This window comes from Arachis ipaensis, chromosome B5 (assembly GCF_059453495.1).
Source record: "Arachis ipaensis isolate K30076 ecotype BB chromosome B5, ASM5945349v1, whole genome shotgun sequence".
Taxonomy (NCBI): Eukaryota; Viridiplantae; Streptophyta; class Magnoliopsida; order Fabales; family Fabaceae; genus Arachis; species Arachis ipaensis.
Genome location: NC_142440.1, coordinates 157287498 through 157406014, shown reverse-complemented (window position 1 = coordinate 157406014; position 118517 = coordinate 157287498). Strand labels below are relative to the sequence as shown.

General features: G+C 30.8%; 8 protein-coding genes, 2 long non-coding RNA genes and 4 pseudogenes across 14 annotated transcripts; 7 read left to right on the top strand and 7 right to left on the bottom strand.

Annotated features, from left to right (window-relative positions):
• Positions 1–6289: 6289 nt before the first annotated feature.
• LOC107644792 (deacetoxyvindoline 4-hydroxylase) lies at positions 6290–9132 on the bottom strand. The gene is made up of 3 exons (XM_016348716.3): positions 8500–9132; positions 7637–7958; positions 6290–6687 (listed from the first exon to the last, which is right to left on the bottom strand). The coding sequence occupies exons 1-3, from the start codon at positions 9030–9032 to the stop codon at positions 6427–6429; spliced, it is 1116 nt and encodes a 371-aa protein (XP_016204202.1). The 5' UTR covers positions 9033–9132; the 3' UTR covers positions 6290–6426.
• Positions 9133–11388: 2256 nt separating this feature from the next.
• LOC107641512 (1-aminocyclopropane-1-carboxylate oxidase homolog 1-like) lies at positions 11389–14484 on the top strand (annotated as a pseudogene). The gene is made up of 4 exons (XR_015883474.1): positions 11389–11423; positions 12660–13141; positions 13700–13961; positions 14076–14484. The product of XR_015883474.1 is annotated as a 1-aminocyclopropane-1-carboxylate oxidase homolog 1-like (transcript).
• An 874-nt stretch (positions 14485–15358) lies between these two features.
• Positions 15359–18362, bottom strand: LOC107644797 (1-aminocyclopropane-1-carboxylate oxidase homolog 1-like). The gene is made up of 3 exons (XM_016348721.3): positions 17724–18362; positions 16607–16928; positions 15359–15827 (listed from the first exon to the last, which is right to left on the bottom strand). Exons 1-3 carry the CDS (start codon positions 18245–18247, stop codon positions 15573–15575), a joined length of 1101 nt encoding a protein of 366 aa, XP_016204207.1. The 5' UTR covers positions 18248–18362; the 3' UTR covers positions 15359–15572.
• Positions 18363–22629: 4267 nt separating this feature from the next.
• Positions 22630–24570, bottom strand: LOC107644798 (1-aminocyclopropane-1-carboxylate oxidase homolog 3). The gene is made up of 3 exons (XM_021103204.2): positions 23957–24570; positions 23291–23609; positions 22630–23024 (listed from the first exon to the last, which is right to left on the bottom strand). The coding sequence occupies exons 1-3, from the start codon at positions 24553–24555 to the stop codon at positions 22767–22769; spliced, it is 1176 nt and encodes a 391-aa protein (XP_020958863.1). The 5' UTR covers positions 24556–24570; the 3' UTR covers positions 22630–22766.
• Positions 24571–25635: 1065 nt separating this feature from the next.
• Positions 25636–27339, bottom strand: LOC107644795 (deacetoxyvindoline 4-hydroxylase). The gene is made up of 3 exons (XM_016348719.3): positions 26692–27339; positions 26141–26462; positions 25636–26058 (listed from the first exon to the last, which is right to left on the bottom strand). Exons 1-3 carry the CDS (start codon positions 27225–27227, stop codon positions 25804–25806), a joined length of 1113 nt encoding a protein of 370 aa, XP_016204205.1. The 5' UTR covers positions 27228–27339; the 3' UTR covers positions 25636–25803.
• Positions 27326–29321, top strand: LOC107644794 (1-aminocyclopropane-1-carboxylate oxidase homolog 1). The gene is made up of 3 exons (XM_016348718.3): positions 27326–28216; positions 28450–28771; positions 28870–29321. The coding sequence occupies exons 1-3, from the start codon at positions 27687–27689 to the stop codon at positions 29128–29130; spliced, it is 1113 nt and encodes a 370-aa protein (XP_016204204.1). The 5' UTR covers positions 27326–27686; the 3' UTR covers positions 29131–29321.
• A 10205-nt stretch (positions 29322–39526) lies between these two features.
• Positions 39527–40520, top strand: LOC107642214 (ethylene-responsive transcription factor 9). The gene has a single exon (XM_016345511.3). The coding sequence runs from the start codon at positions 39595–39597 to the stop codon at positions 40246–40248; it is 654 nt and encodes a 217-aa protein (XP_016200997.1). The 5' UTR covers positions 39527–39594; the 3' UTR covers positions 40249–40520.
• An 8829-nt stretch (positions 40521–49349) lies between these two features.
• Positions 49350–50972, top strand: LOC107644787 (1-aminocyclopropane-1-carboxylate oxidase homolog 1-like). The gene is made up of 3 exons (XM_088488617.1): positions 49350–49884; positions 50315–50636; positions 50709–50972. Exons 1-3 carry the CDS (start codon positions 49355–49357, stop codon positions 50970–50972), a joined length of 1116 nt encoding a protein of 371 aa, XP_088344743.1. The 5' UTR covers positions 49350–49354.
• A 696-nt stretch (positions 50973–51668) lies between these two features.
• On the top strand, positions 51669–53926 carry LOC107644789 (1-aminocyclopropane-1-carboxylate oxidase homolog 12-like). Its single transcript, XM_088488004.1, has 3 exons — positions 51669–52259; positions 52757–53078; positions 53393–53926. Exons 1-3 carry the CDS (start codon positions 52132–52134, stop codon positions 53648–53650), a joined length of 708 nt encoding a protein of 235 aa, XP_088344130.1. The 5' UTR covers positions 51669–52131; the 3' UTR covers positions 53651–53926.
• An 18967-nt stretch (positions 53927–72893) lies between these two features.
• LOC148566365 (uncharacterized) lies at positions 72894–74775 on the bottom strand. 2 transcript variants are annotated; one of them, XR_015883521.1, is made up of 3 exons: positions 74641–74775; positions 73655–74475; positions 72894–73102 (listed from the first exon to the last, which is right to left on the bottom strand). It is a non-coding gene; the product is annotated as an uncharacterized LOC148566365 (long non-coding RNA). The 2 variants fall into 2 exon arrangements; XR_015883520.1 differs by lacking the exon at positions 72894–73102 and having other exon boundaries at positions 73454–74475.
• Positions 74776–86994: 12219 nt separating this feature from the next.
• On the top strand, positions 86995–88445 carry LOC107644786 (1-aminocyclopropane-1-carboxylate oxidase homolog 1 pseudogene; annotated as a pseudogene).
• Positions 88446–89234: 789 nt separating this feature from the next.
• On the top strand, positions 89235–91934 carry LOC107644788 (1-aminocyclopropane-1-carboxylate oxidase homolog 1-like; annotated as a pseudogene). Its single transcript, XR_015883473.1, has 3 exons — positions 89235–89832; positions 90893–91215; positions 91532–91934. The product of XR_015883473.1 is annotated as a 1-aminocyclopropane-1-carboxylate oxidase homolog 1-like (transcript).
• Positions 91838–100470, bottom strand: LOC107644790 (uncharacterized). 2 transcript variants are annotated; one of them, XR_002347593.2, is made up of 4 exons: positions 100351–100470; positions 99956–100249; positions 94407–94571; positions 91838–92797 (listed from the first exon to the last, which is right to left on the bottom strand). It is a non-coding gene; the product is annotated as an uncharacterized LOC107644790 (long non-coding RNA). The 2 variants fall into 2 exon arrangements; XR_001621389.3 differs by lacking the exon at positions 100351–100470 and having other exon boundaries at positions 99956–100326.
• A 5114-nt stretch (positions 100471–105584) lies between these two features.
• On the bottom strand, positions 105585–106025 carry LOC107641509 (deacetoxyvindoline 4-hydroxylase pseudogene; annotated as a pseudogene).
• Between the last annotated feature and the right edge of the window lie 12492 nt (positions 106026–118517).

Sequence of the window (118517 nt, the reverse complement as noted above, 5' to 3'; positions counted from 1 at the left end):
CCTGTGCAGTCCAAAACTCTTTTTCCTTACCTTCTATTACAATAATAACAATAACAATAAGGGTAAAAAACCTTAATAAGCCAAGCCAAAAATAGTGTAACGTAAATACGCCAAACTGAAAATCGTTTCAGCAATAAGCCAGAAGCTATTTTTATGTAATTCGAACCAGCTTGGTTCGAACTCCATCTCTACATAATTCGAACCTGCTTAGTTCGAATTATATACAAACACATGCACACACATAATTCGAACCAGCTTGGTTCGAATTACACACAAACACACGCACACACTAATTCGAACTAGCTTGGTTCGAATTACACACAGTAATTCATGGTATAATTCGAATTATGCTGTTAAAAAATTAATAATTTATTAAAAAAAATTATTAAAAAATTTATTAAAAAAATTAATAATTTAAAAATTAAAAAAAATATATTTTTATTTCATACGTTAAAAAAAGCTAACAAAATATTTAATTACGAGATTTCTTTAAAATATTAATGAGCTATCAATTCGAATTCCATACAATACTTTTCTGTCCATTTTTAATAGTTCATGAATATTTTTTAATAAATTTTTTAATAAATTTTTTTAAATTATACTACAAAAAATATTTTATCCTATGCAAAACAATTTAAAAAAATGGCTTAAAAAATGTTAGGAGTACTATAAAAATTTGTAATGTTATAATAACTTAGGTAAATACATGCATGTACTCAAATTTTAAATAAAATATTCTACATAGTCAATAATAATTTAGAAATGAAAGAAAATATTTTATTCTATACAAAATAATTTTAAAAAATGGCTTAAAATATGTTATGAGTACTATAAAAGTTTGTAAATATTCTAGTGATTTAGGTAAATACATGATAAAAATATTTTTTTTTAATTTCTAAATTATTAGTGACTATGTGGAGTATTTCTTTAATGTTTTAAGTCATTAGGACATTACAAATTTTTATAGTATAGTACTTCTAACATCTTTTAAGGCATTTTTTAAATTATTTTGCATAGAATAAAATATTTTTTATGGTATAATTTAAATAAATTTATTAAAAAATATTCATGATAATTTTTTAATAAAATTATTTTGTATTATATGGTGAGATATTACATGATTCGAATTACGCATAGGGAAGTTCGAATTACTCTGATTCAAATTATATGTTGAGCAATTCGAATTCTATACAATACTCTTCTGCCCATTCTTGATAGCTCATGAATATTTTTTAATAAATTTATTTAAATTATACCATAAAAAAATATTTTATTCTATGCAAAATAATTTAAAAAATACCTTAAAAGATGTTAGAAGTACTATACTATAAAAATTTGTAATGTCCTAATGACTTAAGACATTAAAGAAATACTCCACATAGTCACTAATAATTTAGAAATTAAAGAAAAAATATTTTTATCATATATTTACCTAAATCACTAGAATATTACAAACTTTTATAGTACTCATAACATATTTTAAGCCATTTTTTTAAATTATTTTGTATAGAATAAAATATATCTTTTAATTATTTTGTATGGAATAAAATATTTTCTTTCATTTCTAAATTATTATTGACTATGTAGAATATTTTATTTAAAATTTGAGTACATGCATGTATTTACCTAATTTATTATAACATTACAAATTTTTATAGTACTCCTAATATTTTTTAAGCCATTTTTTTTAAATTGTTTTGCATAGGATAAAATATTTTTTGTAGTATAATTTAAAAAAATTTATTAAAAAAATTTATTAAAAAATATTCATGAACTATTAAAAATGGACAGAAAAGTATTGTATGGAATTCGAATTGATAGCTCATTAATATTTTAAAGAAGTCTCGTAATTAAATATTTTGTTAGCTTTTTTTTAACGTATGAAATAAAAATATATATTTTTTTAATTTTTAAATTATTAATTTTTTTAATAAATTTTTTAATAAATTTTTTTTAATAAATTATTAATTTTTTAACAGCATAATTCGAATTATACCATGAATTACTGTGTGTAATTCGAACCAAGCTAGTTCGAATTAGTGTGTGCGTGTGTTTGTGTGTAATTCGAACCAAGCTGGTTCGAATTATGTGTGTGCGTGTGTTTGTGTGTAATTCGAACCAAGCTGGTTCGAATTATGTGTGTGCATGTGTTTGTATATAATTCGAACTAAGCTGGTTCGAATTATGTAGAGATGGAGTTCTAACCAAGCTGGTTCGAATTACATAAAAATAGCTTCTGACTTATTGCTGAAACGATTTTCAGTTTGGCCTATTTACGTTACACTATTTTTAGCTTGGCTTATTAAGATTTTTTACCCCCTAATATATATTAATTAATTATATCAGAGGGAGATAGAAAAGTAATGCATCTCAATCCTCTAGCTTATTGGAAACGAAGCATTTATATACTACATAAACATATAGTTGAAGAAGCTAATTAATAGTTTAATTTGAAAATGAACAATAATAAATAATATATCATATATAGGAATGACAAACAGGTCTAAATTCGTTGGGTCAATCCGTCTAACTCGTTAAGAAAAAGCGGATTGGATTAAAAAATTGAGACCGTCATACATCAAAAGTCCGTCTAATCCGCACCACTTAAACCGTGGATTTTGGTGGGACGGGCCTCCCTGACGGGCCTAACGCTTTTTTTTGTTAGGGACATTTTTTGAAGATGTTCTAATTTAGTATTTTGAATTATGTTTTATGTTTAATTGATTATATTCTAATGTTGTAGATATTTAATTATATATTTTGGACAATATTTATTTTGTTTTAGACAATGTTAGTTTTATTATTTTATTTCAAAAAATTTGGTTTGTGATTATGTTTATTATATATTTATAATTTTAAAGACTTTAATAATATTTATAAATTTAGAAATTATAAATTTTGTATGTCTTTAAAAATTATAAATTTATTAAAGTAATCATAAAATTATATATATTATTTAATATTTAATATTAATAAAAAAAGATATTTGGCGGACTGCGGGTTAAGCGGAACAGGGGTGAAATTTTAGGACCGCCTCATTAAATAAAATATATATTAACTTTAAAAAAAATCGTAAATTAAATCAACATTTTAATCGATGATTTTATATAATAGATTTATTCTATTTATTTAATTTCAAAGAGGAATTTCCATTGTACAAAAGTCGTCGATATTACAAATATTAAAATAGACGATGATTTTAAAAGAAAAAATTCTCATCCACTGTTCATTGGTAATGCGACGATAATATTAAGGCGTTATAAGGTCGTCAAAATAATAGACGATTTAGTTGTCGATTTTAATATTTTATTTCTAATATCTTTTTCATTTTATCGACGATAATTTATCGAAAAATATCGACAAAAAATATGATTATCAATTTTTAGCGTAAATAATTTAATATTGTCACACTTCAATTAATAAAATTTTGCTTAATCATCCTAAATTACTTTTCTTTTTATTTTACACATGAACTAATAATTTATTAAGTAAAAATCAAATATTACTCAAACTTATTATCACTAATACAATTGAATTAAATAAATATTATTTTTTTTAAATATAATAATAATCATCTGCATAACACATAGTAGGGAGTACATGTGCATCAGTGCATGATAATAGAAAGGACGATTAACATATGAATTATAAACTACAACATATATATTCATTAAATATTTTTCATTATGCTTAAGCAATTTAAACTAGTAACAAATAAACTAAAACTATTAAAAAAAAGTTTATGCAAATTTAGTTATTTTACTTAATAATTATATATTTTTTAGGAAAGAATCTTATTCTAGCTCCTAATAAATGAAAGAACAAAATTATGTTGTCACTGAAATTTAATTAAGTTTAAAAATTATTATTTATAGTATAATCCAACTTTGAAACTTAAAAGTTTGTAAAGATAGAATATTTTATTGCAACCTAAAAATAATTTTGGAAAAAGATAAAAAAAAAAATATAAAAAGAAGTTGTGTCATCAATTTGGAAATAATATTATCATCATTTTTCATATAATAGTTGTATTACAAAAAGTTCATAACTAATAGTTTCTTATATCATTATAATATTTTTTTTAACAATTTAATAATACTCAAACAAACTCTTAATATCTCGAGTCATAAGATTTATAATGGTACAATCACACTTATATTAGATGGCACACTATCTTTAATTAGAGTCCAAATTATATTACCATCAATTTTCGAATTCTTATTTGATATTCCATAAATAACTCCTCATATCACACTATAAAAAAAAACTGAGAACCCTTAAATATACCGTCAATAAAGGCTCGAATTCATAAGATTATATAATTACTGGTGAATTTAAGTTTTTAACAATAACTTCGTCGATAATTACTGGTAGATTTAAGTAAAGACTATTTATTTTGTTGAATAATTGCTGAAATTTAGTTGAATAACATTGACTTGAATTTGAATGTTAAACTCTTAGTTGTGTTGATTTTGCATCTCTGATGTATGTGCATGCCAAGAAATCGTTTATATGCTTCTATGTCTATTATTTATTTTAAATTGTATGTTATAGCTACCATGTGATTTAGAATGTTTGATTTTTGTTTGGCATAGTTAATTAAATCTCTTTGTGTTAAAGAATTGTAATATGTTGAAAAATATTTGCTAATTGAGTTTTGAGTATACATGTTGTGCGTAAATGCCAAATTGTTTGATTGAAATTTATTTCACATTTAATATCTGATTTAGATCCAATAATGCATATTCTAAGCCACTTGCTGTTTAGATTGTCAAATATTAAACTTAATGTTATGGGATTAGTTATAAGAATTACATTAGTATTATTATAATTTATTATTGATTTGTTGTTCTAAATTTCTGTTAATTAGTATGCTATTTGCAGACATGACGATAGGTAGAGGTGTTGCAAATTAGGCTACTGGTCGTGGTCGCAGTAGAAGGAAGGTTTCTTCTAGTACCCCTAGGAATTATGGATTCTCTCCCCTACTCCGACTACCCCAGTGACGTTACAAATTGTGGATTTATTGGATCAGCCGTTTATCATGGTCCCTAATCCTAATTACACCCCTTTGTCTATGGCCACGACGCCGCCTCTAACCGTTTAGCAGTCCACTGCCATGGCGACGCCGCCTCTAACAACGAAAGCCGCAGCCCCGGAGTCCTCTTACGGAAGTAAGGCAGCTGATGCCCCTACACCACATCCCATCGTACGGTTGACGATTTGGCCTTATGGCAGCACGGGGTGAGTATCACTTTAAATCTTCTATATTTTCTGATTATTGAATTGCTGAAAGGGTTTGATTATTGATTCTAGTTTAGTGGATTTAGAGTTGTAGGTTTAAATGGCTGGAAGTATTTCATGTTTCCTGATTATTGAATTGTTGAAAATGTCTGATTATTGATTCTAGTTTAGTGGATTTATGGATGTTGATTCTTGAGTATTACCTGTTGTTTATTGATTGTTGACATTTGGTGTTGTTTAAGTTAATTGTTGATAAATAGAGTTTGTGACGCATTCTAGTTATAGATGAAACTCTACTGAAATTTCTATAAAAATCTCTATATATTGTGGTTATTTGGTTCTGAAGTTTTAATTTATATTATCATATTGGTTTATTTGTGGATTGTTGATAGGTTTACGCTGAACAACAACACATGTATTTAGAAGATGACCAACGTCATCAAGCTAATGTACGATCATCTCCACAAAAGATCCCCTATATGAGACCAATGATTTCAAAAATAGGCGGTAATTAATTTTTTTTTTTAGTTTCAAAATTTTTTAACTAGTTTATATCTTTTATTTAAATTAACTAATTTTAAAATTTCTTTGTGCAATTACACTTTATTATTTTATTGTATTTTTTTGATTTACTTATTTTTAATTTATTTTAAATAATAAGTTTCTATTATTTATAAATTGACTATTTATTTCACAATTTTCTTTTAAAAAATTAACATTATCGTCGGATTTATCGAAGGAATAATCTAACGATAATAGTACGAAAAATAACATATTGTAACATCAACATTCCCGTCGAAAAAATTCGCTGCTAATAATCAAATAATTTTTCGAATAGGTAATCTACTGCAGAATCCGATGATAATTATCGTCAAACGAAAAAAATTCAATGGCAAATATTTACCTGCAAAATTTATATTGTTCAATTTCTTGTGATAGTAATTTAAGTACCATAAGATTTTGTTCATTTTTCCGATAAAAAAATCTGATAATATTTAATGTTTTTTTTTGTAGTGTCGTCTAATTTAATATACACTAAATAAAATTTGAAGGGACTTTTATTTAAATACAAGACATGAGAGTTTTTAAAATTATAAATGTTGAATTTCTCACTCTAACATCCCTCAAGAAAGTTTGTAATTAATATAGTTTTATATAGGAGTATCTTTAATTCTTGATGCTTCATAGCCTGAAGTGTTTTAGTGGAGAGGAGATATCGTAATCTAGCTTTGTGGTATACACCAGTTTAACCAAGTCCGGCATTTTCATTTCCTTATAAATTGGAGGATTCTCTTTTGTTACCAACTCTTTTATTGGTCCATACATTCTTAGACATTCATCCTGAACATGTTGTCTCAGAGAGCATGAAACCGAAACTCGTGGACCTACTTTTTGAGCCACAACTCTGTGTTTGGCGCTCATAAACTTGTCATTTGTGATTAGCTGTAATCAGTGCTAAGACATTAAATAGGTCATTTGAACAACTTAACTATTTGATTTGTGGCATATTATATAACATAGTAATACATGATTAGATATTTGCTTAAAATAAAATTAAATTCAATATACAAATATAAAGATTAAAGTAGGTTTCTCTAATGTTTAATTTTTTTTAATTTTTAATATGAGTTTTTTATTTATATCAAAATTATTTTTATATATTTTTAATTTTGTCTCTAACATTTTAAATAGAATTAACGTTCAGAATAATTTTGACATAAATAAAAATATTAAAAATAAAATTAAATAAAACAAATTTAAAAAAAAAAGGTAAAGTATTAAATTGGTCCCTTATGTTTGGGCATAATTCTATTTTGATCCTTAAGGTTTAAAATATCCTATTTGAATCCAAAAAAGTTTCATTTAGTATCAATTTAGTCTCACAATGAGGTCAAAGTTAAATAATTAATGGAATGTCCTACATAACAACAGTACAAGAACAAAATCGATAATCTGGAGAATAAGTACAAGCTTCAGAGGCACAAAATCAACCGTTGATGCATCAATACATTTATTTATCATTCTCTTTAGTTCTATATAAAATATTTTGTTTATATTATAAGAAAAATAATAAATAAATGTATTGATGCATCAACGGTTGATTTTGTGTCTCTGGAGCTTGTACTTATTCTCCAAATTATCGATTTTGTTCTTGTACTGTTGTTATGTAGGACATTACATTAATTATTTAAATTTGACCTCACTGTGAGACTAAATTGATGCTAAATAAAACTTTTTTTTATTCAAATAGGACACTTTACACCCAAACATAAAGAACTAATTTAATATTTTACCCTTAAAAAAATTTAAAATTTATAAATGGTTAAAGATAAAAAATATACTTTATTTTTAATATAAATCACTAAAAAAACAATGATAAAATTATGATCACCTGCATCATGTCACCAAGGTTAATGATGAAAGCACCAGGAAAGGGAGTGATATCAAACCATTGGTTTTCATGAAAGACTTGAAGTCCACCAACTTGATCTTGTAGAAGAATAGTTACAAAGCCCATATCCGTATGAGCACTTAACCCCCAAGTGAGTTCAGGCTCAGGGCAAGGAGGGTAATAATTTCCAACCATGAAAATCCCTTCACCACAATCTATGTCCTTGAGGTAATTGCCTTCTAGGCCTAATGCCTCCGAAAGCAATTCCAACAGCGTCAGTGCCAGTTTCTTGATATGATCTAAGTATTCAATTATTACATCTCTGCAAACAAATTAATCTCGCATGTCATGAAAACAAATAATTTTAACATTTTTTGTTTGTGTTTTTATTTTTCAAAATTTATTTTCTCTTCTTATTTTTTTTTCTTATACAAAAATTTTAAATAATAAAAATATAAAAAATGAAGTAGAAAGGTATTTAACTTCTTCTAAACAAAAATCAAATCCATTACTTTATTTAAAGAAAAAAAATAGCTATTACTTAACTTAGTTAAATTAATAAGTAAAAATTTACTTATAGTTATTTTTATAGAATGTTAATAGTTAAAAGCATATCAAAATTTTTAATAGTTTTTTATTATTAACTATTTTTTGAAAATTTTCACAATATCTTCCTAACACGATAAGTTAAGGATTGGTCTATTTCAAATTGGAGTTTCATTTAAAGATTTGCGACCAATCAATAGTTACTGTATATTCAAACCTCTTTACTTAAACGAGTAAATTAATTATTTAACTAATTCGAATTAGTTATCGACGATATGTGAGTCTTTACCAAACTAAACCAAGCTAGAGTTATATACCTGCAAATTGAAGGGAGTTGGTGAGGGTCAAGGGGCCCTGGTGCCAATAAACAATAGAGGGTGTCCCTCCAATTAACCTCTGAAGTTGTATAAAAATTGAAGTTGGTGTTGTAGAACACTCTCTTTGTAATATCACGTGAATAGAATTCTTTCTTCACCTCAGCATCTTGCTCATGAAATTTACGCACCCCATCAAGCATTTCATCCAAAATACTCTGTGGAATTTTATGGTTGACCACTTGAAAGAACCCCCATTTCTCACCTGCATCTTTGACTTTCTGAACTATCTCATGGCGTGAATTACCTTCTTCGTGTAGTGATCCCAAATCAATAACTGGAATACTAACATTGGTAGCAGAGGAAGAAGAGGAAGAAGAAGAATCGTTGACTTTATGGTTATCATGAACAAATATCTTTGGTAACTTAGTCAAACCAGCATCAACAAGACCCTTCACACCTGCTTTTGTTTCATCAAAAAGCTTTAATTCCTTGTTCCTATCATAACTTCCATCTTCATGATCTGCTTCCATCATGTTTCACTCAAGTTTTCAATAAAAATTATCTATTCAGTTAAGAACTTAATTCATGGTATCTAGAAACCTCGCGCGTAATGTTATTTTTTCTGCCTTGCTTGCTTTAATGGTAATTATTATCAGAGCTAAGTCAGAAGTCAACTTGGATAATTAAGACATATTATCAAAGGGAAGTAAAGTTCGTAAAAAATTGAATATTTTATTGCAACCAAAAATAGTTTTCGTTTATAGTTTATGAATCCGGGTTGGGGCGGGTGGCTACATGATTAGATGCACAATCAATATAAAAATGCACAAGTTTTTTTTTTTTTTTTATTTACCAAAGATATGAAGACTGAAACACGCAATCTCTTAGATGAGTATGGGAAGATTATGTCATTTAAGCTATTACTCATTGGCATAAAAATGCTAAAGTTGAGCCAACCAATTTGAAATAATATATATAATGGTTTATGCGTGAAATCAATTTGTATGAAGCATGCATCATCTAATTGAATGGAAGAAGAGCTTCTTGATTGCTATGCATTTTTTAAGAAGTGACAAACGTAACACACTAATTTGTAACAAAAATATTATTTGTATATTAAAATTAACTATTAAAATTAATCACTAATGTATTTATATATAAATACATATGTAATTTAATTTATTTTTAATATATATTTATATTTTAACATATATTTTATACTGATAGCTGATTTTAATATACACGTAGAGTTTGGGTTAATGTTCAAATTCGTCCCTGAAAGATCACGCGATCTTTATTTTCGTTCCCAAATGATTTTTTTAATCAAATTAGTCCCTGAAAGATAAACTGTTAGTCAAATTAGTCATTCCGTCAATTGGATGATGACGTGTCACGTTAAGTGCCACGTGGCAGGTCAGTAACACGTGGCACGCCACGTGACAGGTCAGTGACACGTGGCATGCTACGTGTCACTTGACATATAAAATTTTTTTCTATTAGTCAAAATAGTACTTGAAAGTCCAAACGTAAGTCATTTTCATCCCTCAAATTTTAAAAATTAGTCAAACTAGTCCTTATCAAGAGAATGAGATCACTTATTCTCCTTATCACCTATATTTTGCTGCATATTTGGAATTATTAATGTTCTTTCCAAAATCAATTTCAGTTTCTTCCAAATTAAATCCCTAATATCTCTCAATCACATTATTATCCATTAAAGTGCAATAATTTTCTGCAAAAATTATGGAAGTTAAATTAAAAATTTTTAACAACTTCTAATATATAATTTATATTTTACATATAGACTATTAAAAAATAAAAAATAAAATATAAACAAAAATTTAAAAATAAATTTTTAAAAATAATTATTAACTCGTCATATTAAAATCAATAAATAAGCATACATACGAATATTAAATAAAAATATTAAAATAATTAAAATTATGACCTATTAGTACATATATGAGATAAATTGAAAAATACAACGTATAGTTTAAAATTTGATAATATTAATTATAAAAATTTATTAATTATAGACATCATATGTATAAAATTATGAATATTATGAGTACAAAATTATGGATGTTATTAATATGAAATTATGGATGTTATGTGTATGAATTTATGAATGTTATGAGTAAATTTATCAATTGAATAAATTAATTTAAGAATTTGACATTTTTTAAAATTCAATTATGATAAAATTTAAAAACATCTGTATTAATTTTATAGTTATTTATGCAATAATTAAAAAATGATATGTGTATGGATGTAATATCTAATAAACATGAATTTAATTTTTAGATATTAGTTATATGTAATTATGGATGTTATGTATATAAACGTATGAATGTTATGTATGAATTTAGTTAGTACAATATAATTATAAATGCACATAAAACACACACAAAATAATAAATCAGTTTATTACTATACCTTATCAAAATTAGTGTAATTTTCTATATTTTCGAAAATTGATTAGTTGACAACAACTTTGTTAAATGAGTCCATTTATTATTCAAATTTTTTAATAATTTCTACCATAGATACCGTATTAAGATCGAATTCATAAATATAAGGATGCGAGTAGAATAGAATTTATAACTTTGCGTCCACGCAATAATGGAAGTAACACATACACGTGTAATGGAGAATACATACTTGAGTTTCATGGTGTCCTTCTTGGCTTTTTTTTCTTTTCTTGCTTCCCAACTTCTTCACTATCTGTTTCATTATAGTGATACTATTTGTAATGATAAAGATGATTTTTTGTAAAATTTTTTGACATATTCTAATTGTGTTAAAATTATGAATTTTGAATGAAAATAATTGAATTAATAGAAACAAAATCATATTAGGTAGCTTTTCGATTTTGTATCTCTCCATTGAATGATAATAAATAACTTAACAAAAATAAAAAATGAATTACAATAAAAAAAAGGATCATGATAATAATAATAAAACAAAAAAGCGTTCATAATAATAATCCGTTACAATTATTGAATTTATGTGATATAATCGTATCTCTATTAGGTGAAGGAACAGAGCAAGCTAAGAATCAATTACAATGATAAATCATAACCGTTATTAATTATTATTATTAATCTTTATTATATTCTTAAATATAAAAATCAAATTATAAAAAGGAATATTAAGTATCAATTACAAGAATGTCTAATAATAAGGGATATGATATTATAATTAATATCATTAATAAGTAGAGTTGATAAAAATATAATAAGTAAAATGATAAGAGAGTGGACTAAAAAATAAAACTGTTATTAAATGATGTAAATAAAGTATATTATAAAAAATTTTGGTTAATTATAGCCGAAACTTTTTGGTTACCAAACTTTTTCTATATATATAGATGGACAATTCAAATTTCACACATTTCATATTTATTGCTCTTTTTCTCCTAAAAAAAATTGTTATATCTAAAATTTAAATTTAATATATATTTCTTGAAATATTAAATACTTAAGAGTTAAGAGTGTTCTAGTAACTCATCATTAGTTTTTGGAAAAATATAGGGTACCAACATATTATCTGCCAACTTCTGCTAACTCTTATTTATAATTGTGTTTCATGGAAGTGTGTTCGTGAATGTGTCTAATAATTAATATATTTTAAATATATATATAATAAAGAGACACATCCAGAAAATATATCTATAAAGACACTTCTATTAAACACAGCTATAAAAAAGACATTTTTATTAGACACATCTACGAACACATTTCCATAAAAAACAATTATAAATAAGAGTTGGCAGAAGTTGGCAGATATGCTGTTGGTAACGTAGCGGAGCCGTTAATTTTTTAATTAAAAATTTGGAAGTTTAAGATGAAAATATCTCGTGTGATAAACTGTCAGCCATAAAAAAATATTTATCACACCTTAAACTGTTTTTAGGGTTGCCATCAAATCTTAACCACTTTCTAATATTGGATTATGTATGTTTTAATAATCAAATAAAGTTGACTTTCATGTACCTATAACTGATTGCACTCATACCTTGTCCAAGAATTGATATCAGATATTATAATTAAGAACTCCGCTAGGCAATCAAGGCAAAATAACATTACATGCGATTCCTACTAAACACTGAAGTCTTGAAATAGCAGCCTTTTTTTTATGGAGTGGAACATGGCTGGCACTGATGAATCTGGTTATGATAGGTAGAAGGAGTTAAGGCTTCTTGATGAGACCAAAGGTGGTGTGAAGGGTCTTGCTGATGCTGGTTTGACTAAGCTTCCAAGGATCTTCATTCACGACAACCTTAACACTTGTTCCTCTCATTATGTCAGTGCTAATATTCCAGTCATTGACTTGGGATCACTGCATGAACAAGGTAACTCATCATCAAGGCATGAGATCGTTGAGAAAGTGAAAGATGCGTGTGAGAAATGGGGGTGCTTTCAGGTGGTCAACCATGACATTCCAAAGAGGGTGTTGGATGAAATGCTTGAGCAGGATTCTGAAGCAAAGAAAGAATTCTATTCACGTGATATATCAAAAAGAGTGTATTTCTGACCAACTTTGATTTGTATACAGCTCCATCAACTAATTGAAGGGTTACCCTTCATTGTGCATTGTCCCCTGCCCCTTTTGATCCTCACCAACTTCCCTCTGTTTGCAGGTACTTTTGTACTACTTTCTAGTGAGTAACAATAAAATTTTATGGTTTAAATTTAGCTAGATTTTACGAATTTGATAACATTGTGCAGAATTTCAGTTTCATGCAGTGTAAAAGAGTTTTATATAATTATCTAACGAGGAATGCTAGGGGGCAGCAACTTTTGTGATTTGTAGCCATCAAATAGCCATCAATAATGGTTTTAATGGTGTGAGATTTAATCCAATGGTTCACTTTTTTTTTCTAGTTACATGCTGACCAGAATTTAACAAAGTTGCTGGCCCCTAGACTTTTCCTTATCTAATTATATATTATTGCATCAGTAAAAATAATTTTAAATTCAATACTTAAAAAAATGGTCTAAACGTACGAATTTGATAGGTAAACTTCACTTGTATTACTTTTCTTATTTTAATAAACTTTCACTTCTAACTTTCTTTAGTTTTCTCTCGCTTATCCTCTTCCCTTTATATGATTTCTAGTATTAGTAACTTTTCAAATATTGATCAAGGGTTACTAACTTTCTCTCTTACTAATGTGAAATCAATTTATTACTTGCAGAGATATAATGATGGAATACTCAAACAGAGTCAAGAAACTAGGCCTAACTCTATTTGAATTGCTTTCTGAAGCATTAGGACTCAAACCCAGTTGCCCTCAGCCAGAACTGACTTTAGGGGCAAGTGGCCATTGGGATACTAGCTTCCTCACAGTTCTTCTTCAAGACCAAGTTGGTGGCCTCCGAGTCTTCCATGAAAACCAATGGCTTGATATCACACCTGTCCCTGGTGCTTTGATCATCAATGTGGGTGATATGATGCAAGTAAGTTCAATTCATCAATTATCTAAATTAAAGGAGATGTATACTTAATTAATATTAATGACATTAATTACGTAAGTAACAACTTTATGTATGTTTGGTCATCATTCTTAACAGCTAATCAGAAATGATAAGTTTGTGAGCTCTAGACAGAGTTCTGGCTCCAAAAGTAGGTCCGCGAGTTTCGGTAGCATGCTTTTTCAGGCAAGATCATCCTCCTGGGACTTTCAAGGTTTATGGACCAATAAAGGAGTTGTTGAGAGAAGAAAACTCTCCAATCTATAAGGATATAACCGTAAATGACTTGATTACATACCAAGGCTCCATAGGGCTAAATGGTGTCAAGGCACTAGAACACTTCAAGTTGCATTGTAAAGCATGCATGAAGAATTTGAAGAGAAACTGGCTGAAAGTCATGCAAGTTTGTTTTATTTGGAGTGTATGTGTTGAAGAAGGGAAATGGATCCTCTCCAGTTTTTTTAACACTTGAGGAAATGCAGTGTGATTTCTTACCATTAACTTTATAAGTGAGGCCAAAATTAAATATGAGAGAGAAAGTAATGAAAGATGAGAGATCAGAGTTGACATCATCCAATTTTTTCTTCACTGGAGAGGATCCACTCCCTTAAAGAAGTGATAAGAGATTCTGAATTAGCATGTGTCTTATATGAATGAATGTCAAATAATTGGTTTTCTATCTAATAATAATAAGTTCATGTATGTCCAAATGCCATAGCTTGGGTATTTATGTAGTATATGAAATAAAAACCCTAAGCCTCGTGTTGGTTAAGTAATTTGTATGTATCAATTAAAAGTCACAAAGTTTAGTTTCTGTTGAATGACAATCGTGTTAATTATTAGGCTGCATTTATTTTTTGGGACTGAGATGGGAAGATTAATACTTAGTATTATGTTTAATAATTAGAGACGGAAACTAAAATTTTAGTTATAAAACACAAAGTTTTAGTCCCTTTAATATCTCTAGAAAGTGGAGATACAGAGGATTGAAATCATATTGAAATTGTCTTTGATATATAATTTTGAAAAAAAACGGTTAATGTAAGATCTACCAATGTATGTGTGTCTTAGACAATTTTTAACACCTAAACAAGTAGTATAAGATTGAACTTTCTGCTTTTTAGTTAGGCATTATATTGTGGCAAATCTCAAAAGAATCAATTTCCACTATAACTGTTATATTCGTCTTCACTTGCTCTTGTTACGCAAAATAATATTTTAGCATGCTATGAAATCTTATCGATAACTTGGCTTGTCATGTGGTTATTAACGTGCCATATATACGACAAGTCGACAATGATGCTACGTATGGTACAAATGATGGACCACTTTCTTTATTTAAGATAAATTTCTTTATATGAACAATTTTTGTCACAAATACCTGAATTATTTAACCAACACTCAACTTAGCTTTTATTTCATACTAGATATGTATTACATCAAAAGCATTTCAACATGAATTTATTAGAGAAAAAAAAAAACAAATTCAAACTCAAATACAGTAATTTAGAATCTCTCATCACTTTAACACACTCCAAACCAGATTTGCATAACTTGCATCAGCCTATTGTATTTTCTACTCAAATTCTTAATAGTTTACAACTTGAAATGTTCTAGTGCTGAAACACCGTTTAGCCCTATGGAATCTTGGTATGTAATCAAGTCATTTACTGTGATATTTTTGTAGATTGGAGGATTTTCTTCGGTCAACAACTCTTTTATTGGTCCATACACCTTAAAAGTCTCGGGTGGATGATCTTGTCTGAAGAAACATGCTACTGAAACTCGTGGACCTATTTTAGGAGCCAAAACTCTATGTTTAGAGCTCACAAATTTATTATTTGTGATCAGCTGCAAAAAATAACAAGATATAAAATTTGACGTTAGATAATATCATTTAGCCCTCTTTTTTAATAGGTACATTAGTTTTGAAGTAATGCAATAAAATTCCACACATGACTTAATATGCAAAGATAGAGTTTTGCTATCTATTCTAATTATCTTTCATAATTATTTTTCTTCCAATATATATGAAGCATTAGTTATAGGATTTGAATCCTCTAAAAGCAAATTCATTTATTAATATATTATGATTTATGAACATAAAAATTACACCAATTTTTTTATTTACTGTTCATTTTAGTCAACTAAAAAAATTACCATCATTTGTAAATATTTATGAAACAATTTGTTTTTCTTTATCAATATAAATTATTTTTAAATGACTATTCAAAAAAGATATTTTCGTATAAAAATAATAGTATGATTTGATATATTTAATTAAATTATTTAATATAATATTTATTTAAATTAAATTTTAATTATTATATTTACATAAAACTTCATGTGAGTAGTTTAACCATAAAAACCACACTTATTTACCGTTGAAAAAAAAAAGAGAAAAGTGGGACTAGCATTTTTATTAAAATTTAGTTAACACTTAATCATTAAAAGAAAAGTGAATAATCTCATAGCATTATATATAATCTCACACTATTAAAAATATTAAGGATGACTAATTGATGGTTACAAGCCACAAAATTTCACTTCTCAAAAAAAAAGTCAATTAAAAAAAAACGGTTAGAAGGATACATGTATTCTCCTAATAAGATAATTGATGAGCTTATTACCTGCATCATATCACCCACATTGATGATCAAAGCACCAGGGACAGGTTTGATATCGATCCACTGGTTTTCATGAAAGATTTGAAGGCCACCAACTTGATCTTGAAGAAGAACTGTAAGGAAGCTGCAATCCCAGTGGCCACTTGACCCTAAGGTGAGTTCTGGCTGAGGGCAAGATGGGAAATAATGGGCAAGCATGAAAAGCCCTTCTGCACAATCTATATCCTTAAAGTAACTAGGCTTAAGGCCTAATGCTTCGGATAGCAACTCAAACAGAGTTAGTCCCAATCTCTTCACATTGTTTGAGTACTCCATCATTATATCTCTACAAGTAATAAATTTACTTCATATTAATCATTGATATGAAAATCTATTTTAAAATATTATAAAAATTTCTATAAAACATTTTTCATTAAAATATATAGATGTATTAAAATAGATTAAATTCATTGGACTAGCTCAGAGCAGACTTTATCTCTAAAATTAATCACATTTAAATTTTGGTTAAACAGCCTGGTTCACGGACTAAATAGGTAGACCATTTAAATTTTTTACACTTAAAAAAAATTTAATATTTCTAGCCATTATATCTTTTGATCTAAACAAAAAACCCTATCTGTCAACTAAAAAAAAAAAATACTATTTGTTTAAGATCTTTGACCTAAAAATAATTTTTTTGTCAAAATATTTTTTAAAAGATAAAACACAAAAATAAAAAAGTTAGTCCGTTTTTAACCTATCGGACTGGCTATAAACAGTCCAGACTAAAAAATTATAATTCGTGAATAAAACGAATTTAAACGAACTAATCTGTTTAACTCGTGAGTTTAGATTGATCGAGTCTAAATGGACTGGGCTAGCCCGTTTATCGGCCCAAAAAATACATAAAAAAAATCGTGACTAAATTAAATTAAAAATAATTAGACAAAACTAAAAGTAAAAAATCTTACTAAAATTATAAAATATATAATATGATATAAAATAAATACTTTAACAAAAATATTTTTGTATGAAAATAAAACTAAAAACCGTTAAATAACTTCATATAAAGATATTTTTTTTTACAGTAAAGAAAAGCCTATTCGGCTATTACCAATTAACCAGAGAGTTATAGAAATACCTGCAAACAGAGGGAAGTTGGTTGGGATCAAAAGGGGCAGGGGATAATGCACAATGAAGAGTGTCCCTCCAATTAGTTGATGGAGCTGTATACAAATCAAAGTTGGTCAGAAAATACACTCTTTTTGATATATCACGTGAATAGAATTCTTTCTTTGCTTCAGAATCCTGCTCATGAAATCTACCCACTCCATCAAGCATTTCATCCAATACACTCTTTGGAATGTCATGGTTGACCACCTGAAAGAACCCCCATTTCTCACATGCATCTTTCACTTTCTCAACGATCTCATGCCTTGATAATGAGTTACCTTGTTCATGCAGTGATCCCAAGTCAATGACTGGAATATTAGCACCGACATGATGAGAGGAACAAGTGGTAAGGTTGTCGTGAATGAAGATCTTTGGAAGTTTAGTCAAACCAGCATCAACAAGACCCTTCACACCTTCTTTTGTTTCATCAAGAAGCTTTAACTCCTTGAACCTATCATATCCTCCATCTTCCTGGTTATTAGTGACCACCATGTTAATTAATTCCTCTCCCTTCCCAATAAGCTATGTCGTCCAATAAGTAGGGATGGTATGAAATGATGCTATATATATTCTCTCTAGATTACTTTTATAAGGGAGTGGATCCTTTCCAGTGGAAAAAAAACTGGATGGTATTCAATGAAAGATCTCATCTTTCATTGCATTCTCTCTCACATTTATTTCTGGTCCACTTGTAGAATTAAAGGTGGGAGATTACACTTTATTCTCTCCAATAACAAAAAAAAATGGAGAGGATCCATTTCCCTTCTATATCACCGCCAATTTTTTGGATAGATAAAGAAATGTTAGAAATGATAGAAGAGAGTAATAGAAAAAGATTTGTGTGTAGTTAAATTATATGTAATATGATTTAATATATATTGATATTTATAGGTGTCAAAAGAATTGAAATTATAAAAATATAATATTTTATAATAAATATTAAAATATGATAAATTATTCTAATGAATGCTAATTAATTTTATATTTTTTTATAAAAAATAAACTTCAGTAATAATAATTATGAGTTAATTGTTAATTCGTGTTGAAAAAGATTCAAATGTTGACAACAACGCTCTTAAAAGATATTATGACAAAATATAAAAATAACTTTTAAATAATTTAAAAATATAATAAAAATAATCAATAAATATTATATTTTTTATAAAAGACAAAATATTTTTTATTTAGTAAAAAATTTATCCAATTGATCTGAATTTTTATAACAATATTTGAATAAATATTTAGAAAATACACAAAAAATATAAAACAAAATCTTATCTCTAAATTTTTTTTAAATATAGTCACTTACAATAAAAAACTTTAAAAATATTTATTTCACCTAAAATTACCAAAATTTAAGAATAAAAATATTTTTTAATAATATTTAAAAAGATTATATTAAAATTTTTTAATATATATTTAATATTTATTTTTATCGTATTTTTAAATATTTTAAAAATTTATTTATCGTTAGCAATTTTTAAAATTATTTTTACCAATTATATAAATTTTGAGTCACTATTTTAATAGTTTACTCTAAATGAATATTTATTATTTAAAGATGAGTAAACGGAGAAAACAAAAGAGAAGCGCAGAGAAAGAGAAAGAGGACGGTGCCTCATGCATGATGCATGGTCACAATGTGCGCCGCGTCTTCTATTTAACATGTTGTCGTTTCAGTACAGTAAGTATAGAAAAAAATATTTTTCTTTTTTAATTTATTTCTTCATTATTTCTAAGTCTATATACTTTTTTTTATAAAAATGTTAATAAGAAATAAAAAATATATAAACATTATTTGAGACTACCCTTCTTCGAGACGTGGGAGCGTATGATTTGATATTGGCCATGTCATGTGGAACGGGGTTTTGAAGAAAATTGAAGTTTCAAGTTATGTGATTTAATTGATTTAAAGTTGACTATTTACTTGGTTAGTCTAAATAATATTTAAAAAAAAATGGCCTCCGTATTTTGGGGGGTTAAAGTCGAATTATATTTTGTGTCATCTAATTATCTGTATAATCAGGGAATAGGGACCACGAAAAAAAGAACTATGAATCTGGACTACTACAATTAATGTCGATACTCGATAGTCGATAGAGAGTCACTTCTAAGTGTCAGCACATTGTTTAATAGGGGTGAGTATGGGTTGGTTTAGTTCGGATTTATGGTAAAATTAAAATTGAACTGATCAAAGTGTAATTGATTCAGTTTGATTCGGATTTGTATTTTTTTGTATGTGTACCCGAACCAAATCAAACCGATTAAAAACGGATTGATTCGATTCGGATAATTGGGTACTTGAGGAATTTAAAATTCATAAAAAAAATCAAATTTTTATTTTAAAAATTCAACAAGTACAATAAACATGTAACATCAATAGAAATAATCCAAATATATTAAACACCAAATACATTAGAAACTAAACTCATTAAAATCTAAATATATTAATAATGAATAATCATTGTGTAATGGAAAAGTCATATATATATATATATATATGATCGGGTTTGCGGGTTGGTTCGGATTCCGTACCCCCAAAATCAATACCCGAGCCGATTACTAAAAAAAATTATCGATTTGGTTCGGGTTAGACCCGATTATCCGTTGATTTCAGAACCAATTTAATTAGTTCGGTTCGGATTCGGACGGGTAATCGAGTATTTGTTATCCGTGCTCATCCAATGTTTAAAAAGAATAATAATATTAAAATAATAAAAAAATCTTATATATCCAAAGGAACCAAGGGTCTTTTTGGGCATTCATTGACCATATATATAAAAGAAGTTAAGATCAATGTCAAAATAGGCTAGCTGAAGCTAAAGTTTTGCATACAAATCATGTGACTCGATATATCAAATAAAATAATAGTGTAACATTAGTACTTTATGGTGACCTGACAGAATGAAGAAATTCTACTCACATATTTGACATGAAGAGTATTTCTAACAGAGTATTAATTTTGATAATTTTTAAAAATAAATTAATTTAGAATTAAAATCTTTATTAGAATTAATTTATAAAATAAAATTAATATTATTTTAGAAATACGATATCTTCTTAATAAAAAATAAAAAAAATTTGTTATTTGTATAATTATTTTGATAAAATAATTAAAAATAATATAAAATTTAAAATAAATTAAGATTAAATATTAAATAAAAAATTTTATTTTTAATTTCAAATCACTATTTACGACATAATTTTACAAATATTTTTATAAAAATTAAAATAAAATTAAAATTAAAACTAGTATTGGAGATACTCTAAAATATGTGATGTAAATCAACTGCAATCATACGGCTCCTATTTCTCATTATTGAGCATATATGAATATTTTTTTTATTGGGATATATCAATATAAATGTACAGCTACAATGCATTACTGTTACAAAACAATCTTATCATGTCTTAATCAATGTGATTAATGCACACAACCCATTCACTCGTACCCCTTTTTTTTTTTTTTTGCCAGGATTCGTACCCTTAAATATGGTGAAACAATGTGGGCTTTAATTGGCGAGTCTTAGACGATCCAAACTCGAAATAGAATCTGTTTTAAATATAGTATCATGTAGGAAAAAGTAACTCCACATCAGTTTTTGCGTTATAAACGGTAAATAGGAACTCAAAGTATCTCTCTTCTCCATTAAAAAGAACTAATTTTAGTTCCTGTTGTAGTCCCACTTAATTAATTAATTAAAATACTTAAAATTAATGTAATTGATTTTTTTAATAATATTATTTAAATTTATAAATTTAAAAATAATTCACTATTAAAAGATATTAATATTAAATAAATTCATATATAATAATAATACACAATATATAATTCGGGATTACACTAATTTATAATTTTGTGTTTACAATTGCTAATTTTAATAATATCGTTAGCATTTTAAATTTTAAAAATAAAAATAACTAACTCAACTAAGAATTATTTTGTAAGGTGTAAAAATTAAATTTATTTTTTAATGTAAGTAAATTTAATTAATTATAATTTAATATAATAATATAAATAATATTTAATATTAATTATGATATAAATAATTAATATAAATCATTAATAATTATTTAATCTAATTAATTATTATTTAAATAATTAATATATAATTATTTAATATAATTTTTATTATAATTATTACTAATTTAATTATTATTTTATTATTTAATATAATTATTTAATTATTTTAGATTTTATATTATTATTTTTTTAAAATAACTTGCTAAATGGCAAATTATTATTGGTTAATTTGAGTCCCTGTTTAGAGGGACTTCCTCATCTTGAGACCCGTGTGGAAACTCATTCCTTCTCTCCTCCAATGGTTAGAGTTCCTATGTGTCAGAAAAAAGTAAAAGAGGAACTCACCATTGTAGGTGCTCTAAGGTGAATGTAGTAAGTTAGCAATTCAGATGATTAATTAGTGCATGAAAAGATAGATAAGATTTTTTTACACAAAAAAAAAATTATAAGATTTTACATTAATTAAACATTGGAAATTCATGTAAAATAAGACTTATAATATTAACACTACTTATAATTTTAGCATTTTAATTAATGATAAATCTGAATTTAGTTGCGCAAGTACTATAAAGAAGAAATAAAAATAGAACAGAGACAATTGCCTAAATGAGTATACTACTACTAGGATTCTCATCACTTTATAGAGTAAAATAATGCTTTCATTTTTTTTTTTTTTGGTGACTAAATAATGCTTTCATTTAACTCTCAAGGTTAATTTTATAGTACATCTCTCTCAAATTCCAAATCAAATAAAATAATACAAAAAAAAAAAAAATGAACACAAACGCATCTAAAATTAGGCATAAATTAAGTAACAAGTCACAATTGTAACCAAAGAAGAAAAAAAACGAAAAAGTAGCCTGTTACATAACTTAATAGTTTTCTATATCATGAAGACATGATCACAACTTCACAGATTTCAGAGTTCTTATTTCGTACTCAATTTGAGGAAATGCTGAAACTCTCAATTGTGTGTATGTATTATTATTATAGCTTGAAGTGTTCTAATGCAGAGACACCATTAAGTCCTTTTGCATAATAGTGCGTAACAAACTCCTTCACTGTGATATCTTTGTACATTGCAGGATTTTCTTCTGTCACCAACTCCCTTATTGGTCCATATACTTTTGAAGTCTCAGGTTCAAGATGCTGTCTAAAAAGGCATGCAACCGAAACTCGCGGACCTATTTTTTGAGCCAAAACTCTGTGCTTCGAGCTCACAAACTTATTGTTTGTGATCAGCTGTTAAAAATGTTGAGACATTAATTCACATTGCCATAAAGCAGTGTGTAAAACAATTATATTATGTCCACACAAAAAATCAGTTACTAAAATTAGTCATTCTAACAGAATATATGTTAAAATATAAAATATATATTAAAAATAAATTAAATAATATACACATTTATATACAAATATATAATGACTAATTTAGGTATTGATTTTTTTATATGCATATATGTAAAAATATCTATAAAAAGTTGATAAAATAATCACCACCTGCATGGCTGCATCATATCACCAAGGTTAATAATGAGAGCATTAGAAACAGGAGTGATATCAACCCATTGGTTTTCATAGAAGATTTGAAGTCCACCAACTTGATCTTGTAGGAGAAGGGTGAGGAAGCCAGAATCCCAATGGCCACTTGTTCCCAGAGTGAGTTCAGGTTCAGGACAAGGAGGGTAATAATGATTAAGCATGAAAAGCCCTTCTGCACAATCTTTGTCTTTAAGGTAATTGGGATTAAGGCCTAATGCTTCAGAAAGCAATTCAAATAAAACTAGTCCCAATTTCTTAACATACTCTGTGTACTTACTTATGACATCTCTGCAAGGGAATTAGATTTTACAATCATGAAAAACAAACATTAGTTAGTAATGTAAATCATGAATAGCCAGAAGAGACAAAACTCTAGTAAGATTATGGAGCAATTATGTCAATTAAGTTGTGGTGACCAAATGAACTGATAAGTCACTACTCAGGAGTCAGGATTCACTAAAGAAATTGTTTGCACAGCTCTTCTGGCCTTAATTTATACACTAAACTTACTAATAAATAATACAATTCATATCATGGGCTAAAATTTGAGTGGAACCAACTAACTACTATAGCATAGTGGAGTTCTGTTCTATTGTTTCTACAAATAGAAAATAGAAAGTAGAAACCATATGTACCTGCAGATTGAAGGGAGTTGGTGAGGATCAAGAGGCCTTGGAGCCATTACACAAGAGAATGTATCCCTCCAATTAACCGCAGGAGTTGTGTACAAATCAAAGTTGGTGTTGTACAACACCCTCTTTGAATCATCACGTGAATAGAATTCTCTCTTCACCTCAGAATCCTGCTCATGAAATCTGCGCACCCCATCAAGCATTTCATCCAGAACACACTGTGGAATGTCATGGTTGACCACTTGAAAGAACCCCCATTTCTCACAAGCATCTTTCACCTTCTCAATGATCTCATGCCGTGAGCTACCTTGTTCATGCAGTGATCCCAAGTCAATGACTGGAATACTAACATCATTATTGGTAGCAGAGGATGAAGATGTGTTAAGGTTGTGATGAATGAAGATCCTTGGAATCTTAGACAAACCAGCATCAACAAGGCCCTTCACACCTGCTTTTGATTCATCAAGAAGCTTAAGCTCCCTTTGCCTGTCATAACAAGAGCCGTGTTCTACTTGATTTTCTTCTGCATCAGTAGCCATCATGTTCTTCAATTCCCCTCCCTTTCTGACTAATGATAAAACAGTGTAATTTGGACAGCACATTGGTGTCCAAATACTCTATACTAAGCGTTATCCACAGGGCTGCCAAACGGGCTAACTCGGTCCATTTAGGTCCGACCCATTAAATTTGTGGGTTAAATGGGTTGGACCGTTTAAATCCGCTTTATTCGCGGGCTATAATTTTTTAACTCAGACCGTTTATAGTCAGCCGTGAGTCAAACGAGCCAACCCGTTTATTTTTTTATTTTATTTTTTAAAAAATATTTTGACAAAAAATATTATTTTTAGGTAAAAAACCTTTAAAAAATAATATTTTTTTAATTGATGGGTTAGATTTTTGGGTCAAATTGAGAAAAATATCGACTAAAAATATTACTTTTTTTTAAAATGTAAAAAAAAAAATTAAAAGGCCACCCGTTTAGCCCGTTTAACCTGTCATTTTTTACGGGTTAACCAGGCTCAGCCCGTTTAGCCCAAAATTTAAAATGGCTTAATTTTAGAGACAAAATCAACCCATTTAAATAGATAAACAAACTGGCCCAATGAATTTAGCCCATTTTAACAGCCCTAATTATCCATAAAAACATGTGGTTAGTTTCTTTTTTCCTCAACCTTATCTCTCTAAATGTCATTCTCTGCTTCTTTGGAAGTCTTTTTTGACGCCGGAATTTAGTACTATTTTAAATTAAACTTGTCGAGTTATGAACATAAGTTGCCATAAGGAAAAAAAAAAAGTTGAAAATATGTAAAAAACTATAATCAAATTAATTAATAGTTGTAAATTAAAATATACAAAAATTAGATATCTATTTGAATATAGGAGCCACTTAAATAAAGACGCTGAAAATGTCTTTTTATAAAGATATTTTTTAATAATTAAAATTTAATACATATAATCGATTAAATCATGTTATTTTTGTCAAAATTAGGCTAGACAAATTGATTTGACCGAAAAATGGTGAATCAAATCTTGAACTGATCTAAATTAATATTATTTTTTATAAAAAATGACTAAAATACTTCTATATATTATTATTTTTTGGACATCTTTATCTAAGTAGTCCCTTTTAAGTATAAAATTATTACTTTTCAGACATATATACCTAATGCAAAATGACAATATGAACAATTGAAGTTTCTATACACAACTTTTTTCCAATGTAAAAAAAAAAAATTTTCAACAACGACTATCATTTAATTGTTTCAAAAATATTCTTGAATTAAAATATGCTTTGTTAACGTTAATTACAACATAAAGTTGCATGCCACAGCCACGTGTCGCACTTCTTATTATAGCTTGAAGTGTTCTAGTGCACGGACACCATTTAGCCCTACGGTATATCTGTGTGTAATCAACTCCTTCACTGTGATATCTTTGAACATTGCAGGATTCTCCTCTGTAACCAACTCCCTTATTGGTCCATACACTTTTGAAGTCTCAGGTTGAAAATGCTGTCTAAAAAAGCATGCAACCGAAACTCGCGGGCCTGTTTTTTGAGCCAAAACTCTGTGCTTCGAGCTCACAAACTTACTATTTGTGATCAGCTGTTAAAAATGATGTTGACACATTAATTCACATAGCCACAAATTAAAGCAGTGTGTAACAATATCTATAAAAAATTGATACCTGCATCAAATCACCAAGGTTAATAATGAGAGCACCAGGAATGGGAGTGATATCAATCCATTGGTTTTCATACAAGACTTGAAGTCCACCAACTTGGTCTTGTAGTAGAACAGTGAGGAAGCTGGAATCATAATGACCGCTTGTTCCCAGAGTGAGTTCAGGCTCAGGACAAGGAGGGTAATAATGATTAAGCATGTAAAGCCCTTCTGCACAATCTATGTCTTTGAGGTAATTGGGATTAAGGCTTAATGCTTCAGAAAGCAATTCAAATAGAACTAATCCCAATTTCTTAACATACTCTGTGTACTTAATTATTATATCTCTGCAAGGAAATAAGATTTTACAATCATGAATAGCTAGAAAACACACAATTTTTGTCATTATGGAGCAATTATGTCAATTAAGTTGTAATGACCAAATATCATTACTGTTCACTTATAAGTAGCACCAGCTCTTTTGGGATCACTAATAACTAATACAATTCATATCATGAACTAATTAAAATTTCAATGTAACTGACTAAGTACTAGCATGTTGTTGGAACCATATACCTGCAGATTGAAGGGAGTTGGAGAGGATGAAGAGGCCTTGGAGCCAATACACAAGAGAGTGTATCCCTCCAATTAACCGCAGGACTTGTGTATAAATCCATGTTGGTGTTGTAATACACCGTCCTCGAAATATCACGTGAATAGAATTCTCTCTTCACCTCAGGATCCTGCTCATGAAATCTGCGCACCCCATCAAGCATTTCATCCAAAACACACTCTGGAATGTCATGGTTGACCACTTGAAAGAAGCCCCACTTCTCACAAGCATCTTTCACCTTCTCAATTATCTCAAGCCGTGAGCTAACTTGCTCATGCATTGATCCCAAGTTAATGACTGGAATAGTAACATTGTTATTGGTAGCAGAGGAAGATGTGCTAAGATTTTCATGAATGAAGATCCTTGGAAGCTTAGACAAACCGGCATCAACAAGGCCCTTCACACCTGCTTTGGACTCATCAAGAAGCTTAAGCTCTCTTTGCCTGTCATAATCAGATTCGTGTTCTACTTTACTTCCTTCTTCATTAGTAGTCACCATGTTATGATACAATTGCTGGTAGATATTGCGTAATTTGGACGGCACATTGCGGTGTCCAAATACTCTTCAAGTGTTATGACTGTTATCCATAAAAACACGTGGTCAATTTCTTTTTCCTCTACCTACCTTATCTCTCTAATGTGGTTCTCTGCTTCTCAACAAGTTTTCTTTTCATTTACCACTAATGAGAATTTACCAACCTTTTCTTTTTACCCTGGAAATTAGTACTATTTTAAATTTATTATTTTTCAGACATTTTGTGATGGAGGTGCATAGCAAATTCCAAATTGGCAACAGCTTAGATCACGTGAGAGGTGAGACTAATAAGTAATAACAACCTTGGACAGCATTAGCACGTGCGATATGCCAATATAAAAAAAAATTGTTACTTGATGCAGAGGCCAGAGAGAGATAAAGGTCAATCTTGTAACACTCCACTGTCACAGTGTCACAACCACAATGATTGTCGCCGGGGCCGGAAATCCCGCAATCAACGAGCGCTTGAGACAATTGAAGGCTTTTGATGAATCCAAAGCCGGAGTCAAAGGCCTCGTTGACTCCAGCATCACCAAACTCCCACCAATCTTCATTCGCCCCCCGGAAGAGCTTACCGCCGGCGATCCATCTCCGGGAGAACCGACACCTACCCAGTTCAGTATTCCAGTCATCGACCTCAAGGATATCTCCGGAGACCGCGCCGGAGTAGTGGCGGAGGTAAGACATGCGGCGGAGACGGTGGGGTTTTTCCAGGTGGTGAATCACGGGATCCCCGTGAAGCTTCTGGAAGAGACGCTGACGGCGGCGCGTGAGTTTCACGAGCTGCCACAGGAGGTGAAAGGAGAGTACTACACAAGGGAGATGATGAAGAAAGTGAAGTATCTTAGCAACTTTGATTTGTATCAATCAAAGTATGTTAATTGGAGAGACACACTGTTCTGTCTTATGGGGCCTGAACCCCTTGATCCTCAAGAACTGCCTCCCCCATGCAGGTAGGTAATTACTGGTTAATCCTATATCCTATGGATTTAATTAGTAATTAATTCACCAAAAAGTATGTTAACTAACTGTTAGTTAGTTAACCTTAAGAAATTTAGTATTTAGGTTTATAATTTAAAATTTGTAAATAAAATCATTTAAAAAGATTGGCTATTGGTTGAAAAAAAAAAGTAGTTATAACATGATTCTTAGTTCAGAGTACATAACTACCTAGTTTAATTTGCAGGGAAGTGACAATGGAATATTCAAGGCAAGTGAAGATTTTGGGGAAGGTGCTATTTGAATTGCTATCAGAAGCACTTGGACTTAAAGCTGAACATCTTGAAAGCTTGGATTGTGCAAAAGGGCACTCAATTTTGTACCATTATTACCCACCATGTCCTGAGCCAGAACTCACCATGGGAACTACCAGACACTCTGATCCCGATTTCCTAACTCTTCTGCTTCAAGATCACATTGGTGGCCTCCAAGTTTTGACCCAAAATGGCTGGATTGATGTGCCTCCTCTTCATGGAGCTGTAGTAGTCAACATTGGAGATTTGTTACAAGTAAGTCCAATTCTTTTGAATTGAGTTGAAAATGCATGATTAGACTAGTACTACTAGATTTGTATTTATATGTTGCTATAATATGATACATACTACAGCTAATGTCCAACGACAAATTCAAGAGTGTGGAGCACCGTGTGCTTGCAAATCATGTAGGGCCAAGAGTATCAGTGGCATGCTTTTTCACTGTTCATCGTCACCAAACAAGAATGTATGGACCCATCAAGGAACTCTTGTCTGAGGATAACCCTCCAGTGTATAGGGATACATCACTCAAAGATTTCATGGCTTACTATCATAGCAAGGGCCTGCATGACCATGGCAATTCTGCTCTTTCCCATTTTAAGTTAATGGGTTAGTTAATATTATGGCATGGAATTCGACTTAGATCGATACTTCATACTCATAAATAAAATGATGTTAGTTCAACTTTGATATACAAAGGAGAATTTGGGTTAAATATTGTAGTTGAAAAATGAGTTGTCGTGACTAAAATTATGAAAATTGTGTACTACTACTAGAATATAAGAATAATGACTATTGTGGGTAATTTCTTCTTCTTCCTTTTTTTTGTTGTTTGAGAAAATGATGAATTTAAAAAACAAATCTTGTTGACAAGGATATCAATAATTCAAATGAATTTGAAGCCTCTTCAATGAATATTTCTAAATACTCGAAAAAATTGTATACTGAATACCATTTATAAGTTTAGTATAAGAATTATTTATATATGTTTAATTTAGGGTAAAACACTTATATAAACCGAAGCCTCTTCTCATTTTAATATCTTTATTTTGATTATGTTATATTTTTTTTTTAGTTGGTTCTTTTAAAAAAAACTAGTACTAATGTTGTTGTTATAATTGATAAAGAGAAGAGAACATATATTATCTTGATTCTTAATACAATTTATTTTGAGTTTCTATTTGATTTATTCTGAGTTTCTATTTGATGATGAGCATTGTTGGAACCTTAGAACAAAAAGGAGTTTATATAGTTCTTCACTTCTTCTCCAACTAAATGACAAGCTAACACCATGAACGAGAATCATGTATCATTTTGAATTGAACTAATAATGTTACATGCTTCATATGAAGCTGTTGTTATATTTCGCAAATGAATCAATCTATATACTAGAGTTTTGATTAAAACTAATGAAAAGTGACGGAGAAAGTTCAAATGTATTTGACAACGATCATACTTTGATTACATGTATAAATTTAATATTTGCTACAAGAGGATAAGCTTCCTCAAGATAATACATTACAGATAACTTCTACTACAACAATGAATCAATGCCTATAGTACAGTTCTTTTAATTTGATTCAAAGGCACAAACTACAATGATGAAGCAAAGTCATGCTGTAAAAGTTTAAAGAGCTAGGTGATTATTTGAGCAAAGACAGCAACAAATTCAAGGTTCAGTCATGATAATCAATAACAAATTTAACTTTGATGATTTTTAACAAAAAGAAAATTAACTCTAATTATTCAGCAAGACAACCACAAATTTAAGGTTCAATCACTAACAAATTCAATTCAATAATGACTTTCAGCAACAAAAAGATTTAGTTAAGTAATTATTTGAATAAAACAGCAACAAATTCAAGGTTTAGTGACTATAATCAATAACAAATTCAACCAATTCAGGCATCGAAACAGGCCCCTTATATTGTATTTGTTGACTGCACTCCTATGTTTTGTTGCCTTTGTACTGCCCCTTAGTGTATTCAGGATAACAAAAGCAGAACATATTATTTAAGATAAAGGCAATTGATTTCTTAAAAATGTTGACATAATGTTAAAATTAATTGTGTACCAAAATAATAAACCATTAAAAATGAGAATCCATTAGAGCTTAATGGACAGAGCTCTAATGTCATATTGTCAACAACCAAAGATCATGCATGGATAAAATTCCAAAAACCAATTATCCTGCCTCGTCTATCTTTAGATAGACTCCAAATAGTATGTTAGCTAATCACCAACACAATACATAGTATGCTCACACAATGCTGATTCTATCATTGTAATCCTTTATATAAGAATATAAAGGAGTAACAAATTAAATATTAAATTTTATACTTGCAGCAACAACTTTTATAAGTACTGTTTAGCATTTCCAAGATATATCCATCTAAATAAACCATTAATCCAACTTCTAGACTGAAGTATACATATGGTCACAACTAATTAGGTTCAATCCAAACACAATGTAAATAGAAAATTCCAGCTCAATAACAAATTATTCAAGGTTGAGGGATGATAATCAATAACAAATTCATGTCAATGATAATTTTGAGCAACAAAAAATCTAGTTCAGTGATATTCTCGGCAACAAAATCAAAGTGCAGTGATGAATTACAGCAACAAAACTGAAAAAAAAAAAAGAACGGGAATTTGTTGAAACTCACCAAACCAGAGACCAGCATCTAGTTGCATGAAGGAAGCTGACGGCCGAGAAGAAGCTGACCGCGAAGAGAAAGTTGATGGCGAGAGTTAAAGCAAGAAGACGACAACGACGATCAGCTCCGAGACCTGCTGTTTCTGCCGCCGCCGGCGACCAGCGCAACAAAGGCAACAAAGGCGCGGGATTAAGTATCCGCCAATTGCTGAATTAGATTTACACCATAGTAAATCGAAACAACCTCTATAGATTTAGAGCTATTCGTGCTTCAATATAAATCTACACAACCTAATTCGATTTACATAAGTAGCACCAGCTCTTTTGGGATTACTAATAACATACAATTCATATCATAAACTAATTAAAATCTCAATGTAACTAACTACTAGCATGTTGTTGGAACCATATATCTGCAGATTGAAGGGAGTTGGAGAGGATGAAGAGGCCTTGGAGCCAATACACAAGAGAGTGTATCCCTCCAATTAACCACAGGACTTGTGTACAAATCCATGTTGGTGTTGTAGTACACTATCCTCGAAATATCACGTGAATAGAATTCTCTCTTCACCTCAGGATCCTGCTCATAAAATCTGCGCACCCCATCAAGCGTTTCATCCAAAAGACCAAAACACGTGGTCAGTTTCTTTTTCCTCTACCTACCTTATCTCTCTAATGCGGTTCTCTGTTTCTCTAAGTTTTCTTTTCATTTACCACTAATGAGAATTTACCAACTGTTTTTTTTTTTTTACCCCGGAAATTAGTACTACTAGTGTTAAACTCGTGCGATGCACAAACTTATATTTAAATTTGACATGTTAAATTAAAAATAATATTTTATAATTATAAATTTTTTGAGTTTAGTATAATATGATCATTGTCATTATATAATAAACGTACTGATTATACTGTTTTATCTTTATTCAAAGTAAGAAGCAAATAGAAGAGTTTAAAGTCTATAATATTCTTGAATCATAAGGAAAGAGATATGAAAAGAATAAGAACATATATAACTGTAATAATAACATGTCAATTTTACACTAAATTTTATATCAAAAGGTTAATAAAAATTTATTGACAATCTAGTATCTTACTAACTTCATTAGAAAAGCAATTGGCATATGATGTTGTGCTCCTTGTTCCACATTTTATCTCAAATCTGAAAATAGAGTTATAGATAAATTAGTTATATTTACAGTAAATATTTATACAAAAGTGTAAATCATAACATGCTATTAAAATGAAAATAATATTATTCTTACCTAAATATTATTAAAAACTTCTTTGAACACGACATTTGTTGTTGATGACTTTGAATTGTCGTCTTCGTCTAGAATTAAAACCTTGAGGCCACTACGACTCTTAACTCTTGACAAAGCAACATAAAATTGTTCATGGGTGAACACTAAATCCTACATGTAATAATGATTGACCCTGACTCTTGTTAATGGTCATTGCAAAGCATATTGTTAATGGAAATTGTCTCCGTTGGAACTTAAATGGCAACCCTAAATCTGAAGGGATCAAGTTCATTTTTGGAATTTACATTTTATCTCCAATATTTCTATCGGTTACTACCGTCACTCCAATTACATTGCTGCCAAGTTCGTTAACTATTAATCTTGTCCCGTTGCATAAACCTGAAGTCTGGTCTATTTTCGCAGTAGCATTACAGCGATTCCTGACTTCAAAGTCAACTTGTGATTGGATAGTCCCGAATATTTGATGTCATTTAGAAACTCTAGTGTGAACCACTTTTGTTGTTCATCTTCATTCTTATCAGCTTGACATGTTGTGTCAGAACTCAAATACTCCTTTTCCATCCCTGGAAAGATTGTCAAGACAAAATCGTTTACCTTCTCGACACTTTCAAGCATGGGTGTAAGAATTACCCTACTCTAAAAATACCTATAATCTGACATGTTTTGCAACAAATTTGGATATGCAAAGTCTACCAAATGAGAGAGAGGATCATCAGTAGTTATAATCAATAGATCATCTGGAATTTCAATTTCTGATTCAACACCAACAATATTAGTTACGTAAACTTCAATGGCTGCTTTAATTTCCTTTTCATTCTCATTTATTTAGTTACGTAAATATATTTTACGAAAAATAATATATATTTTTTTACAAAAGTTTCTTTTTTCAAATAAATATAAGTTTAATCTCACGATCAATAAATTCAACTTATAGTTAATTTTTTTTTATTTCCTTAAATATAGAGATTGAAAATGAATAGCTGATAAGTAAAAAGAGAGAAAAAGATGAAAATATCTCTATTGTGCAGAGATAATCTAAAAAATAACAATGTAAACAAAGTAAACAGAAAAAATTTATAAATGTGACAAATAAAAAAATTTAAATTTAAAAATCAAAACGGTTAAGAAGTCACTTAATTAGGAATTAGTATTATAATTTTAAATTTTAAAATTTTAAATAGAGTTTCCTAATTAGCTAGTACAAATTTTAAATTTTTAAATAAAATTTTTTAAATAAACGTTCGTTGTTCATTAGGAATATAGAAATTTGTTAATTTAAAAATAATTTTTATTAGTTTCGTCGTAAATAGTATCAATCCTATTATTTATCAATAAAAATAAATAAAATTAAATACAATCTAAAAATTAATAACCTTATAAATTATGTAAATTTAGACAAAATATTTAAATTTTTTTAAAATACTAAATTAATTCAATTTGGTCGGAACAACATTAAAAACAGAATTAAGTATAAAAGAATGTTAAATTAATTTTTTTTAAATAGTATAAATAACCTTACATCTTAATAAGACTGGTAATTCTATTTACTTTATTATAATCCTTTGTAATTAGCATAGTAGCTTATAAATTATATAAATTTTTAAAAAGTATTCTCAAATCTAATTGCTTACTTAAAAATTCAAAAAAAAATATTTGAATTTAAATTTAAAATTATAAACTTAATACTTTAATTAAAATTATAATTAAATTTTTTTAAAATAAGAACACATTAAAAATTATTAACTAACTTAATTGTATCAACAATAATTCAAAGAAAAAAATTATAGTTTTATGACATTAAATATTAAATTAGAAATTATCAGAATATCAACGGTGTGAATCAAATTAAAAATAAACCACAAGTAATAACCAAATAACTTCAATTTATATTTAAAAAAATTCTAAATTCCAAACATAAAAATCAAAAAGAACCAAAAGAAAAAGAGTAAAGTATCGTTTTTGTCCCCAATGTTTGGGGTAAATCCTATTTGTGTCCCTAACGTTTAAATCGTTCTATTTGTATCCCTAACGTTTGTAAAAGTGATTCAATGTTATCCTGCCGTCAATTACACACCATGAACGCTTTAGTTTGAGTTTTAAAAATCTCTTCTTGAAGTTAGAATACAAATGTCTGGCATAGAATCGATGATCCACTCCGAAAAATAACTCATCAAAAGTTGAAACTAATTCCTACAACATTTACATAATTCACTTTTCTATGGACATAATTGAATCTAAACACAAATAGTGGGTATAATATTAAAATTGAACACATCCAAGTGAGGCCTAATTGAGAATGAATACATCCAAGTGAGAATAATTGAAAAATATAATCTGATTTGTTAGTATAATTGATAGTAGGATAATATTGAATCACTTTTATAAATGTTAGGGATACAAATAGGACGATTTAAACGTTAGGGACACAAATAGGACTTACCCCAAACGTTGGAGACAAAAACGATACTTTAACAACTCAAGAAAAGACAATGTTTTTACCAAAACAAACATATGCTTAGCATTATTCTATTAGATAGACTTTAAAAGGAATTCCAAAACATGTGCATCCAACTTAGGAACATTTTGAACAAGTCAGGGCCTGATATGTCGTATGTATATATATGTATATAGTTATTATCTAGCTATTTCTAGGGGTATTCTAACTGGATCTATACTCTAATAAAGGCTGGATGATTGTATGTCGTTAACTGCTTGAAATATATATAAAGATGGTTGTTTATAATTATTTTATCTATTAGTATTCGTACCTTTATGTGTGTATGTGCTGCTTGTTATACCAAACGTTTTCAAAAAAAATTACCCGTAAAAATGATAACGCTCTAACAAGACACATGCTCATATAATAAATAATAGATAATAATTAAGAAGATAAGTTGATAGCACTCAATTTTCGATATAATCTACACATACTGAAAATTGGGTCGTTACATGCCCCGACACTCAAGTCATTAATAATTCAAAGAAGAGAGTGAGAGTGACTTAAGTGAGTATTAGGCTTTTAGCCTCCTTTTACTTGACCTAATGTTGCCTAATATAGATTGAAAAGAGACTAAGCACTTTGAATATACTCGGTTAGCGAATCATAAGCTATGATTATGGTGAGAATTGCAATATGGTTACCGTGATATTCTCAATATCTATTTTAACTATTTTATTGAGTTGTTGGTGATGATGTATCATCATGTTTTTGAGTTATGGATCGAGTTATAATTTTTTTGGGTCGAGGTATAGGTTTTATTAGCCAAATTATAGGTAATGGATTAAAATTTGTCTTTTAAGTAATAGGTGACAGTTACCGAATAATACGGAATTAACCAGATTGTAATAGCCGAATTATAGATATAACGATCGAGTTATATGTTAGTAATTTATGGGTCATAAAAATTCTAACGTTCTTTTGATCTAATCTTCAAATTAAAGCTTGTAATTGTCGAGTTATAATGTCCTAATCAAAACCCATTGCAAGAAATTAATGAGGTAGTAAGTAATTGTGTACCAAAAATATAAATTTTTTGTACATAAATAATTTTAAAAAGACCCGAAAATATGGTAAAAAAAGAGTTAAGTTCCTCTTAAAGGTGTTGGGTAAAATTATAGAACCCAAAAGAATATTTTGAGGAGTTGAATTTTTTTTAGTGATAACTAAATTGGTAGGAGTGGATTAGTTGGATTTGGAGTGTAGAGAGTGTCATCTAGTTAAAAGAAAACCAAACTAGATATCCCTTCACTAATGTCACGTGTCCTAAACACCCCTTTTATCCATATACCTCCTTGTCATTGACACCGAGCAAAACTTTAGTTTAAGTTGTAGGAATCAACTTCCTCTATTTCTAGTTAAAAAGATTTAAAGTAATGAAAACACCTAAAAATATTTTTTGTTAACTACCTTATTTAGTAACAAGTCTTGGGATAAAAGGAGTAAATAAAATATCAAGTTGTAACCGTTAGATAATAGACTCCTTCTCAAAATGGTCTTACACTATAAAAGAACCTCAAGCCACCTCTTTAGAAGATCCCTTTTTACTGAAACTTAAAAACTCATGTCCATCTTTTTTTTTCCTCAATTTTTTCTCATTATTCTTCATTTTATTCATCAATTTCACAAGTAAAATTGGCATTCGAGTGTTCTACGATAACAAGATTAATTAATGCCTATTCGCTCTAACAAAGTTTATTCATTTTTATCATTAGTTTTTGTATTACTTATTTGTTATTAATAAAAATATTTTTTTTACAAATATACTTATTCTAAATCTCTCATCTTAATCAATTTTTATTTAATCTATTTTTCATAAAACTCACCCGAATCAATCAATTTATTTGAAAGCCGTGGATCAACAAACCAATAATGTGCCTTCCAGAGATAGAAAACACCTGCTTCAACAATGTAGGATATGGCCTGGATCCCTGACAAAAACAAAAAAAAAACAAAAAACAAAAAACATGTAGGATATAAGATCGTAATTTTAGATATTATTAGTTTATTACTCAAGGAATAATCCCCATTTTTAAACCCGTAATCTATGTTGCCTTGTTGAGCATCAAGTCACCAACACCAATAAAATAATGACGCTTTCCGATCCGCTCCTCCAACCACCCCTCGGTCTCTCTTTCTATTTAAGAATTCATCAGATAGTAATAAGTTGTCAAGTGCATTACATAATATATATCTTCACATATTTATTGTCCCTTGAACAAAACTATATAATATGTATTATTATTACGAAACACCATGCTAACTAAATTAGCACTATTATATACCACCGGATAAATGAAGCCTAACCCATTGAAAACTTACCGCAAATGAGTAAGACAAATAGTTCCATAAAACTTGTTAAGGGAGAAGAAGTCAGAAACTTGGGTAATAAGTTACCTGGAGTTAGTTAGAATTCTGTTATGAGAAGAATTCTATTAGAGGCTGTTACAGCTAGTTAGAGGTTGTTAGCGTGGGAGCTTCTGTTATGCTATGAATAAAAGTTGGGTGCTTTTGTGTTAACACACTAATAACACTTTTCTCATTCAATTCAATTCTCAATCATTCTCGATCATTACTTTCTCTCTTCTCTTTGCATTGTTGTTCTTTTTCAATTGGTGCAAGATCACTCATAAAAATAGTTTCAAATAAAACAGTCTCTCATGTATGCTAGGGTCAAAATGATCCAAGATGAGGCGTGAAGTTCACGCACTATATTAGAAGGTGAAATAAGGAGGACTTGTGAAGCGCACAAACAATGTCCAACCGGTTACGAGGAAAGGAGAAGGGAGACGGTGATGCGCTTTTGTAGGGCTATCACTGTGAGTGTCACAGTGAGTGAGAGGACCCCAAAATTTAAGTAGAGGCGTCGAGTACAACAGAAGATGTATGACATTGCATGTGCACTTCTTATTTGTGGAGCTCAGCTCACTAACCAGAGAAATTATTGAGTATTTTTAACTATTCATATTAAAATAGTAATTTTTTATTTAATAATAAAATATATCTTAAAAATAATATTTATATAAAATATAATACATTTACATAATATTACATGAATATACAATGATGTTTAGATAAAATACTTGAGTACGATTTTTTTAGTCAAAAATTTAAAGTGATACTTATATGATTTAGAGTTTTAAGATTTTAGAATTTAGATGTTTAAAAATATTCAAAAATTAAATTTAAAATAATATTTTTTTAAAATTACAATTTTTTTTATCATATTTTAAAATAATAAAATAAAAAAAATATATTTAATAAAAATTTAAATCATGAGAGAATGACAAGTGTTTGGATCCGTCGTGACAGTATTACTCATCCAACCAACATTCAGCTTACTACACTATTCCGCATGCATATGTGTCACGTGCCGTTTCCCTCAAGTCTAAATATGAATTTGGTCAGATGCATCCCAAACAATATAATGTATAATGTACCATTATCTAAATTATGGTAGACAACTTACATTATTCAAAATTATATTATATAAAATTAAAATATAAATAAATTGATAATGAGATGTAAATAAGAATACTAATTATTTATAATACTATACTCCTTTTAAATAAAAAAATATTATGTTAGATAACTAATGATTTTCTTGAATAACATAAATAATAAATTTTAAAATGATCCGATTCAAATAAAATACACTACATTCCAAAATATTCATCTAAATCTAAATATTAGAATAATCATTCGCACACCTAATAAATTGACCATCCAATATATTCATTATTCATATTGTTTATATTTTTATTATCTACCTATACTTTTTTATAAAAAAATATGGCCAACAGTTTTAATAAAAAAATAAAAAAATTAAATATTATACTTAACGCGATGAGATAAGAGGGGCTAAAAAATTTAGATATGAAAATAAAATGAGTGTTATACCTTAACATTGTAATGTTTGGTATTTTTTAAAACTGTGGGAGGTACACAAATCAGACCCTCCCATTTGTGTTTAAAAAATTTTTAAAATTTGGGATACCCTCTGATTTGTGTTTAAAAATTTTAAAAATGGAGGTACACAAATTAAATATTTCAATTTGTGTTAAAAGAATTTTAAAAATTTGGAGTACACAAATCGGACTCCTCCTAATTTTTTTAATTTTTTAAACATAAATAAGACGGTCCGAGTACAAAAATTGAACATTTCGATTTTTGTATCTCTTAAAAATCAAACGATCCAATTTGTATTCTATAAAATAAATTATTCCAATTTTTAAAAAATATCATAATAAATTACAATTCAAAAAAACACTATTATTAACTCAAAATTAAAAATAAAAATGTGAATAGGAGGTGTGAATTGAAATAACGACCCCTCGTAGGGTTAGAAGCCGGCACAGCATGGAAAAGAAAGTGTGACCGCTTGTCTCGGATTTGCCGCATGACACATAACCTCCCTTTTAAAACACCGTTATCCTTTTTAGGCGGCGCCTCTTCGCAGTTCCCTACAGTCAAACACTCCCTTCCCTTTCCTTCCCTTATCTCTAATTTTAATAAATAATTATTTATTTGCATTTTCCTCCTTCGCCAACTGTGTATATAAACCCAACGCAGCTCCAAAACGAACTAGGCACGTAACTGAATATAATACACATATACAATACACATATCATTGAGCGTTGTGGAGTGTTTGGATTTAGAAATGCGAAACCCATTATCTTCGATGACTATCAAGGAAAAGCATCCTGCTAGCAAGAAGGAGCCAAAAAATAATATTGCCAAGGAGGTTCATTACAGGGGTATAAGGAAGAGGCCATGGGGCCGTTACACCGCCGAGATTCGTGATCCCAGAAAGAAGAGCCGCGTCTGGCTCGGAACATTCGACAGCGCTGAGGAAGCCGCCATGGCATACGACGCCGCCGCCAAGAAGTTCTACGGTGCCAAGGCGAAGACCAATTTCCCTTGCGTTTCCCACCGTGAAAACGAAGACATCTTCGCCGTCGCCGGCAGAAAATGCGGCATCGTTGAGTCTTATCCGATTGATTCTGCGCCTGAGCGTGACGTGACACGGCAGACAGAAGTAGATCAGTTTTTTCCGTTTGTTCCATACTGTGGTGGTGAGGGCGTGGTTGCACCGGTGCGTCCGGTTTTTTTGCCTGAACCAGTTGGTAGGGTTGAGTTCATTGGCGAGCGGAGTTGTTGTCCTTTCCGGTTTGAGCCAGTAAGGATGGGTGGGTTTAATGCACGGTCTGAGAGTGGGGCACAGAGTAACTCGGATTCAACATCAGCTGTCGATTGCAAACCAAATGGAGTTCTTAATCTTGATCTGAACCTCGCTCTACCCATTGGCCATTGATGCTTGACCTTCACCTTCATTTTACATCGTTTTTTACCCTACTAATAATACAAGCTTCTTTTTCTTTTTTATTTTCCAATTTCACTTTCCCTTTTAACATCATGTTGAGGATATAAGGTGCTGATGTAGATATTTTCTTTCTTCTTTTATAGTCTTATTATTGTTGTTATAGTTATATATTAATTAATAGAAAAAATATAGGTAACAAACTTAAGAAATGTTTCATTAGTTATCTGGGTCGAATATCTCTTATATATTATTTTTTCTAATTATTTTTTTAATATCGAATTAATTTGTTAAACCTATAAAGTTAAGAGAGTTACATCTTGTCAAAAATAAGGGTAAGAATGAACTGAGCGAAAGCAACATGTTTAATTATACACGTTAAATTAAGTAGTAATAATAATAAGAAAAAGAAAGAAAAAAAAAAAAAAACGAGGTAGGATGAGTCAACACTCAACCGCAAAGTTGTATATGTAAATGTCCAATTATATAGATCCTAACTATTAAGTTATGTTTGGATTTGCGATGAAAAAGAGAGAACTTCGTTTGAATTTTTTGAACGTTTTATTTTTGTATTTGGCAACGGTTTTATCCTGTAAATGCAGAAGTAATTTTTGTCTTTAATTCACATTTATTAAAAGTTAAAAATATTAGTTTTTTCGTTCACTTTTTTATGTTAGATTGAACTTTATGTTCTATGTACCAATTATATCCTTCATTATTTATATGTTTATTGTTTATTTTTATAATACTTTTTTTTAATACTCTCTTATGCATATTATTATTTTTTATAAAACTTTTGTTTTTTTATATGAGTTCTTTTATTGTTATTGTTATATTTTTTTACTTTGTATTTGATTTTATTAATCCTATTAGAGTATCAAAAAATATTGGGAGTACTAAAAAAATATTAAAATTTATTTAAATATTTAAAATAAAATTATAAGATAATATAAAATAATTATTTAAATTCATATTCTTTTTTGTAATTTTTCATCTAAAAATAATTTTGAATAATGTAATCCAAATAATATTTAGTTTATTATAATCCATTTTGAATAAAAATTACCAAATATAAACTACGTTAATACTAACTCACTTTTGATCAAAATTAATTTTACAAAATCAATTTTATACAACATCCGTTTACAAAAGATAATCCAAATAAACACACACTTAGCCAATACTTATTTGTTAATTAAAAAGGAGCAACAGTCCCAATAATAATGTATAGGAAGGCTTTAGTATTACATTACATGCAATCAATCAATTAATTATTAGCCTTTGGTTTTAATAAAGAATAAATCGAACCAACACACACAAAATAAAATATATAAACACACACATACACACAGAAATAATCCTCGTATAAGTATTCTATGCCACTTTTAAATTTTACAGTGTATACTTTCTACATGCCAGAAATAATATATATTTGTTAATGATTTTATCTAACTTATATTCTAAAGATTATGTTAAGATAATAAATTAATTATTTTTAAATATAAAAATTTAAATTTTTAATATATTTTTTTATTTATTAAATAAAAATATTTAAAATATTTTATTAATAATAATTTTATTATGTATTCTTATGATATATGTTAGTTAAACTTTTGTTAAACTATATATATATATTTGTTAATGGTAATGTTAGAAAAAAATAGTTAAAATTTAATTTATTTAATAATCATTAATTATTGTAATAATTAATAAATATTAAATAAAATACATTTAAATTTTTTAATATTTTTGATACGTTAAATATTCAAATTTTATGAAATTTAGTACACTTAAATGATAATATAACTTAATTCAACAATTGATCTATGCCATGACGATAATTCAACCGTTGTATCGGATGCAATCGTACATAAAAGAAATTATTTAATGATATAAGTTAAATAGAAATGGACTCCTCTATGTATGTAATCATTGCAAATTTGCAACAGTCTAGAACCTCACATAAGAAAAAAAATATTAAATTCTAGATGTTGCTATCTCACCCAAACTCTAAAATAAGGGATTCTATACTTTACAGATAAAATCATTAAAAATTTTGTTAGAGAATCAACAGAGTATTTATATAATGTGTATAATAGATTATTTATTTTATTTAATATGAGTTAAAAAATAATATCTAGAATAAAATACTACTAATTTTTTAAATATAATATATTCATACTATCCAAAATAACCATCAAGATACCAGAAATAATAAACATTTGATATTGTACTGAATCAAATATTCCTAAATCCTCATTGTATACTTCCTTAATCAGTAACGTTAATTAATATAAATATTAAATATATATAAAACATGGTCGGAAATGCAAGGGTCTCGGTATAAATGTCCTCATTAATCAATCCTAAATTCCTAATCCACTAGTTAAGCCACAAAAAAAAGGTACTAGATTGAATAGTTGATATAGACTTGTATAAATAAATTGGGCTGTTATAATAATAATAATAATAATAATAATAATAAATTTATTTTATTTAATATTTATTAATTATATTATTATTTTTTTATTAAACATTTTCAATAATAATAATGGTTAGTTTAGATTTTGGGGGAGTTTAATTTACAACGACGACAAAATTAAAGGAGGAAGAAGAGCGAATGTGACCCACAGAAAGAGAAGTGGGTCAAGGGTGCGGGATGAGGAGGGAATTGTATTTGGGTATGGTAGGGTACAGTGTGGAGCGGTGGAAACCCAAAGTGGAGGGCAGTATATCAATTTTGTCGTCCAAATAAATAAGTGTTGTAATAATACGTGAGTGTGTGTTAGTTTTGGAAATTGGAAGAGGGAAAGAAACAAAGAGTGAAACCTGAGATTGAGTGAAGAAGAGGAGAACCTTGTACATGTGGAGTGGTGCCGTCACTTGCCGCTTTTTCTGGTGCGCCCTTTACCGCTGTGTGCGCGTGAGCGCAGAATCTATGGACACTCCATTCCGCACCACACACAGTTGTTTGTCGCTTTCGCCTTCTGCATCTCCAACAATTTCTTTTGCCAAATTAGCTAAATTATATTCATCACGTTAAAACCAACATAAATTTCAGCTATATTTGGGGGACCATTCTTAATTACTTAACGAGTACAAAATAAAATCTATCATGACTTATCTAAATAGATTCGTCAAATAATATCTCAGTTATTTGAGAAATTTATCTTATTAAAATTATTAAATTCTAAAATCATATGATTAGAATTTAATTAAACATTTTTTTAATTTATGTAAATCAAACTAACCAAATTTAATTTACACATCTTTACATAAATCGAATTAGAAAACTCAATTTATGCACACAAAAAAAAATCCAATCGAATTAACGCAATTTAATTTAGTAGTATAAGAGAAAGTGTCTTAATTTTGTACCACTCGAAATAAATTGAATTAGATAAATTTAATTTACTTAAAATAAATCATTCACAACATACTCACATAATTTTAAAATATACAATACAAAAGAGATATATTGTCAATAGAAGAGAAATATATTGTACTATTTTTATAATTTTAAAAAATACCATAAAATCTAACGATTGACAGATTGAATATTACACCAAAATTATATCCATATATAAAAAAATAAATACTTTTTTGAGCCTAAAAAATATATTAAAAAGACATAAAGTTGTTGAAAAAGGCCTGAAATGGGAAGTAGGATTTGACAATAATGTCAAAATCTTCTCGAGACTTTGACCCTTGGCTCCTTCACCCCTCATCCATTCTTACTGTCATGTAACACTGCAACTGTTGATTTGGCAATTCTCCTGCCATGGGTCAATGGCCGAAACAAAACATGGAATAATCAGCTTATCAACAGCCTGTTTTTTTATTATTTTATATGTGCCACTAGTAAATTTTTTTATTATATTTACTCATTATTTTATGTATTATATAAAAATATGAATTAGATCATAATTTACATATAATTTAATTAAATTAAATTTAAATAATATAAAATATTATTATTATAAGATCCAAAAATTTCATAAAAATTTATTAAGAATTAATTTTTATTTAATTATTCATTAAGTATTTTAATTTTAAAAATTATTTTATTAAAGATAATTAAAATAAATTTTAATCAATTGAGTTTAAAGCAATTTAAGATTTTATTTAATTTTATAATTATTAAATTATTTTCTATATTTAAATTATAAAACTTAACAAATGTAAATAAGAGAGATTTCAAAATTTAATACTAATATTTTTATAAAAAAATTAATTATATTATCTTATAATTTTAATTAAAGTATTTAATTTTAGAGTAAAACCCCTCCCCGGTCCTTAACCATTTACGAAATTGACCTGGCGTCCCCTCACCATTGGAAATTAACAACGCGGTCCTCAACCATTCTCTCCGTGTGACCAAAAGGACTCTCTTACCGGTACTTCCGGTTAAGAAGGTCCTTTCGGCCACACGGAAAGAATGGATAAGGACCGTGTTGTTATTTTCTAATGGTGAGGGGACCGGGAAGGGTTTTTACTTAAAATTAGAAAATAAATAAAAAAAAGAGCATTGTTTTAAGTTTTGCATCTAATGCATTCTCCCATATTTTACATGTGGACGTAGAGCAAACAACGTTAAATTTAATAGATAGTACGAAATCATTAACAACGAAACTTAACACAAAAGTGATAATTATTTGGGTTGATTAAGCATTATTATGTCTTGGATTTAGGGTTTTAAGAACGACATGTATGTTCTATATTGTTGAACCTAAAAAAAAAGTTAGTTCAAGAGTATTATTTCATACACCTTTTTCTAAAAAAATTAAACTGCTTTTTTTATTAGTGGAATTAAATTCATCAACTATAATTTTAATAGTAGGGTTACACGTAGAGAATAAATATTCTTTTTAGATTTTTAGAAGTGATATTTGTTTTATCCAAATGTTCGTGATATCACGAATTAATTTTAATTTAATTTTACGTATTTTAATTTTGTTTATTTAGTTACTAATTTAAATTTTATGTCAGAGGATTTAGAGTTTTCTTTATTTAACCTAAAGTTGAGTGAGTTTTTTCGATTTAATTTTCAAACCAGTGAACAAATTATATTGAGGTATTTCTTTCTTGTTGCATCAAGAAATTGAATACAAAGAGAATCAATTAATTTTTTATTCAATTTCTTGATGCAACAAGAAAGAAATACCTCAATCTAATTTGTTCACTGGTTTAGAAATTAAATCGAAGAAACTCACTCAACTTTAGGTTAAATAAAGAAAACTCTAAATCCTCTGACATAAAATTCTAATTAATAACTAAATAAACAAAATTAAAATAAGTAAAATTAAATTAAAATTAATTCGTCATATCACGAACATTTGAATGAAACAAATATCACTTCTATAAATCTAAAAAGAATATTTAGTCTCTACGTGTAATCCAACTATTAAAATATTTAGTCCCTAACCATCTAGAAAAGGACCTGGTGTCCTCTGACTATTAGAAAATAATAACACGGTCCTTATCCATTCTCTCGTGTGACCGGAAGGACCCTCTTGCCGGTTTTCAGGTAAAAAATAACCGGAAGTACCGGTAAGAGGGTCCTTTTGGTCACACGGAGAGAATGGTTAAGGACCGCGTTGTTAATTTCCAATGGTAAGGGGGCGCCAGGTCAATTTCGTAAATAGTTAGGGACCGGGGAGGGGTTTTACTCTTAATTTTAAATCAATTAATATTTTGACACAATAAATAAAATTTTAAAATAATTTTAAAAATTTAATTAAATTTCACATTAACCCAAAATCCCAAATTTCATACCTAAAACTCTAATTTTCAAATTAAAACCCTAAATCCTGCCAAAACAACCCTAACCCTAATATTCACTAGCCATCGCCACACCCGCTCCCCAGATACACACCACAACACTCACTCACCTCTCACTATCATCCGCACACACCCTCATCTCCCTTACCCTCTCCAACGGCACCCACACACCACCGCTCACACACAGATTTGAAGAAAAGGGAAATGGAGATCGGGGAGTGAGAGAAACAGGGAGAAGAAAGAGCAGAGAAAGGAGAGGGGAAGAGCACGCCGGAAGAGTCACTATCGTTCACCGCCGTGTTGCCGCCGCAGAGCCCATCGTCGTCATCGTTTTCCGTGCCATCGTCGCACACCAAAAGAGGAGAGAGAGATCGGGCAGATGAGAGGGAAGGTCGCGTCGAGCTGGAGGAGCTGCCCAGTTTCCGTCGTCGCCATCAATGGAGGTTCGCCGGGAAGAGGAGCTCGACGCGAGGGAGGAAAGAGGCGACTGTGACGCCGCTGTTCTGTCAAGACTCGAGAGAAGGACGCGTGCGAGAGGGAGGTCGAATCTGTCGCATGCGGAGGAGAGGAAAGGCATCGCGGTTGGAGTTGGAACCTTCTGCCGCCGTTGGGTCACCCACTGCCATCGCTGTTCTGAAGCCGTCAATACCTTAATACCTTCCATAAAAGCTACGAGAGAAAGTAATGAAAAGTGCAATGAAAAGTGTGATCATGATTATTCTTTTTTTTATCTTTTTTATGATTATGTTTATTATTGCATTCAAAGATCCTTCTTTTTTCCAAAGTTTCTTTTGTATGATGTATGATATTGGTTAAGATCTTTATTTTATTCAGATTTATTCTGTTTGACTTATCTATGGTAATGTTACTATTCTTCTCTTATTTATTATTTATTTCGTCTTGCTTTATGACCTATGAGAACATCATACCAATGTTTATGAATTACCTTTATATGTTTTAACGCTATAGGCATTTTGTATGCATTACACATGTCATAACATAAGTAAATGAGAAGCATTTAAAAGACACACCACTCCGACTAATCAAGACTTTTGAAAATAATAATTGAACAACATTGCATCATCACTATTTTTATTTTAAAACTCAGAGTGGCTGAGGATGGATACGATGACACCATATAGATAAACTATTGAGAAACTTTTGTTTCTCACCCCTCTCTCCGTACCATCTTCAGGAACGATGCAGTACGAAGTAATACAGTTGAGGTGAAAAGACAAGTGCACTAGTAGGAGCAAGCTATCGATGACGTAAATACAAAACATTAAACGTTTACCTTAAGAAGGAAGAATATGCGATTGTTTTGGCCATAGTTAAACAAATTAAGAGAATTAGGATTTCCTATGTGTCTTGTTTTATCCTTATTGACTGATTGCAATTGTAACTATTATGTTTCCTTTTTTATTTGGTATGAGTAAAGCTTGTCATTGTTGTGCCTTCATGGTTTAGCACACCGATTTTTCATGTTAGTATTTTCAAATCCACTTATATTTTTCAACTAGTAACTATTCTAATAAAAACTAATTATTCAAATATTTTTATCTATAAATTATTTTATATAAATATTTCACATTTATTTTAAAAGAAAAATTTCGCAAGGTCTTTGAATATCAGCTACTAAATATAATCCAAATAAAGCTTAACTCAGTTTAAAAGTATTAGGGTGTTACATTCTGCAAGAATCCTATGCTTACCCGTGAATTATAGAACCATTTCCGACAACATTTTAAGTTGTAACTCATTTGAAGATGTCTGAGACCCTAAACTGCAAAACAAAAACAAAACCAAAAAAATGAATACTTGAAAAAGACAGTAAAAGAAAAGAACTCAAATATTGAAACCTGAAGCCCAATAGTGTTAATCCCACTTTGGAATAAATAACTAAAAGTAGAAACAGTATGTATTTGGAGGAAGAAGAAGAAGTATGCAAGAATCTTTTCATGCTTTCAAGCGCGTGACGTGCAGCAGATTCCAACGCCATTCAACTCTTCCGATAACCACTTCTCCAATCTCTATTTATTGCTGCGGTGGCACATTTTTGAATATCCTTGTTTTTCCCCATCGTGCTTCCTCCATCTCTGGGTCGCCACGACTTCTCCGGACTTCCGAAATCTCCCTTCCTATTTAGTCTGACATTTAAGATAAACTTCAAATCTTCAACTACAATCTCAATCCTACTGGTTATTGGAATATCATCTGCTGTTCTCTTCACCTTGTGCTCATAGTCTTTGTTGCTAAACCTTCTTCTTCATCTGGGTTTACTAAGTTCTTTTTCCTTTGACACATGGCTTTTTTTTGCTGCCATAGACAAAGATATTTGTAACTTCTAGCTCTATTTTGATAAATGGAACTGTCCAGACAATCTTGGTGACTTAAAACACAATTTTCAGTTGGTGACATGAAGAGAAAAATAAGAAAAAAGAGAAGAATCAGAGAATGTGAAGGTTGGTAGGGGTGGTGAGAGAAGGGTATGAATTAAGTTTTTTTTTGTTGTTACTTTTTAATTTTCAGTCATTAAAACTTTTAAAAGTGAAACGGAAGAGAGTAATTTGATTTTCAAAATGAATTTGTGCAGGAAAATTCCGCTTCGATACCGTGGAGGGAATCCTGTTTTTTGCCTGCAACGTGTCGGTCTAGAGAAAATTTAGTTTTGGAGGAAATACTGTAGATTGGACTGCTTAACCTTTAAATAGATATAAATAGATTATTTTTCAGACATTTAGGTAGCGTTTGGTAGAGAGACAGAGACAGAAAGACTGAGACTGAGAGACAGAGACTAAGAGACAGGGATTGAAATAAATCTCAGTATTCTGTTTTGTGTAAAATGAGAGACAGGAATTGAAACAAGAATGAAACTCTAATTTAATTTGCACAAAGGGTAAAATTGAAATTAATTAATTGAAATGAAAGTATTTTAGGTATAAAATGTTATTAAAGTTTCAGTTTCCATCTCTAAAAATTTCAGTCCCTGTGTCCCTATTTTTTGAAAGTACTAAAATACTGAAATTTTAGAGACAGAGACAAAAATTTTAGTACCAGTCTCTGAACTAACAAACACGATACTGACTACTGAGTCTCAGTCAATCTCTCAATCTCTATCTCAATACCTCAAAACAAACGCTACCTTAGTGATGGAGGTTGCACATGGCAACAGCTTACATCACGTGAGACTAATAACAACGTTGCAGAGCATTAGCACGTGCGATATGGCAATATGAAAAAAATTTATTAGTTGATGCGAGACTAAGAGAGGTAAAGGTCAATCTTGTAACACTCATCGCTGTCACAACTCACAACCACAATGATTGTCGCCGGGGCCGGAAATCCCGCAATCAACGACCGCTTGAGACAATTGAAGGCTTTTGATGAATCCAGAGCCGGAGTCAAAGGCCTCGTTGACTCCGGCATCACCAAACTCCCACAAATCTTCATTCGCCCCCCGGAAGAGCTTACCGCCGGCGACCCATCTCCGGGAGAACCGACACCTACCCAGTTCAGTATTCCAGTCATCGACCTCAAGGATATCTCCGGAGACCGAGCCGGATTAGTGGTGGGCGTAAGACATGCGGCGGAGACGGTGGGGTTTTTCCAGGTGGTGAATCACGGGATCCCCGTGAAGCTTCTGGAAGAGACGCTGACGGCGGCGCGTGAGTTTCACGAGCTGGCACAGGAGGTGAAAGGAGAGTACTACACAAGGGAGATGATGAAGAAAGTGAAGTATGTTAGCAACTTTGATTTGTATCAATCAAAATATGCTAATTGGAGAGACACACTGTTCTGTGTTATGGGCCCTGAACCCCTTGATCCTCAAGAACTGCCTACCGCATGCAGGTAGGTAATCACTGATTAATCTTGTATCCTATGGATTTAATTAGTAACTAATTCACCAAAAGTTGGTAAACTAACTAGTTTTTTGTTTCCCATGCTATCTCCTCGCCTAAGAGGATAAGTACTAATTCTTTGCGAATTTGAACTCTATTTATAAATTTTTGTTGGACAATAAATTATTGCATATTCAAGACAAGATTTCAAATTCTCAACACTTAGTTTAAGTAAATGAGTAATTTGACTATCTGAACAATCCAAATTAGTTATAAACTAACTTTTAATTAGTTAACCTTAAGAAATTTAGTATTTAAATTTATAATTTAAAATTTATAAATAAAATAATTTAAAAACGTTAGCTGATGTTGGTTAAAAAAATTAGTTAGGTAACATCAATCTTAATTCAGAGTACATAACTACCTAGTTTAATTTGCAGGGAAGTGACAATGGAATATTCAAGGCAAGTGAAGGATTTGGGGAAGGTGTTATTTGAATTGCTATCAGAGGCACTTGGACTTAATCCTGAGCATCTTGCAAGCTTGGATTGTGCAAAAGGGCACTCAATTTTGTACCATTATTATCCACCATGTCCTGAGCCAGAACTCACCATGGTAACTACCAGACACTCTGATCCCGATTTTCTAACTCTTCTGCTTCAAGATCACATTGGTGGCCTCCAAGTTTTTACCCAAAATGGTTGGATTGATGTGCCTCCTCTTCATGGAGCTATAGTAGTCAACATTGGAGATTTGCTACAAGTAAGTCCAATTCTTTTAAATTGAGTTGAAAATGCATGATTAGACTAGTGCTATAATATGATCATACTACAGCTAATGTCCAACGACAAATTCAAGAGTGTGGAGCACCGTGTACTTGCAAATCATGTAGGCCCAAGAGTATCAGTGGCATGCTTTTTCACTCTTCATCTTCACCAAACAAGAAGAATGTATGGCCCCATCAAGGAACTCTTGTCTGAGGATAACCCTCCAGTGTATAGGGATACATCACTCAAAGACTTCATCGCTTACTATGATAGCAAGGGCCTGCGTGACCATGGCATTTCAGCTCTTTCCCATTTTAAGTTAATGGGTTAATTATGGCATGGAATTCGACTTAGATTAATACTTCATACTCATAAATAGCTCCTAACTTGGGACATAAATAAAATTATGTATGTTAAACTTTGACATACAACGGAGAATTTGGGTCATATTTTGTAGTTGAAAGATGAGTTGTCGGGACTAAAATTATGAAATTTTACTACCACTAGAATAATGACTATTCACTATTTTGTGTAATTTCTTCTTTTCTTTTTTTTTTTATGTTTGAGAAAATGATGAATTTAACAAGGATATCAATAATAAACGCTCATTTTAAGAAGGATATGAAGTAACTGAAGAAAAGTACGTATTATATCACTAAGAAATAGAGGGGGCATAATTAGAGTGAAATTAAATAATATCTTCATTACCATTGCGATAAGAAGTCAAAGGGTTTTGACTTTGGAGGAATAAACTATCATTTAAGTCAATTTAATTTTGACAAAATAAATTTTAAAATAAAAAATATTTTGGTCTTCAAAATATTATATTAATTTTACAAAATATATATAGGAAGATGTGTTTGGGAAAAAAAAATCCTAAAGATCAAATTTTAATGCATATTTTTGTAGGATGCTTGATAAAATGAGACATTTATAATATCTTTTAAATTTAATGATTTTCTTTTTTACATGAACAAAAAAATGGTTAATTTTATGAGATTGAAATTATTTTAGAAGTCCAAAATATCATCTCTTCTCAAAAGCTATTTTGTCAAAAAATAAAATCTTTTTAAGATTAGAAGCATTTTGCACTCTCCAACAATGTCTGTCGCCGACACCGGCGGAGTTTCAACATCTTACAATCGTCTCCAGCAACTGAAGTCCTTCGATGAATCCAAAGCTGGCGTCAAGGGCCTCGTTGACTCCGGCATCACCAAACTCCCACAAATCTTCATCCGCCCTCCGGAAGAACTCGCCGCCGACAACCAGACTCCGTCCCAGTTCACGATTCCAGTCATCGACCTCAAGGGTGTCTCCGGAGACCATTCCAAAATGGTTGCTGCAGTCCGAGAGGCGGCGGACACGGTGGGCTGTTCCAAGTGGTGAATCATGGGGTGCCATTGAAGGTGCTGGAAGAAACGCTGACGGCGGTGCGTGAGTTCCACGAGTTGCCACAGGAAGTGAAGGGAGAGTATTACACGAGGGATAAGATGAAGAAGGTGAAATATGGTAGCAACTTTGATTTGTATCGAACGAGGTATGCTAATTGGAGAGACACACTGTTGTGTGTTATGGGTCCTGATCCTCTTCATCCTCAGGAATTGCCTTTGGTTTGTAGGTTCGTAATATAACTTTGATATTCAGAATAACATTTTGCAATTAATTTATCAAGATTATGTATTTACTTATGGAAACTATTTTTATTCTCGATACTCGAATTGCGTATACTTGACTAGAAGATTATAATGTCTTGCTACCTTGGCTATAGCGACACTTTGGTCGGATGGGCTCTTATATGCAGCCATAGTTAATTATCAAAATGACATCTCACTAAGTTGAGTTGGTTGACTGGAAAGCTCACCAGTCGGGTTCGAATTACGCATTGTGTATGCAGCTACTCATCAGCCAATAATAGATCAGAATTCCGATTTACAACGGATTAGTTTTTTGTCTGCCAAGCAGAGAGATACTGTGAGGAACCAAGGGAGGATATAAGTAGAAAGTTGTGGGATGTGAACTAATATGATTTAGGAAAATGTGATTTGATTTAGAGGGAACCAAAATTTTGGGTACTTATGCTGTATAGTTTAGCTATGAAATAAAACTGATTTGCAGGGATGCAATAATGGAGTACTCAAGGCAGATAAAGGTATTGGGGAGCCTTTTATTTGGATTGTTATCAGAAGCACTTGGACTGAACCCTGAATATCTTGAAAGCATAGATTGTGCAAAAGGGCATTCAATTCTGTGTCACTATTATCCACCATGTCCTCAGCCTGAACTCACTCTTGGCACTACCAAACACTCAGATCCTGGCTTTCTCACAATTCTGCTCCAAGATCACATTGGTGGCCTACAAGTTTTGTGGCAAAATCAGTGGATCAATGTTCCCCCTGTTCATGCTGCTTTGGTAGTTAACATTGGAGATATGCTACAAGTGAGTCCAATATTTTTCTAATCTATTAAAATCTTTGTTTTTATAGAGACATGATATTTCATTTCAACCCTATATTTGATCATTTTAAATCTCAATTGTTTGTTCTCTATATGACGCGTGAATCTTTCGTGGAATCAGCCATCGATACTGTTATTAAGTTAAGCCGCCTACATTACACCTTTTTGACAGGATGTTTATGCACTGGACTACCGTTTATGGCATGTGAATCCTTTCCAATAGATGCATAATTTATAGTGTAACTAGAGCAGAATCATATATCCTGTAATAATCTTAATTTATGGTACCATTTGCAGTTGATATCTAATGAAAATTTCAAAAGCGTGGAGCATCGTGTTGTGGCAAACCATAGAGGACCTAGAGTATCAGTTGCATGCTTCTTCACTCTTGATAACTACCCATCACAAAGAATATATGGTCCCATCAAGGAGTTACTTTCACAAGATAACCCCCCTCTCTATAGGGATACATCATTACAAGATTTTAATGCTTATTACTATAACAAGGGACTTGGTGGCAATTCTGCTCTTTATCATTTTTTGTTGCAAAGATAAAATATGATATCACAAAATATGGTTTTAGAGAACATAATATAGGGCTTAAACACTTGCTCTATCAACACATCATATCCACATTTCTAAGGCTACTTGGAGATTAATGTATGTGATCCAGAGTAGTATACTTGTTAGAAATAGCAATGTTCATCACTCATGATCACTCTCCAGTCTCCATCAACAATAATCTATGCCCCCATAATCCTTCTCTCTTTATGGGGAAACATTATTGCAGGATTACAGAGCATACTTTTATGACAAAGCACTTGATGGAAATTCAGCTCTTTACCATTTTAAGTTACACTATGCACCTGCATCTGAATGATATTAATAGATCATAAGTTTGAGCGTGGCTTTCTAAAGCTGCAAACATGTTGAAATGGAAAATCAAATACTTCTAGATAATAATAATAATAATAATAAACGAAAAATTTTCAGACAAAACCATATTTGGGCCACTATAAAGTTTTGTTTTTGGAGATTGGGCCTTTCAATCTTAAATAAAACTAAGTTAGACTTCATCATGTCAGATGACAGCCTGTTTTTTGTGTTAAGAAACAAAAATCGATTTTATAAATCTAATTGTGTTAGCTGGGTTTATTTTAATGTGTTGGGTAAAGACCAAGACGTAAATGGAAGTAGTATATTTTTAAGTTTCTAACACTGATAAAGTCCCAAAAAAAAAATCCAAAAAAAAAGTCCAAAAGAAAAGGCCAAGTGTTAATGATGTTGCCTCTTATCAAGCTACACCAAGTCACCAAGGTCAACTTCCAGCTGAGACTGGGACTGATAACATTTGAGTTTATAAACTTTTATATTTGTCTTGCAGGAATTGGTATTGATATTTTACTGGGAATAAGTAAAAAAGGCTTACATTTTAGTTGTATTTGATGATACATCAGTAACAGTTACAGATATTTTTTTTACAAAATGGATGGCATTTTTAATACTTATAAATCCAACCTAATGAGTTATGGACCACTGATCGAATAACACGTACGTCATTTCTTGACCAAAAAAAACAAGAATAACAGGTGATTTAACTAAGCCATAAAAACTTTATTGAAATAGAGCACATATAAGAGAATATGAGTAATAATTATTAATGATTATATTTCTTAAGTTTCTCGAGTTAGATATCGAGTGAATAGATCCAATTATAGGTATGCTTGGTTTAATGTTTGTTTTATATTAGAATTATTTCTTTTGAGAATTAATAAGGATCAAATTTTAAAGTTCTTTAATTTGTCCTCTCCATGTTAGAACTAACGTGGTCAATAAGAAGTGTATATCAGTACATGTAATGGTCAATTATATGGTAAAAAGATTAATCCTATAACATACATCGAAAATAAAGTTATTCTTGTAGTAGAATTTTAACGTGTCATTCCTTATATTCATTCTAAGTTTCTATCAAAATATTAATGTTTTTACTTTTTACTCATCGTGACTCTTATTATCTTACTACTCCTACATGAAACTATTTTCATTACACTTCACATAATGACCCTTATTACCATACACTTCACATTTCATGACCGTGTCAAGTTTTTCTTTCCTATTTTTACGCTTGCTTTACATGTACATACTTTCATTCTCTGTTTTCAGTTTTTTCTCTTTCTCCTCAAAATTAAAAAAGATTCTCTCCATTATTTTTTTCTCTTCCGTTCACTTATTCTCTTCTTCTTTAGTTCTTATTGGCCTCTTCCGTTCATTTTCTTAAGACGCACCCCCACTATCAGGCACAAAGTTTTGTAGGGGATCTGCTTCAATCACAGATTCGTAATGCTTTCCAATGACGAGTTATGTATATTTCTTATTATTTGATCTAATGTATATCTTCTAATTTTAGTAATATTTGAAATATTATTGTTGTTATGCATATGCGTCTTTGTTTGGTATGTAGTTGTTCATGCAAAAAAGACAGAATCGCATTGTTGTTGCCGAGAATCTATTTTCAATTCGCCAAAAGGTCTTGACCTCTTTTCCTCTTATATTCAATTTGCTTACAATATACAAAATCAAATGAGATTTCTTATGTTAATGTACGTCAAAAGGTTAGACCTTCTTTCACAATGGAACTTCGTTGGAGAGGTTCTACATCATCAGAAGTAACACAAATTTTGTCTTCAACATGGTATAGTCAAAGGGAGCAAGGTCAAATTTGACGTCCCTGTTGACGATAAAAAATCAATGAATTTAGAAGTTTTAAGTATTTAGTATTTATTAGGATTTTCTCTTCCATCAAACACTATAGACCTTTTTGGTTATTCATTATGCAGTTTGTTTGTTTCTATTTCTCATTATTTTTTTCTATTTATATATGTAATGAATATATTTATTTGAATACAGTAGTCTAATTATCATACTTATTATTTTCTTTTCTATTAATTTTTTTTCTCAAATGCTTTATACATAGTTTTTATTGTATTCTTATATTCTTACATGTTCCTACTACGAAATTGATATATTCTAATTATCAGATGACTCTGTGCAGCGATATAATAATATTTTAACTGATAAAATTTTGAATTAAATCATACTCATATAATCAAGTCAGCTTAATCACCACCAGTTTTAAATTTTCTCTTATATCATATGTAACAGTAATTTATATACTACTGAAAAATCATATAATCCTCATAGTATGTTTCTACCAGATTTCTTCAATAAATATATAACTATTTGTATCCATGTATCGTATGCCTAAACATAAAGCGAATTATTATAACCTAATGCACCCAAACCGTATATCCACTAATATTAAATTTGTTATGATAACTCAAATTTTTATTCTTAAACATAATTTAACACTTTCATGTCCTATATAATTTTTATAGTATTAATCACAATTATATATTTAGTTGTTACTTCAAAGTATTTGATTAGTTTCAGTGACTTTTCATCCATTTTATACATAAAATAGCTCAATTAATATTTTGACACTTATTTTATGCTAATTTATTTTAATGAATTTGTACTCTTCGATAGTTTAACCTTTCTCTGAATCATACATTTTTGTTCTTTTTTCACTATTCCATAATAGTATATAGTACTCAATTCTTTATCTACTTTACTATTCACATCATTATTTCTTTGTTTTCATATTTGGTTACATGTGTAACTTAATTCGTACATTCTACTTGATTTCTTTTGTGTACAATATTATTATTTATAATTCCAATCATCTATCTTGATTTTTTTTTCAACCAATCATCTTAATTGTACACCATAATTATCTTTATATTCTTCCTTATTATTATTGATTTTTTTGTAAAAGTCATGATAGTCGTTCACATTATAAATATTGCCTTGTTTCAATTTGTTTTACCACACTAAAACAACTTTTTCAACATCATCGTCAAATTAGCTTGATTATATTTTTTTATTGTCTTTTTTTTTTTATTTTAAACAATAGCTTCATCTTTTAACTTGCTAAAGGATATTAAAACTATCAACAAAAGTTAAAATTACAGGATAAAAGTCAAAATCTTAAAATTGTAGTCAATCTTACTAAACAATCTAATTTATTATAGAACACTCATACATATGTTATTAACATAAAAATATTTTTTTAATGAATAATTTTTATTAAATTTACCTACCCGTGCATGCACGGGACAATTCACTAGTTTATAGAAAAATAAAGATATTTTATAAGATGTAGATTCAGTTTGACACGTGGTTTCTGTGATGATTGAGATTTATGATTGTTGTCAGTGAGGAACAAAAATATCGCAGTTAGCCAGATATAGGCGTGGAATGGCTCAACTGGTGAGCCGCACTGTGCAAGAGGCCATAGAATATCCGTTATGGGAATACTATGAGGTAGGAACAACTGTTGCTTATGGGCTTAGTTGAATATGAGTTTGGACTTTGGAGAAAATGGATCTTATTTATTTTTCTTTTATTAACGTTTGTCTGTTTGTGGACCCGAAATATATTTTTTTTCATTGACTATGAGGAATAATGCGAACGATTTTAATTTGTTGTATTATCACTTACCAACCAGAATAATGTGAAGCCGGACAAATAATAATGATAATAGCTCTCGACCGTTTGTACCTATTCTTTCCGTACAAGTGAACTTCTAACTTCAACCAGCGATCATGATAAATATTCTTATATATTTTCTATAATAGAATATTATAGACATTTTTTTTAAAAAGATATTAATTTATATCGGTTTAAAATTTGGTTCATCGATTTTTTAGTTAAATTAGTTTGTCCAATCTAATTATGACAGAAATATATAATACGGTTTAATTGATTACATATGTAAAATTTTAATTAAAAAAATCCTTAAAAAAAAGGTTTAGGCGTCTTTATTAAGGTTGCTCTCTATCATTAATTAAGATAAACATGTGGTCAAATTGATATTTTTTTATTAATATATCCGTTGGTTTGGTTCAAATGACAAAAAATCGGTTCAACATATACATGGTCCGTTGGTTTTAAAAAATGAGAAAAGAATTAAATAATGAAGTGAGGTTTTTAACAGTGATGCATGTCCAAAAACAATAATCTTTGTTCTAATACACAAATTACAATGGCCCAAAAAAAAACAACAGAGATTGCAGTGGCCCATTAAAATACCCAGTTATGTAATTAATTATTTGCCTTATTAATTTAGGTTTAATTATTCTGTTGGTCCTATAGTTTCGCAAAATTTTCAATTAGGTTCCTATAGGTTTTTTCTTTTTAATTGGGTCCCTATATGTTATTTTTTTTCAATTAAATCCCTACCGTAACAAAAACGTCTAAAATAACAGAATATTCTCTTAAAAAAACGAATATTCTCTCTTTTAGGATAACAAGACACTCTTATATTTTTAAAATTCCAAAAAAATCCTTCTCACTTCCACACTCACATATCCTTAGCCGTAACCTCTTCATCGAGCTCTCTCCGGATCTGCCGCACGGTGCCCTCTCGCCGCGCCTCCTCCTCTCGGCGTCCCTGTCGTGCCTCGTCCCTTGTATTCTACTCATCCCTTGTATTTCGCCGCGCCTCTGTCCCTCTCTCCCTCGCCGCGTCTCGCCTCCGTGCCTCCGTGCTTCCATGCTTCCCTCGCCTCGCCGCGCCGTGCCTCCGTCCCTCCCTCACTGCGCCGCCGCTCCGTCCCTCGCGCCTGGTTTCGCTGCCTCGCGCCTGCTCCCGTGGCTTCCATTTCAGACAGAGCCCAGGACTAGGATTGAATAGTGTGGCTAATGACAAACTTGCATCAATATGACTCTAAAATTGAATAGAATGTCCAATAGATGATCATCAGGTAGACACTACCTATCTAATAATATCTCTCTTCTTTAGTTTCTTGCATGTTCTAGAAAATGGGTATGTACTTCTTAGCATGTGTGCAGTATGACATAGATATTTTAAACTGAGGTTAGGGGTCTAGAAACTGTTTTGTGTTGAATCTATTACGAATAACTTGTTTGACAAAACTAAAGTTAGGTTGCTTGGATTGCTGGTGAAGATGTTTTTGGGTCATAAATCTTGGTATGAATAAAATTATAGAAGTGAAAAAAGGTAGCTTTTTCATTTAGTAAAACTACGGTTGACAAACTGTCATGAATATTGAGTTTAGATGGTGTGTTTTCATTCACAATTTACAATTTTGATTATGTGTTATATTCTTCTTGAAATCATAACATTGTATGATATTCCATCTTCTACAATGTGACATCTTAATAGTGGATTCTCATGATATGTGTGATTTATCTATGTTCTCTTGATAAATCATTCACTTGTGAGATTAAGGCTGTGGAAAATGCTGGTTAGTTTCAATAAGAAAATATAAAATTGGCGCAACCTGTCTAATATAAAATGCTCTGTTCCAGATCATAACAAATGGGAAGTACAAGAGCTGCATGCATAGGGCAATTACAAATCCTGATCGCGCAAGACTATTAGTGGCAACATTTCATGATCCAGCGAAGACGGTTAGGATCTCCCCAGCTTCTGAACTGATAAATGAATCATCGCCAGCCAAATACCGGGGTGTTGTTTATGGAGACTATGTAAAATCATGATATACCAAAGGCCCTGAAGGAAAAAGAAACATTGATGCTCTTCTGCTTGAATCTTAGCTTCTTGTGTTTTCTCCTTAGCCTTGTGTTTTATTGAATGTAGCAGGTCTATTCAAGTTGATTCTTGAATTGAATATAACATGATATAGCAGTTCTAATCAGATTTATCTTTGAATATCATCTTTGACTTCAAAATGGGTCTTTAAAGACCATTTTGAAGTATATTTGCTATCAGATAACATTACTGAGTATCACATTGTATGTCTAATCTTGGCATGTGTAGTTTTTGCTTATTAAGAATTTGTTTTTGTATATCAGAAGTTTATTGTCACTAACCAATTTGTTTAAATTTGATAGTTCCAGCATGAACTTTACGTGTCCTTCATATTGCGAGCTTAATAATTTCTTGCTGGTGTATAATGTATATGCTTTACACTTTCTGAATTGCTGTGTTATTTACACCAGGTGAAGAAAATTACAGTACACACAATGAAAGATATGGTTGAAAAATTGGAGAAAGCACGGTTAGTGTTTGCGATCTTTACTCCTATCTGGTTTGCATTGTGATGCATGCATGATTTGATTACAATGTTCACTTTGATAAGGCATTATTAGATTATTATTTCTAGGTTCATGAATCATGACTATGAATTTAAGTTTATTATTTGATTTACTAAATTGGTGATTTTTATACAGGTCTGGGAAAAGTGAGGTTTAGGATGGTTGCATATATTTACTGATGAACTGAAGTCCTCTCTCAGAATTCTTCTCGACTCAAAACCGTCCGTTATCAATGTTATTATTGATCTCTATGCTAGTTCAGGGAGTGGGAGACTGCAACACAAGAACTGATTTTCAGATTTTAAATTTCAATAACACAAATTACATAGTCTTGTGGTTTTTTATTGTGTACCATGATATGATAAAGACATAAATTATATTCTATGAATCCACACAAATGTAAAATGTTACATTATCATAATGAATACTTGATGGATGAAAACTGAATTTTATATATGTTACTATTATTTCTATTTCATTTTATCCATTCTTTTTTTTAGGTTCTTAAGATAAGGTATTTTGAAAGTCAAAAAAAAAAAAAAGAGAAGGTATTTTTGGTACAATTTGTATATAAATAAGCAAAAGAATGATAGGGATAAAATAAAATGGATTATAAGAATATTTTTCATGTCTTAGAATCATTGAATAGGGATTATAGGAATATTTTTCATTGAATATTTATAGTTTTACCGAATTTTCAATTAAGTCCCTATATTTTTTTTCTTTACAATTAGGTCCCTAAGGGTATAAAAGTAATTTCACAATTTACTAAAATTTTTTTGACGTTTAACGTTAATAGGGACTAAATTGAAAAAAAAAATGTATAGGGACCCAATTAAAAGGAAAAAAAAAAGTATAGGGACCTAATTGAAATTTTGGCGAAACTATAGGGACCAATAGAGTAATTAAACCATTAATTTATTATGTCCGAAACAATAAATTTAGATTAATACATTAAATTAGTCTGTAAAAAATGTTTTAGACAAAAAATTATTATAAATAAATTTTAATTATTAAATAATTATTTTATTAGATAAATTAATTTTTACATTAAATTCTGGTAAAATGATGACATGATAGGTTAATGTCACATGTCACAAGATAATTAGTTGATGTGTCATGTCAATAACATATGGCATACCACGTGTGCTATGTGTTATCTAACACGTTATAAATTTATTTAGAGTCAAAATAGTCGCTGAAAATACACACATAAGTCATTTTCATCTTTAAAATTTTAAAAATTAATCAAATTAGTCCTTATATAAATCTCTATTATTTTTTCTTCATAATATTAAATTCTTAATATTTTTAATACTATTAATTTTATGCTTAATTACTTTATTGGTCCCTAGAGTTTTACCAAAATTTTAATTCGATCTAATACTTTTTTTGTTTTCAATTAGGTTCTTACACTAATTTTAATTTTATAATTAAGTCATTTTCATATCAAAAATATTAAAATTAACAGAATATTTTTTTTTTAAAATACATGTGGTCAAATATCTAGTTAGGTTTTTAAGAGTGAAATCTCAAAATAGTCCTTGAACTTGCACTCGAGTCTCAAAGTGATCCTTAAAATTAATAATTACTCAAATTTGTCTCCAAAATTGTCTTCCAGGACTCATAGTAATCCCTAAATTAATTTCCGTCCATCCTTGTCATTGGAAATGACTGAAACGACGTAGTTTTGTAGTTATTAAAAAAAAAAACCCGATCACCTCATATGCTAGCTTCATTTCAGATTCACATAGAAGTGCAATCAACATTTGCTTGACTTGTTAGAAGTAACGCAAAAAAACAATGAAGCTAGGATCACTAAAATTAATCGGGCGTAAGCGGAGACGTAAATGAACACTACAACAAATCATATTTTAGTGTCGAATATCACTTATTAAGTGTTCGTAGAGCACACTTCTGTAGGGTTAGTTGTTTTTGATACCATGAAAAATAGAGTGAAAATCTAAGTAAATTGACACATAATACTATAATAGGATTGCACTATAAGGGCGAATTGCTCCTTTATTGGTTGGGCGTGATCTTATTGAGTTATCGCATCTTCAATTTGCAGATGATACTATCTTGTTCTGCCCTCTGGATACAGAGACGATAGTGAACTATAAGCGACTGCTGCGCTGTTTTGAGCTTATGTCCGGTCTGAGTATCAATTTCGATAAATCTAATCTGATCTCGGTTAACTGTGAGAAGGAGTGGGTGACACACGCTTGTGGTGTTTTGGGATGCAAGGAAGCGGTCCTACCTGTTAGATACCTCGGGATATCTCTAGGAGCTAATCCGCGTTTGGTGAAAACTTGGAAACCGATCATAGATAAGGTGGAAGAAAAACTTAGCTTATGGAAAACGAAGGTTCTGAATAAAGCAGGTAAGCTGGTCCTCATCAAGTCGGTGTTGAATAGTCTCCCGATATATTACCTCAGTCTGTATAAGATGCCAAAAGCAGTTGCAGACAAGCTGATTGCATTACAGAGGAGATTTTTGTGGAGTAATGATGACGGAAACTACGGTATTCCGCTAGTCAAGTGGAAAGTGGTTCAAGCACCCAAAAGGGCTGGAGGATTGGGGGTAGAAGATGCAGTACTAAGGAACACATCGCTTCTGTTTAAGTGGTGGTGGAGATTTTCAAAGGAGGACTGTCCGCTGTGGAAGAAGGTGGTTTGTTCATGTAATAATTTGAGGCCTCATGCAATGCTATCTTCTCAGACATTACCTGTTAAGGGGGGCCCGTGGAAAGACATCTTTCAATTGAATATTAAAGAACAACAGGTGAAGGAAAAAATGGTAAGTGGGCTAGCGATGGAAGTAGAAAACGGGAGAAGAACACTTTTTTGGGAGGATAATTGGATACAAGGGGGTCCTTTGCAAGTGAGCTTTCCAAGACTCTTCTCTGTTTCAAACCAACAGGGATCCGTGATAGGGGACTATGGGTTTTGGGATGGGCTAGAGTGGATCTAGAATTTCCAGTGGAGGAGAGAGTTGTTCCCATGGGAGTTGGAACTTGTTCACCAACTTCATGAGAGATTAAGGCCAGTTAAGTTGTCAACTGGAAAAGAGGATAATGTTGTATGAAAATTTGATAATACAGGTGTGTTTTCTACTAACTCATTTATGCAGGTGTTGCATTCAGAGACTCTTTCTGCGGATATTACGAGCTATAGCTTCACAAGCTCGCTTTGGAGAGGACTAGTTCCTCCGAGAATTGAGCTCTTTGCTTGGTTTGTGCTAGTCGGTAGAGTTAATACTAAAGAGAGATTAAGCAGATTAGGAGTTATTCCACAGAGTGATATTGTGTATGTTTTATGTAAAAAAGAGGTGGAATTTGTACAACACCTATTTTTTTCATGTGAGTTTACGTGGCAGGTGTGGTGCGCTTGGCTGAGGTGTTTTGATAGAGAGTGGGTTGTCCCAGGAACCATTAAAGAACTGTTTGAGAGTTGGTCTGGCTGGCCTAACAGAAAACAGGAGAGGAAGATGTGGCTGACTGGGTTCTTTGCAGTGATTTGGAATATTTGGCTGGAACGTAACACAGGATTTTCAACAATAAAGAAACAGGTGTTGATATCATCCAAAGAAAGACGTTTTTGAGCTACAAGGAGTGGACTGGTATTGATCCTCTTGGTTGTTGATGGCAATGCCGGAGATAACAGAGGTTTGTTTTTGTGTTCTACTTTGTTTGTTATGACTGTTTTAGGTGCTCCACTTTAATGTGTCGAGCTTTCTTTATTTCAAAAAAAAAAAAAGGATTGCACTATATGATACCTCTTGGCGTTCTATAAAGCCTGTGTTGTCCAAATCATAGAGCCTAAATGAACAATGTCTTCATTAACCTATTTACATTGCAAATCATCAATTTAACAAAGTACATTTGTGATGCTAGATAGGCATTCACTCATGCATGCAAGAAACTATGGGTGTTCATGGTTTGGTTAATCCAAAAACCAAATCAGTTTTTTGGTTAACCAAAAATATAGTATTGGTTAATTAACCAAATTGGTTTTATATGATAAAACCGGTTAGTAAAATTTAAAATCGGTTTTTAACTGGTTATTAAAGCAAAAACCGGTTTTTAAAAAATAACCGGTTTTTACATCAAAAAATCGGTTTTTATACTAAAAAATTAGTTTTTATACAAAAAAATTGGTTTTTATACCATAAAATTGGTTTTTACATACAAAAATCCACATTTATAAACCTTTTTTTAATTAAATTTTTTTAATCTAATTTTTTTTCTTTTTAAATGATACGAGTAACATTTATAACTAATGAAATTCCTTCCATTGCTTTCGTTCCTTTTTCTTTCTTATCTCTTTTCAACATTTTCTATAAATAATTTTTTCTAATATAAATAATTTTCTTTTTAAATGATACGAGTAACTTTTTCTTATCTCCTTCTTCCCATCTCTCTCCTTTTCTCTCCCCCTCCTCTTCTCTCTTCCTTCACTCTCTCTCTCTCTCTCTCTCTCTCTCTCTCTTTCTCCTCTTCTCTTCCTTTTCTCTCTTTCTTTTCTCTCTCTTCCCCTCCTCTCTATCTATCTCTCTCTCCCCCCTTCTCCTCTTTCTCCTCCTCCCCTTTCTTTCTCTCTATCCTTCTCTCCCTCTTTCTCCCCATGCTCTCTCTCTCTCTCTCCCCTTCTTTCCTTCTCTCTCCCCTCCTCTCCTTCTCTCCTTCTCTCTCCCCTCTTCTTCTCTCTCCCCTCCTCTCTTTTCTCTCTCTTTATCTTTTTTTGTCTCTCTTTCCTTCTCTCTTTCTCCTTCTCTCTCTCCTTTCTCTTTCTCCCTCTTTGTCCTCTTTCTCTCTCTTGTTCTCTCTCTTCTATCCTTCTTCACTCTTTTTATCTCTCTCCTTTTTTCTTTCTCCTCCTCTATCTTCTCCTCCTCTCTCTTTTCTCTCTCGCTTTAGAGAGAAGAAGAGAAAAGAGATAGAAGAGGGATAGAGATTGAGAGAAGGTTAAGAGAGAAAGAGAAAAGAGAGAGTAAGAAAAGAAAGAGGAGAAGGAGAGAAAAGGAAGAGAGGAAGAGGAGAGAGAGAAATGGGAGAGAGAGAAAGAAGAAAAGGAAAGAGAGAGGAGCGAGAGAGACAAAAGAAAAAAAGAGATAGAGAAAGAGAGGGGAGGGAAAGGAGAGAGAGAGAGAGGGGGGAAGGAGAGGAGAGAGAGAGAGAGAGAGAGAGAGAGAGAGAGAGAAGGGAAAAGAAAGGATAAAGGAGAGAGAGAGAGAGAGAAGGATAGGAGAGGAGAGAGAGGAAGAAAGAGAAGGGAGGGGGACAAAGAGGGCAAAGAGAGAGAGAGAGAGGGGAAGTAAGAGAGCGGAGAGAAGGAGAGAGAGACAAAGAGAGAAAGAGAGAGAGGGAGAGAAGGAGAGAGAAAAATAGGGAAGGGGAGAGAGGGAGAGAAGGATAGAGAGACAAGGGAGAGAGAAAGAAAGGGAAAGAGAGAGATAGGAGAGAGAGAGAGAGAGAGAGAGAGAGAGAGAGAAAGAGAGGAAGAAAGGGAAAGAGAGAGATATGAGAGAGAGAGAGAGAAGGAGAAAAAGAGGGAAAAAGGAGAGAGGGAGAGAGGAGGAAGAGATGATGGAAGGGAGAGAGAGAGAGAGAGAGAGAGAGAGAGAAGGGGGAGAAAGAGGGAGAGAGAGAGAGAAGCGGAGAGAGAGGGAAAGGAGAGAGAAGGGGAGAGGAGATAAAGAGAAAAATGAGTGAGAGAGAGAGAAGGGAGTGAGAGAGAGAGAGAGGGGGGGAAGGAAGGGGGAGAGAGGGGGAGAGGGGAGAGGGGAGAGAAATATGGGGAAAAGAAGAGAGAGAAAAGGAGAGGACAAAGAGGAGGAGGAGAAAGAGGAAAATGAGAGAGAGAGAGAGAGAGAGAGAGGGGAGGGAGAGAAAGATGAGAGAGAGACAGAGAGAAGAGAAAGAAGGAGGGAGAGAGAAAAAGAGAGGAAGGGAGAGAGAGAGAGAGAGAGAGAGAGAGAGAGATGGGGGGAGAGGGAGAGAGAGTATGTAATTTGATTTTGAAATTAGGTTTTGATTTTAATTTGGTTTTGGTTTTGGTTAACCGGTTAAAAACTGGTTTTTTTAATTTGATTTTGGTTAACCAATTCTAAAAAATATGGATATAATTTTTAAAATTGTTTTATTAAACTAGTTAACCACAATGTGGTTATGATTTTTTAACCGGTTAACCACATTTTAGTTTTTTTTATGAACACCCCTACAAGAAACCTTAAAAATGAAGGCCTTATTCATAAACCAGACCCATGTGACCGTGTTGTGTATGTATAGTACCCGATTGGCAAAGATATTCTCCTTTTTTTCTATTCTTGAAGATTGTCAATTGAAATTCTTCCTGCAAAGAAAGAACACTGTAATCAAAGAACAGACTATGAAATGAATGTGAAGAACAAATAGAAATAAAAAATATTGGTAATTGTATAAGCAATTTATCATGATACTGTGTGAGATTCTATTTAAGAAAATGAAAAAGACAAAAAATAATATAATATATTGTTGATCATTCATGTCTAGAAATTAAAAAGCACACCAAATATCTCATAATAAAATGAACATCACAAAATAGATGTCATAAATACAACTATGTTGGAAACTAGGAGAAAAACGCATTTGCTATATGGTACCTTACTTATTAGTCCATCATCAACAACCAAACTGATTATGCTCTTAAATAGCTCAAAAAATGCTTCAACCTCACTGACAGTGATTGTGAAACCAAAATTTGCTGTAAGTTTAAGCTACTAAATTGGCACGAGGGCTGGAGAAATAGAGATAGAGCCAATTCCTTAACAAATATAAAACAACATGATCCCGTTACCGGTAAAGCATATGAACCAACCAATTGGAATTAAAATTTGGAGAGAAAAAAACTAACACTTTTCCTACAAAGTGGTGACAGGATGGATTGTAAATAATTTGATGTCATAGAAAACACATGCATCTATTTTTAATTTTTTCAACCTAGCAAGTAGAAGAGACTAAAAATATTTTATCTGTGATTTGGTTTATATGACAAATTTCAGAAGGGAAAGAAAAAGGGGAACTGGAGATGGGTTGTGGAAGAGGAAGAAGAACAGATAAGGGAAAGGAAAGAAAAGGGGAATTGGGGAAGGGGAGTGTGGGTTTTTTTTTTTAATAAATACAAAACGACGTCGTTTAAGTCATTTCCAATGGTAAGGATGGAAGGAAATTAATTTAGGATTACTATGAGTCTCGGAGGACAATTTTAGGGATAAATTTGAGTAATTATTAATTTTAAGAATCACTTTGAGGCTTGAGTGCAAGTTCAGGGATTATTTTGAGATTTAACTCGGTTTTTAATGATGAATACCTTTAGATTGTAAATAAATATTCAGATAATTCTAACATTTTTTACATTAAAAATAACATAATTATAAAATTAAAAGTACTATAGAAACTCAATTGAAAATAAAAAACTATAGAGACTTAATTAAAAATTTAATAAAATTATAGGGACCAACAGAATAATTAAACATTAATTTTAATATCAATTTTAGATCTTAATAAACAAAATTCTCTTTGTATAAAATAATAGAAACAAGAGGTAAATACTAAATTAGTACCCGAAAGATTCAGACACTGACAAAATAATATCTAAAAGATGTTATCGACAAAAAGATCCCTAAAAGAATATTCATTTTCGACACAAGTGATCAGGCATCAATTGAGTTACTTGGAATTAAAGTTAAATGTTAAGGTGTCAGTTAACAATTATCATAATTACAAAAGTTACCCATACTTTTAATTTTTATAATTTAAAAAATACCTCAATTTTAATTTTTCTAAAAACCCTAATCCCTTTTTTCTGAGACTCTCATTCCTTCTTTCTTCTCATGATAATTCGTCCATGTTTTCTTCTTCTTCCCAAATAAACTCCTCCTTATTTCCGTTCACTACTGCCTCTACCTTCCTCCTCGGCAGCAAGGTCTCGTCCTCTGACAACCAATTAGTTCGGCGAGGTATTCTCTGGCCTGGGAATGTGGGTTGGCTTACCGCAGATCCATGAACCTGAGTTTATCTTTAGCAACCGAATTTCGTGAAGATAATGCATGATATTCAGAAAAGTCTGAGCAATATCTTTATCTGAAAGATCTAAGGGTAACGCAAGTCATTGGTGTTTTGCTCTATGTAAAGATCCAGACACAGGATGATGATGACAAAAATATGGCGGAAGCGGCTCCTTTATTTTCGTCTTAGTCACCACAGACCCATGCGTAAGAGAGGAAGTGAGTTGCTACTGCTGTAGAAGAGATTTCAAAGCCGTTGGAGCTAGAGGTGGCAGATTTGACAAAAGAGGAAGTTGGTAATACTGCTTACAAGAAGAAGTAGTTTGAGATCGCGATTGAATATTATTGGAAGGCCATGGAGTTGGTTGGAGGAAGGAGGAGGAGAAAGGTAGAGGCGGAGAAGGAAAAGACGAGTCTCAAAAAAAGGGATTAGGGATTTAGGATTTTTAGAAAAATTGAAACGAGGGTGTTTTTAAAATTATAAAAATTAAAAGTATGGATAGCTTTTGTAAAGATGATAATTGCTAATTGACACCTTAACATTTAACCTTAACTCTAGAGAACTCAATTAACGGTTGATCATTTTTGTCAAAATTAAGTTTTTTTAGAAATTTTTTTGTCGATAACATCTTTCAGGTACTATTTTATTCGCGTTTGAATCTTTTGGGTACCGATTTGATATTTTCTTCTAGAAACAATTAATTTATTATGTCACATGACACTTAACGTGATATATCATCATTTGACTAACAAAAAGACGAATTTAACCTATATTTTTTTTTTCAAAAACTAATATGACTAATTTAATATTTTGGAGACTAATTTAAAAAATTAATAATTTTTTAAAGACAAATTTAACTATTAACTCATTATTATATTATGTTACAATAATAGATAGTATTCTAGTACCAAAAATCTCACATGACTTTTTAAATATTGCTCAAATTTTGGTGAGTCAATTTTAGTAGAAATAGACAATTAATTTTTCAGTGAACTAGAATTTGTCCATTTAATGTTAATAGACATACTTACATAAGTAATAAGATTTACGTGAACAATGTTGGTGCCTGATTCAATACTCTTAATATGTTTTGGAGTACTGAAACTCCATACGAAAAGTTGAAAAAAAGTGATTTATTATTTTTTATATTTTAAATTTATTGGGCCAAATTTGTATTTTGTTTTGTTTTGGTCAAATGTGGGACCATGGGCTGGCCCAATCGAGAAACAGAACCCGACCCGGATACACTCAAAAACCAAGACCCATTCATCTAGTTTCATCATTCTGCTGCCGTCGTTCCTCATGGTGAGAGAGAGCTCTTCGTTCTTCCTCCGTTCACCGCCGCAAAGGAGACTGTTTGCGCCGTTGACACCTCTTTCGCCGCCTCTAATGCATCTGACGCCACCAACGGAGGCACCCACCTTGGCCGAACGCAAATCTCTTCCTATCCTCCCTTACGCAACTGCTGTGGAATGACCTCCGGGATCCTGAGTCATCGTCGCATCACAGATCGGGCTCGAAATTTTTTTCCTAAGTTAGTGTGGGTTTTCCTAAAAAAGCTTATTGGCACAAAAAAATCTCTACTGTAATTAGCTTGAGAATCCCCTCTGCATTTCTCCCGCGAGCTCCATGGCAGCAGCGTGAATGGCATCCGGCGATGAAGATTTATCAGCAAGTTCCGGGCGTTCCAGATCTTCCAGATGATCATTGCTACAATTGTTATCTGGCCCAATCAATTTTGTTCATAACTAAAATTATTTGTAAATTATCAACAGATTTTCTTTGAATCAACGAGTTCTAATCTTTCAAACTGGTTATGGTTTGAAACTTTGAGAGGAAGAGAACTTGGTATACTAATCGATCGCAGTTGTCGGGACATTGTTGTCGCTGCCGTCGTAGTTTCAGGGATCGCCGGTGATTTGATGGCATGCTCGTTTTCGGGCGATGGAGTTTGTTGGTGGTTACGTTTGCCATCGTCATCGTTGCTGTTGTAAATTTTTTAATTTGTCGGAACTTTTTTTTTTTACCACAATGAATGTTGCAGAGCAGGAACACGGTGACGAAAAAGAAGGAGCGTATGGTGGAATAGACGCGGTGGACAGACGGCAACTTGGCAGCGCGGCGTTCCATCCAACAAATTATAACAGTAGTTAAAATGAAGTGAATGGGAATTTGCAAGGAATGAAAATGAATAGGAGGGTTAAAATGGGATTTTCATAAAGATTTTTTTTTTTTGGTAAAATTTTATGGAGTTTCAAAACTCCAAACAACAGAGGAGTATTGTAAGTTTTGCACTTTGCAGTTTATAAGTCAAAGAAAGAAGGGGGGAAGTGATTTGATACTCCAAAGTTGTTTGGAGTTTTAGTGCTCTTTAATTAAAAGTAAGAGAAAACATTTGTTTAGAGTTTTAGTGCTCCTTATTTAAAAAGAGAGAGAAGAATCATCATTTAATTACTAAGAAAAGAGAAAAGAATTAGCATTAAATTTTATTTGGGTTAAATTTTTTGTTTTAATTTAAATTTATTTTATTTTTAAATTGATATTAAATTATTATAAAATTATGATAAAACTAAAAATTTAAAAGAATTAAAAGGACATAATACTTTTATTATTCTAAAATTTTTTTATTTAAATAAACATATTCGTATTATTTTAAATTAATACGAATAAATTTATTTAAAATTTAAAAAATTTTAAATAAATATATTCATCTTATCTTAAATAAACATTTTCGTATTATTTTTTAAAGCGGTTAAACATGGTTTTTAAATATCTCAACAAAAGAGATAGATATATGTAATTTTTTAAATTAATAATACTAGAGTGTATATATAAGTACATAATATCTGAAAAATTTTATCTAAAAAATATAGTTAGAGATATTTTTTGCTTAAGATAATAAAAATAATACGAATAGAAAATGATAAAGATGTAACGTTGAACAAGACACCAGGTAGTAAACAAAGGTGATAGATTTGGTTAGAAGTGAAATTTAAGAAAGAGAACTATGCGGTAAAATAAATATAAAGGATTTTTTAATTTAAAACAGAAGAGGTAAAATAAATATAAAAAAAATAAAAATTTTAACTGCAAAAAATTAATTTAAAAATAAAAATATATAGAGTATTGATTTATTAAATAATTAAAAACTTTATACACAGTTGATTCACCAAACTATTAGAACATATTGTAAATATAATCGTATTAAAAATAATATGAGTATATTAATTTTTTAATTTATAATTAACAATTTTATATAGTTATTTTTTAAATTGAATAAATATAATTAATCATATGAATATAATAATATGAATACGTTTATTTTTATTAAATTAAATTAAGTTATTAATGAAATTATATTTATTTAACCTTTAATTTAAAAATTTTATAATTTAAAATTTTAAATTATGTTGAGTTTATGAAAATCTAAAACAAAATAAATCTTAAAAGATAAAAATAAAAAATTGTTATGGAAAATAATAATTTTTTATTTTATTTTAATAAAAAAATTAATACTAATAAAATACTAATTAAGAAAAAATGTTGCTTAATATGTAAAGATGGGAGATTAATATTTTATTATTATTTTATATTTTTATTTAAAAGTATAATTTTATGTTAGTGTTAATTTTTTAAATATTAACTTTTTTAAAAAATATAATTTGTTGGCATTAATTATTTGATGATGTTATCAATATATAATAAAAACTCTATTAATAAAATACATGTTAAAAAATTGTGCCAACATATATTACAATATTAATAATGTAAAACAGTTTCAAAACTCCAAACATGAGGGAAGTATTATAACATCCACCAACAATGTTTTAGGAAAGTATCTGTGTACCAAATTCTTTGTCCAATTCTTATTATTAATTTTTGTACGACTGAATGCTATGTATAATATTAAATTTTATTGTTTATGAGGGTCAGATTTAGAAAAAAGTATTTTATTTTACTTTTTTAATTTATTATATTTCTTAATTATTTTGTATAATAATAATATATTTTTTATTTTTATCAAAATTAATTTTTTTAAGGTACAAGTTATATAATTTTTTATATCTTTTATGAATGTAGTGGTACTTTTATTCATTTGGTTATTTAGTAATTGTTCTTATTTAAAATTATTTTTTTTATTTAATCTTACAGTGTAATTGTCTTTTGTCATAAATTATATTCACTAATTTGAATTTTAATTTTATGGATGCAAGAGTTTAATAAAAAGTAATGAATTCTATTTTAATAAAAGACGATTTGATCCACTTATATCTAATAACCAGCCTAATAAAATATGAGATGATCTAATTTTCTTTAGAGTAATTCGATTTTTTTTTTATCCAACGATTGTTTATAAAAAAAATTTATAGATCAATTCAAATTTCATTCTCACTTTCTTATATCAGCCAAATTCCACTAGTTTGAGTTAACAAGCTAAATTGATAGATTTGATTTATTTTGATTTTTTAAAGAAAAGAAAAACATAAGAAGAAATGCTAAATTCAAAAATCTAAGTTTAATAGTAAAAGTAATTAAAGAGTTCATATAGAATAAAAAATATATAAAGAAAACAAAAAGATATTTTTAATAGTAATTTTAAATCCTAATCCTAACAACTCTCGCATCGTCACAGGCTCCAGTCTCTTGTGTGAGTTGTGTCTTCACAGTTAAGAGTAATATTGATAAAAGAAATTTAAAAAGAACCTTTGCTACAGTCGCTATGTCCCACTCCAACCATTGCCGTCGAAGTACCTCATGAAATAGATACCACTCCTAGTAGTGGTCCCCTATCCACCAATCCAAAGAAGAGACCTACTCTGCGTTACTCGATGAAAAAAGCCCTTATCGTTATTAGTAATGGTTGTCCCTACTTTGGCAAAGACCCAGATTATGAATGCAATGACAATTATACTTTGCGGCCTCGGAAGAGAAAAAAATATTCATGGATAAAGAAAGGTGTCGAAGCACAAAATAAACATATTAAGGTTTAGTGAACCAAAAAAGACATTCTGTATTTTTACTCTTCTATTTTTTAATGCAACTTAGTCCATATTTCATTGTATTTTTTTTTGTTGTAAAATACAGCATAAGTTATTCATCAGTGAAGATACGAAGCTTGATTGGAGTCGTCTTTAGCTATATCACTCTCACATATCTCCTTATAGTTAAAGTATAAAAGTTAAGAAATCAATTAATTGAATAAAAAAAAAGATAACTACTCACATAAAGTTTTATGAAAAAAGTTATAAGAAACTTGTTTCTTAAACAATTTTGCATATCACGAAACTAGCAAATGCATTAAAGAAAATTTGAATTCCGAAAACTAGAGTCGGCTAAATCTGCAAACTTGTTTCTATAAGTGCACTTACAGGCAATTCCCTCTTGAGAGACCACAAACCTTGCTTGTCATCAAAATCTAAGGGCATTCTCTGAAAATTTGTCGAAATTCATCATATCAGCATTGAGTGGAAAAATAAAGAGAGTTGGTGAAATCCAATAAACATGAAGCTAGTAACTTTCTGGGGCCTTGACCAAAACTACTGTCAATATTTCTATTGCAGAAGAACTCAAAACAAAAAAACGAATGAGAAAGCTCGATCAGATCAGCAGCTGCCCCCATCCGATATTGAGTCCTGAAACTTCCACTGAAGAGCAATTACTGCCTTCCCATAAATAAATGATGGTTAGTAATATAAACAAAATAAAATTAGTATATATCTGGATATTCACATGTTCTTGTTGATATAATGAGGGAATAAAGATAAGAAATAGTTACAGATAGTAACATATAATCTATTCTCTTTTAGTTTAATTGCTCCACGGGCATCTTTTACCACTAAAAGAAACTAATTGGATCCCTGATTCCCTGTTGCTAAAATTCCGTCAAGTCACTATTTGGGTTGGTTTTTCAGCTCACACTGTGACCAAAAAAAAAAAAACGTTTTCCCCTCGTTTGAATGTATTCCCAAAAGGTTTTCCCCTCGTTCTTAAGTGGAGACCTTAATTTGGTTACGATTATAGACAACAAATATTCATACAAGGGACGTTTAGGCATATTTCAGGGTCCAGCTTCTGGCGGTTGACTCGTACTTCTTCCTGTCCGTCTTATACATGTGGGCGATTTCAGGGACCAAATTAAAGGGTCATCAAGGTTTGGGTGAATCAACAAGGAGCGAATTGCTTCCAACACCTAAGGACGTAGACAAACAAAGTAAACAATCTTTAGTAGCAGCTTAACACCTTCAATAAAGGAGCTATAGAATGGCTATGCTTAAATACAATATACATGAGCCAATTGTATCAGCCTATACTGTTATCTACTTCATAATCCCAAAATTATTATTATGAGACATACCTCGGAAATGGTCAGATCAGGTATCCACTGCATCAATGTGTCGAGACACATGCTTCCCTTGCTATTAATATTTGGGTGAAATATCTTTGTCCTGAATGCAACCTGTTCAATATTCACAAGTGTTTAAGAATAAAAATAGGCATAGCTATTAACAAGTCTCCTTCATAACATAGAATCTTAGAAGCTTCAAACTAGTAAGGGGTAACTATTCATTAATGAAACAGTAATTAATAACAAATATTGTAAATAAAAAAAATTTAAACTAATTAAGATAATTATAAATTAATTATGTTATTTACTTTTTGACTGGTCATCTCTTGGTTCCATATACTTTTTTTCTCCTTATTCCCAAATAATCTGAATTCTGAACAACATCCAAAACCCATTTTTTTTCTCTCTTTTTTCGGTCTCAAGACTCTCAGTTCTTGTGCGAACGATGCTCGAACTCGCAACCTCTTAATTGAGTATGGGGAGACTATGTCATTTGAGTTATAACTCATTGACATCTTTATTTACCTTTTACCAACGTTATTCTTTATGCATGCATGCATGTTATTGTATTATGTATGAAATTCTTATTATTTGTATTTATATGAACACTTTTTTCTATTATTTATTATTTTTATTTTTTGTTAATTATTTGTTTGACATTATATATTTTTATAATTGTGATTTTTTTGTATTATTTTTTATTATCTTTTATAATATGATTTATTAATCTTATTAGGTAAAGTAAATTAAATAAAAAATTAATCATAAATAATAATAATAATAAAAAATTATAACATATTAAAAAAGAGTACTAAAAGTACTAAAAATATATTATATAAAAATATATTAAAAAAGAATACTAAAAATATTAAAAAAAAAGTACTAAAAATATTAAAAATACATTTGACAATTAATTTTTTGATTTATTTCAATTACTATTAAGGTAAATATTTAATTTTTTTTATTAATCTTAATACCCACTAAAATTTATATTTTATTAATTTTAATTAAAAATATATTTTGTTAATTTTTATATGTTATTTTTATTTTAGTATATAAATATTAATTTTATTATAAAATTAATTAATAAAATTTATTTAAATATTTAAATTAAAATAATAAAATAATATAAAAAATTATTTAAATTGATATCTATTTTAATAATTAATGTGTGCTTATCCACGATTTTCCCCCAAGTCAGAGAGGTATGCTTCCTTGTGAAGAAACAATCATGGGTCCTCCAAGCACTCCATATAGTGGAGGTGTTTTTCGAGTCACTTTTCACTTCCCTCTGGATTATCCATCTAAGCCGCCAAAGGTTTGTAATTAAATCGAGTTCTAATTAATTATGTAAAATTCCTTCAATTCTATAGCGGTTCAGTCGGATATGAGAAATATTCGTTTGTTCTCTTTTCTGCCCAAGTTCAAGTGGCTATGATACACTAAAATTATACGAAAAAGTATTCGAAGAGTAATTTTTAATTAATTAATACTAATTAATTTTATGATTTAATATTTATAATCTAAAATTTATAGTTAAAATTTTATGATGATTTAGAATTTAAAATTTAAAATTTAAAATAAATAAAATAATTTAAAAGATTAGTTAATATTAATTAAAAAATTAGTTATTTAATAGTACTCAATATTATTTTACAGAATATAATATATATATATATATATATATATATATGCTTAATACACAAAAATATAATAATGATAAATAAAACTTAATTAATATTTCATAAAAACAATAATCTAAAATAAAATACTTACGTGTGTAGAATTGAGATAACACATTGTCATTAAGATGCTTCCAATGAAAGCAATTTAATTTTAGGACGAAAATCAAATTATTATTCTTCAAATCACTCTGATGAGCAAAAATAATATTTACGTATTTAAAATTAGTCATTAAATTAATAATTATATATTTTTTAGTTAAATAATTAATTATTAAATTAATTAAATTTATTATAGTAGAATAATTAAATTTATTATAATAAATTGATCAAAATTTATTATAGATAGTTAGTACTTAGTACCTAGGATCTAGGGAAATGGGAAGCACAAATGATTGTACTTGATCTTGATTATTCACTAACTAATGATCCAAGTAGTAATGCTAGCAGTACTCATCACTTATTAGGACATCATGTACAGTCAACAAATCAATCACATCCAACGGACCTTTAATTTGCATGCTCAATGGACCTCTCTGATCATCCAGATTCGGAATCTAATAATTGAGAGCAACTAAAACAATTGTTATAAGTAAGATTCTTTAAGAGTTAAAATTAGAAAATATTATATAATTTTAAAATAAAAATATGAAGTAATAAAAAGATATTATTCTTTATAATCTTAACTAATTTTTTAAAACAAAAATACTAATAATTTTATTCATGATTAAAAATTGAGATTTAATTTAATAAAGAATCAATTAATTAGTTTCAAAAAATATATTATCATTATTATTCATTAACTTTTTATTGAATTAATTTTTTTGTTTGTTTTTTAATATTAAATTAAATTTAACAAAATAAATAATTTTTAAGATAAATCCCAAAATAAAATTTTGTAATTTTTTATGGATATTGAGTATATATATATATATATATATATTACAGAATGAATTATTTGGACTTTTAATTTATAGATGTGAATTTCGAATCTATAAACGAGAATATTCTCGAAATTTACAAAAAAAAAAGAAGAAGTGAGTTATTAGACCAAAAAAAATAACTTTGGACAAAGGAAACAAATTAAAGTAATTTAGACAAATTTTTATTGTTGATAATCCCAATCTTAAATAATACTAACTATATTAATTCATATAGTTATATTCTGTTCAATAAAATAAAGATAAATAAAATTATTTTTTTGGTTAGAGAAATAATTGAGTGGTTAATAGTCCCCATCTAAAAAATTAGTATGCTTCACAACATGAACTATGGAGAATTCGAATACCAATCTAATCTCCTATATGTATTTTTTCAGAACCTCCTCTAAACCTCGGTCCTTCACTGCTTATCCGTATGGTTCTTACACTTTTGTCATTTCTCTATTTGCACGAGTAATAATAATTATATATCCTTTTATGGAGCTAATTAATAGTACCAAACAAAACAAGATACGACGACGACGAATTACGTAGGTTATATATATTTACTTGTTTGGAAAACTATTACTAAGCTTTTAGTACAAATTTCCTCCTTCATTATCTTGTTTTATTAATTATTATACCAGCGCAGATCTCATGAATGGTGAGAATTGTCAATCATGTTTCGTAATTTCTGCCGTGCATGCACATAATAATCATTAATAATTTACCCTAAAGTCTTTCAAAGGCATGATTTATTACGAATGGAAACAGTTGTACGAGTAGTTTCTTTTTTAATGTGTTTAGATATAATTTTTTATATTAATTATACAGAAGCATTCACCCCCTCGAAGTTGGTGATGAATGTAACTGAAAAACTAAAACATTATTAAGAAAACGACAGGCTCAACTCAATAAATATGTAGAACAAGACGATTGTATATGATAATCTCTTATTATTTTCTGTGTCTCACCAAGGCAATAAAATTAATTAATAAGCTATAGTCTAGGAATTGTTTATCCACGAAGTATAAACTAACCCATAGAAGAGAGGTGAGAAACTCAATATGTTTACCTCAAGCGTATTTTTGTTTGTAGTCACTAGCTTCAAAATTTATGGTATAGTAATCTTAATTTTCTTAGAGAAAGAAAATATATATACAAATAAAATTAGTTATGCTATTAGTATTTTTATGTCAGGAAACTAAATCTATTTTATAATAAATCTCTAAAAAAGACTAATAAAATTAAAAAATATTAAAGAATATATCGAATTCGAATTCTTTTTCGTGCACTTCATGAACCTTTTGGATAAGCTCGATTACCTTTGTTCAAAAAAGAACAATATATAAGTAAAAGAATTTATTGAACATTTTATCTAAAATTATATCATAAAATAATATTTATCTCTTAATAAGGTACATTCATCGATAATGGACCGGTCCTGCAATTTTTGCCTCACTTGCCAAATGAATAGATAAATGGATCATGACATCAAAAAATGAAGGCGGAAATATTATTTTTAACTTGTGATAATGATTTGTTTTTAAATCTTTTTAAGATTTTTCATTGTTAGAATTTTTTATTAAAGGCAAAATCTAAGAACTCCTTGACACCTCTCCTATATTGTTAGGCAAAACACATGCATTACACTTACACATTCAAGAGTAAATAAACGCACGTTATTCAACTACTTTCTATTTCCAAAGCGCGCTACTCACCATGCATTATGAACGACTTTTCTTCTTCTTCCTCCATGAAAACGAGTTTCTTGTCAAATGTGAAGATAATGGAACTTCAGAAATATACTCAAACGATTACAGAAATACACCCAAATGATTACAGAAATACACCCAAACGGTTACAAGAATTCACCCAAACGATTATAGAAATACACCCAAAGGATTACAGAAATACACCCAAAGGATTACAAAACTACACCCAAAGGATTTAAGAAATACACCCAAAATTCGTTGAAGTACACCTTATGCATAATTCAGAACTCTTTCTCTTTCTCCTCCTCATCTTCTGCTACTTCTTCTTCTTCAAAAACGATTTCAGAGCTCGATGTCAAAAAATAATGGAAATCGAGAATAACGAAGAAAGAAAACAGAGAGAAAAGCACATAAATGAAGAAGGAGAAAGAGAAGGCAAGAAACGAAAGAAAAGAAGAAGAAGAATAGGAAGAGGAAGAAGAACGTGCAGCAAGAAGAAGAAGAAGAAGGTGTAGTGAAAACGTGCAGTAACGGTTCGAAGCGCGTTAATATAAATGACTTGTATATATAAAAAAACGCTTATATGTGGAGAATTATTCATTGTAAAAGGGCTCTATTCTTAATTTGCATCCAATCCTTATCCATTGAATATACGATAAGATTAACATACCTGAAAATAATATTAAAAATAAGCACCAGAAACCACAAGTCTCAATAGAAAAAAAAAAGTTAAAATACAAGTGTAGCTATAATAAAGTCCAAAAAATCCATGTCACATAATTCATACCAAAAGCTAAAAATAATCAATAGAAATTAGTTAAAAAAATAATGTAATCACTGCTCAACATATATAAACTTTAATTTGTTCTTCCTCTTTTAATAATGTACCACTGCCCACCATATACAAAACAGAAAATTAAGCAGCACATTTAATAAAATATGATGTAAAGTTTGATGTTTATTTTTTTCTCCTTGAGGAAACAAAGTTGCTGAAATATGTAAATCAAGAAGACCAGAATAATAAAAAAATATAAAAAAAAAAAAAGGAAAAAAAGATGAGAGCTTGCATTAGAGAAAAAACAGAATTACAGACACAGTATGCGGATCAGCTCAGCTCAGATCAATATCCATGCCTACACAGTCCACTAACATTAATTTACTTGATTGGTAGACAAAAATTTTTTACCTGTGATTTTAATTTTTAAATGAGTTTTGAGACTAATAAAAATATTATAAGAAATTTACTTTTTAAGCTGAATTAGAAAGACAAAAATAAGTACCCCAGAAAGAGTGTTCATCAAAATTCAATTTCTTTTCCAAATTAGTTCGACATACAAGTAGTTTTGAGCCTGTACCAATAATTTCAAAGACTAATATGCCTGTCAGATTATTTAATAATTTCAATAGATGCATGAGCAAATTTTAAATGGACTCCAATTTATTACTATAAATAATTGACATGAACAATTATATCTATTAAAATATAAATTTATGTGAAGTGTCTATAATACATTTTTTTTTTTACTTTTATGTAATGTCAAGTTTTAGGGTGAAATTTAGTTATTTATAAGAGCAATTTTATACTTGAATAAGTATATGGAGCCAATGACTTAAGCGTATAATGTGTACAATGGAAGTTTAGGAAGTATTAGAGATATGACCATTAGTATTACATTGTCCTGTTAGGTTACGCTTTTGGGATGAGTGATTTCATGATATGGTATTAGAGTTCTAGATTCGAAAGGTTAAGAGTTTGATCCTTGGTGAATTCCAAAATCAGTTTAATTTTTTAGGATGAGTGATTTTATGACATGAGATGTTTATTATCTCTGGTATCCGGATGGTTATTCTGGATAGTATAGGTGCCCATTGTACACATTGTACACTTAGGTCATTAACTCCCTAACAATACTCAATTTATATGAACTAATTATACTCGTACAAAAATAATAGAACTGTTTTAGCTAATATGATGAGTCATACATAACAAACATAATATAGAGTTTTTAGTATTATCGAACAACAATAAACAATAAAAAATGCATTCTAAAAGACTATAAATGACTTTAATGATTACAATTTACATAAATTGCAGCTGTAAAAAACAAAATTGTAAGTAACAACCAAAATGACCAAAAGGAACGGCAATCTAAAACAAAACAAGAATTGATGGTTCCAATGAACTTAGAAGCAAAACAAATATTCAAACAAACTAGAGAAGTATTGGTGCATCTATATAACAGAGAAAAGGAAACAATTACAATAACACGAAATGAATAAATAAAAGAATGCAATGAAAGGAGAGGAACTTACAAATGAGAAGGAATTGTGAACGTTTATGGAAATGATGAGAAAGAGAGAAAAAGAATGTGTTGCGATATGGTGGAAGTGTAAGAAGCAGCAAAGGGGAATTTATAGGATTTAGGATTTGGTAACCGAGACAGGAAAAGTGTGCCTAGTAACACAAGTAGAAAAAGTAAGATTCTAATAAGAATGCTACCAATATAGTTAATCAATTAAAATGCCACTAAACAGAGTTAAAATTCGCCAAATTTAGTCATGAATATGCTAAAAATTCTTTAAGTTTAACAAACAGTATGTTTCAATAATAAAAAAATACTTGTCTCAACTGGTTGAACTTGTTTTTTTAATAGCAATTTGAAAACTATTGATAAAATTATTTGACCTATATTAAGCAACTAAACAAAACTAATGCAAACTAATATATTATAAAAATTCAGATTCTCAAAAGTAGAATACATATATATATATATCCAAGCTTTTAAAGTAAGGCAAGATACTCCTATTTGATATCAACCTTTGGTTTAGGAAAAAGAATAAACACGTGGTATGCAAAAATTGAAAAGGTAAAAAATGAAGGATTAGAAGTCAAATTAGATAAAACATAAAATGAATAGAATTCTGAATAAAAAAAAATAGAAAAATCAAACGGAAAAGAGCAATTACTTTACCAAAACTACCGATCAATTTACACAAATTAGATATGAGGAACAAATTCAAGAGCAATTAGGTATGACGAACAAATAAAAAACTCTGAATTATAGAATAGCTTAATAAGAAGCCAAATAAAAAAATATTAATTAGAGAATAGATTTGAGAATATGAATACTTACTTTAATACGTATTAGTAATAAGAAGCTTGAATACAAAAATTTTGAAATCTCAAGCATCAAAACAAAAATTAAATCAGATGAAAGAATAAAAAATTTTGAAAGAGAAAAAAAAATACCTAACAAAACGAAGTTGATTTTGGAGCAGAAAAATGATATGAGATCTTAAAATTGAAGAATACGCAAATAGAAACTAAGAAAAGGATTTTATTGTTATTATGTGTAACAAAATCAAGATAAAAATTTATTAATATTATTTACAAATTAATTATTTATATATTAAATTTATTTATTTTCTCAATCCTATTTAATTTGAAATAAATTTAAAAATTTATATTCATATCAAAACATTCTTTTTCTTATACATAATTCTAATATATAAAAAATTATTTTCTATAATTTTATATTGAACATTTTTAATTATCTTTAATTTTATTATTATTTTAAAATTATTAATTTTTATTTTAATTATACCATCTCATCATATTATACACTATTTTTTTTTTTCACATATATAACTATTATTATCTTGCCGTTACTATTATGTTGCCTTGTTTTATTCTCCTTTTTTGTTTTCTTCTTCTATTAACCCCGACCGCAATCAATTATCACCATATTATATTACCATTATCGCAACTCTCATTTTTGTTTATCACTTTGATTCATACATATCCATTGTGTTAACTTTTGAGTTGTTAAAAATTTGTTAAAAGAATTATTTTTTTGTTTGATTTAGATATCTAGTTGTAATTATTATAAAGATACTTATTTTACATATATAACGTAAGAGTAATGAACAAAATGCGAATAATTGACTTTACTCGATAAAACTATTCTTTTCTCAAGCCTTTGAAAATACTTTTTAAGTTTACTTTAGAAAATTAAATTGCTTTCATTAAAATTTCTGAACTTAAAACAAAACTCATTTACAACAATAATTCTTAAATACTTTAATACGTAAACTAATAGTACCAGAGATCCAATTGAATACACAAGCAAGGCAGAATAAGACAACTAGCACAGTCACAGAGAAAATACAACAAGCAAAACACATCCAAATGTAAATACGCAAATAATATGATGCATGTTTGTCCTAAGTAGGTCATGAGTTTACGCGTCGATTGTCTACCTGCAACTTGACGTTACTCGGGGCGAACCCGAATTTGGTTTTTTTACCGTGACAGTCAGGAACAAGTATCATCATAGGTATGTCAATGAGGATATCTTGGCATTATGGTAGAAACAGGCTATCAGTTAGACGAACATTCTTACATTAGCAATTTGGCACAAAGGCCCATTCAATTAAGCAATATGCTATCAGTTAGGCGGACATTCCCGCTTTAGCAACCTTAGGCTATCAGTCAGGCGAGCACTTCCGCATTAACACTTTTCATTCTCTTTCCCTTTATTATGTCTCCACATTACCAATTACATACACACCTTCGCATCACCTGCATAAAAAAAAATTATAAGATTTTACATTAATTAATTTATTAATACATTCGAAATTCATGTAAAATAAAACTCATAATATTAACACTATTTATAATTTAGCATTTTAATTAATGATAAATCTGAATTTAGTTGTGCAAGTACTATAAAGAAGAAATAAAAATAGATCAGAGACAATTGCCTAAATGAGTATACTACTACTAGGATTCTCATCACTTTACAGAGTAAAATAATGCTTTCAATTTTTTTGGTGACTAAATAATGCTTTCATTTAACTCTCAAGGTTAATTTTATAGTACATCCAAATTATATTAATCTCTCAGATTCCAAATCAAATAAAATAATACCAAAAAAAAAATGAACACAAACGCATCTAAAATTAGGCATAAATTAAGTAATAAGTCACAATTGTACCCAAACAAGAAAAAAAAAAGTAGCCTGTTACATAACTTAATAGTTTTCTATATCATGAAGACATGAACACAACTTCAGGGATTTCAGAGTTCTTATTTCGTACTCAATTTGAGGAAATGCTGAAACTCTCAATTGTGTGTATGTATTATTATTATAGCTTGAAGTGTTCTAATGCAGAGACACCATTAAGTCCTTTTGCATAATAGTGCGTAACAAACTCCTTCACTGTGATATCTTTGTACATTGCAGGATTTTCTTCTGTCACCAACTCCCTTATTGGTCCATATACTTTTGAAGTCTCAGGTTCAAGATGCTGTCTAAAAAGGCATGCAACCGAAACTCGCAGACCTATTTTTTGAGCCAATACTCTGTGCTTCGAGCACACAAACTCATTGTTTGTGATCAGCTGTTAAAAATGTCGACACATAATTCACATTACCATAAAGTAGTGTGTAAAACAATATTATTATTATTATGTCTACACAAAAAATCAGTTACTAAAATTAGTCACTCCTAATAAGTAATAACTAATAAAATTCATATCATGAACTAAAATTAACTGTTAATGTATAGTTCAGCTTATGAGTCTTTTAAGTTCTTGAAAATAAGTTCTTGAATGTGTAGGGTCTGTAATAAGTTATAATTTATAAAAACTTAAGTAGTTATAGCAGTTAGGTTGGCTTAGCTTTGCTTAGTACAAGTGTATATATATAACTCTGCAATGTAACTCTTTATACACTTACAAAAGGTCTGAATGACAATTCACTTTCTACAAAGATTAGCTCTCACTCTTTCATTTGATTTTTCTCTATCTCTTAAGGTTTACATTAACTAACTACTAGTATGTCGTTGGAACCACTAGCATGATGGAGTTCTGTACTGTTCTTTCTACAAATAGAAAGTAGAAAGTAGAAACCATATGTACCTGCAGATTGAAGGGAGTTGGAGAGGATGAAGAGGCCTTGGAGCCAATACACAAGAGAGTGTATCCCTCCAATTAACCGCAGGACTTGTGTACAAATCCATGTTGGTGTTGTAATACACCATCCTCGAAATATCACGTAAATAGAATTCTCTCTTCACCTCAGGATCCTGCTCATCCAAGCATTTCATCAAGCATTTCATCCAAAACACACTGGAATGTCATGGTTCACCACTTGAAAGAACCCCCACTACTCACAAGCATCTTTCACCTTCTCAATGATCTCAATCCGTGAGCTAACTTGTTCATGCATTGATCCCAAGTTAATGACTGGAATAGTAACATTGTTATTGGTAGCAGAGGAAGATGTGTTAAGATTTTCATGAATGAAGATCCTTGGAAGCTTAGACAAACCGGCATCAACAAGGCCCTTCACACCTGCTTTGGACTCATCAAGAAGCTTAAGCACCCTTTGCCTGTCATAACCAGATTCGTGTTCTACTTTACTTCCTTCTTCATTAGTAGCCACCATGTTATGATACAAATTGCTGGTTGATATTGTGTAATTTGGACGGCACATTGCGGTGTCCAAATACTCTTTAAGTGTTATGACTGTTATCCATAAAAACACATGGTCAGTTTCTTTTTCCTCTACTTACCTTATCTCTCTAAATGTGGTTCTCTGCTTCTCAACAAGTTTTCTTTTCATTTACCACTATTTTAAATTTACCAACAGCTTACATCACGTGAGAGGTGAGACTAATAACAACCTTGGACAGCATTAGCACGTGCGATATGCCAATATAAAAAAAATTGAGTATATACCCATTTTGGTCCTCAAAGAATTTTAGACTGGACACTTTAGTCTCCAACTAAAATTAATTACTCGATTGGTCCCTAACAATTAACTCTGTCAGTTACTTAAGTTCTTTATTCTGTTAATTTTAACGGAGGACAAAATAGTCCCTGACAACTCTAACAGGAGACAAAATGGCCCCTTATCTCCTCTATTCGGAAACGACACTGTTCTCTCCCAATTTTCATCATATCTTACATAACACTAACAGTCTAACACTGTAACTTCAAACTATACAATGAACACTCTATAAATTTAATGTTCACAAGAAAAAAAAATCTCAACTTGTTCGCAACCAATTCATACTCAGGAAATTAATGCCTATGTCTCTCAACTAGTTGTAGTCTTCAATGGATCCCATGAATCTAGACAGCAAGTCTGATTTGTTAAGACTTGTTATCATCGTTATCATCTCCCTCCTCCTCTGCCCTAACATCTTCATGACCACATTGTCCACCACTCCGATCGCTTCCTTCAGCTTCTTTTCCGAACCAATGTTCAGTAATCGCTTCAGTTTCCATATGAGCGGCAACAGGGACATTGCTCGTTGTAATAGCTTGGATGCAAGGTCGAAACTGTCTGCCAACTTGGACTCCGGGAAAGAAGAAATGAAGCACTCAGTGTCTATTTCAAATGAGAATTTGCATATGATGTCGAAGGAGAATCTTCTCATAATGTCCTAATGGGTGATGTTATCAAAGACGTGGAAGTGGATGCTTTTGGTGGGTGAAGTGCAGAGAAGGTAGATGTACAAGTCACAAAGATTTAGGAAGTGTGCGGTCCATGACATGTTGAGGTAGGTGCGACACGTGTGACAATTACACGATGGCTTAATTTTGGAGTTAAAGAGGAGGAAGGAAACGATGGAAAAGAAGACTGTGAAGGTGAAGAAGGAGAGTATGAATGTTAGGATTATGCGAGATATGATAAAAATTGGGGAAGAACAGTGTCGTTTTCAAATAAAGGGGTCAGAGATCATTTTGTCCCTTGTTAGAGTTGTCAGGGATCATTTTGTCCCATGTTAAAGTTTTCAGGGACCATTTTGTTTTCCGTTAGAGTTGACGGAGCCAAGGACCTAAGTGACTGACGGAATTAATTGGTAGGGACCAATCGAGTAATTAATTTTAGTTAAAGACTAAAATGTCTGGTTTAAAATTCTTTGAGGACCAAAATGGTATATACTCAAAAAAATTTGTTACTTGATGAAGAGACCAGAGAGAGAGAAAGGTCAATCTTATAACACTCATCATTGTCACAGTGTCACAACCACAATGAATGTCGCCGGGGCCGGAAATCCCGCAATCACCGACCGCTTGAGACAATTGGAGGTTTTTGATGAATCCAGAGCCGGAGTCAAAGGGCTCGTTGACTCCGGCATCACCAAACTCCCACAAATCTTCATTCGCCCCCCGGAAGAGCTTACCGCCGGAGACCCGTCTCCGGGAGAACCAAAACCGACCCAGTTCAGGATCCCAGTCATCGACCTCAAGGATATCTCCGGAGACCGCGCCGGTGTAATGGCCGGCGTAAGACATGCGGCGGAGACGGTGGGGTTTTTTTAGGTGGTGAATCACGGGATCCCTGTGAAGCTTCTGGAAGAGACGCTGACAGCGGCGCGTGAGTTTCACGAGCTGGCACAGGAGGTGAAAAGAGAGTACTACACAAGGGAGATGATGAAGAAAGTGAAGTATGTTAGCAACTTTGATTTGTATCAATCAAAGTATGCTAATTGGAGAGACACACTGTTCTGTGTTATGGACCCTGAACCCCTTGATCCTCAAGAACTGCCTCACCCATGCAGGTAGGTAATTAGTAATTAATTCACTCAAAAGTTGGTAAACTAACTTTTTTTTTTGTTTCCATGGTTATAAACTAACTTTTACTTAGTTAACCTTAAGAAATTTAATATTTAAATTTATAATTTAAAATTTATAAATAAAATGATTTAAAAACGTTAATTAGCTGATGTTGGTTAAAAAAATTAGTTACGTAACATTAATCTTAGTTCAGAGTACATAACTACCTAGTTTAATTTGCAGGGAAGTGACAATGGAATATTCAAGGCAAGTGAAGGGTTTGGGGAAGGTGTTATTTGAATTGCTTTCAGAAGCACTTGGACTTAAGCCTGAGCATCTTGCAAGCTTCGATTGTGCAAAAGGGCACTCAATTTTGTACCATTTTATCCACCATGTCCTGAGCCAGAACTCACCATGGGAACTACCAGACACTCTGATCCCGATTTTCTAACTCTTCTGCTTCAAGATCACATTGGTGGCCTCCAAGTTTTGACCCAAAATGGTTGGATTGATGTGCCTCCTCTTCATGGAGCTATAGTAGTCAACATTGGAGATTTGCTACAAGTAAGTCCAATTCTTTTAAATTGAGTTGAAAATGCATGATTAGACTAGTACTACTAGATTTTAATTTATATGTTTCTATAATATGATACATACTACAGCTAATGTCCAACGACAAATTCAAGAGTGTGGAGCACCGTGTACTTGCAAATCATGTAGGGCCAAGAGTATCAGTGGCATGCTTTTTCACTCTTCATCTTCACCAAACGAGAAGAATGTATGGCCCCATCAAGGAACTCTTGTCCGAGGATAACCCTCCAGTGTATAGGGATACATCACTCAAAGACTTCATTGCTTACTATGATAGCAAGGGCCTGCGCGACCATGGCAATTCAGCTCTTTCCCATTTTAAGTTAATGGGTTAATTATGGCATGGAATCCCACTTAGATCAATACTTCATACTCATAAATAGCTCCTAACTTGGGACATAAATAAAATTATGTATGTTAAATTTTGACATACAAAGGAGAATTTGGGTCATATTTAGTTGAAAGATGAGTTGTCGTGGCTAAAATTATGAAATTTTACTACCACTAGAATAATGACTATTCACTATTTTGAGTAATTTCTTTTTTTTTTTTTTTTTTTTTTTTTTGATGTTTGAGAAAATGATGAATTTAACAAGGATATCAATACTAAAAAACGCTCATTTTAAGAAGGATATGAAAGTAACTGAAGAAAAGTACGTACTATATCACTAAGAAATAGAGTGGGCATAACTAGATAGAAATAAATCATATCTTTATTGAAGTCAATTTAATTTTGACAAAATTAATTTTAAAATAAAAATATATTTTGGTCTTCAAAATATTATATTAATTTTACAAAATATATATATAGAAAGATGTGTTTGGAAAAAAATTCCTAAAATCAAATTTTAATGCATATTTTTGTAAAGATGCTTAATAAAATGAGACATTTATATCTTTTAAATTTAAGGTTAATTTTATGGGATTTTTTTATTAGTGTCTAATTTTTGTTTTTAAAATTTTTTAATTTTTATATTTTTAAATTTAAAATTAATTATTTAACCTATTTTAACAATTAGACATCTTTTAAACCCCATAACAAACCCTTAAATTTAATGATTTTCTTTTTTACATGACCAAACAAAATGGTTAATTTTATGACATTGAAATTATTTTAGAAGTCCAAAATATCATCTCTTCTCAAAAGCTATTTTGTCAGAAAATAAAATCTTTTAAGATTAGAAGCATTTTGCACTCTCCAACAATGTCTGTCGCCGGCACCGGCGGAGTTTCAACATCTTACAATCGTCTCCAGCAACTGAAGTCCTTCGATGAATCCAAAGCTGGCGTCAAGGGCCTCGTTGACTCCGGCATCACCAAACTCCCACAAATCTTCATCCGCCCTCCGGAAGAACTCGCCGTCGACAACCAGACTCCGTCCCAGTTCACGATTCCAGTCATCGACCTCAAGGGTGTCTCCGGAGACCGTTCCAAAGTGGTTGCCGCCGTCCGAGAGGCGGCGGAGACGGTGGGGCTGTTCCAAGTGGTGAATCATGGGGTGCCATTGAAGGTGCTGGAAGAAACGCTGACTGCGGCGCGTGAGTTCCACGAGTTGCTACAGGATGTGAAGGGAGAGTATTACACGAGGGATAAGATGAAGAAGATGAAGTATGGTAGCAACTTTGATTTGTATCGAACGAGGTATGCTAATTGGAGAGACACACTGTTGTGTGTTATGGGTCCTGATCCTCTTCATCCTCAGGAATTGCCTTTGGTTTGTAGGTTCGTAATATAACTTTGATATTCAGAATAACATTTTGCAATTAATTTATCAAGATTATGTATTTACTTATGGAAACTATTTTTATTCTCGATACTCGAATTGCGTATACTTGACTAGAAGATTATAATGTCTTGCTACCTTGGCTATAGCGACACTTTGGTCGGATGGGCTCTTATATGCAGCCATAGTTAATTATCAAATGACATCTCACTAAGTTGAGTTGGTTGACTGGAAAGCTCACCAGTCGGGTTCGAATTACGCATTGTGTATGCTGCTACTCATTAGCCAATAATAGATCAGAGTTCTGATTCACAACGGATTAGTTTTTGGTCTGCCAAGCACAGAGATATTGTAAGGAACCAAGGGAGGATATAAGTAGAAAGTTGTGGGTAGGGCTGGAAGTGAGCCGAGCTTAGCCGAGCTAGGCCAAGCTCAAGCTCGGCTCACGAAAATTGAGCTTGGCTCACGGCTCGACTCATTAACAATCGAGCTTATTTTTTAAGCTCAAGCTCGGCTCACCAAAAGCTCACGAGCTGGCTCGAGCTCACGAGCTGGCTCAAATAAGAGAAACATAGATACATAATTTATAATTTTATATCAATAAATTATAACTTATATATTTTTAAAAATATTTGAAAAGATCAATTTTGTATATTGTTTATCTATCAATAAATTATAAATTTTTTATTTATGTCCTATATTAAAATTATATGTAAAAAATAAATATAAATATTAAATAATTAAGATTGTTATAATATATATATAATCGAGCTAGCTCACGAGCTAATGAGCTGAGCTTATCCAAGCTCAAGCTCGACTCATTTAATTTATGAGCTCAATTTCAGGCTCAAGCTTGGCTCACAAGCTCACGAGCTTAGCTTATGGAGCTGTTAACGAGTCGAGCTCGAGCTGGCTCATGAGCTGGCTTGACTCACTTCCAGCCCTAGTTGTGGGATGTGAACTAATATGATTTAGGAAAATGTGATTTGATTTAGAGGGAACCAAAATTTTGGGTACTTATGCTGTATAGTTTAGCCATGAAATAAAACTGATTTGCAGGGATGCAATAATGGAGTACTCAAGGCAGATAAAGGTATTGGGGAGCCTTTTATTTGGATTGTTATCAGAAGCACTTGGACTGAACCCTGAATATCTTGAAAGCATAGATTGTGCAAAAGGGCATTCAATTCTGTGTCACTATTATCCACCATGTCCTCAGCCTGAACTCACTCTTGGCACTACCAAACACTCAGATCCTGGCTTTCTCACAATTCTGCCTCCAAGATCACATTGGTGGCCTACAAGTTTTGTGGCAAAATCAGTGGATCAATGTTCCCCCTGTTCATGCTGCTTTGGTAGTTAACATTGGAGATATGCTACAAGTGAGTCCAATATTTTTCTAATCTATTAAAATCTTTCAGTTTTTATAGAGACATGATATTTCATTTCAACCCTATATTTGATCATTTTAAATCTCAATTGTTTGTTCTCTATATGACGCGTGAATCTTTCGTGGAATCAGCCATCGATACTGTTATTAAGTTAAGCCGCCTACATTACACCTTTTTGACAGGATGTTTATGCACTGGACTACCGTTTATGGCATGTGAATCCTTTCCAATAGACGCATAATTTATAATGTAACTAGAGCAAAATCATATATCCTGTAATAATCTTAATTTATGGTACCATTTGCAGTTGATATCTAATGAAAATTTCAAAAGCGTGGAGCATCGTGTTGTGGCAAACCATAGAGGACCTAGAGTATCAGTTGCATCTTGCATGCTTCTTCACTCTTGATAACTACCCATCACAAAGAATATATGGTTCCATCAAGGAGTTACTTTCACAAGATAACCCCCCTCTCTATAGGGATACATCATTACAAGATTTTAATGCTTATTACTATAACAAGGGACTTGGTGGCAATTCTGCTCTTTATCATTTTTTGTTGCAAAGATAAAATATGATATCACAAAATATGGTTTTAGAGAACATAATATAGGGCTCAAACACTTGCTGTATCAACATATCATATTCACATTTCTAAGGCTACTTAGAGATTAATGTATGTGGTCCAGAGTAGTATACTTGTTAGAAATAGCAATGTTCATCACTCATGATCACTCTACAGTCTCCATCAACAATAATCTATGCTCCCATAATCCTTCTCTCTTTATGGGGAAACATTATTGCAGGATTACAGAGCATACTTTTATGACAAAGCACTTGATGGAAATTCAGCTCTTTACCATTTTAAGTTACACGGATAGATATTAAGCATTATGCACCTGCATCTGAATGATATTAAGCACTGGTCTTGTTTTCATTATATTATAGTTATACTATATATATATTATGGTGCGATATGTGGTGGCCACAAATTTGCTGTGGCTATGATGCCTATGCTAGTTGCTACAATTATTTCTTTACACGTAAACAAAAAGGGATTTTTTTCCCTTCATTTTCTCACTGTTACACCCTCAACCTCAACCGTTCAACCATAGTTACCCGCAACACTTCTTTTGTTTTTTTTTCTGGACAAGGCCTTGGCCAAACCCGACCCAGACTAGAAACCAATCGTAACCTGAACACCCCGACCCGGAATCCAAACGGTAACCCCTCCAATACTATAACACATTTTGATCTCTAGCTCCCTCTTAACGGATCTTCATGCGGGAGCAGACCATTGGTGGTGCATCCATGGTGACTTGACTCCCTCCCGCCGACGTGGTTCAATTCATTCCTGTGTGTGCTATGTCGCTGCTGTTACCATTGAAGTCCTCGGTCCTCTGTTGCGGTCCTTGTCCTTGTCGAATGTTTTCGTAGAGAACTTAACCACACTAAAGAACACTCCATTTGTCACCATCTGATTGAAGAGTCAACTCATAGTCACCGTTAGCCACCATAGCCACGGGCACCAGAGACGCAGCCATTATATGTATATTTTAAAAAAAATGTTTCCTGAATAAGCATATATATTATTACCATAATGCTATTGATTGATATTAATAGATCATAAGTTTGAGCGTGGCTTTCTAAAGCTGCAAACATACGCTCTGCCTCTGTTTTTACGACATCAATTAATATTGATTTTTGAAAATAAAACTATAATAGCTCCAAAAATGTTGAAATGGAAAATCAAATACTTCTAGACAATACCAAAATAATAATAATAATAATAATAATAAACAAAAAATTTCCAGACAAAACCATATTTGGGCCACTATAAAGTTTTGTTTTTGGAGATTGGACCTTTCAATCTTAAATAAAACTGGGTTAGACTTGGATCATGTCAGATGACAGTCTGGTTTTTGTGTTAAGAAACAAAAATCAGTTTTATAAATCTAATTGTGTTAGCTGGGTTTATTTTAATGTGTTGGGTAAAGACCAAGATGTAAATGGAAGTAGTATATTTTTAAGTTTCTAACACTGATAAAGTCCAAAAAAAAAAAAGTTTCCAGCAATCAGCAACATATCATAGTTACATTTGAGTTTATAAACACTGATAAGCAGCGGAGTCCTAGACCAAGTGTTGATGATATTGCCTCTTAATCAAGCTACACCAAATTCAACTTCCAGCTGAGACTGGGACTGATAACATTTGAGTTTATAAACTTTTATATTTGTCTTGCAGGAATTGGTATTGATATTTTACTGGGAATAAGTAAAAACGGCTTACATTTTAGTTGTATTTGATGATACATCAGTAACAGTTACAGATATTTTTTTTACAAAATGGATGGCATTTTTAATACTTATAAATCCAATCTAATGAGTTATGGACCACTGATCGAATAACACGTATGTCATTTCTTGACCCAAAAAAAAGCAAGAATAACAGGTGATTTAACTAAGCCATAAAAACTTTATTGAAATAGAGCACATATAAGAGAATATGAGTAATAATTATTAATGATTATATTTCTAAGTTTCTCGAGTTAGATATCGAGTGAATAGATCCCATTATAGGTATGCTTGGTTTAATATTTGTTTTATATTAGAATTATTTCTTTTGAGAATTAATAAGGATCAAATTTTAAAGTTGTTTAATTTAAAAACTTAAATAATATATCTTAAAATTATTTATTCTAAAAACATAAGGAGAACATTGAATTTGTCCTCTCTGTGTTAGAACTAACGTGGTCAATAAGAAGTGTATATCAGTACATGTAATGGTCAATTATACGGTAAACAGATTAATCTATAGAAAAATAAAGATATTTCGTAAATGTAGATTCAGCTTGACACATAATTTCTGTGATAATTGAGATTCATGATTGTTGTCAATGAGAAACAAAAATATCACAGTTAGCCAGATATAGGCGTGGAATGGCTCAACTAGTGAGCCGCACTGTGCACGAGGCCATAGAATATCCGTTACGTGAATACTATGAGGTAGGAATAACTGTTGCTTATGGGCCTGGTTGAATATGAGTTTGGACTTTGGAAAAAAGGGATCTTGTTTATTTTCTTTTATTAACGTTCGTCTGTTTGTGGACCCGTAATATATTTTTTTTCATTGACCATAGGAATAATGCGAACGATTTTAATTTGTTGTATTATAACTTACCAGAATAATGTGAAGCCGGACAAATAATAATGATAATAGCTCTCGACCGTTTGCACCTATTCTTTTCGTACAAGTGAACTTCCAACTTCAACCAGCAATCATAAATACCACCGACGACCCTGCGGAACAGTCCAAGAGGATCACTCAGTCCTGGAAGAGCAAGGCCTGTTACAGAAGAATGTTAAAAAAATCAGAACAAAAGCAGAAGGATTTACGGGAGACCAAATCCTTGTGCCAAGAGATGAGGAGTGGATGCATGAACAACATGGCCAAAAAGAAACACAATGGAAAGGGAGATCTTTCGCTCAAATAGTAAGAGAGGGCCCAAGAAAGAAATTTCTGGAGGAAGACCTAATAGAGAAGGATGCAGAAGATGAAGAAATGATCAAAGAAACTAATGAAAACGCATACAATCAGAACACAGATGTCAGAGTAGAAAAAATTGAAAATGGGCTTTTCAATATTGTCATTGATAAAGTCAGTGAAAGAAGATTATGGAAGATTTGGTGGAATACTCTCATAGTAAAATTACTAGGAAAGAAAGTGGGGTATGCTGCAATGAAACGAAGACTAGAAGCTACGTGGAGTAAAAAAGGGGGTATTGAAGTGATTGACTTGGGAGAAGAGTACTATATATCTTGTTAAGCTGTATGCAAGTGAGGACTTCGACCATGCATTACTAGAGGGCCTTGGAAGGTCTATGACCATTATCTTACCGTGAGATTATGGGAACCTAACTTTAACCCCCAACTAGCAACAATTGACAAAGTGACGGCATGGATAAGGCTACCTAGACTTCCGATTGAACTATATGATAGAAGCATTTTAAGACAAATTGAAAACCTTGTTAGAAGGACGGTAAAGGTAGATAACAACACAGCTAAATTGTGCAGGAAAAATTTGCTACTTGCTAGACTCTGTGTAGAAGTGGATTTGACAAAGCCTCTTCTAGGAAGATATCTCATTAATGGGAGGGAATATAGAGTGGAATATGAAGGCATCTATCAAATATGTTTCAGCTGCGGGAAGGTGGACCATGATAAAAAAAATTGTCCAAATAAAAAGGAATTAACCAATGAAAATGGGGCTCAAAGCAATACTAATAAGGGAGTAAGTAATGAAATGCCTGAAGAAATGAATCAAGAAAATCGCCAGGGAGAAGGAAGCAAAAAAAAAGGAGGATACTGCAAAGGAGAAGCAAATTGCAACAGATGCACATGATAGGTTTGGGGAATGGATGGTGGTCCAAAAGCCCAAAAGGGAAAAGAAGATCCTAAAGGATGGTGTTAACCAAAATGAAGCAGAGACGAGTAAAGCAAGGGGACAAGAAATAGAATCAAATAACAGATCAAGATTCATTGTTCTACAAATAGAGGAAACATCATATGAAGAACTAGAGCAACAAAAGGAAAAAGACAGCAACAACAACAAAGAAAAGGAGACCATTGGTAAAAGTAGAGGCAAAGAAAGAGCAAAAAATGATTCATCTAAAGGAGCAAGAACCATAACAGCAAATAAAAAAGGAAAAGAGGTGGTGACAGACAACACAAATTCAAACCAAAATCAAAGCATACCAACACCAACAGAACCAAGAGCAAGGATCCTAACAAAAAGCACCAAAGATACAACAACCATAGAAGAACCTCAACAAATCAAAAAATGAAAAGGAGAATGCCACTATGAGAAAAATTGGATGGTGGAAGAAAATACAGCTCTTACCATCATGGAGGAATGCATTGAATCCTCAATTCAAGACCCACACAACAAGGGCAGACCACCTGACTTTATGCCAAGTGAAATGGAGACAGAAGAGGGAGGCATGGACCCTGTGCAGAAGCTTGTGGAAGGAATAGACTTCACGACACCACAAATCAGTGCCACAAATGACACTGATATGAATATGGACTAAGCTTTTTTCTCGGTTCTGCTTGGCTGAGTTTTTTTATGGTTTATTTTGGTTGTTGGTTTTTTCATTTTCCTTTTTTGTTTAATGAATTGCTTAATTTGAAATGTCAGGGGAGCAGCAGGTAATGCTTTCAGGAGAAACTTTCAAGAACATGTATAGACATCATAGGCCAGACTTAATTGTTCTGCTTGAGACTAAATGCAGTGGAAGTACTACTACTACAGTTATACAACAACTTGGCTTCAAATATCACATCGTAGAAGAAGCACAAGGATTTGTGGGAAGCATATGAGTCTGCTAGAATAGGGATGACCTTTATATCAATGCCATAGAGAACCATGACCAATATATACATGTCAAAGTTCAAGAGCCCAATGTCAGAGAATAGTATTTTACGGCCGTCTATGCCAGCCCTCATAGTCAGATTAGGAGAAATGTATGGATAAAGCTTAGGAATATTGCAAACTCAATGGAAGGGGATTGGCTCATAGCAGGAGACTTCAATGAAATAAAGGACACTACTGAAAAAAAAGGAGGGTCAGCAACGGGCAGAAGTACCTGTAATTTATTTGTCAATTGGATTAATAGTTGTGGACTTATTGATCTAGGTTTCGTGGGATCTAGATACACTTGGCGAGGACCTAAGTGGGAGGGACTGGATAGAGTTTTCAAGAGGCTCGACAGAACTCTATCTAACTCATCTTGGAGAACTAGATTTAGCGAAGCCAAAGTTGAGATCCTTGCTAGAACTAATTCGGATCACCATCCTCTTCTTATTAAGATGGCCAACGACCTCAATAGTAGGAGAGATAGACCATTCAGATTTGAGGCTATGTGGGCATCTCACCCAGATTTCAGGCAATGCTTGGAAGATAGTTGGGTGAACAATAATCCACTCTTGAACACTCTTGATAATATGAGAAACGATCTGACTGAGTGGAATAAGAACTGCTTTGAAAATATTTTTAGAATAAAGAGAAGAATCTTAAACCGGATTGCGGGGATTCAGAGAAGTGCAGATTATGGAAAGAATCCTTATCTTGATGAACTTGAACAGAAACTCAATAAGGATTTGAACGGGATTTTAGACAAAGAGAAAATCTTTTGGCTCCAAAAATCTAGAGAAAAATGGATTGTGGAGGGAGATAGGAATACTAAGTTCTACCATACTAAAACCATTATTAGAAGGGGAAAGAACAGAATCCTAAAACTTAAAGACAACAACGGAAGATGGATTGAAGAAAAGGAAGAACTAAGAAATCATGTCATTAATCATTTTAAAGATTTCTACCAAGATGAGGTAATGACTGTTCCCTTTAATCTATTACAATTTTCTCTGCCTAACTTTAGCCTTTTTGAATGCAGGAATCTGAGCAAAATTCTAGATGAGGCGGAGATTAGGAAAGCGCTTTTTAGCATAAGATCGCTAAGAGTCCCAGGAAGTGATGGGTTTCCAGCGCTGTTATAAAAGAATAATGAGGACTTAATGAAGGGAAAGGTTTGCGACTTTATCACTATGTGTTGGAAGGAGCCAGATATCATCAAACATGCCAACATAACCCTGATTGCACTCATTCCAAAGCTGAACAGTCCTGATACTATTAACCAATTCAGACCTATTGCCCTATGTAATGTGAGCTACAAGATTATGGCCAAGATCATAACGAAAAGAATCAAGCCCCTCTTAAATGACCGGATTTCAATCCATCAGTCAAGCTTCATCCCAGGAAGGAAGATACAAGACAACATCCTTATAGCTAAGGAAATTATGCATTCTATGAGAAAGATGAAAGGAGAAAAGTAATTCATGGCCATCAAAGTTGACTTTGAGAAGGCTTATGACAGGTTTAATTGGAATTTCATCAAGTAAAGACTCAACGAATTTAAAATGCCAGAGAAGATGACTGATATTATCATGCAATGTGTCACCACGGTTACCTACAATGTCCTTTGGAATGGAAGTAAAACAGTGGAGTTGTCCTAAAAGAGGAATTAGGCAAGGGGATCCTATTTTTCCCTATCTTTTTGTGATCTGCATGGACAAGCTATCACATCTCATAGAAGAACATGTCCAGCAGGGAGAATGGAATTCGATAAGGGTGGGAAGACAAGGGCCTAAGATCTCTCATCTAATGTTCGCATACGATTTACTTTTATTTGCAAAAGCTACCCAAGAACAAATGCACAAGATCAACTACATCATGGAGATTTTTTGCAAAGCGTCAGGCTTAAAGATTAACAATAACAAAACCTCTATAGTCTTTTCCAAGGGAACAACACTACCATCTAGGAGAAAAATTGGAAGCATTACTGGCTTTAGAGAAGAAAGAGAGCTTGGCAAATACCTAGGAGCTATTGTTACAAATAGTAAGAGCAAAAAAGAGAAGTTCAAGGTCATGGAAAGAGTTAGCAGCAAACTCAAGGGGTGAAAAAGTAAATGCCTTTCTTTAGCGGGGCGAATAACTTTAGCACAGTCTGTGCTTAGTCCAATGCTATACTACCAAATGCAACATGAGAGAGTTTCAAAGGGTATTTGCAACAGTGTTAAAAAAATGCAACGCAGCTTTATTTGGGGTGATGTTTCGGAGCATAGAAGAATGCACCTCGTTAATTGGAAAACCCTCTGCCTTCTTAAGCATGAGGGTGGGCTGGCATTCAGAAAGCTGTCAGTTATGAATGACTCGTTTCTCCTCAAAATTATCTGGTACATTAAGGAGAGAACAGACCTCTTATGGGTTAAAGTATTGCTGCACAAATATTGCGAAGGAAGACATATAGATGATAGTATACAGGCTAGAAAGGGGGATTCTGATTTGTGGAAGGAACTCTTAAAATTGTGGCCAACCCTTCAAGCGAACACAACACAACATATTGGTAATGGACTGACAACAAATTTTTGGAATGATAATTGGGTGGAAGGGGAAGGAGTGTTGCGCCAGTTAGCCCTGGAGCCAGATATAGATATTAATAGTCTTATTTGGCAGTGGACAGATAATAGAGGAGGATGGAATACTGATAAACTCAGAAGAAACCTATCGGAGAGCACTGTTCAGAAAATCACAACTATGCTACCTCCTGCTCAGGACAGAGAAGATGATAGAGGAAGTTGGAAACACACTGTAGATGGTGATTTTTCAGTGGCATCAATATATAAGGCGCTGAACAATTGGACTAAGTCAACCAGGAACATGTGGATGCATCTGTGGGATTGGAAGGGTCACCAAAGAGTAAAAATATTTTTCTGAATTGCAATGCATGGAAGACACTAACAAACCAGAGGAGGGCGATAATTTTTGGAGGAAATGGAGACTGCAACCATTGTCAAGGAACTCCAGAGGAGCTGATACATGTCTTGAGGAATTGTCCGAAGGCCTCTACAATTTGGGTAAACCTTCTTAACACTAGTGAAATTTCTAGATTTTTTGCACTTAATTGGAGGGAATGGGTGGAGAAAAACTTAAAAAATTAATTCAGGCAAGTCCAAGGAATGGAATGGAAAGACATATTCATCACTACTTGTTGGTGATTATGGTACTAGAGAAATAGAAAAATTCATGATGATAATTACAGAAGACCAAACAAGCCACATATAGAGATCATCAAACAAGCAGCAGAATTCAAACAAGCAATGGAGAAAGCTTACCTGAAGGGGCAATCGAATAAGTGAAGAGAGGCACACATTCGGTGGGAACCACCTTCGATGGGCTGGGCAAAAATTAACACTGATGGGACTCAACAAGGACTCAACGACAGGGCAGGATGTGGCGGTCTCATTCGAAATGATGAGAAGAAGTGGGTGGCGGGCTTTACTCACAACATTAGGTGCGGAACAACTTTCAAGGCCGAACTATGGGGGATCGTCCAAGGCCTGAACCTAGCCTGGGAGTTGGGGTTGAAGCAAGTGATTCTGGAGAGTGACTCTAATGCTGTCATTAACCTAGTAAATGGAGAGAAATGTCATGAAAAATATCCCAACTCTCTAGTAAGAAAAATTTTTGAGATGAAAAGAAGAAAGTGGAGAGGTTTTTTTGTACATACATATATAAGGTAATAGGAGTGCTGATTGCCTGGTAAAAATGAGTATACAGTTGGAGGAGGATTTTTTGTTTTGGAATAATCCTGCTGATTTAGTTACTACCCTCTTGGAGGATGTTAGAGGGACTACCTTACTCCACCTTATTTGTAATTAGTTTTCTCTTTTTTGGACTTTAGTCCCGTTTCAATACCAAAAAAAAAATTTGAAGCCGGACAATAATAATAATAATAATAATAATAATAATAATAATAATAATGTGAATCCTAACCATATTATATATATATATATATATTAATATATATATATATATATACTAAAACTGAGTTTTTTCCTATCTAATGGAAGTGAAGTGTCAATTTCTCATAAATTCATTTTTCCGCCAAAATAAATGCACTATTTTCTCTTCTAAATTTATTTTATAAAAATATCTTTATTATAATTATACTATAATTAGCATTTAAGTAATAATGCATAATTATACTAATTTAGGAAAATATCTTTATTATAGTTATATAAAATTAATATTTAATACATTATTAAACTACTTATTAATTATCAATCAAAAATATTTTTAATAATAATAATAATATGATATGATAATTATATGATAATGGCACCAGTTATTAATAACCAACTTATATTTCTCTAAATAAATTTATTTTATAAAAATATTTTTATTATAATGCATAATTATACTAAATTAAGAAAATATTTTTATTATAATTATATAAAATCAATATTTAATGCATTATTAAACTAATTATCACTCGAAAATATTTTTAATCATTTTAATTATATTGATTTTAATTATATTGATACAATTCTAATTCTTATTCATTATCCAATGATTTTATTAATGGCAAGTTGTTACCTTAACGGTGATCCATTTATAATAATAATAATAATATGGTATGATAATGATATGAAGTTGGTCGCGGTTCATGATAAAAAAATAAGAGTAAAGTATCGTTTTTGTCCCCAACGTTTGGGGTAAGTCCCAAATTTGTCCCTAACGTTTCAATCGTCCTATTTAAGTCCCTAACGTTTCAAAATTGACTCAATGTTGTCCTGCCGTTAGGGATCCGTTAACAGAATTGACGGTAGGACAAAATTGAGACGATTTTGAAACGTTAGGGACTTAAATAGGACGAAAACGTTGGGGACAAAAATGATACATAGAAATAAATTTTAATTTTATCCTTCAATAATATAAATTTTTTACTATACACAATATTCAATTATTTTTTAATCAGATCTAAGTAAATTACACTTAATCATATTACTTTCATTCTAACTAAATTAATTTTTTTTATAATTTTACTCTTAAAGATTTTTAGTTATCATGAAATATTTGTAGAATGATCAGTATATAAACTTGTGGAAAAGAAAAAGATAATATATATACAATAAAATATAAATTATATCTTTTGTCTCTAATGTATCAAAATTCTTTAAAATTATAAAAAAATAATTTTATTTAAAATAAAAATAATATGATTAAGTGTAATTTACTTAGATGTAATTAAAAAATAATTGAATATTATGATTATTGAAAGATAAAACTGAATGAAAAATTATTTTTATGTATCATTTTTGTCCCCAACGTTTTCGTCCTATTTAAGTCCTTAACGTTTCAAAATTGTTTCAATTTTGTCCCGCCGTCAATTCTGTTAACGAATCTCTAACGGAAGGACAACATTAAGTCAATTTTGAAACGTTAGGGACTTAAATAGGACGATTGAAACGTTAGGAACAACTTTGGGACTTACCCCAAACGTTGGGGACAAAAATGATATTTTACTCTAAAAATAATTATTTTAATCATGATATAATGATATGATAAAATCATATAATTTTAACAAAACAAATATATGATGTATAATTAACATAAATAATAAAAAAATACTTTAATAATAACTAATTTACATAATAAAGCCTATATATAGAATTTTTTGTGGTACATGAGTCTAGATCTGAGAGTCAATTCATTTTCTTTAAATTTATTATTCTTCTTTTATTACTTCATAGAATGTATTCTTCGTTCATCGAAATTGATTCTTTTAAGGTACAATTTATAATTTTGTATAATATTTTTTATATACTCATTTTATTATATTATTCTTTTGATAATTTAATGATTTTTCTTAGGGGCCTGCTACACATACAAGTAAAAAGGCCGTACAAGTTTTACAAGTTATCAGCCCAAACTTCATTAACACGCGCATTAACTCATTTTGAATGGAGCGTAACTACACGCGCCCCACTCAAACGGTTCCTCTTCGTCTTCTTCTTCTTCTTCTCTTCTTCTTCTTCTTCGTCTTCGTCTTCGTCTTCTTCTTCTTCCTCTTCCTCTTCCTCTTCCTCTTCCTCTTCTTCTTCTTCGTTTTTTTTTCGATTTTCATGGTTTCTAAAATTCTTTTTCTTCTTCTTGCTGCACGTTCTTCTTCCTCTTACTCTTCTTCTTCTCTTTTTCTTTCGTTTCTGCAGGTTCTTCTTCCTCGTTTTCCTCTTTTTCTTCTTCTTCATTTACGTCTTTTCTCTCTGTTTTCTCTTTTTTTTCGATTTTTCATGGTAAAATCGTTTTTGAAGAAGAATAAGCAGCAGAAGATGAGGAGGAGAAAGAGAAAGAGTTCTGAATTATGCATAAGATGTACTTCAACGAATTTTGGTTTGGGTGAATTCTTGTAACCGTTTGGGTGTATTTTCTGTAATTCTTTGGGTGTATTTCTGTAATCATTTGGGTGTATTTGAGTGATATATGACTGATATCTATGGGTGTATCTGACTCATATCTATGGGTGTATCTTACTGATATCTATGGGTGTATTTTTCATTTCAGAAAAAATGGCAGGCAGAAACCAAGTTGAAAAAAATGTAAGAACAAATATATGTCTTCGATCAAATCAGTTTTTCATAATAGAAATATATCTAACTCTAATTTTGCTTTGTTTACAGCAAATCAAGGACCTAAAGTGTGTAACCCATCTGTTGAGTGAGAAATTCAGAAATATGAGCGAGGAGAAGTGATGCAATAAGACTGTCCAGGCCATCCTCATTGTTATTGAGTCCATTTTGTCAGATAGATTCTAATGATATTGTCACTGATTAATGTAACTGTTATATACTCTTGTAAGAAATTGAACACATGGTGTAAATATATTTGATCCAATTATAAGTAAATTTTTTTTTCATAATTAAACTCTCTCTGGTGTATTCAAAATGTCTGATTTACAGGTACTATAATATGAAGTGGTGATCCAGATAGATTGGAACCCATATACGACGGTCTGCATAGAGATCTGCATAATACACCCAAACACAGACTACAAATACACCCGATAAAAAATTAAATTTACACCTCTACTGCAGATTTTAACCCAACACTACCTGAAAGCCACTTGTTGTCCACAAGACCAAAATTAATTAAACTCTCTCTGGTGTATTCAAAATGTCTGATTTACAGGTACTATAATATGAAGTGGTGAACCAGATAGATTGGAACCCATATATGACGGTCTGCATAGAGATCTGCATAATACACCCAAACACAGACTATAAATACACCCGATAAAAAATTAAATTTACACCTCTGCTGCAGATTTTAACCCAACACTACCAGAAAGCCACTTGTTGTCCACAAGACCAAAATTAATTAAACTCTCTCTGGTGTATTCAAAATGTCTGATTTATAGGTACTATAATATGAAGTGGTGATCCAGATAGATTGGAACCCATATATGACGGTCTGCATAGAGATCTGCATAATACACCCAAACACAGACTATAAATACACCCGATAAAAAATTAAATTTACACCTCTGCTGCAGATTTTAACCCAACACTACCTGAAAGCCACTTGTTGTCCACAAGACCAAAATTAATTAAACTCTCTCTGGTGTATTCAAAATGTCTGATTTACAGGTACTATAATATGAAGTGGTGATCCAGAACTCCAAATAGATTGGAACCCATATATGACGGTCTGCATAGAGATCTGCATAATACACCCAAACACAGACTATAAATACACCCGATAAAAAATTAAATTTACACCTCTGCTGCAGATTTTAACCCAACACTACCTGAAAGCCACTTGTTGTCCACAAGACCAAAATTTAGCAGAAAATCATTCCAATTCCTATCAAATGAGTCTTTGCTACGAGGGTTTCATTTTTCCTCTTTGCTACATGTAATCAATTGATTCTTAATCTCGTTTTCCTTCCTATTTGTGCTCCACTTCGCCCTGATTCAGCTGACAATCTGAGGTTGAATCATCTATTATCTTCAAAACGAGTTCAAACTTTGATTTCAGAAACCAGAAAATCAAAAAGAAAACGAAGCTGGAGTTACAGAGAGAAGAACTAACGTCAATGACGAAGAACAAACCAATGAGAAAGGAGAAGAAAAGAACGATCGAAAAACCATGGGAAGACGCGCGAGAAGAAGAACGATGAAATTTGGAAAGAAGGAAAACAAAGAAGGAAACAAATCTTTTAAATTTGGTAGTTATACAAACGCGGGATCTTTGTATAGCGCGTGTAAGTAACGTAGGAGTTGCAACGCGTTTTAGTGGATTAGGCGTTAATGAACTTGTAATAGTTACAAGCCCTAATCGCTTGTATACTGAGCTTTTCCCTTTTTCTTATTCCAACTTTTTCTTTTCGTTTAATATTTCAGTGCGATTGTCTTTTGTTATAATCGATTATAATTCATCACATCCATAAAATACCTCATCGAGTTATATTCACTGATTTGAATTCTAACTACATGAATGTAAGCGTAAAAAAAAACAGTAAATTCTATTTTACCGAAGAATGGTTGAATCTATTCATATATTATGACCAACTTAATGAGATGTGGAAGGAGCTTGATTTTTTATTAAGGAATTGTTTTTTTAACTAACTACTAGTATGTAGAGTGTATCCCTCCAATTAACCGCAGGACTTGTGTACAAATCCATGTTAGTTGATGTTGTAATACACCATCTTCAAAAGGTAGCTACTCCAATGAAAATTTAATGATTATCATTATGTGAAAATATATCATTTTGACTATTGGATGATAGATTGTAGGGCTTGATTTTATTTGAAGTAAAAGTATTACCTTTATTTAAAGTGTTGCTAAATAAATAAGTTACACTTTTTAAACAAGAATCAACATGAGAAGATGTTTTTGGCATCTTCATGAGAGTAGTTACCTCCTCAAAATATCACGTGAATAGAATTCTCTCTTCACCTCAGGATCCTACGTACTCATGAAATCTGCGCATCCCATCAAGCATTTCATCCAAAACACACTGTGGAATGTCATGGTTGACCACTTGAAAGAACCCCCATTTCTCACAAGCATCTTTCACCTTCTCAATGATCTCAAGCCGTGAGCTAACTTGCTCATGCATTGATCCCAAGTTAATGACTGGAATAGTAGCATTGTTATTGGTAGCAAAGGAAGATGTGTTAAGAGTTTCATGAATGAAGATCCTTGGAAGCTTAAACAAACCGGCATCAACAAGGGCCTTCACACCTGCTTTGGACTCATCAAGAAGCTTAAGCACCCTTTGCCTGTCATAACCAGATTCGTGTTCTACTTTACTTCCTTCTTCATTAGTAGCCACCATATTATGATACAAATTGCTGGTTGATATTGTGTAATTTGGACGGCACATCGCGGTGTCCATATACTCTTTAAGTGTTATCCATAAAAACACGTGGTGAGTTTCTTTTTTCCTCTACCTTATTTCTCTAATGTGGTTCTTTCCTGCTCAACAAGTTTTCTTTTCATTTACCACTGTTGAGAATTTATTAACCTTTTTTATGTTTGCCGCTACTCACATGATGACTCATTTGATGTCCTCACGTGAATGATCACACGTACCTTGTACTTAGTATATTATTAAGGGGGCTCACTCACATAAAAAAAAATATCTTTTTTTTTTAAAGATATTTTTTAGTACTTAACATTTAATATATATAAATAATTAAATTATATTATTTTTATCAAAATTGAATATTTAACTAAAAAATCGATAAATTAAATCTTGAATAAAGTTAAATTAATATTTTTTTTTATAAAAAATAACTACAATATTTTTGTTATAAAAAATAATAAATATTCTTTTATATATATATATATATATATAATATGAGCATTTTAGTCATTTTTTATAATAGAGTATTATAGTCATTTTTTAAAAAAAAAGGATATTAATTTATATCGATTTAAAATTTGGTTTATTGATTTTTTAGTCAAATTAATTAGTTTGTTCGATCTAATTATGACAGAAATATGTAATACGATTTAATCGATTACATATGTAAAATTTTAATTAAAAAATATCCTTAAAAAAAAGGTTTAGGCGTCTTTATTAAGAATTTAAGATAGCTCTCTATCATTAATTAAGATAAACATGTGGTCAAATCGATTTTTTTTTATTAATATACTGGTTGGTCTGGTTCAAAATGACAAAAAATTGGTTCAACATATACCTGGTTCGCTGGTTTGAAAAATGAGAAGAATTAAATAATAAAGTGAGGTTTTTAACAGTGATGCATGTCCAAAAACAATAATCTTTGTTCTAATACACAAATTACAATGGCCCAAAAAAAACACAGAGATTGCAGTGGCCCATAAAAATACCCAGTTATGTAATTAGTTATTTGCCTTATTTATTATGCCCGAAACAATAAATTTAGATTAATACATTAAATTAGTCTGTAAAAAATGTTTTAGACAAAAAATTATTATAAATAAATTTTAATTATTAAATAATTATTTTATTAGATAAATTAATTTTTACATTAAATTCTGGAAAAAGGTTAGATGATGACATGATAGGTTAATGTCACATGTCACAAGATAATTAGTCGCTGAAAATATACATATAAGTCATTTTCATTTTTAAAATTTTAAAAATTAATCAAATTAGTCCTTATATAAATCTCTATTATTTTTTCTTCGTAATATTAAATTCTTAATATTTTTAATACTATTAATTTTAGGCTTAATTATTTTATTGGTTCCTAAAGTTTTACCAAAATTTTAATTCGGTCTAATACTTTTTTTGTTTTCAATTAAGTTCCTACACTACTTTTAATTCTATAATTAGGTCATTTTCATATCAAAAATATTAAAATTAACAGAATATTTTTTTTAAAATACATGTGGTCAAATATCTAGTTTGGTTTTTAAGAGTGAAATCTCAAAATAATCCTTGAACTTGCACTCGAACTTTAAATTGATCCTTGAAATTAATAATTACTCAAATTCGTCTCCGAAATTATCTTCCGGGACTCATAGTAATCCCTAAATTAATTTCCGTCCATCCTTGCCATTGAAAATGAGTGAAACGACGTCGTTTTGTAGTTATTTAAAAAAAAAAACCCCAATCACCTCATCTGCTAGCTTCATTTCAGATTCACAGAGAAGTGCAATCAACATTCGCTTGACCTGTTAGAAATAACGCAAAAAAACAATGAAGTTAGGATCACTAAAATTAATCGGGCGTAAGCGGAGACATAGATGAACACTACAACAAATCATATTTTAGTGGCGAATATCACTTATTAAGTGTTCGTAGAGCACACTTCTATAGGGCTAGTTATTTTTTGATATCATGAAAAACAGAGTAAAAATCTAAGTAAATTGACACATAATAGGATTGCACTTTATACTACCTCTTGGTGTTTTATAAAGCCTGTGTTGTCCAAATCATAGAGTCTAAATGAACAATGTCTTCATTAACCTATTTGCATTGCAAATCATCGATTTATCAAAGTACATTTGTGATGCTAGATAGGCATTCACTCATGCATGCAAGAAACCTTAAAAATGAAGGCCTTATTCATAAATCAGACCCATGTGGCCATGTTTGTGTATGTATAGTACCCGATTGGCAAAGATATTTTCCTTTTTCCTATTTTTGAAGATTGTCAATTGAAATTCTTTCTGCAAAAAAAGAACACTGTAATAAAAAAATAGACTATGAAATGAATGTGAAGAACAAATAGAAACAAAAAATATTGGTAATTGTATAAGCAATTCATCATGATACTGAATGAGATTATATTTAAGAAAGGAAGCTACTTATATTAGGACCGTCAAAATGGACTAAATTTATCGGGCCAGTTTATTTACCCATTTAAATGGGCGGGCTTTGTCTCTATAATTAAGCCCGTTTAAATTTCGGGATAAACGGGCTGAGCTCGATTAACCCGAAAAAAATGACGGGTTAAACGCGTGGCCTGTTTATTTTTTTTTTACATTTTTTTCAAAAAAAGTACTTTTTAGCCGATATTTCTCTTAATCCGACCCGAAAATCCGACCCATCAACTAAAAAAATATTTTTTTAAAAGGTTTTTGACCTAAAAGTGGTATTTTTTGTCAAAATATTTTTCAAAAAATAAAATAAAAGGATAAATGGGCTGGCCCGTTTAACCCATCGGATTGACCATAAACGGTTCGAGTTAAAAAATTATGGCCTACGAATAAAACGGGCTTAAACGGGCCAGCTCATTTATCCTACGGGCTTAACGGGCCGAGCCTAAATGGACCGAACTAGCCCGTTTGACAGCCCTAACTTATATAAAGATGTCAAAAATATCCCTATTATATACATAAAAATTGAGTACAATACAAAATAACTAAAATATCCCTATTATATATATATTGAAAACTCTAAATCTTAACTCTATGACGACAGAGAAAAAAAGGGGCTAGAATTTAGAATTTTGAAAAATTAATATATATAATAAGAGTATTTAGTCATTTTTTATAATAGGAGTACTGTAGATTTTTTATTAAAAAATAATATTAATTTAGACCAATTCATCATTTTTCGATCAAATTAATTTGTCTGGCCTAATTTTGACAAAAATAACACGATTTAATCGATTATATGTGTTAAATTTTAATTTTTAAAAAATATCTTTAAAAAAAAGACGTTTTAGACGTCTTTATCGGAGTGGCTCCCTTTAAGAAAATGAAAAAGACAAAAAATAATATAGTATATTGTTGATCATTCGTATCAAGAAATAAAAAAGCACACCAAATATCTCATAATAAAATGAACATTACAAAATAGATGTCATAAATACAACTATGTTTGAGACTAGGAGGAAAACACATTTGTTATATGGTACCTTGCTTATTAGTCCATCATCAACAACCGAACTAATTATGCTTTTAAATAGCTCAAAAAGTGTTTCAACCTCACTGACAATGACTGTGAAATCAACTTTGTTGTAAGTTTAAATTACTAAATTGGCAAGAGGACTTGAGAAATAGAGATAGAACCAATTCCATAACAAATATAAAACAACAGGATTCCATTACCGGTAAAGCATATCAACCAACCAATTGAAATTAAAATTTAGAGAGGGAAAAACTAACACTTTTCCTACTAAAGTGGGACAGGATGAATTGTAAATAACTTGATACCATAGAAAACACATGCAACTATTCTTAATCTTTTCAACCTAGCAAGTAGAAGAGGCTAAAAATATTTATATGACAAATTTCAGAAGGAAAAGGGAATTGGGGATCGGTTGTGGAAGGGGAATGTGAATGGAGAAGGAAAAGGAAAGGAGAATTGGGGAAGGGGAGTGTGGTTTTTTTCTTTTCAATAAATACAAAACGACGTCGTTTAAGTCATTTTCAATGGTAAGGTTGGAAGGAAATTAATTTAGGGATTACTATGAGTCTCGGAAGACAATTTTGAGAACAAATTTGAGTAATTATTAATTTTAGGGATCACTCTGATGCTCGAGTGCAAGTTCAAGGATTACTTTGAGATTTAACTCGGCTTTTAATTATGAATACCTTTAGATTGCAAAAAAATATTCAGATAATTCTAACATTTTTTATACTAAAAATGACCTAATTATAAAATTAAAAGTACTATAGAAACCCAATTAAAAGTAAAAAAATATAGAGACTTAATTAAAAATTTAATAAAATTATAGAGACCAATAGAATAATTAAACATTAATTTTAATATCAATTTTTAGATCTTAATAAATAAAATTCTCTTTGTATAAAATAATAAAAACAAAAGGTAAATACTAAATTGGTACCCGAAAGATTCAGACACTGACAAAATGGTACCTGAAAGATGTTATCGACAAAAAGATTCCTAAAAGAATATTTATTTTCGACAAAAGTGACCAGGCATCAATTGAGTTACTTAGAATTAAAGTTAAATGTTAAGGTGCCAGTTAACAATTATCATAATTACAAAAATTACCCATACTTTTAATTTTTATAATTTAAAAAACACCTCAATTTTAATTTTTCTAAAAATCCTAATCCCTTTTTTCTGAGACTCTCATTCCTTCCTTCTCCTCATCGTCATTCACCGATGTTTTCTTCTTCTTCCCAAATAAACTCCTCCTTATTTCCGTTCACTACTGCCTCTACCTTCCTCCTTGGCAGCAAGGTCCCATCCACTGACAACCAATTAGTTCGGCGAGGCATTTTTTAGCCTGAAAATGTGGGTTGGCTTACCGCATATCCATGAACCTGAGTTTATCGATCTTTAGCAACCGAATTTTGTAAAGATAATGCAAGATATTCAGAAGAGTCTGAACAATATCTTTATCTGAAAGATCTAAGGGTAATGCAAGTCATTGGTGGTTTGCTCTACGTGAAGATCCAGACACAGGATGATGATGATGAAAATATGGTGGAAATAGCTCCTTTATTTTCGTCTCAGTCACCACAAGCCCATGCGTAGGAGAGGAAGTGTGCTGCTATTGCTGTAGAAGAGATTTCAAAGCCGTTGAAGCCCATGCGCAGGAGAGGAAGCTGGTAATACTGCTTACAAGAAGAAGTAGTTTGAGATCGCGATTGAATATTACTGGAAGGCTATGGAGTTGGTTGGAAGAAGGAGGAGGAGAAAGGTAGAGGTAGAAAAGGAAAAGATGAGAGTCTCAAAAAGGGATTAGGGATTTAGGATTTTTAGAAAATTGAAACGAGGGTGTTTTTAAAATTATAAAAAATAAAAGTATGGATAACTTTTGTAACGATGATAATTGCTAATTGACAGCTTAACATTTAATCTTAATTCCAGGAAATTCAATTGACGGTTGATTATTTTTGTTAAAATTAAATTTTTTTAGTAATTTTTTTGTTGATAATATTTTTCAGGTACCATTTTATCCGCATTTGAATCTTTTGGATACCGATTTAATATCTTCTTCTAGAAACAATTAATTTATTATGTTACATGACATTTACTGTGATACGTCATTATCTGACTAACAAAAAGATGAATTTAACTTATATTTTATCTTTCAAAAACTAGTACGACTAATTTAATATTTTGGGGACTAATTTAAAAAATTAATAATTCTTAAAAACAGATTTAACTATTAACGCATTATTATATTATGTTACAATAATAAATAGTATTCTGGTACCAAAAATCTAACATGACTTTTTATAAATATTGCTTAAATTTTGGTGAGTCAATTTTAGTAGAAATAGACAATTAATTTCTCTGTGAACTAGAATTTGTCCATTTAATGTTAATAGACATACTTACATAAGTAATAAGATTTACGTGAACAATGTTTTAGGAAAGTATCTGTGTACCAAATTTTTTGTCTAATTTTTATTATTAATTTTTGTACGACTGAATGCTATGTATAATATTGAATTTTATTGTTTATGAGTGTCATATTTAGAAAAAAAAGTATTTTATTTAATTTTTGAATTTTTTATTATTTCTTAATTATTTCGTATAATAATATATTTTATTTTTTTTATCGAAATTAATCTTTTTAAGGTGCAAATTATATAATTCTTTATATCTTTTATCAATGTAGTGGTACTCTTATTCATTTGATTATTTGGTAATTGTTTTTACTTAAATTTTTTTTTATTTAATCTCACAATGTAATTGTCTTTTGTCGTAAATTATATTCACTAATTTCAATTTTAAGTTTATGGATGCAAGAGTTCAATAAAAGATAATAAATTCTATTTTAATAAAAGACGATTGGATCCCCTTATATCTAATAATCAGCCTAATAAAATGTAAGATGATCTAATTTTCTTAAGAGTAATTTAATTTTTTTATCGAACGATTGTTTATAAAAGATTTTATAGGTCAATTCAAATTTCATTCTCACTTTCTTACATCAGCCAAATTCCAGAAGTTTGAGTTGAAAAGCTAAATTGATAGGTTTGATTTATTTTAATTTTTTAAAGAAAAGAAAAACCTAAGAAATAAATTGATGTTTTGGCGGGCTTTTCTAAGTTTTTTTGAATTTTTCAGTTTCAATTGATGTGTTTTGACTTTTTTAGGTTAACAACTTAACATCAAAATAATTTATTAATAGAAATTTATTTAATTTCTTGCTCCAACCAAAAATAATATGTGAAATAAAATCTCTACGATTTTACTATAATTATATTTTTAATTTTGTTAATTTATTTTGTATTATCCAAAATAAATTGCTTAAAAGACTCCCAAAAAAATAACTTGGGCCCATTTATTAAATATTTTAACTATTGAAACCAATAAAATAATTTTATAGAACTGAAGAATGTAAAAGGGATACAATGTTTAAAATTAATTGATTTTTTTTATTCAATTAATTGATTTTTATAGGCATATGTCAGAGTCCAGCTTCTGGCCCTTGCATTGTACCACTCCCTATCTGCCTCATACAGGTTGGCAAGGGACCAAAGGACGATAAAGGTTTGGGCGAATCAACAGCCTACAAATTTCGCGCAACACCTAATTGCAGATATATAAAGTAAACAATCTTTAGTAGCAGTTTAACACCTTTAACAAAGGAGCTATAGAATGGAGCTGCTTAAATACAATATACATGAGCTAATTGTATCAGCCATACTGTTATCTCCAGAGCTGAAACGGCGATGGTGGAGAGCTGTACGATCGTAATTGTAATTTTCGAGGCTCCAAATTGCGACGGCGGCAGGAGCAATCCAGCAATTGGACGGAAGTGACGGAGACAACTCGCCGGCACAGAGAGAAAGGACGAGCTCGAGAGTGAGGGTGAGGGAGGGAGAGGAAGAGCTGTGCAGTTGTATCTTGTGTGGAGCAAGGGTTAGTGGAGTAGGTTACTAAATTGGAGATTTCGGATTGCTGGTTAAATAGAAAGGACCAAACGGTTGTGTTTTGGTCAAATTTAAAAAATCGGCCGATTTATGGTTCGATTCGACCGATCGATTCTCAACTGATTTTGCGATTCAGTATCGATTTTTTGATTCTGCAATTTTGTCATTAGTTTGAATCAGAAATTTTATTAATTTACGGTTCAACCGATTCGAAGATTCAATTCGAACCAATTTCCAGAACATTGTATATAAGTGAATCTTAATTTTTTTAAAAAAGGTAATTTTTAAAAGATAAATAATATTTTTCATATATTAGGATCCTGTAATTAATTAACCACCTAGTATTTCACTTTTTTCTAATAATACACTCTTCCAATTTTTCTTTTTTTTCCTACTTTTCTGTAGAATTCAGTACCTTTGACTTTTCAATTAACTTTCTTTGCATATCCACAGCGGAGTCTTAGCCACCGATTAATATATTTTATTTTATATTTTTTTTCTTTTGGATGGTTTAAACTTTAAAATTCAATTTTTTATTAGTTTTATTTTTGATATTACCTTACAAAAATGTTTTAGTAAATTTTTAAAAGTCTTTTTCACCTTAGAAGAAAAAAGAATTTAATTTTACACCGATAATGATAAAATAAATATGTAAAAGTTTTAATAAAATTAAAAATATATTACTAGTGAGTAATAAAAATAAAATTTTATATTATTTAAAATTAATTAAATTATAAATTTAATGAACTTGTACTTTAAGAATATAATAATAAAAACTTTTTAATATATTTAATACAATAAAAATATAAAAAAATATTTTTCAATAATTTTTAGTCAAATATTTTTTTTATTGCTTTTATGGCATAAATTAACAAAATTTTAAAATTATATAACTTTTAATTTATTTGCTTTTGTATAATAATAATAATAATAATAATAATAATAATAATAATAATAATGTGCATCAATATAAAAGTACATATGGATAAGATAGTAGCTAGTGACAATGCTTTGATGCTATATATAATTATTAGCATATAATAAGTAAGGAAGCATTTGGTACAATGGCTATCGATGAAGCTTTAAGGCTTTTATGCTGATTAAGATTTTTTTGAATGAGGGAGATTATTAAAATAAGAATGATGTTATTATAATGTAAATTCATACAAAATATAATTAAAAAAAACATGTAATTTTAATGAGTAGTAGGTAAATGGTAAACATACTAACTATATGATCAATTAAAAAGAGTAGATAGTGAACATATTAACTACAATGATAATGCTAATTACTTTGATTCATAATATTGATTTATAAAATATTAAAAACTCTAGGAATAGATATTTGTGTCCATCGAATGTATTATACTAGATAAAATTACATATAGTGTTTATTTTCTTAGATTAAACAAAATTAAAATACATTATTGTCTCGTGTCTATGAAATAAAACGAGAATATTATCAAATTTAAATTATTGGATTAAGAATCTGTTGTATAGTCGTTTTGAAAGTTCTTAATTAATTAAAATTATGTACGATTTATTAAACAAAATAATAATATCAAAAATATATTTTAAAAATGAACCAACCAAACATATTCTTATTATTTTCGATATTTAAAAATGAATCTTCTTTTCATAAAATAATGGTATCTTTTAAAATGTGAAAAATAAAAAATAAAAATAGAAAACAAAAATAAAAAAATATTTTTACAAACCAATCAATTCCTAATTTTACTTGCGGTGCGGTTTGAATTAGATGACTTTTTTTTAAAAAAAAAATTGATTCAATTTCAAACAGTTTGATTGGATTGGATTTACAATTTTATAAATTAAAAAAATTAAATATACATAACAAGTTTCAATATAATGAGGATCAATAGCAGGTGCCCTACAGTCAGCCATATACTTTTTGCAGACGATTCTATACTCTTCTGTAAAGCGAATGGAGAGACTTGTCAGAGACTACTTCAGGTATTGAACACCTACAGACACCTTAGTGGGCAGCAGATTAATTTTCGCAAATCCTCCACCTTCTTCAGTAAGAATACCCCCTTCCCCCCTCATATAAGAGATGAATTAGCCCATATTTTACAAATTCCACATGTAGGGAACCAAAACAAGTATCTGGGGCTGCCAGTAATAATTAACATATCAAAGAGGAGTATGTTTAATTATATTAAAGACAAAGTGGAACACAGGCTACAAAATTGGAAACGGTCATTACTCTCGGTTAGTGGAAGGGAAGTTCTTATCAAAGCAGTTGCGACAGCTATTCCTCTCTACACTCTGAGCTGCTTCAAGCTACTAGACTCCCTAATTGATGATATCCAACGAAAAATTATGAATTTCTGGTGGGTCAAAGGGGAACCGAGCGAAAATAATGGTGGATTAAATCGGATATAATTTGCAGAGACAAGAAGTAAGGAGGTTAGACATCAAGGATCTTAAAGCTTTCAACTTAGCTATGTTAGCCAAGTAAAGTTGGAGAATAATAACTAAACAGGAATCATTAGTTAGCAAGATATACAAAGGCCATTACTTTAAATATTTATCTTTTCTTAAAGCAGACACTGGATCAAGCCCTTCCTGGGCTTGGAGAAGTTTATTGGAGGGAAGGAAAGTGATTGAAAAAGACTTAATGTGGCGGATAGGGAGTGGAGGTTCAGTTAAAATTTTTGAAGTCCCTTGGATTAGGAATTTCAGGCCTATCTCAGTCTACCAACAACAGAATATAAGCTCAGATATTATATGGGTGAATCAGCTACTCAAACAAAACAGAACATGGGATGCACAATTAATTCAGTCCATCTTTAATTCAGATATTGCAGCAAGCATTTTGCAAACAACAATTAATGAAGGGGAGGATAGGATTACCTGGGCAAATGAAAAATCAGTCCACTACTCAGTAGCATTGGGGTACCAAATAGCTTTCTTTTTTTTCCATCCTCCAATTGATCAGCTCCCTGAAGTCTGTAACCAAAAGAACATTTGGAACTCAGTTTGGGATCTGCAATGCCCCCCAAAGGTAAAGATCTTCATCTGGAGGCTACTTCACAATGGGATTCCGGTTCGACAGTGCATCTAAAGCAGATTTCACTATGTACAAGACGTGTGTCCTAGGTGTGGAGGAGAAGGAGAGACGACTCTTCACTGTTTAGTGATTTGCCCATTTGCAAATCAGACTTGGCAATTATCCAACATCAACATGGCATCAATAGTTAACAACAATCAAGAACTGTGGCGATGGTGGTCGAAATTGAGTGAGCTTGCACAACGACAATCGCAAGGAAGGAAGGAATTGGCATTGGCAGCTATGCTAACTTGGACAATCTGGAAAGGAAGAAACGCTAAAGTCTTTGAAGGAAAGGACGTTCCTCCTCACCAAATGTATGCTCAAGCTAATGAACTTCACTCTGAATATCAAACGCACAAACTCCACTAATTCATTTCACTAGCTTTCTTTAGTTCAGACATGCAATCTAATCCCTACCTTTTCATTTCTTTCACTAGCTTTCTTTAGTCCAGCAATGTAATTTATATTGACTTTTCCTTTTTCCGGTTAGGTTATTATGTTTTGATGTAAGGGAATTTTGGAAAATTCCTCTCTTATTAATTGTTGTCCAAGTATGGACCAGACGACAATAATGTACTCATTTTATATGATGAAATGAATATTGTCTATCTTAGGGGAAAAAAAACAAGTCTCAATATAAAATTTTAAATAAAATTATAGGTTAGTTAAAATAAATAAATAAATAAATAAATCTCATTTTGAACATAAAATATTTACTAAATAATAATAATACATGAATAATATAAAAATGTATAACAAATTGAACATATTAATAAGTAAAATTATAAATATAATAATAAAATAATAATATTATAACACATTGTGCAGTTTGAATTAGATCGATTTTGAAAAATAGATCAGAAATTCAATCTGAATGCCCTTTTTCCCTTGCTGCTGCAACTGTTGATGGCATGGTGACGCTGCTAGATGTTGCCACAAAAGATTTCCATGGTCTTAATGCTACTGTTGAAACCGATGGTGCCTTCCGTCATTATTGTTGTCTCCTTTGTTTGATGCTTCCTTAGCTTTAACTCCCCCCCTTTTGAATTTCAACCTTTACTTTGATACTCTGGGTTCGTCTTTTTGATCTTTTGGGATCGAGTTGAGTAGATTTTGTATTTATAATTATTTAGTTTTGTATCTATAATTAGTTTGATATATGTACTTGAATTTGTGTCTATACTTACAAAGTTACAAGCAAAGGATTTAAATTTGATCTTAAAGAGATCGAATTGTGAGTAAGTTTTATATTTATAATTATTTAGTTTTGCATCTATAATTATCTTGATATATGTTGCTTGAATTTGTATCTATACTTATAAAGTTACCAGCAAAAGATTTGAATTTGATTTTAATAATGGATTTATTAGAACTAAATATTTATTTTTGTGAAATTTAGATTTTCAATTTGCACACGAGACTATATACATACTTGATGAAGTTTTGCATTATTTTAGAATATTCGATTTTATTTGACTATGTGTTTTTGAAACATTGAAGTATTATTAATACTCACTTATATACTATGAAATTGTAAAATATATTTGATATTTCTTATGATTGAAAATGTATGTATTAATGGCTAATTTAGATATACATAGAAATATAATATTTCTATGTATATCTAAATTATCCACTAATAGTATGATTGAAAAGGATTTCTGATGAGAAAGTATTATTTGATTTGATTTGATGTATTTGAAAGATCAAAGATTTGTTGTATTTAAAATGATATGTTTTGAATTAGTTTGGGAGGCTCGTATTAAAAAACTATAGTTAATGGCGGTCATGATGTTAACTTAAATATATCTGACTCAGATCTCAGCTAGTAGGGACATTGCTAGCCTAACGTGTAGGCCATAGAAAAGGGCTATCCTTAAAGGTGGAGTCGTTTAGTGTGGACTATTTGATTTGATTTCTATACTGAGAACCCGTTTATTGATGCACTTATTTGTATAAATTACTATTTTTTAAATAAACTTACTTTAATAATAATGTTTATATGATCTAA

Bases quoted from the DNA above. Each gene is read 5' to 3' on its own strand.
- LOC107644792 (XM_016348716.3), bottom strand. From the start codon at position 9,032: ATGATGGAAGCAGATCATGAAGATGGAAGTTATGATAGGAACAAGGAA. The intron at 7,959-8,499 runs GTATATAACTCT...ATTTGTTTGCAG, and splicing joins CAACTCCCTTCAATTTGCAG to AGATGTAATAATTGAATACT. The intron at 6,688-7,636 runs GTGATCATAATT...CACTGATTACAG, and splicing joins ACCTTGGTGACATGATGCAG to CTAATCACAAATGACAAGTT.
- LOC107644797 (XM_016348721.3), bottom strand. From the start codon at position 18,247: ATGGTGGTCACTAATAACCAGGAAGATGGAGGATATGATAGGTTCAAG. The intron at 16,929-17,723 runs GTATTTCTATAA...TATTACTTGTAG, and splicing joins CAACTTCCCTCTGTTTGCAG to AGATATAATGATGGAGTACT. The intron at 15,828-16,606 runs GTAATAAGCTCA...TATTTTTTGCAG, and splicing joins ATGTGGGTGATATGATGCAG to CTGATCACAAATAATAAATT.
- LOC107644798 (XM_021103204.2), bottom strand. From the start codon at position 24,555: ATGTGCTGTCCAAATTACACTGTTTTATCATTAGTCAGAAAGGGAGGG. The intron at 23,610-23,956 runs GTACATATGGTT...ATTCCCTTGCAG, and splicing joins CAACTCCCTTCAATCTGCAG to AGATGTCATAAGTAAGTACA. The intron at 23,025-23,290 runs CAGCCATGCAGG...CAACATTTTTAA, and splicing joins TTAACCTTGGTGATATGATG to CAGCTGATCACAAACAATAA.
- LOC107644795 (XM_016348719.3), bottom strand. From the start codon at position 27,227: ATGGTGACTACTAATGAAGAAGGAAGTAAAGTAGAACACGAATCTGAT. The intron at 26,463-26,691 runs GTATATGGTTCC...ATTTCCTTGCAG, and splicing joins CAACTCCCTTCAATCTGCAG to AGATATAATAATTAAGTACA. The intron at 26,059-26,140 runs GTATCAATTTTT...CATTTTTAACAG, and splicing joins ACCTTGGTGATTTGATGCAG to CTGATCACAAATAGTAAGTT.
- LOC107644794 (XM_016348718.3), top strand. From the start codon at position 27,687: ATGATTGTCGCCGGGGCCGGAAATCCCGCAATCAACGAGCGCTTGAGA. The intron at 28,217-28,449 runs GTAGGTAATTAC...TTTAATTTGCAG, and splicing joins GAACTGCCTCCCCCATGCAG to GGAAGTGACAATGGAATATT. The intron at 28,772-28,869 runs GTAAGTCCAATT...TACATACTACAG, and splicing joins ACATTGGAGATTTGTTACAA to CTAATGTCCAACGACAAATT.
- LOC107642214 (XM_016345511.3), top strand. From the start codon at position 39,595: ATGCGAAACCCATTATCTTCGATGACTATCAAGGAAAAGCATCCTGCT.
- LOC107644787 (XM_088488617.1), top strand. From the start codon at position 49,355: ATGATTGTCGCCGGGGCCGGAAATCCCGCAATCAACGACCGCTTGAGA. The intron at 49,885-50,314 runs GTAGGTAATCAC...TTTAATTTGCAG, and splicing joins GAACTGCCTACCGCATGCAG to GGAAGTGACAATGGAATATT. The intron at 50,637-50,708 runs GTAAGTCCAATT...ATCATACTACAG, and splicing joins ACATTGGAGATTTGCTACAA to CTAATGTCCAACGACAAATT.
- LOC107644789 (XM_088488004.1), top strand. From the start codon at position 52,132: ATGAAGAAGGTGAAATATGGTAGCAACTTTGATTTGTATCGAACGAGG. The intron at 52,260-52,756 runs GTTCGTAATATA...ACTGATTTGCAG, and splicing joins GAATTGCCTTTGGTTTGTAG to GGATGCAATAATGGAGTACT. The intron at 53,079-53,392 runs GTGAGTCCAATA...TACCATTTGCAG, and splicing joins ACATTGGAGATATGCTACAA to TTGATATCTAATGAAAATTT.